The sequence below is a fragment of the Lepidochelys kempii genome, chromosome 1 (genome assembly GCF_965140285.1).
Source record: "Lepidochelys kempii isolate rLepKem1 chromosome 1, rLepKem1.hap1, whole genome shotgun sequence".
Taxonomy (NCBI): Eukaryota; Metazoa; Chordata; order Testudines; family Cheloniidae; genus Lepidochelys; species Lepidochelys kempii.
In genome coordinates, this window is record NC_136380.1 from 29,174,757 (window position 1) to 29,318,935 (window position 144,179).

General features: G+C 42.1%; 1 protein-coding gene across 4 annotated transcripts; it reads right to left on the reverse strand.

Annotated features, from left to right (window-relative positions):
* Positions 1 to 273: 273 nt before the first annotated feature.
* On the reverse strand, positions 274 to 85,296 carry SESN3 (sestrin 3). 4 transcript variants are annotated; one of them, XM_073337658.2, is made up of 11 exons: positions 85,065 to 85,149; positions 55,605 to 55,716; positions 39,905 to 39,970; positions 32,772 to 32,969; positions 31,261 to 31,443; positions 30,635 to 30,871; positions 25,678 to 25,825; positions 17,457 to 17,575; positions 15,108 to 15,298; positions 9,322 to 9,466; positions 274 to 7,850 (listed from the first exon to the last, which is right to left on the reverse strand). In XM_073337658.2, exons 4-11 carry the CDS (start codon positions 32,964 to 32,966, stop codon positions 7,764 to 7,766), a joined length of 1,305 nt encoding a protein of 434 aa, XP_073193759.1. In that variant the 5' UTR covers positions 32,967 to 32,969; positions 39,905 to 39,970; positions 55,605 to 55,716; positions 85,065 to 85,149; the 3' UTR covers positions 274 to 7,763. The 4 variants fall into 4 exon arrangements, with proteins under 4 accessions (XP_073193759.1, XP_073193752.1, XP_073193741.1 ...); XM_073337651.2 differs by lacking the exon at positions 55,605 to 55,716 and having other exon boundaries at positions 30,788 to 30,871; positions 85,065 to 85,296; XM_073337640.2 differs by lacking the exon at positions 55,605 to 55,716 and having other exon boundaries at positions 85,065 to 85,296.
* Positions 85,297 to 144,179: the final 58,883 nt, after the last annotated feature.

Consider the following 144,179-nt stretch of genomic DNA (forward strand, 5'->3'; position numbering starts at 1 on the left):
GGTGGTTGAAGCATGAAGGGACATATGAATTTTTAGCACACCTGGCACGTAAATATCTTGCAATGCTGGTGCCATGCGAACACCTGTTCTCACTTTCTGGTGACAGTGTAAACAAGCAGCAGGTAGCATTATCTCCTGAAAATGTAAACAAACTTGTTTGTCTGAGCAATTGGCTGAACATGAAGTAGGACTGAGTGGACTTGTAGGCTCTAAAGTTTTACACTGTTTTATTTTTGAATGCAGTTTTTGTGTGCATAATTCTACATTTCTAAGTTCAACTTTCATAAGAGAGAGACTGCACTACAGTACTTGTAATGGGGAATTGAAATATTATTTCTTTTGGGTTTTTTTACAGTGCAAATATTTGTAATAAAAAATAAATCTGAAGTACAGTTTGTATTCTGTGTTGTAACTGAAATCAATATATTTGAAAATGTAGAAAACATCCAAAAATATTTAAATAAATGGTCATTGTATTAACAACAGCGCAATTAACTTTTTGTTAACATGGAGGGTTTACAATGTGCTGTAAACCACAGCTCTTCATGCTAATTGGAAAGATTTGTGATGAAATGAATAGTAGTCTCTTTGCCTGAACTTTAAGCATCACACTGGAGATTTTTTCATTCATAGAGAGGGACTTTGACCCACCCACAATCTATAGAGAGTCCTCATGACACTACCATTAATCCACTCCTCTACTATCCAGATTTACAGCGGTATTTTATCTACAGCAGGGTCTGTTTCGCAAGAGCAGTTTAAAGTGGCTATGTTTAGCAAATTTGCTAGTTTACAAATTAAAACCTATAAATACAAAGACTCTCACATACTGAACATTGTAACTTGTGTGAATCCTAAACTGCATCAATTAACTGTTAAAAGCTTATTCTACTTAAAACCTTACATAATACAAGATTGATAAGTGGCAGTCCTGTAGGATCACACTGCCTGCCTCACATTAGCCCACAGTCATGTGCTTCACAAAAATAGAAATGTTACAGTAACAAAGCACAGGCCCGCAAAGGCATATCACAGCTTCTGATTACATAAGTACCAAAGAACACAAAAAATAATAGGTGTTAATACTGATGAATTAAAGAATAACTACAAAGATCAAACATGTTCACAGCATGCTACATATACTGCTCAACTTAAAATAAGGTGAATACAATGTTGAACAAAAACAAAAGTAGTTGGCAGTGTGATTTTTGAATTGTGTTTCAGATACAAAGACATAGCATATACATTCATGATGTGGCTGTCCAGCAAAAATTGGGGTACAGATTTCAAGTTAAAATCCTATCTTGTAAGCTACAGTTTATAACCAGTTCTGTCATAATCAAGGAAGTATTTTGTGGCTTTGTGTATTTTCTCAGAGTCTCAAGACTGGAGCTCAAGTTTACAAGATCTTAATATTTATCCTACTTTTGGAGGTTTGTTGAGTGGCTGTACCTGTCCTATCAGCATTAGTATATTGTTCCCTGTAATCACACAATACCTTTTCATTTATCATGTGTATTGTTGGGCGGCCCTGTTTGAATCATGGTGACAAAATGAATTAAACATGAAGAGGCACAATGTAAAACTGGATGAGGCAAAGTGTAGATTGATTATATTTTATTTGGATGAATTTGGTGCCATTTTATTTACATCCTTAAAGATGGACAGGCATCTGATGCTCCATAATTCTTAAAACTTTGCCTTAAAGAAGGTTATAACAACCAGAAAAGGAGATTCAAACACACAGTTTGTTTGTGCTTTCAAAAATTAAAGGCTGGCTCCCCCTATCCCTTTCTACTGCAGGGGTAATGATAAAATGGACAAGATACCAGAATTACTCCATTGCAACCAAGCAACTCAAAGCCGTACCTTTTGTAAGGAAATCTCATTGGTAATCTTGGGGAAAAATAAAGTGTTGCCAACATCTCCCCTGCATACAGAAGTACAATCTGTGTATTTTTATCCATTTAATGCTATTTTATTTTAGGGAATAAAAACACTGATTTCCCTCCTAATTTTATTACTTCCTTCCTGTTAAACAGCCTCATATTTGCAGATGCTTACGCATGTGAGTAACTTTATTCATACAAGTACATTTACTCAGGTAACAGTATTTGCATGGTTAGGCCAATTATTTTATATATTCATCAGTATCATAAGGACATTATAATGATATCAGAATAAGGAGCAAAGGCTCCCACTGATTTCAATTAAAGCAGAATCAGGCCCCCTTAAATGGGAGTAAAAAACCTTCGCTGTCTCAAGTAATCATGAGATGCATTTATGCTTAGCAGTTGTCCCACAAGAAGTAAAAAAAAAGATAATTTGTTCTAAAGGCCATTATGAAATCTACCCCATTTTAAGGGTTTTTTCCACATAGTCTCAAGTGATTCCCTGTTGAAATTCATTTTAGTCTCTTACTCAGTTGTATAAAAGGTATTTGTGAGAGAACTGAGTGGTCTAGGTTTAAAGCCCTTACATGGGCAAAACTCCCAAAGTCAAAGAAAGTTTTGCCTGAGAAGAGCCTTCATGAGTGCGTCAAGTGTAAGTACTAGTGGACTTCTTTTATTGTAGACACAAGATGGGTGAGATTTTTTTATTGGGCCAACTTCTGTTGGTGAAAGAGACAAGCTTTCAAGCTTGCACAGAGCTCTTCTTTAGGCCTTTTATTGTAAGCTCAGAGCCAGAATCTGATCCCAGTTGCCCATACTGAGTAGCACCCCTCCAAAAGTGGTCCAGTTGGTTCGTATCATAAGGATGGCAGAATGTGACCCTTAGAAATAAAGCTCTGCTAAGCTAGTCTCCCTCCTTGACAGTTAGTGTGATTTCACTATTTAAAATAGGTACTCAGTACTGAATTTTTAGAAGAGATGTAATTTCCTTGGCCAGGAATAAAGGGAACATTTGAAGTCAGTGTTGCTGAAAGTGAGGAACACTGAATATGACCACAGAACTCCAGCTAGCTTCTAGGTGGTTGATGTGGGAAATGAATGCAATTTTAAGATCTTGAGCCTGGGAGCTCATCCCTGAAGGATAACATTTAGGCTTTGACAGGTCGGAGACCAGGACTGGGAACTTATCTCAACATTTGGTGGGAGGGAGGAAGAGAGACCTTTTTGTAGGCAGGGTTAGCCATTGAAAAGAGGGGGTCAGAGACCTTGGTGAAGAGCAGGAGATTTATACAGCTGGATGGGAGATGGGAATGGGGTGCCTGTGGGGACTGACTGCATGGCCAAGTATAGTTGTTGTAAGGATTAAAATAGCATAGAGCAGGCAGATTCTATTCAAGCATCCGCCCACTGCTCTGCCAATGCATCAGTCCTAATCTGGGACACCTCTGCTATTCTTGTCCTACATGTCTCCCATGCCTAAGGGGTGTGTGATTTTGTGATGTGTACAGCTTGCCAAACTCTTTCACTTGGGAAATATTTCTTGATTTAAACCTTCCAGAAGTAAAGAAACTAGTGGCTGCACCACTTAGGATGGGGTCTTTCCCTGTAATTTAAAAGCGGATTCTGAAAAATTTGACTCTTTTGGCCAGGTCTTGTGATTGGCAGCATTTGTATGCCACAAGCAGATCAGCCAGGGCTAAGTTTCATTTACAGATGGTTGATCCATTTCCCTCTCTTATTTATGCACTAAAGTCAACACAAAGTCAGTGGGTTTTGGATCAGGCCCTATGAATATGAAGCCCCAACACAGGCTAAACGCCCACTGAATCCAAAGGGTGCTTCGTGCAAGTGGAGGCTGCAGAATTTACCGCCTAGAAGACAAGAATCTAAACTGGTCAGTCTGAGCACATCTGTTAAATGCATGTACTTATGATGAACAAATGCATAAGCAAGAGGAAGGATGTCAAGATTTTGCTCTACAAGGGTAGCAGCCTACAGATTAAGATCTTTTGAAAAAGTTAATAGAACGTATGTATGTCAATAAACCAATGCAAATCACACTATTACTTTAATATCCAGGGAAACTGATTTCTACCCTATTAACTTTTGGCAACTGAATACCTTTAAAAATCTGGTTCAGAGATGGAGATAGGAACCTATAGGGATTTTACAAAGTGCCTAGGTACCTAACATCCATTGAACACAACCGTAGTAGGCACCTAATCTGCGTCTTTAGTTGCCTAAACTCCTTTAAAAATCTGGCCCTGTCCTTTTCAATTTAAGCTTTTTTTATGATTAAAAACCTTGTTTTTCTGATTTCTAATCTACCTTAAATTTACGGTAACCCTAAATATGTAATTTTTAGATTTGTAGCTGATTGTGTAGCTCCCTTTTGTTAAAGCATTGAACAAATGAGGTTTTTTTTTTTTAATTTGTTTTTTAAAAAAAGCTGACCGGGGAAAAGCTCTCTGGCCCAATTCTCCGTAAATCCTAGCAATATTCATGGAGGCATCCTATATACTAGAACTGCAGCACCATGGATCTTGATGGATATAAGTGAACTATAGAAGCATTTCAAAAATTGGTTCTCATGGGACTCTACAACAGTTTGAATCACCTGCTGTTAGCATAAATTGTTGTTTAAAATGAATTCTGCTATTATATGACTACAATCCCATGATATTCAATTGCCAGTTTTATATTCCACAGAATACTGAGCTAATGCAAATGGCTTTTCTAATTTGTACTTTCCCCACTTATTACAGACAAGCAATTTCTGAGAGTATTGTTCTGCACCTGACCAGAATACAAAATACTTTTAAAATGCTCTTAAGGTTAATAAGCACTCCAATCTCATAAAAAAAGCAATTCCCTATTTACAGCATTTCCTATGATATGTGGTTAGTCATTACCCCAGTGAGCCAATAGTTTTGGCCTTTTCTTCAGCAGGCAGGAGATGATGCATTTGTCTTTTTACCTTGGTGAAGATTGGGATTTTGATGACTAAATGTTAATGCTGGTAAATATAAACCCCAGCAGGGGAAAGCAAAAAGTCAATATCTGTGCATATACTCCCATTAAGGTACATTTCTGACAAAGGAAGTTAACAAGCAATGAAGTTTGAGGATTCACATTCACACGTGCATTTTTTTTAAAACAGTTGCACATTTAAGTTTGGCACAAAGTGAGCCTAAGGTGTAGGTAAAAATATACGGTATAATCGTATACCTTTAATACCTGTCCTGAACAAACATCTATATTTTAAAAATATCACATTTTGAGTATAAAAGCTAGGCTATAAATGATTATACAGTAAATTCAATACTCTGAAAAAGTGGAAAACAGCATTGTTACTTTTAAGTTTGCATTTTATATAGAAAAGTTACAGCAAACTAGTTGTCAAATGACATTTCCCAACATGGAATGCCATGCGGGCCATATTAGATTAGATATGACACCTTCTGAAATCAAGTTTTGTTGTTTTTTTTTTAAACTGATTCACTATGAATAGATCAATTCATTTACAGTTTATGTATTTCAAAATCTAATCACATACTTTGCTGAGAAGGCAATTCAGCTGGAAAAGTAAATTCTATAGCGAAAGATTAAAATAAAGGCACTAAAGTTTCCACAACTAACACTCAAGCTACTTTAAAATCCTTATATTTCAGAAGAGGAATTAAGTGGTTATGATAGTTACCTAAAACTAGTTTCACCTTCCTTCCAAAACTTAAACTGTTCTTGAGAAATACCTGGCTTCTCATACCAAAGGAATTTCACTGTACAGTTCCCGTCACTTAAAGGCAGAGTTACTAACTGAAGAACGTCCTTACCAGATATAATTGTTACAAGCAAAAACTCACTAAGTGCAGCCACTATAGTTAAGTTGAAAAAGATTATAACAAGTTAAAGAAGTCAAATCTAAGGTTATGCATATCAACCTCTCACCACTTTGTCTGAATAATCTTTGTAGTTAGCTATATGAGATAAATAAATCTTATTTATGCAATGTTTTATATAGGAGAGATTCTGATGCAGTTTGATGGGTAGTTTCTTATCTTGGCTTAAAAAAAATTAGTAATTTCTTTCTCACAAGGCTTTTTATGCAAATAGACTGCCGTCCAAAAGTGCAGAAAAAGTGTATTTAAATGTACAATCATTTAGTTTTCCAATCTGGAACAGACAGCTAAAGCAAAACCTCCCAACATGTGGTGTCACAGCAAGTTATTAAGAGAGGGAAGGAGGAAGAAAAAAACTAACTTTAGTAGCATACTGGTCCATGTTTGTTTTCCCTCAATGAAAGATGTAAAAATATGACTACTATGTTAAAAAAGCTATTCTGCAGTCTTCAATGGAAAGGCCTTTTTACATCTTCTACAATTCAGAGGAACTTTAAAAAACCTAACCAGTTAGTTTCTAATACATGTAAAAGCAAAATAAAGTCACCCTTCTTACAGTGAAAACAAAAATCAAAACAAAAAGATTTTTAGCCGTGATAGCTGTGTCCTACTGGGAAAGTTTAAGCATCAATTTAGGCACTTCACTGGTTCATTAACACAATCCAAAGTAAAGCTATAAACACTGAAATGTTGTGCTCTTAAAATCAGTCTAGTCAAGCAACACAAAATAATGCAAAAATGTGACATTTTTGGCAGCTTATTTCTTCCCTTCCCCAATATTACCAGTTGTCCAAGTAAATTTTATTTTATGGCTGCTTTGGCACTTAAATATCAGATTGCTCAAGCCATATAAGCTAAAACAAAAATGCTAAGCCTTAGACAATAAAGAAATTGTTTTAAAATTTCTTTATGGTTGTATAAAAAGGGCACTTCAGTAGCGACATACTAGGGCAAAGCTTGCTTTCTTTTTAAATATTGCACTTTTCTTTTGTTCACAAACATTAATGCATAGAAACACAATTTTAGCTTTGAATATTGAAGTGTTCAGACACTATGAATGAAAAAATTCTAGGAAATAAATTTCTATAACCTATTAGGAAAAGAACAGGTATGATAGCCTTCCTTAATTAAAAAATGCACTGGAGAAAGGAGAGTGCAAACATTTTTTTTTTGGTCAGTCTCTGTATTACGTTTACAGGCGCCAACTAGGTGAACTTGCAAGCAACACTATGATGCGCATGCATGTTGTAAAGAAGATTGAGGGTGACTGTCAGTAAGACAAGATTATTCATGATTGAACCATAATATGTACAACAAATGGATAACTGTGAAACCTCTTCTTTTGGAAAGAGGAAAGGAAAAAAACAACTGAATTTTGCATTTCAGTAGCATTCTGTAGAATTTATCATGATTAATGTCACATTAAAATGTGGACAACGTTGGCATTATATTTCACATCACCTTCAACTGCTGTAGTAAAACAGTGCCTGACAAGTAGTCTCCAGGAGATAAAGAATCCAGTAGCCAGTTCAGTTTAATACATCACATGCTTCTCTCTACTAGCGTTAGGACATTGCATTAAGATCTCTTAGAACATCCCAAAAACCTTTGCTGAATTCCACTAATCTGAAAAATGATTGCTGGAAAAGATAAACACTTTTTTCCTTTGTTTAAGAACAAAGCGCTAGAGCTGAGTATAACAAAACTAGTTTTAGGATTTTGACCAGCATCCTGAAATCCAACCAGAAAAAGTAGTGCTCCTCAGTGTTATTTTTGCTATCATTAGTAATGTTAAGCATCAAGAAAATAAAACACGTCATTGCACATTACAGCCGCCAAAAACACGGCTAAACTTTGACACTAGAGATTTGAGTAACTTGATGCTACAGCACATACAGCTTCTGGTGTGTATCTATTTCAAAAAGGTCTTTACATATCAATTAAACTTCCTTCGCCCCTCCAAATTGATACTTCAGGTCAAGTGACGAGTTATGGCACGAAGGGCATATAGAAGTTCTGCTTGCATACGGGCTTCCATTAGAAGTAGATTTAAGTGGACCTATTTGAAATTAAAAAAAAAAAATTAGCCATTTAGTTCACCATTACATATTAACAAGCAGAGGCGTTTAATCACTTAATTATCTTACAGATTTAGATTTTTGTGCCAAATGAAAATAGCTGCATCACTCCTCTCTACATCACTCCTCTCTACATTCTAGTGCCACGTACTAGACAGAAATGTTGCCATTTCTTCTCCAGATGGCTATCTAATATGCCAATTTTATATGACATTCTGGACTCCCAGGTAACAAGCCTTAATTACTGCTTTAAGCAGTGTTCCATCTGCTTTAACAGAAGTCACAGCAAAACAATGCTCTACAGTAACGGAAATCATGACAGAAGACTTACCATTCACCATCACTATAAGCATTATACTCCGAGGACTAGATTTCTGTTATCAGTGTTATATTATCAATCCACATGCCACACACCCTATGTACTATCTGAAGTCAACTGTCAAATAAATGCAACCTCAGGGACGGCAAATTATTCCAGTGAAGACTGAGGCTGGTTTCAGAATGACATTTACTTAACAACAAGGAACAGAAATGCACATATCACTGCCCACTGCTTTAGCATCTGGCCTTACTGCACAACTGTCTCAGGAACTTCTACCAGCACGTCTCCTGGTATAATGCTGGGGCACTGGCATGTATCCTACCCAAGTATTGACCAGGTCTGTTCTGGTTTAACTGGTGATATGAGACCATAACAGTTATAAATAAAAGGAAGATCAACAATAGCTTTATCCTGTCTTATCTATTACAGGTCTTTAAGATCTAATCATCATGATTGGAGGCATCTACAGTAGTAGTTTAGAGAAAGAACAAATAATGGGCAGTATTGTGTGTCATCTCAGGAGTGCAATTTTTATGTCATTCTTGTTTATTGTATCATGCACAAGACAGTGGCCACAGGCACAATATGATATTTTGTGTAATATAGAGCATAATTTGTATGCCACTCATACTAAAAAGGCATATAAGTATTATCAATGCTTGGTAGTTAACTTAAAAATAGTGTGTACACACACACACACAGATGTATATATAAACAATGTATTTTACCACTGAAAAGCAGTGTAGATACAAGTTAATTTATCTTCTCTATAAGAATCAAGTAGTATCAGAACAGTTGACTACTTCACGATTTCCAAAACTGCTCATTTTTCTATATGCAGATCTATGGATCTAGCTTCATGCAGGAGTCACTAGAGACTGTCCATGGTGTGCTCATTATGAAAATGTTTTGGCAAAAGTGACATTTAATATTTATTGAACTAACTTGTAAGGCTTTACTGTACAGTATTTAAGTTAATTCTGTAAGTTTTTTCTTTATTGTTAAGAAGGTTAACTCTAGTATACACACACACACACACTCACCCCCACCCTTTTGCAAGCCACCTTATTATTTGCATTGTTTACATAGCACAGGGCCTCTTGTGTAATGTTTGGCTATGAAACACTTACCTTCTCTGAGTGCTTGAACTGACGCCAGTAACTATCGTACATGCGCTTGGTAGTTCTCTCTGGGTAGCAGGTCACTGTCTTAATGTAAACCTTCAGGCTGCGTTCAAGTAACTGATTAACTTCCCCATAATCATAATCATCATACCTAAGCAAAATAAGGCAGACTGAATATTTTGTCTGGACCCACATGGCTTTTTAAATTCTGAAACTACACGTATTTATGAACTGAAATACTAGAAGGAGCGGTTACTTATCTTGTATAGTAACTGGAGTTGTTAGAGATGTGTTACCCTATGGGTGCTCCATGTCAGGACGTGCGCACGCCTGTGCACTTTTGATAAGAGATTTTGCAAGCTATGTCTGTCCGCAAATCCATGCTTGCACCCCAGACACCCTCATGCTCTGGTACGAGAGCATATGGGGAGGAGGCAGCAGACCCGCTGCCAGGCCAGTTCCTTCTCAACCATGGAAGTCCAGTGAAAGACTTTGAGGCAGAGAGGAAGAAGGGTGGGAAGCAGAAAACCCACAGGGACACATCTTGAAGAACTCCAGTTAGGCTCCAGGAACTTCTCCTGTTTCGAGTAGCGTCCCTATGGGTATTCCACATCAGAAAATTCATGAGCAGTACCTCATTTATGGAGGAGGGTGCTGAAAAGGCGGATTCAGTAGAACAGCATCACTGAAGCAACTTCAGCTCTGCAAGTCGATACAAGAGCATAGTGCTGGGAAAACATGTGTACTGAAGACCAGGTGGCTGCCCTGCAGATGTCAAGGATAGGTATGTTTTTCAGTATGGCTACAAAGATAGACTGAGCCCTGGTGGAATGAGCAATAACTCAGTGTATGTGTGTGGGGAAATTGTACCTCCTTTCATGGGTTCTGCAGTTGAGATGCAAAAGCCTGGGTGAAGCCCTAAAGGGCCTGGTCTTATATAGGTAAAAAGCAAGGACTCTTCTTATGTTCAGTGTATGGAGGCTCGTTCCTCCTCTCAAACAGTGAGGCTTGAGATAAACACCAGCAGGTGAATCTCTTAATGTGGAATTCTGGAAAACCTTAGTCGGAAGGGAAGGTGTGGTCATAGTGTCATCTCATTCAACAGAACACTGTATAGTGGAGTCACCCACCAAGGTTCCAAGCTACCATCACCTCAGTCAGGAGGCAGGACATGAGGAATGAGGTCTTAAGGGATAGATTAATATTTGCCATAGGTTCGGCTGGGTGTTTTCTCAGCGCATTGAGAGCTAAGTTGAGGTCCCATGATGGAGTTGGTTCCTTGACAGAAGGGAAAAGGTTAAACACGTCCTAGTAGTTGGGAGGCACAGTGGTACGGTAGGCCTCCTGTGGCTCTAGAGCAAGAAAATTCCTGGATGGCACTGATGATGAAGAAGCTGTGTGCCTGGAAGAGATTCAACGTCCAAGATGTAACCCTGCAAGCTGATGACTGCAATGGAAGCTCTGATTAGGAGGTCGTTCAGGAAAGGGTCCCTGCAACCTGAGTCTGGCTATTATCACCACCATCATCTTTGTAACAACCCTGAGGGCAGAGGACAGGCTAAATGGGAGTGTTCGCTACTGAAAATATTTTCTGAAGTTTCCCCCAGGATAGGGGTGACACTATAGAGGACAGGGTCTCCATCCAAAACTTCATTTTCTTCATCCATTTGTTGAGCCTTTAGAGGTCAAAAAATGATTGATATTCCCCCCACACACATGCCTGTACTCTTCTGTAGAATGCAAAAAAATGGATTAGAACCCAGAGAATCTTTCTTCTGAGGAAACACACTCTGTCTGTCCCATGTCCAGAAGAGGAGATGCTCTGTTCCAGATCCGATTGTGTTTTACGAGGTCATTGGAGCTGGATGAGTGGATGAAGAACAGATGGGGTGGTGTCTCTGGCTCATTGTTTCCTTGATGCACTTGTTTGTTGTTGATGAAAACCATTTATCTAGGAAATGGGAAATCCTGTCCCTTCACTTCAGCTCTGGGCAGATGCCTATGCGATATTTAACATAAAGGGGATTTGGGGGCTGAGGTCCCTCTGGACTTGTGCCTCAGACCTTGATTCCACTATTTTCCCTTAGGGAATCTGTTGTCCCTTTGCTAGTACCTCTGAGAATGGGGAGAGAAAGGACAGCCTCTGTTTGAAGGTTGACTTATAATTCTCTCCTTAGAAAACTTAGTGGGAAGGGACAGTGTGTTTGGATTTGCCACACTCTCAGCCACCATCTTCTCCAATTTTTCTCAAAAAAAAAAAAAAAAAATGGAGCCTGTAAGCTTGGCTGAGCATATGACCTGCTTAGATGGAGTATCTGGCTGGAAACCATGGCTCAGGCTGAAAACCTCATTGCATCCACTGAGGCATCTGCTACAAATGCTGTTGCTAGGGAGACTAAGGTGGCATCAAAATCAGGGTGATCTCTGTCCTTAAGGGCTTTGAGATCTTCTAGCCAGGAAAGAGATGCTCTTGCAAAGCAGGTAGCTGCCAGGGATGCTTGGAGGATGGTGGAGGCGGCTTCAAAAATCTTTGAGAGGGGCCTCCGTCTTTCTATTTGTGGGTTTTTGTGGTTTCCTTACAGTACAACTCCCCTGATGAGGGACACTACTGCAGCATCAACCTTCAGTATCTCAGCAATAAAGCCTTTTGGTTTTTAATGATATATAGCCTCAGGTAGATCTTATTAATATGCTTGCCCTTATCATGCTTATTCCATTCATCCCTAATCACTTCCTCAAAGAAGAAGTGAAGGGATACTGCAGCACCAGGGGGAGAAGATTGTGAGGGAAGAAATGTACTCTGAGGCTTACTCACAGGGGCTTGCTCAAGTTTCAGAGCCAGACAGTTCACCTTCCTCAGTGGTGATGGAGGATGACTCATATCCTCCTGATTTTTTTGGGATGTTTCCCCCTTCAATCCCCCCCTTTTTTTTAATTAAACAAAAACCTTTTTTGGATGCTTTAGGAGCATAGACACTCAGCTGTGGCTTTGGTGAGGCCTTTTGTAGCTTGGCTTCCTTAGGGCCTGGTGCTCTCTTGAGATGTCTTCCTTAGAATCCTCCACCACTGCTTCCTATTCCCTCTGGGAGAAGGGTGGGGACTTGCTGTCAGAACCTCCTGGTTAGCTTGAAAGAGAGAAGAGCTGATTAGAAACCCTGTTTTCTTCCCAGGGTGCTCAGGACCCACTTTATCATGGGGATTGGGGGGGCGTGATGGACACTTGTGGTCCACAAGCCTCCCCTCTTTGTTCTGCAGGGGTCCTCCAGGACTTACCTCCCTAGTTGAATGGTCCCGAACCTCTCTGCTCTACTGCAGGGTTTCTGGTCCAAATTTTCCTTTTTGAAGCTGTGGCTGCCTTGGAGGGCAGGGAACTATACCTGCTTGTCTGACTTGCAGCCTTCGGACCTAATGCAGTTAGGGATGGAAGGCTGGGCATATCTCACCATGTTCTAAGCCTGTGAAGGCTGCCTCACAAATAGAGCACTGCTTGGATTTAACCTGGTGCTTTTTTGGTTGCTCTCCCATGCCTGTAAAGGACAAAGGAGCCAGCAGAGAGACACTACAGCAGAGGCTCAGAGAGAGTTAAGCCCCCAAAAAGTTAACTGATCCAGGGAGGAGAAAGAATGCTGAGGAGGGAGAACACTGCTCCCCACTGCCCAAAAACAGGGCAGAAAAAATTAAAATAGAAGGAAAAGAGGTGAGAGCAAAAGAAACCACCATTGTCTACCTTCTCCTGCAGAGTTAGAAAATCTGGCAGCAAGTAGGAGCAGACTGTACAATGCCAAAATGCTTATCTTCAGAGACAGAAATCGGCTTGATGTCCAGAATTGTGGGAGACACCGGGCTGCAGAAGAACCCTTTTCCAATAAATTTTGGTGGAACAGGTTTGATTGACCCCAGGGTTAGGAATTATATTTTCTATCTCAAATGATTCTCATGAGAGGGGTCCCTGAAGAGGGAGGGAGGAAGAAGTTGGGGGTGGGTGGGGAGGAGCACACTGGATGGAGTAACCTGTAGAAACTATCTTCAGAATTCACCTGTCTGAGGTGATGAGCTCCCAGGAAGGTAGGAAATGGAAGACAATCCCAATGGGGGGAGTGGTAAGGGGGGAAATACACGCAGTGTAGGATGAGGAGCAGGACAGAGTTTGTAACCCTGGACCAAAGGTTCGAAAACCAGTTCTTTTAAGAATGTTGCTGACTGGAAGGCTATTGTAAGGACAGCCCTTTTTCTTCATTATCCTGGCTTCTTTCTCGGGGGCTCGGCCATTCTGGGTAAGACCGTTGAGCCATCTGCAATTTACCGTACTTTCTCTCTTTGCCACAAGCGTACACATGCCCAGAGATCATAGTGTCGCCCAAGAATCTTTAAGAGAACAAAGAGACCCTGGCTTCACTCAACGACTTGGGTCCTTCAAAAGAAGGACCTTAACTGTGTTTTCTACCTCCTGAGGCAGACCAGAGGATTGCAGCCAAGAAACTTCTGTAGCCATGGAATGTTGCAGCTATATCAGCGGCATTGAGTCAGGCCGGGAAAGATTTCTTGCTGATTGTCTGGCCTTCTGTTAGGAGGGCTTGAAATTGTTCCCTCTGATCATGTGGCAGGAGTTCAATAAAAGATGAAAACTTGCAATAGTTTGTAAAATTGTCTTCTGCTATCAGGGCTTGGTAATTAGCTACTCTGAACGGCAGTGAAGCAGAGTAGCTCTTGTATCCCAGAAGGTCCAGTCTTTTGAGCTCTTTGTTGGATGGTGTTGGGCAGAACCTGTTATCTGTTCCATTTAATAACTGCCTCTATGAACCAGGGAGTGGGGTTCAGAATGGGATGTGAAAAAAATTATTCTGAACCTTTGGCTGGGAAGTAGCATTTTCTGTCAGCCCATCATCACAAGGTGGTATAGTAATTGGAGTTTGCCACACAGACGTCAGCTGAACAAGGTGGGCAAGGTAATTTTGCCTGCAGCAGATGTATGAAGAATGTCCAACAGGGAATGTTGGTATTCTGGTGTCTCCTATAATGGAATATGCAGGGTTTCTGCCACGGAAAGGTCCTGAATGGCCTTGAAATCATAAGCACAAGATAGTGGGGGAGGCAAAATAAGAGAAGGGGGTTACACTCCCTCCCCCCACAAAAAAGCACAAACAGTGCTAAAAAAACAAAAAGAAAGAATATACGGAGAAAAGAAAGGATTATTGTGAGAGAGGTAGTAAACTGCATAGCTAGCTAACAGACACAGCAATGTTCCACCTCAAGCCATAGGTGGTTGAGAAGGAACTGGAGTGGCAGTGGGTCTGCCTCCGAGCTATATACCCCCATACCAGAGCATGGAAGTGTCTGGGGTGCAGGCATGGATCCATGGACACTGCTGACAAATCACTGATCAACAGCAAATGTGTGTTTGCACCTCCTGTCCTGGAGAACCCATAGAGACACTACTCAAAGAAGAATAAAAGTTACTCAGTTCCTAAGAGCCTTTTAAATAGTGTGGCATTTCCTTTTTTCCCTGAACTGACAATGTTGTCCATGAGTTCAGAGAAGACCTATTTCTGTAAAAATATCAATCCTAATTTGATTCTGTAATACCAACTCATTTTTTTAAATAGAGAAATTAAGTTGTACTACTACCAGTATTTGTACCAATTTCACTGCAGAAAAATTTAAAAGCCACATACACCAATTTTTAAACACTGCTTTAGTGTGATCAAAATCTAATGTGTTCCTGTCCCCAAGTAAATATATTTTGCTTACATGCTTCCAAATACACTTATTAGACAGGTCAATTTGTTACATACCTGATTCCAAACATACAGTGAACATAGTTAAATAAAGCTCTTCTCAACATGGTTGTGTCAACATCTTCGTGTGTAGCCATAGTGTTGTAGGTTAGATTGTAGACCATCCGAAACTTCTCATCCAGGAGATGCCCAATATCAGAATAGAGCCTGTTCACAAGGGAGAAGCCATGATTTTCCCAGGTATAGTCCTGTAAGAGCACAAAGAAATACACCAGCGATGCATAAATATGCAAATAGTGCCTTCCCACCTGATCCTCCCTCTGGTTTCTTCCCCAGTTGAAGATCTTGTTCTCTGTTTTGTCTCTCATTCTGCTTTATTAATTCCCCTGCGCGTCCGTCCGTCCCCACCTCCAAAGGGGGTATTTTAATCAATAAGTTTTCCCCGGTCAGTTCTGCTTTAGTCCTTAGGTCCTGCAGATTTGGTTCAGACTGGAAAATATTCACACTGATATTATTCAGAGACTGCTGCTTTGGAAAGCTATGAGCCAGAGTGGAAGCACGGGGATGTGCTGTTCCTTAGAGACATGACTTCACTCTTGCACCAAGGACGGAGGAAAAGAGTTAGCAGTTTGAGAAACGCTGCCAGCTGTGCCTGCGCAGCAACACCTTCACAGGCTACGACTTCAAACATAACCTCTTTGGGCAGGGATTAGCTTATCCTACGTTCATAAAGTGGCTAGCGCAATGAGGTCTTGCTCCATCACTGGGGGCCTCTGGATGCTTCTGTAATACAATTGTTACAATAGAAGATATGATTTGGGTAAAAGGTCTCACATTCTACCACCACTCAGCTAGGAAACAGTTAAACAAGTTAGCTATTCTGGAGAAGGTGAAACTTTTGAAGTTGGAAGTCAGTAACTGAAAATCCTTGCCTGAACGCAGAGACATTTCAGTTTCAGTGCAACCTTCCATAAAGCTCTTCTGAAGCAGTGCTGTACATGTCTAACATTGTCTCAAGTCAATGACAATTGTCAGCCTTCTCTCAGAGGAGCCTTCTAAAAGTTCATAGAAAGGTCAGCAGTATCTTTGATCTCAGACACAAACTTTGCCTTATCCTTGTCCACAATACACCCCCAAGGTGGTGTTTGCGTCACCTTCCAAAACATGGTTTATTGCAGCATGAATTCATCCTGATCAGCATAGACTGTTGTAAATCTAAGGGCTTGTCAACACAGGGAGTTATTCAAGAATAGCTACTGTGCTTTAAATTCACACCCTACTTTAATCCAAATTAACTTGCAAGTGTAGACTAGCCCTAAGTATGTCTGCTGACAGGAATCGTGACTCCTTTGCTTTACCAAGGAATTTTTTTACACCTATTTTGGTTTGTCTACACCTATTTTGGTTTGTTTGGCTCTGACATGGTTCAAGATTTTCCCATAACTTGCAGTTTATTAATATTAGATTCCCAGGAGATCAAACTGACTTTAGTCAGTGATCTATTCTAAACACCTAGAGCTGTCCCTATTTTTTTTTTTTAAATTTGTATTGCAATAGTGCATAGGAGTCCTATTCGTGGATTAGGGCCCCACAGTGCTAGGCACTGCATGGACATAACAAAAAGATGTCCGTTACATACACTTGTTCTGCTAACACAACAGAAGACCTAATACCCTGGCCTGAGGTTTACAATTAATAGAGGGTGGGCTAGTCACCCAACTGAAGCGATGGAAGACGCTTCATTTGAGATATTTAACAGTTGACTGAACAAAATGCTACAAATATAAAAATATACCATAATGAGCAGTTATCTACCTGGGCTATGTCTACACTTAACACACTTAACAGCTGCAGCACTGCACTTCAGTAGAAACACACACTACAGCGACTGGATGGGTTCTCCCATTGCTGTAGGTAATCCACCCCCCTGCAAGGTGGTAGCTAGGTTGAAAGAATTCTTCCATTGATCTAGCACTGTCTACACCAGGGCTTAGGCTGGTTTAACTATGTGTCTCAAGAGTGTGGCTTTTTCACTCCCCCCGAGGGATTTAGCAATGGCAATCTAACTTTTCAGTGTAGACCAGCTCTTGATCCTCTACTTGGACCTGGACATTTAACATGGATGTCCTTCTTCTACTACATCTTATTTTTCCAGTAAAGAGAGACTTAGGGCATGTCTGCATGAACACTTGCTGCAAAGCAAGCTGGGGCATAAATCTACAGTACACCAAAGGGCACCAGGGAACTTTTAGCGTGCAGCAGCACAGTCCATACAGAGAGCTAGAGCAAGGTATGCTGGTGTGCTATAGATTTGTGCCCCAGCTTTCTGCACAGCAAGTGGTCATGCAGACCTGCCCTTAAAATGTTGGGGTTAATTTATTTTAAAAAATAAGTGCATTTAAGTACCTGAGCTCGGAATGTTGGCAGATGTTCTTCTCCCCGCCTGGCAAAGTCTTTGTACCCAAAACCAGGATCTTCGATATAGCGGGAGACATCCGACGTGGAAACCATTTCATCATCAAATGCTGAGAAGGACAGCAAAATGCTGTGTTTAAGACAGATAAGTATGGAGGCCGTTGTAGCCTTCTGATCCTCTCCCTCAACAAAGACTACAAGGCGCGCTGAACACAATATTTAAAGTTTGCAACTAATTCTGTGTACAAAGAAGAGGATAATATGTTGGTGTAGGAAGAGTATTAGGAGAATTTCAATCAATTTCCGTTCAGTTTATGATATTACGCTTGTGTACATTTGTCAATATAATTCATAGTAATTTGCTTGATTTACTTCGCACCAGTGTTTCAATTTTTTATTCTTAATTTTGCAAGTAAATATTTAAATTTATTTTTACACTTCTCCCTTTTTCAGAGATTTTCTAAAACCCTTCATTGAAACAATGGGCAAGATGTTTTTAAACAGATTGCAGGGTGGTATGAGGGAGTGAGGTTAGTAACAAGAAATCCAGAGAAGAGGAAGAGAGGAAGACTGCAATAGTAAAGGTTTGAGATGACCTGGGAGTGGATCAGTAATTTATTTGTTAGAATAGGGAGGAAAAGTTCAATTTTGGAGACGAAGAAAGAAAGGTTAGGACCTTAATCATAGCTTGGTTGAGGGGATAGATATCGAAGATGACCCTAATGCTGCCTAGAGTGTTAGGAAGAATTAAGGTGTCACTCAATTAACGGGGAATGGAGATAGCACAGGACTTGGGAGAAAAGGCAAGTTCAGTTTTGAATTTACAGCAGGCTATATAAGACTGAAAGGAGTGTCTTACAGTACTGTTTATAACAAAAAACCTTAAGTTACAACACACAACTGTAGTTCATAAAAAGAAAAGGAGTAGTTGTGGCACCTTAGAGACTAACCAATTTATTTGAGCATGAGCTTTCGTGAGCTACAGCTCACTTCATCGGATGCATACTGTGGAAACGGCAGAAGACATTATATACACAGAGACCATGAAACAATACCTCCTCCCACCCCACTCTCCTGCTGGTAATAGCTTATCTAAAGTGATCATCAAGTTGGGCCATTTCCAGCACAAATCCAGGTTTTCTCACCCTCCACCCCCCCACACAAACTTACTCTCCTGCTGGTAATAGCCCGTCCAAAGTGACCACTCTCTTTAAAATGTGTATGATAATCAAGGTGGGCCATTTCCAGCACAAATCCAGGTTCTCTCACCCCCCCACCCCCCTCCAAAAACCACACACACAAACTCACTCTCCTGCTGGTAATCGCTCATCCAAAGCGACCACTCTCCCTACAATGTGCATGATAATCAAGGTGGGTCATTTCCAGCATAAAACCAAGTTTAACCAGAACGTCGGGGGGGGGGGGGGGGGGTAGAAAAAAACAAGGGGAAATAGGCTACCTTGCATAATGACTTAGCCACTCCCAGTCTCTATTTAAGCCTAAATTAATAGTATCCAATTTGCAAATGAATTCCAATTCAGCAGTTTCTCGCTAGAGTCTGGATTTGAAGTTTTTTTGTTGTAAGATAGCGACCTTCATGTCTGTGATTGCGTGACCAGAGAGATTGAAGTGTTCTCCGACTGGTTTATGAATGTTATAATTCTTGACATCTGATTTGTGTCCATTTATTCTTTTACATAGAGATTGTCCAGTTTGACCAATGTACATGGCAGAGGAGCATTGCTGGCACATGATGGCATATATCACATTGGTGGATGTGCAGGTGAACGAGCCTCTGATAGCGTGGCTGATGTTATTAGGCCCTGTGATGGTGTCCCCTGAATAGATATGTGGGCACAGTTGGCAACGGGCTTTGTTGCAAGGATAGGTTCCTGGCTTAGTGGTTCTGTTGTGTGGTATGTGGTTGTTGGTGAGTATTTGTTCATGTTTTTCTTACTATATACAAACTAGCAAAGTGTTAAGAGAGCACATGCCATATAACAAAACACTTGTGAGCTGTGGTAAGCAGTCATACAAACTTAATGAGGGGCAAGGGGCAATTAACTAAACTAACACTAACCAAATATAGTAAAGAAAAAAGAAACACTAAATATGTACATGGACAAGTGTTCTCACAGACAAGTGATGAGCACAGAGGAACAAGGATTCCGACCATGTGGCAGTAAGAGGGAACTGAAAGGGGCATCATCCCGCACAGCCTCATAACTTTGCCTGCACCACGAGGCTACGTACAATTGCCCGTGAGGGCCAATGAACATTGCTGCAAAACCTTCCAGCTCCAGCACATGGCGTACATGCACACCCGTGTTTGGAATACATATAGGGACCATCATTCGAAGAAGAACTAAATCATACAAGACCAGGCTTGTAGATACCAATTCAAAATTATATGAAAGCAGTGAACTCTACAGTTCATCAAGATCCAGGCTGAACTTATGCCAAGAGTTACAGTAACTATGCATCTCTGAAGAGCTCCAACAATGTGTTACTAAATGAGGACAGGTTCTCTAGCAGGAATCAATTTATCTCCACCGAACAAACAGGTGGCTTGATTGTGTAACTACCTTTACAGGAGTTGATTACCACATAGCTGACTGCATTTGACCCTGATATTAAATCTTGGCTCACTTCCACATGAACTGACAGAAAAATTGCCAGATATCCACTGTTCACACTTAAAACAAAAACAAAACAAAAAAAAGTTCATTTAAGAATCACAGGGATGCTTTATCTTCTCTCTGGCTCATTAACTAATCAAGACATAACTGTGTAGGAAGAAACTTGCATGGCACCTGCCATAGGTTATCACCCCTGAAGATTATTTCAAGTTAGATTTAATTCTCATTGGTTTACAGCTTGTATTTTCCCATTTGCTGCTTCCTGCAACTATAAGATTTAAACTCTAGCATTAGAGTGTTTTAGAAAACTATGGGAGTCTCACAGATCAGTACCTATGAAGTACCCTTTGAAAAAAGAAAAAGTTAACCTAAGAAGCATAGCATCTCTAGCCGTCTTCTCTTACTACAGTTCCCAAGAAATACCAATACAGTACACCCTTGCCATAATGAACCTCTAGGGATCCAAGCCATTTGTTCGTTATAGACAGCGGTTTGTTATAGTGGAAGAGCCCTGCTGGGGCTGTGGTGGAGGGATCCAGAGACCAGGTTCGCTTTAGCCCAAGGTTTGTAATTGTGAAGGATGTTATAGTGAGCATCTACCGTACCACACTGTGACGGTCTGTACCGTTATGTTCACCCCTTTTACAGAAACTACGGTGTTAGGATATAGACATTCAGGCCTGTCTGCAAAGGCCTGTACTTTAAGAATTTAGGTGTATTCTTATCACTTGGCTAGTTAGAGGTATAAAAGAAAGAATCAAAATCACTGTCTGCCAGTGTAAGGTCCTTCTCTTACTGTGACAGTCTGAGGCCCTGTTCTTATAAGGCCTTTGGCTAAGCAACAGAGGCAGCCATAAGGTGGGAAGTGACTGGTCACATCTTCACATTCCAAACTAGTCGTATTGAAAGAAGGTGCTACTGGGCTGCTAGGAATAAACTCCTGTCCTGATAATGCCTGTCACCTCCAGAGAAAGGGAAGTGCCTAGAAGACGTAAAAGGAAACTTAGTTTGAAAGCATCCTGTCTGGCAAGAACTCACTTATCAATAGCTGGGATGTAAAATCCTCACTTCTGTATTGTTTTGTCATTATAGTTCCCACTTTGCTATTGTTTGTCTGTATAATCTCTGTCTGGTTCTGTGATTGTTTCTGTCTGCTGTATAATTAATTTTGCTGGGTGTAAACTAATTAAGATGGTGGCATATAATTGGTTACATAATCATGTTACAATATGTTAGGATTGGTTAGTTAAATTTCAGGAAAATGATGGTTAAGGTATAGCTAAGCAGAACTCAAGTTTTACTATATAGTCTGCATTCAATCAGGAAGTGAGTGGGTGGGTGTGGGGAGGGGAAATGAGAACAGGGAATGGGGGTGGGGAAATTGGAATCATGTTTGGCTAAGGGGGGAAATGGGAACAAGGACACAGGTGTAAGGCTCTGTGGTGTCAGAGCTGGGAAGGGGGACACTAAGGAAGGAAACTGGAATCATGCTTGCTGGAAGTTCACCGCAATAAACATCGAATTGTTTGCACCTTTGGACTTCGGGTATTGTTGCTCTCTGTTCATCCGAGAAGGACCAGGGAAAGAAGTGAGTGAAGGAATAAGCCCCCTAACATACGGGGATGTGAGTGATTGCTGGACCCAGACTAGGAAAGAGTCTAGTCTGTAAATGAAGCTTATTGGAACATCTCTGAGGGTAAGATTTACCTGCATTTAGTTTAGACTTGCGTGTTTTTGTTTTATTTTGCTTGGTAAATTTACTTTGTTCTGTTATTACTTCGAACTACTTAAATCCTACTTTTTATACTTAATAAAATCACTTTTTGCTTATTAAATTAACCCAGAGCACGTAATTAATACCCGGGGGAGCAAGCAGCTGTGCATCTCTCTCCATCAGTGTTATAGAGGACAAAAATTTATGAGTTTACTGTGTATAAACTTTATACAGAGTAAAACGGATTTATTTGGGGGTTTGGATCCCATTGGGAGCACTTCTTAAGTGGTTTTCAGTTAAACCTGCAGCTTCTGGGGGACGTGGTTCAGACCTGGGTCTGTGTTTGCAGCAGGCTAGTGTGTCTGGCTCAACAAGACAGGGTACTGAAGTCACAAGCTGGCAGGGAAAACGTGTTCAGAGGTAGTCTCAGAACATCAGGTGGCAGTTCACAGGGGGTTTCCGTGATCCAACCCATCACAGGTATCATTTGAAAACTCAATTTGCTGATAATTGTCCAAGTAAATTATATGGCAACATTGTAATAAAGTTATAAAATTCTACTGTATGACATTACTGAGGCATGTTCCAAAGTTCAGAAAAGCAGGCACAAACCAGTTCCTTAGAGACAAAAGGCAAACTGATGCCTCAGCCAGGTGTGAACAAAATCAAATGGACTATCACCTGGTTAAAGCAGCCATTCTCTGGCAGGAAAAGAGGGTGCGAGCAAGAAATTTACACCTTGGAAAAGGAACAGCTGGTGGTTCCTACCCACAGACTTTCTGTCTCTTGAACCTCAGCTGGAGATCATTCTCAAACAGGAGGAAAATGTATGAGAGTGGGAAACAAACACCAAGTGACTCCTCCCTTTCTCTCTGCCCACGGCATTCAGAACACCTGAAGTACAAGGAAAGACGCATTGGACTGGGGAGAGGGGTCCTAGCTTGTATTGTGCAAGAGAGGGCTGGGCAATACAAGCAGCACATTTCTGGGGACAAGTCTACGACTGGGAATTTGCTGGTGTTGCTCTGCAATATAATTCAGGAGTGGCTGGCTACAGCATTCACAATACAGCTGGGAGTAATCTACATGCTGGAGGTTGTGTTGTTAGCAGTCCAGGACTGGTTGCTCTCACAGTGAAGCAGTGTAAAAGGCACCCCAGGTTGGAGAATTGAGGGGACACAGCTGTTCAACAGTCCAGATTGTATGCTGGATAATGTCACACATGTTATACTCCTGGGGGAATTCTGTACCACTGTGCACACACATATTCCATGTGCCATGAATATTTTTAATTTTTTCGCAGAAATTAGCTTCTGCTGAAAAATTGATGCAATTCCACCTTTTGCCCACTAGAGGGTACTGTGGTGCTAGAACACAGCAGCTGCTCCAGGCAAGCCCCAACCAGCTAGGGAAGAGAAAGAGCCTGCCTTTTTCCACAGTGCCTGTTGGGCCAGGTCAAGAGTCAGAGGATACAGAGAGACAGCCAGCATGCGGCTGCTGGGAGGATTTCAGACAGGGGCTCATAAGGGCTAGTGGGAGAGGACAGACTGGGGCAGGGGCTGAATGGGAATGGAAGTGCAGGGCCACAGAGTGGAGGGAGGTGCAGGGCCACATGGGCATAGTGGAAGAGGTGCAGGGCTACAGGGGGAAAGGGGATGGCTGAGTGGGGGCATGGAGACACATGGGAACAGAGGGTGCACGGACATATGGGGATGGGGTGTTGTCATAAATATAAAGGGAAGGGTAAACACCTTTAAAATCCCTCCTGGCCAGAGGAAAAATCCTTCACCTGTAAAGGGTTAAAAAGCTAGGATAATTTTGCTGGCACCTGACCAAAATGACCAATGAGGAGACAAGATACTTTCAAAGCTGGGGGGGGGGGGGAGAGAAGAGAAACAAAGGGTGTGTGTGTGTGAGAGAGAGAGAGAGAGAGAGATGCATTTGCCGGGAACAGAAAGGAATGGAGTCTTAGAACTTAGTAAGTAATCTAGCTGGATATGCGTTAGATTCTGTTTGTTTAAATGGCTGAGAAAATAAACTGTGCTGAATGGAATGGATATTCCTGTTTTTGTGTCATTTTGTAACTTAAGGTTTTGCCTAGAGGGATTGTCTGTGTTTTGAATCTAATTACCCTGTAAGGTATTTACCATCCTGATTTTACAGAGGTGATTCTTTTACTTTTTCTTCTATTAAAATTCTTCTTCTAAGAACCTGATTGCTTTTTCATTGTTCTTAAGATCCAAGGGTTTGGGTCTGTGTTCACCTATGCAAATTGGTGAGGATTTTTATCAAGTCTTCACCAGGAAAGGGGGTGTAGGGTTTGGGGAGGATTTTGGGGGGGGAAGACGTTTCCAAGCGGGCTCTTCCCAGTTATCTATCTATTTATCTATTAGACGCTTGGTGGCGGCAGCAATAAAGTCCAAGGGAAAAAGGAAAATAGTTTGTACCTTGGGGAAATTTTAACCTAAGCTGGTAAAAATAAGCTTAGGAGGTTTTCATGCAGGTCCCCACATCTGTACCCTAGAGTTCAGAGTGGGGAAGGAACCTTGACAGGTGTCTGAGTGGGGGTGGAGGGACACATGTGAACAAGGGGTGCAAGGACACATGGGGCACAGAGACACAGAAGCAGATGTGCCTGATTGAATGGGAGAGACTAGGGGTCAGCTAGGGTCTGCACAGGTACACTCCCTAACAATCCTTCCCTGCCCCCTGCAAAAAACCTGTTCCATATTTTTCCCACCCATACACAACCCTTCAAGTTCATACCCAGTCTCCTTCCCAGCAATTACTTCCTTCTCCTTCAGCTCCTCCGTTACTCCTGACTCCCCCAAGCCTCTGCATTGCTTCTGAGAGGTCCAAAAAATATGGTTCTGTTCTGTAGTTTAAATGAATTATTACTTAAAGAGCTCTGTATTAAATATGCCTAGTAAGGAATCTATTTGTCAAAAAACGTTTCCTGAATCCTTTTTGTTGTCCATATTGTTACAGCCATACTTACTGACAGGTATTTTGAAATAAAATTACCAAAAAAATTGAAACTGATGTGATTATATTGTGTTATTTTGACAAATAAAATATGTGGAATTTTAAAATTGTGTGCAGAATTTTTTGGTGCAGAATTTTTAGGCGCAGAATTCTCCCATGAGTAATGTGAAACAGACTTCAGCTATTCCTTGTCTATGGATGAAACTATTATTCTCAGGAGTTTAAAAGAGAAACATAGCAAAGCAGACTCCCCAATTCTGAATTTTGAAGGATAATTTAGAAATAAATTAAAAATGTTTTATGAAACCTTCATCACAATACAGGAAAGGGCTATAGGATAACAAAACAACACCTCAAAAATAGATAATTTCAATCCATCCCCTTTCCCCCTCTCTCTGAGATTGTCCCTTCAGGAGAAGGTTGAAGCTCAATGATGGAGTAATGTAGGGAAGTCTGTGCTGCCACACTCTGTCTTATACTTATTTCTTGAACAGAATTTTTTTCCTTCTAAGACTATTAGCAAGGGACTTTCCAGAAACACTATTTGAAAATGTGACAGAAGTCTGCTATTCAAAAATCCTATTAAGGAATGAACTGGGATTTAAAGATAGGCATCACTATGAAAAAGCAGTTTCTCCTGAAGTTGTGTGCAAGTTTCTTACTGACAAAAGAAGACTAATTTCTAGTAACAATGAGGATTAATATATTTGAGAACAAGAAATCTGAATCAGACAGGCAGTGACACATGAGCCAGCCTTACTACCCTGTGAAAATCCAGATCAGTATAACTGCTAAAGTCCACTAATTGGATTGCACTGTAGAATTTTAGTTATAATGGAGCAGAGAAAGAAGGGGAGCAGAGAGGGTGAAGTACCTCCAGTAACTACTAGAAGACTCTCTTTCTTCTCCTTTTCAAAGCGAGTTGCCATTTCTTCCTGTGAGGCCTCCTCTTCCTCCTTTTCTTCTTGCAGCCTCTTCATTCTTTCCATTAAGGCCTCCAGCTCACTCAAAGAATCTGCAATCTGGAAAAAAACAAAAAGAAACCCAAAAACCAACCATGATATTTTGGCAAATTAAAAAGTAAATGGCATCATAGCTGTCTAGGAGTAAAAGCTCAAATTAAATATTCTCAAAAGTGATCTCTATCCTTGAAAACACAGCATATGGTACATATACTTTGAGTACATTATAGGTGATGCATCTTTGAAAGTCTTTCACAAAGGGTATGTCTATGCTGCAATGTAAGCCCAGGGTTAGTGGGACTCGAGTCAGCTGACCCTTGTTAGAGAACCCTGGGCTTGAGCATCTACACTGATTCTAATTGTATGTTAAGAATTTTGTAACCCAGGCTCAAAACTGTGGTTCTGATGTCCACACTGCAGCATGCTGATCCAAGTCAAACCAACTAGATTCCAAATCATTCGCCCAGAATCCCTAGTACCCTCCCAAAACATGGCTGCTCTAGCCCTTTGACTGTGATGCACTGTCAGAAAATTTTATTGCCCATGCTGCACATTAAAAGTAAGTTTGAATAGCCTGCCAACATAGCCAGCCAGAGAGACATTTTGAGATGTAGGCCCCCAGCTACCAGGGGCAGGGTGGATGTGCCTTCTGAAAAACTTCTTGCTTGCGTTTTCACTCCTGTGTCAAGAAACAGGCGGAGCTTGTCTGAGGCACTGGTGGACGTTTTAGCAGCTTTTTCTGATCTACCAAAAGTACCCAACAGGTTTCATGATGGAGCAAGTAGGAGGTGGTGGCAGAGAAGTATCCAGGCACGGCAGACGCTGCTCAGTACAATCAGCAGAGTCACTGATGCCCCCTACATAATCCGGCGCATGCCCACAAGCAGAGATTGGTGGGATCATGTAGTCATGCAGACCTGGGATGTCAAGCAGTGGGTCCAGAAGTTTTTCATGAAGAAAGCAACATTTTGGAGCTTTGTGAGCAGCTTGCTCTGACTCACCAGCGTAAAGAGACACACGAGGGCACCCTTGCCTATCCAGAAGCAGGTTGCCATAACTGTCTGGAAGCTGGCTACCCCAGACCGCTACAGGTTTGTTGTCAACCAGTTTGGTGTTAGAAAGTTAACTGTGGGTAAAGTGAGTTTTCTGAGGCAATCAGGCACGTGGTTTGCCACAAAGTGGCAGGCATTAAAGGTATTCCGGAGGTAATTGTTAGCTTTGAGAGAATGAGGTTTCCAAACTGTGCTGGGGCCATTGATGGACTCATGTGCCCATAGTTTGCCCTCCTCAAGGAGCACGAGCACCTACACTGCAAAGGTAGTACTGCAAAGGGTACTACTACATTGTTATGCAGGCCCTCATGGACCATGGAGGCTGATTTCATGAATGTCATAAGGGGCTGCACTGGAAAAGTTAATGAAGAAAAGTTTTTCATAGCTTGAGAGTCTATATTCATGGACAGGATGGCACACTATTCCCTAAATGACACTGTATTAAACAGTTATTGTCCACACCGTTATTCTGGGGCACTCTGCGTCTCACCCCCCCCCCAACACCCCCCCCCCCCAACACACACACCCCTTTTGCCTTGGTTTATGAAACCATACCCTGATTTCAGAGGCCCTGGCAAAAGGAGGTTTCGTTACACTCAGCAGGTGCAGAATGGTTGTAGAATGTGGGTAGAACCTGCTTTTAGCAGGTTAAATCCCATTGGAGATCTTTACAGATCTGTTTGGATGCCAGTGTCATCAGTGCTGTCCGCATTACTGCGGCTTGCTATGCCGTTCACAATCTTTGTGAAGCCAGAAGTGAGCCGTTTCACCCTGAATGGATCTATGATGGGCTCAGGTGTGGCTTCCGTCTCCTCCAGGTTTGCTGCATGTTTTGCAAAAGGCTTGTTCTGTTGGGCCTCCATTGCAACCACAGAAGGCTCTCTGATGGTGTGTTTGCAGCTCCATGATTAGAAGACAATGGAAGAGTAAATGCAGACTCACTGAGCTGCTGCTGTATGCTGGGGAGGCTGGCTTCCATTTTCAACTGAGTCAACTAAAGATTGTTGGCAGAGAGAGGATTAAGGAAATTAGCCCATGGGATTGTGGAATACTTCTGGCAGACACCCAGAACAAGAGTTAAGTGAGGCCACAAAGCAATAGGGCTCGGACCCTGAGTCCCGATGTGATTTAGGCTTGTTCCCTGAAGCCCTAGGTCTTAGCCCTGGGTTTGTGCGATGTGTGTAGATGAAGGTGTGGGGTTAGACTTGAGCCTGCACTTACACTGCAGTGTAGACATACCTAAAACGTTATAAGGAAAAGCAGTGAAAAGGGACGGACCCGGTAGCCCTATTCAAGGCTATCAGACTACTTTATTGCAGCAGGGGTAATTGAGAAATGCAGACATTGTTCGAAAGAGGAAACTGTATCCATAAATGTATGTTGCAACATTCTGAAGATTCAGAAAAATTCACTTATCCCTGAATAAACATTGACATGTACTCCGGAAGACAGTTTTAAATATTAAAATTAACTTTTCTGGTTTTACTGCTGCTGACAGCTGTCTTACTAACGAGTCATATTGTCTATGATACCAGCAATACAGGAGCCCAACCTAGGAGAGTAAATCAATATTCTATTCTATTTTAATGTTTTATTAACCCAAACTAGTTGCTTATACATATAAAGATAAAAATATTACAAGGAAGAACCGCATATTAGAACTACATCTTGTAGTGACAAAAAAGGATTCAGATATGCATAACCTAAATCTGTTATTCTCTCTCCTTTCAATCTCTTACTTGTGAAAAGTTATTTTATTTTGTTAGCAGTGAACTTAAGAACTACTAATTAAATTGCACGAAGGGTCTCCCCACCCCCAAAAAATAGTCTAGCACATCAACCTGTAGTACAATTTAAGGCTTCCTTTTCAAAGCATTGCAAAATTAGATTTGTAATAAACACCAGGTTTACACAATATAACTAACTAGAGATCAAAATTCTTTCTGCTGGTTGGTTCAGGGAGGAAAAAAAAGGTTATTTGAAAAAAGTTTATTGATCCTGGAAGTAAGTACTTGGTGTTAGGATATAGATATTCAGGCCTGTCTCTAAAGGCCTACACTCTAAGAATTTAGGTGTATTCTTATCACTTAGCTAGTTATAGAGGTATAAAAGAAAGAATCAAAATCACTGTCTGCCGGCATAAGGGCCTTCTCTTACTGTGACAGTCTGAGGCCTTGTTCTTAGGCAGCCATAAGCTGGGAAGTGAACGGTCACATCCTCACATTCCAACCTAGTCACATTGAAATAAGGTGCTACTGGGCTGTTAGGAATACAATCCTGTCCTGATAATGCCTATCACCTCCAGAGAAAGGAAAGTGCCTAGAAGATGTAAAAGGAAACTTAGTTTGATAGCATCCTGTCTGGCAAGAACTCACTTATCAATAAGCTGGGAAACCCTTATGTCTTTATAGATGTAGTTGTGAAATCCTCATTTCTGTGTTGTTCTATCATTGTAGTCCCCATTTCCCTATTGTTTGTCTGTATAATCTGTCTGGTTCTGTGATTGTTTCTGTCTGCTGTATAATTAATTTTGCCGGGTGTAAACTTATTAAGGTGGTGGGATATAATTGGTTAAATAATCATGTTACAATATGAAAAGGAGTACTTGTGGCACCTTAGAGACTAACCAATTTATTTGAGCATAAGCTTTCGTGAGCTACAGCTCACTTCCTCGGATGCATACCGTGGAAAGTGTAGAAGATCTTATTATATACACACAAAGCATGAAAAAATACTTCCTCCCACCCCACTCTCGATATGGATACAGACAGCAAGAGTCTGTATCCATATCGAGAGTGGGGTGGGAGGAAGTATTTTTTCATGCTTTGTGTGTATATAATAAGATCTTCTACACTTTCCACGGTATGCATCCGAGGAAGTGAGCTGTAGCTCACGAAAGCTTATGCTCAAATAAATTGGTTAGTCTCTAAGGTGCCACAAGTACTCCTTTTCTTTTTGCGAATACAGACTAGCACGGCTGTTACTCTGAAACCTGTCATGTTACAATATGTTAGGATTGGTCAGTTAAATTTCAGGAAAATGATTGGTTAAGGTATAGCTAAGCAGAACTCAAGTTTTACTATATAGTCTGCAGTTAATCAGGAAATAAGGGGGGGGAAATGGGAACAGGGAATGAGGGTGGGGAAATTGGAATCATGTTTGCTAAGGGGGGGGAATGGGAACAAGGACACAGGTGTAAGGCTCTGGTGTCAGAGCTGGGAAGGAGGTACACTAAGAAAGGAAACTGGAATTATGCTTGCTGGAAGTTCACCCCAATAAAACATTGAATTGTTTGCACCTTTGGACTTCAGGTATTGTTGCTCTCTGTTCATGCGAGAAGGACCAGGGAAGGAAGTGGGTGAAGGAATAAGCCCCCTAACAAAAAGTGTTTCAAACATTAGCCTGTTTTGAGATCATTGACTTTAAATAGATCACAATTCTGATTACCATGTTGCAATTTTTTCCATTTTGATTGCAGCACCCTCTATTTCATGAGCCTCCGGAGCTCAAACAGTGATTTATACTATTTAAAAGTTAGGGCTTCTGGCTTTCTAAGAAAAAGAAGCCTTAATCTACCCCAGTAATTCAGGAGATCAGCTATTAAAAATCACTTTGCAACTGAAGCTTGTAATCAGAATTATGTGATTTTGAATCTGATATATTGCAAACTGTCAGGGCTAAAATCTTATATGCCACCAGAACCCTAGCATTCCAACAGTATATACAAAACAAACAAAATTTAGGCTTAAATAGGAAAGAGTGGAAAAAACCTAATACAAAACAGAAGCAAGCAAAAGAATACTCTTGCAACACTAACCCCAAAGTTGCTACTTGTGAGGGATGCATTCTCTATGTTGTTGTCGTTGGCAAGATCACAGACACAGAATTTGTTGACTGCTATAAGTCTGAACCCATTAGAGGTATCTGGATCTCTCTCTGGATTAATGCCACTACCAAATACAAAACTTGCCAAGGCATGATAGTGTGCCAATAGGACCACAGCATGTACCAATTCAGGAAGAGACCAATTATTTTCTCCAGTCTTGACAAGTTTCTGAAATGAGAACAAAATAGAGAGTGAGTAAATATATGAGCTCTAGAGACCAAGATAGAAAGTGTATGAGAATGTATATGGATGGGATAGCTCTGACTCCCAGCCTCCAAAAATGATTTTTCTTTCATCCCAAACCACCCCCAACCAAATAACGGCGCATATTCTGTCCTATTTTCTACTTACAATTATTCGTGTTAATTCCCATCTTTGGGGAGGGATACAATTATTTAATATCCCAATATCTTCAGAATGTCTACTAAATATGTAGATTTCTCATTTAATAATGAAATTATAAAACAAAAATATTAAGCCGAAGTAGATTTGCATATTATTTAGCACTTTTCATTAATAACATTACACTGCTAATCTAGATATATTTTGATGGGTACCTGAATATGTTCTTTTGTGATCAGCCAGGGTTGGTGTGCAAGAAGTTTGTTTATTTCATTCAAATTTTTCAGTCTTTGTGGGATATATTCCAAACCATTCAACCATTCTGCAATCCCTCCAGTCTTCAGAAACTCATCAACATGCATATTTACTATGTAGGAACACTGATGTCTGGCAGCAGCCTAAAGTAGTTAAAACAGTCAGGAAGAGGTATTACAAGGGCAGAAGATTTAGATATGTCTATGTAACACCAACAAACCCCAGTCGGCGGTGGGCAGGATCGAACCTCGGCCCTCTGGAGCTAAATGCATGAGCCTCTACTGCAGGGGTGGGCAAACTTTTTGGCCTGAGGGCCACATCTGGGTATGGAAATTGTATGGCGGGCCATGAATGCTCATGAAATTGGGGGTTGAGGTGTGGGAAAGGGTGAGGGCTCTGGCTGGGGGCACTGGGGCCAAAATGAGGAGTTCAGGGTGCGAGAGGGGACTCTGGACTGGGGCAGGGGATTGGGACGTGCAGGGAGGGAAGTCAGGGGTGCAAGGTTTGGGCAGCGCTTACCTCAAGCAGCTCCCGGAAACAGCAGCATGTTCCCTCCTCCAGCTCCTACATGGAGACTCGACCAGGTGGCTCTGTGCACTGCCCCATCCATGGGTACTGCCCCCGCAGGTCCCACTGACCACAGTTCCAATTACGGCAGGAAATTGGGGTGTGGGGGCAGCGTGCTCAGCCCCCTGGTTGCCCCTACGCATAGGAGGGGTGTGTGTGTGTGGGGGGGAACATGATGCTGCTTCTGGGAGCCGCATGGAGTGGGGCAAGCCCCTGACCCTACTCCCTGGCAGGGGCTCAAGAGCCAGACTAAAACAACTAGAGGGCTGGATGTGGCCCCTGGGCCATAGTTTGCCCACCCCTGCTCTACTGCACGAGCTAAAAGCCACTTGACCCTTTGCTAAGGCTGTAGAGCAGACTCATTAATCTAAGTGGTCTTGGTGCCACTAGATGGGACAGAACACCACACCCAGGAGGTGTGTGGGTTACATCTACACTGCAAAAACACCCCAGCAGCAAGTCTCAGAGTCTGGAGGCCTGTCTACAGGTACAGTTCTGCAGCTATGCCACTGTAGCACTTTAGTGAAGACACTACTATGCCAACAGGAGAGCTTCTCTTGTCAGTATAGTTAATCCACCCGTGCAAGAGGCAGTAGTTATGTTGACAGGAGAACTTCTACATAGTGCTGTCTACACTGGGGACTAGGTCGGTATAACTACATTGCTCAGAGGTGTGGATTTTTCAAACCCCTGAGCAACGTAGTTATACGAATGTACGTTTGTAGTGCAGACCTGGCCTAAGTGAACTGACTCAGGCTTGCAGAGCTTGCACCATAGAAAGAAAGGAAGCCAAGTTGTTAAGGCAAGGTTATTTATAAACAAGGTTTGGGGTTTCTTTTTTTGGAGGGGCATTAAGGAGATAGGCAGGAAAATGTGTGTTAATGTAAGGATTCTTGGTACATACCATTATAGCAATGTAGTGCCTATAAGGCAAAGGAAGGGGCCCATCCATACGCAACATATAGAACTGGCTGCGGAGGAAAGACTCCAAGTACTGAGTATGTAAACTCATGACCTGTGTGATGTTGTCCAAGCGACCAGATGTTGAGTATTCTTCCACAAGAAGGTTAGTACGTTCATTCAAACCATTTGCTTGCATCACCTTAAGAGCGAAGTAGGCAATGTAAAACAGATAAACTAAGATAGACTTCCCCTCACTCAAGTAACCCCAGATACCTACATAATTCAATTGTGCATGCAAATCCCAACTTCTGTGGACTTTGGGATGTTTGTGCATATATATGTACAGAAAATGCTTAACAAAATTAAAGAATAAGAAATCTGCAAAGAAGCTGTACACTCAGTTTGTTACTTTGACAGGTTTCCATAAAAATGGAGTGAAGTTTTCTGTAAATCCTTCTACAGGTCATATTCTCAGTTGGTGAAAGTCAGCATAGCTTCACTGAAGTCAATGTAACTATGCTGATATACCAACTGAGAATTCAGCCCCAAAATGTTACTTCAAAGTTAATATGGGGAGGAGCCGAGTTAGGTAACTAAACCAGAGAATAGGTCTGTCTGCCTGCCACTTCCCAATTTTATGTTTGTATAATTAAAGAGATCAAAAGCGAGTTTCTTTTAAAAGCTCGCATTATTTAAATACAGGAATTTAATGCTTTCTTTAAACTGTTCTTTACTAACCATTCCAGCCAACCCTGACCTTGGGCTACAAGATGAAATCATGTGGTAGAACGGTAGCTCTTGAAATGCAAGCCTTAACAAAAAGCATTAGCAGCTATTAGAGCAGTGTTTTATCACCAAAGAACGGCCATTCTAAACATGTTCATCTGTGGAAAAAAAGTTGCAAGAAAGGGACTAGAATACCAAGAGTTATTCTTTAACTCCCTATAACAGAACGTTAGGGTAGCTAGTTTATCATTACAAATACCATGACCTTCTTTTCTACTCCAACTGGTTTACCAGGAATTAAAAGATAAAATCCCTGCAACTATCGAACATAGCTCTGTTGTTGTTGAATTTGATTCCGTGACTACATCACCAACTAAAACAAGAATCTTGACCTGGCAAAGAGAAAAATATTTCTCAACAAATCAAGTTTTATTCTTAAGGAATAAAATATACACACATGAACAAGTTACTGCACCTTCTCTTTCTACCTCAAGGTTTCCTTGTTTTGGCTTGTAGAATCAGAAGGCAGAGGTAGAAGAGAATATTTTCAGTCATCTAGTTAACTAGTCCCATCACCTTTCCATGTATAATTGTTCCCTGCAATGCCTCTTTTTGTGCTTCGTACCAAGCAATGGGCCTTCCATCATTCTTCCTGGGAGGCTGTTCTGACCATCAGAAACTTTCTGTTTTTTCAGACTAACTGTCTGCACAGAAAAGCTACAGTGGCAAACCTGCAATGCTGTAGGGTAGACACTTGTTACAAGCGATAGAAAGCATTCTTCAAAAGCTGTAGTAAATTCCACTTCTCCAAGAGGCAGCATATAGGTGGACAGAAGAATGCTTCTGTCAACTTAGTGCTGTCTACCTTGAGATTCAGATCAGCTTAACGATGCATGTGAATTTTTCACACTCCTGAGCAATATCAGTAGGTGGACCTAAGTTTTAGTCAGAGACTAGGCCTAAATCTGTTCTTAATTTTATCCCAGTAGTCCTTGTTATACCCCTATACCCACTCTAATAATTCCTTTCTCCTTGGTGATTACACCCTTCAATTATTTATAGACGTACGTCCCCGTTAGTAGTCTCTTAGGAAAACTATCCACATGTGTCTCAATCTTTCCTTGCATGTTTCTTCCTCCAGTTCTGAGAATCTTTGTCAGTTTTCTCTACACCTCCTACAGCTTGTCAGCATCTTTCTTGTAAGGACGTACTCGGAACAGAAAACTGATTTCAGGTGCAGTTACATCACATCCCTGTGTGATATTAGTGGAAGCCTTTTCACTCTCACTCCCCTTTGCAACTTTGACTAGCAGTGACTCAGTCTGGTTTTTGCTGCCTTGATCTTTTCTCTGCAAGCCTCACTTTAACCTGAATCCTTGTTTACTTCTTCCCCACCTCTCCATTTCCAGTGCATGTTTTAAGATTTCTTTTTTGAGATTCAAATACTTGAGCAGGATTTCATGAGATTTAGTCTTTATAATGCTACTTATTGCTCATGGGTCTAATATATTATAGCCTTGGAAATTCATATTTTGGCATACACTATTAGACATGATCCCTAAACATAGCTACTAGAAATTACCCCTAAAACAGGGGGCAGATTCCCACTTACTTAATCCAGCAAGCCACATTAATATGCAATGAAAATAATCCTGTGACTTATTATCCATTCCCCATCTCAAGCCAGGTGACTCATGTCATTGGGAACATTCAGCACAAAATTTAAAAACTGCAGTATCGTTCATTTGATTATTGGACTGTCCCACAACAGCAAAACTAACCAAACATATCCCACTGTGGGCCATCAAAGATCCTAACTTGCTGGGCATGCAGCACAGGCTCCTATAAGCCAAAATGCCCACAAAAAAGACGGATGTTGCAGGGTGCCTAGAAATGAACAAATCTGAGTTCTGGCAGACTACAGGATGGGGAGCAAATTCCAGAGCCCAAGACCCCTCATGAGTCAGAAGCACTCTCCCTTTTAAAGTGCCTCTGCTGATCTTAACTGTGTACTGCTTGGGAACAGCATCATCTCAGGAACCATATCATCAACCATTTAGGGTTTTCTAGATTTAAAGTGTACACAATACCATTAAAAAGTCTTCAAAAGACAAAGCATAGTTAATACACACACATATCTTTCCCTAATAAAAATCAAGCCAGGGACTCATTCCAATATTCTTCTCTAATCCCCACAGACAGGATTCTGTGAATAATCAATACTTGTATCATCCTGAGTAATGGGTGGGGATCCTGCAATTTCTTTTCCTTCTGCCTAGAAGTGGAGAGCTATTCCAAGAAACACTACAGCCCAGTGTGACGCTATTGATGGAGACTGTGACCATATAGATCACTGTTGTAACCACTGTTATATATTTGCAGCAAATATTGTACAAAGATTGTCATGTGAGGTGTGCAGGACAAGGTTATAATTTGCTGGTTATGATTATGTTATCTGTATGCATGTATCATTTTTGTATTTATAGTTATAAGTATTGGCTCTATACTGTTTGTATTTCAAACTTGTGCTATGCTTCTGGGTGACACCCCAGACAATTTGGTGTCAGCACCACCTAGCCTGCTTGATAGCCCATTAAGGACCATCAGCTATACAACTGACCTATTGAGAGAAGGCAGACACACCTTGTGACTCAGCAAGGCATGCAGGGACATGCCTATGGACAGAACTCTACGATTTTTCCATGCCATGTGCTAGATTAGTTTGTCTTTGGAACAAAGAAAGCAGAAGCCACATGGCAAGAGACTATAAAAGGCTGCTGCAGCTCCTCCATTTTGTCTTCAGTCCTGCTTCTTACTTCTGGAGGAATCTTGCTACAAACTGAAGCTCTGAACAAAGAACTGAATGACCCATCCCAGCTGTGGACATAGGTGCTGACTTTTGATTTTGCCAGCGGGTGACCCATCCTGGCTCCGCCCCTTTTCCATGGCCCTGCCCCCACTCCACCTCTTCCTTCCCCTAGACCCCCCTGAATGCCTCCTTCTTGCCGACCCCCTCCCCTAAATGCCTCCCACCTGTTTAGTGCTCGCTCCCAGCCACACACTCAAAGCAGCTCTGTCTCCCCCCAGCCCCACCCCCTGCAGCCAGCCCAGAAACTGCCCACCCTGAGACAGAGAGAGAAATTGAATTCAACAGCCCAGCACAGAAATAGCCCATTCATTCATCCTGCTGTGTGGATGCTGTGCCACTCCAGCTCCTCCCAGTCTCCCAGACTGCAGCTCCCTCATATACTCTGCAACTTTTGTGGGAGGGGAACCCCTGGTGGGACCATGGCCAAAGGTGGGTGGGGGTTGCTTCCTCTACCGGACTTCAGCAGCCCAGCACCCTGAAGCAAGATGAGCTCAGGTGTCCCAAGGTGAAGCAAGGGAGTGTCTCCTGACTTGAAGCTGATACAGGGGGGTGAATGCAATGAAAGGAATTCCCTGGGAGCTGCGGGGGGATGGAGGTGAGGGGTGCGAATGGATGATGGATCCAGGGGAAGGAAATCAATCCTTCCTGACGCAGGGAGGGGATAAACTTCCTCTCTGGTAGGAAAAGCCCCTCAGGCAGGATTGACCTGGGTGTGGGGGAGGAGGAGACAGCATTGAGCTGGGCAAGCATTACTTTCCCAGGCATGAGAGCCGGCCCTGGAGAAGAGCCCACGGGGAGGATGCAGCTAGAACAGAGGTGGGCAAACTAAGGCCCGTGGGCCACATCCAGACCGTGGGACTGTCCTGCTGGCCCGTGAACTCCGGGCCGGGGAGGCTAGCCCCCTTCCCCTGCAGCTATGCCACTGCGCGGGCAGCACAGCTTGTGCCCGCCCACCTCCCAGGCTTTTCAATAGCCAGTCCTGCCACTCTGAGCGGCATGGTAAGGGTGTGGGGAGTGGGGTGGGGCTGCATAAGGGGCAGGAGGGGCAGTCAGGGGACAGTTGCATGGGATGGAGGTTGGGGGGGGGGGGGACAGGACACTTAGGGGACAGGGGTGTGGATGGGGTCGAGGCAGTCCAGGGACAGGGAGCAAGAGGAGTTGGATAGGGGAAAAGGAGCAAGGGGGGTTGGACGGGTCGAGGGTTTTGAGGGAGGCAGTCAGGGGATGGAAAGTGGGAGGGGGTGGATGGGGGTGGCGGCCAGGATGTTTGGGAAGGCACAGTCTTCCCTACCCAGCCCTCCATACAGTTTTGCAACTCTAATGTGACCCTTGGGCCAAAAAGTTTGCCCACCCCTGGACTAGAAGTAACGGTGGTGCGTTGCCCACTCCTGTCCCCCCACGCACAGGGGAAGGGATGCGGAGCCCCGGGACCTGGGTCAGAACTGTAGTGGTTGGTAGCTCCCAGAGCCTGCATGGGAGAGGTCCAGGCACAAGCAGGGTCCGGGTTGGGGGAGGCCACTCATTTGCACCTGGGGCTGTGGCTGAAGTGAAGCCCCTCTCACCTTTTGGCCATGGCTGGACGCACCCGGCTGGCTGGCTGGAGCATGGGGAGGGGGCAAGCTGCTGGCCCCAGACCAAGTTCACTCATCAGACACAAGGGCAAACTTTTATTAAAGGAGCCATGTCTTTTGGTTTGTCCCCGTGCCCAGCACTAAGGGGGTCCACAGCTGGTTTCTCCTGGCAGGAAGGAGAGCACAGGTCCTGGGGGAGACACCAGGGTGAGCTGAGAATAGCTGGCTTGGTCCTTGAGAAACCCCCCGGCCCATACTCCCCCAAGTAGCCCCATGGGGCCAGCCGAGAAGCTGCCCACCAGTCTCTTCCCCCAGTCCCCTGCTGAGAGACTGCCCACCCCATCTTCCCCACCCCTCCGCAGCTAGCCCAGGAGCTGCTGTGCCCTGGCTGCTTGTCCCACCTAACCCAGCTCCCTCTGCCCTGAAAATTAAAAGGACTCACACGTGCCTGCGGTGGGAGCCCGCTAGGAACTTCAGCGGCAGCAGGGGAAACAGCTGATTGGCCGCAGCCAGCCAAAGAGCTGATGAGGGCTGCTGCGCATGCTAAATCAGCTGATCTCCCCGGTGGGTGCAGAGCATCCACTAATTTTTTTCAGTGGATTCTCCAGCCCTGGAGGACCCACAGAGTCAGCGCCTGTGGCTGTGGATGTACCCCAAAGGCTTGATTTGAACCCGTAGTTTATTCCATCACTGCTACAAGCCTGAACTAAGAACTTTGCTATTACTGTATACAATTGATACAACGTAACCAGCTTTAGCTCTCATCTGTACGTCTTTCTTTTATAAATAAACCTTTAGATTCTAAAGGATTGGTAACAGCGTGATTTGTGGGTAAGACCTGACTGGTATATTAACTGGGTCTGCGGCTTGGTCCTTTGGGATCAAGACAACCTTTTCTCTTTTACAGGGGTATTGGTTTTCATAACCATTCGTCCCCATAACGAATGGCACTGGTGGTGATACTGGGAAACTGGAGCATCTAAGGAATTGCTTGTATGACTTATGCTTAGCCAGTGGGATGAGACCAAAGTCCTCTCAGTTTGGCTGGTTTGGTGTGCCTTAATGGTAAAGGAAACCCAGCCTTGGGCTGTAACTGCCCTGCTCTAAGCAATTTGTCCTGACTTGATACTCTCAGTTGTGTCCTGCCAGAGGCTGCATTGTTACACCCTGCCTTTCCTTTATTTTGTTTTAACTTTTACATCCTTTTTTATTATTCTAATTGCCTGGCTTTAACAGCTACTAGCTCTTTTAAGAAAACAAGAAGCAGGACTTGCCTTTACAATTTGCTTTCACAAACAATCCCTCAGGAAATAGTGTTCCTGTAAAGATCTGACTCCTAGAGAGAACTATGCATGCAAGTTTTACATATACTGTACCGAGGTTTATGTATACTGCAGCAATCTGCAATCAAGACTTAAACATTTAAATCACAGGAACCAATCTGAGTTTGCACCTTTGCAACTATAAATTTTATTATGGACAGTTGTGTACTACAAAATTAATCACACTTTTACTTTTGTGAAAATTGAAAGTCAGATCCTCCTCATATTACTAAACATTTATACTGCAGTACCGCCTAACGACTACAGCAAGGTATGGCCCCACTGTGATAGGTATTGTGTAAATGATAAATGAGTCCTTCTCCTAAAAAGCTTACAGGTGTTTGCAGGTCCCACAGATTTAATGGGAGTTGCACGTCTGCATCTGAAGACAGAAAAGTTAGTCTACAAGTCAATGGGTGCTACCTGAAGATAAGGAGCAAACTTTGACTTTTACTCACTGAAGGCCAGATTCTGATGCTCACACTAAATGGCCCTTTAGTCCACAAATAACTGCACTGGACTCTCAATGGGACTCCCCATGGACTAAGGTACTGCCCAATGGATGTAGAATGCCTGAATCTGGCCCTGAATATTTTTGTTATGCAGTTACTACTATATGCAGAATAGTTTTAGTTTGTAAACTTACTTCTTTTTCTGGTATAAAGGCACTTGGTCCTCTCGTTAATGGCTGAGAGACTCGGATTCTTTTTTCCTGCAAAGGAACGTCACATGATTTTATTAGAATTAGCAAGGATAACATATTAACTTACTTTATCTTACAAGATTAGATGCTGAAGGCCGTGACTTAGTTATCTTTAAAAGACTGTCTGCCTGTTTTACAACTTGTTAACAGATGAGGCTAACATGCCATATCAGTTGGATTGAGTTAGCAGTCCTTTACATTGCTCTCAGACTGCACAAAAGTTGGCCAGTGACAGGACATAAAAAAATAAAATTAAAAAAATCACTCAGAAATCTAACCTTGACTACTTTACAGAGCTATACAAGAACATGCGGCAATAGTGCTCAAACTTTTGACACAATACTTCAGAGCAAACAAACTATCAGAATAGAGAGAAATACTGAACTCAAAGGAAATTCTAGCATGATACTAGACATAAGATTGACAAGGCTGCACATGAGAGATAGTCCTCAACTCCATTTCCCTCAACATTGAATTTGATTATATAACGTTTGCGAAGGGTTTTGAAGATTAGAAATGCTCTGGAAGTGGCAAGATTCTTACGAAAACAGCTATTACCCACACATACACAACCAGAGTGATTTAAGAACTTGTACTAGAGAAACTATGCCTCCACTCTTTGAGGAAGAGATGACCTAATTGAGCTGTATCCAATTCAGAAGAGACTAGAGGTTACAAGGCCTATAAGGCACAAACTAAAGCTAAGGAAGAGCCAGGCCCCCAAAGAATTAATGTCAAGTTTCTTTGTACAGAATTTATTTACTACGTAACAGGCAGTGTATTTCCCCCGCCCCAAGAAGAGAATTGAACTAAGATTTAAAGAAAACATATGGGTCTCAATCCAGCTTCCACTAATTTACATGGTAGTCTTTCCACTGATTTTAATAGGAGCTGGATCAAGTCCAAGATGGGTACGACCAAATGCTAACACAGTAAGAGATGAGTGAACTACATGGTCATCGTCCACTCCTGTAACTATCTGCACTCCTATTACTATCAGTGTCAATAAAGTGCCTGGGATTTTGTGTCAGCATGTTATAATAGGTTTCAGAGTAGCAGCCATGTTAGTCTGTATTCACAAAAAGAAAAGGAGAACTTGTGGCACCATAGAGACTAACAAATTTATTTGAGCATAAGCTTTCGTGAGCTACAGCTCACTTCATCGGATGCATTCATTGCCACTGAATGCATCCAATGAAGTGAGCTGTAGCTCACGAAAGCTTATGCTCAAACAAACATGTTACAATAGTACATCCCACTGACTGAAATTCACTAGCAGCTTAATTTTCATAAGAATGAATAAGTTTTAATTTACTGGTTCAATAATAGTCAACTAATAGCCCCCGTAAATCACTAACCTTGGGAGAACGGTTTTAGTCTGTTACATCAGTTCATATATGCAAGATGAAGATTTGCATGCAACTGCATACCTATGAACTATTGTATGTCTTGCAAACAACCATGAAGTTTGGAAATAAACAGATGCTCTACATCAAAATGTGTAGAGCAGTTTCATTGCCAGATGCCAACCAAGTCTGAATGCTTGGAGAAAAATAAATAAATCAGTCTTTGGTCTACAGATCTGCATTATTGCTTCTACCTTAAGTAAAATGAGAGAAGAGGCTTTCCAACAGCAGCATAAATACCTTCCCCTAATACTTGTGCACCCCTTAAAACTTAGTTTATCAAATGGCTCATATCCATTCAACTACTTTCTTTCCAAAAGCATTAGTTCTTATTCTCACAGGTACATGATTGATTTCAAAAGGTATGCAATTACCCATCATTACCAGTATTAGATTTGCACTCAAAATATTTTGTTCACCTGACAATCAAGTCTTAGATGCCCTCAACAATGCCATCAGAGAGGAGTTTGAGAAATATACTAATTTTGTAAATGAATATGTGCACCATTCTGAGATTACTTTAAACACTAATCTTTGCAACAGATTGCAGCATAGGGAAGTAAAAACACTAGAGGTTCATATTATTGTTACATTTCTGGAAAAAAATCCCACCTACGTTGATTTTTCAGATGATCAGAAATGATGTCAGTGCAAATTATTCAGGAAAGAGGTTAAAACAAGAGTTTGATGATTTAGCAGTTATGTTCATTACTTTGGCAGAGAAGTGTCTACCGCTGAGGAAATGCTGTCACCCCTTCTGAAATAATCTGAGCTGTTCAAGAGAAAGCCAGTTGTAGGGAGACAGTTCAACAATTTACACCCAGTAAATTGCAGTAAAGTTCCAGGATAATTTACAATATTTATCAATCAAATTTGTTAATCCTGTGGAAAACAGAAGAGGTAAATACTTTATTTGTTTAATGGGATATGAGCACATGCAAGTTGTTTTATTGTATTTTCTTACAAATTTAACTTGGAGAACAGAGCACTGAAATACCACTGAGTAGAAAGATAGAAAGTATTGACATTTTTGATAATGAAAACAAACACGTTTCCCAAAGTAACTACTACGTCCACTGTTAGAATTGTATTTGATTTGTTCTGTTTTGAAGTTATTTTAAAATCCTAATTTTGGGATAATCTTCATTTCAGAAGGGATAATTGGGACAGGGTAGCTCTCCGGGGTTAGAGGATTAGTGATAATTCAAGCTTCTATTGATAACTAGGCTAATGCCTCCTAAAGGGTTGCTATGGGTTAGAAGATGAGCATAGTTCCTACAAAAAGTGCTCCAAATGGTCAGAGTAGTACCACCTAGGTGACAACCACACTCCTGCCACTTGCTTTCTCATGGCAGAGGTGTTCCAAACAGGGAGTGGGGATGTGAAAGCTGTGTGCCTGGTACCTTAAAACCAGGCTGCTCAGTGGCCCTTTTGCCATGACAGAAGAAGGAAAATTCCAATTTAAACTCTCTCAAGATGAGAGATAAGTTTTTAGAGTCTGGGACAGGGTCAATACTTTTATGGAGACCTGGAGAGACAAACAGAAATTGCAATACACTCCTGAGGACCAACTGGCTGGTGTAATACCCCATGAAAGGAAGGACAGAATCTTTACTATAAACTAGCTTTGAGGATCCATCATTTTTCGGATGGCAGGATCTACATGCTCCCCTTAAAAAACTGAGACAAAATGACACACTGGTTAAGTTGTATAAAGCACATTAAAACTAAGTGCTAAATCATGTGACTCCAGACACAGCACAGGTACACATACGTGTGTACACAACAAACCTTGGACTAACTGTACATATAAACATGTTCATGAATGTTGCATCTTCCATTGAAACACACCTAGTGAAAGCAGTTTACCCAATAGAAATAAAGCTATTGGAGCAGAATGATTTAATTTTGAATTCTGGCAAGCTGATCAATTTACCAACCTAAAGTGAGTTACCAAGTCCCAGCAGAGGGACCCAGAAACTACATGGAAGCGAGCAACTCTATAAAGAATGAGTTTCAAATAGAAAAAAGCATCTAAAAAGCTCTCTCCTCCCCTCCAAAAAGCTTTTGCAACACAGGATTAACAGCTGTATTTTAGTTGCTATTAAGTGCTTAGTTACTTAACTAACATTCATCCTGCTTCAATAGATTTTCAACTACAGGCAAAATTGAGAAATACAAACTAGAATTTTAGTAGTTTTAAGTCATCAAAATGGCTTCACATTAAACTGGATATTTCCAGTGTTTCTTTGGAGTCTAACATGGCAAAAGCTACAGAAAAATCTGAATTCTGTTTGCCAACATCAGGAATGTGGCAATATGTATTAGCCTGTGCAAAAGAATTTGCAGACAGATTGCAAGGAGAACGAGTCAAATAATTTTAGCCTGAGCTGTTGTCTGTTTAATATACATACATACAGTTTTCTCAATCTAAACTTGAGGGAATACGTGGATTTTGACAAAAATTTTCTGTGAAAAGAAGTCAAAACATTTTGTTTTGATGGTATTTTGATTCCACTCTACACATTAAATATGTTTATGCATACATTTAATATAACATTAAGCATCAAAGACAAATGAAATATTTGAATAGTCCCAAACCAAAAAAAAAAATCTGGGAATTTGTGTTTTACAGGAAATTTCAGCATTTCATTCTGAATTGGAATGAAAAAAATTTAGAAGTAAAATTCCAGTTCCTGACCATCTCTAATTACAAACAATGAACTCTATTTCAATCTCAAATTGATGGAATAACAGAGGATTTTGGAGCATAAAGAGTTTTCACTATCTTATTAATAGCAGAGACAACTTTCTGCTAACCAGCTCATCTGTAATCCCTTTAATTAGAAACCAAGGTTATCACTTATACCAGTATTATGATGGATGGAAAGATCTTGTAGCCTTCCCAATATAATTTCAGGCAGTCATGCACCATACATCAGTAGCAGAGATTTCAAAATTCTTAATCTCATCAATTTGCATCCTAGAAAATACTTTACAGCCTAGCTCATCTTCATGAAGACAAAAATCTTTGGTGAACATCTTTTCAAGAGACCCACTGAAGAATAATTGTGTCTCATATAAACAAAGGAAAGATAAGCGGTTTGGTTCTTTGTATGCAGTGTAGTTATAGCTGTGTCAGTTCCAGGATATTTGAGAAACAAGGTGGCTCAGGTACTCATTAACATCCTGAACACAAATAACCAGAGAAAACTGTTCAGTCACTGGCAATTGGGTATATAAGCACCATGCTGCATAGTAGGTAAAAACAAAACCAAGTATCATCATATGGTTAGAAATAGATGACTTTTTGGTTTGGATTTTGAACTCCACAACCATGTCAGGGTCTCGTTATATGGAGACCTGCGTTATCTCTCACTCCACCCCAGGGGAGATGTCTCTTGAAAGTGTTTCTTTAGGTTGCTTAGCCCTTTGGGGTTCCTAGCTTACCTATGAACCAGGCACTATTCACACACTTCTTTTACAGGCAAAAGCATCCAGCTTGTTCTCGATTATCAGCAGTAAAAAGAGAGAACGACAGAAAGATAGATGTCATGGAGACAGAGGTGAGGCACAGCTGACATTTATCTTCCCACATTGGACTTTTGAGTAAATGGTACAGCAATCAAAAATCCAGCTCGTCCAAAGTTAGCGCTCATTAAAATATCAATAGCTTAGGACTGGCAAGGTCAGCTTCCTTTTCCTAGGCTTTTATCCTCAAAACAACATAGCTGCTTATAGAAAACTATGATCAACGCCTTCCAATATATGCTGACCTGATACGGTACATAACTTTGGCATAACAGTGAAATTACACACTGGATGATACTAATATTTGCTACTGCATCTTTCTTTGGAACCAGGCTCTATGGAATCAAAGATTAGCTCCGCCTCCTTCAGAGAGGCATGCAATGGTGAGCATTCTGAGTATGTTCAAGAGGCTCACTGCAGCCTTAAAAGGGGAGCCTGTGTAACTTATCTCCCTCTCCCCACATTGTTTTGACCAGGGAGGGAGGATTCATGCTACAGACTGTACTCAAAGAACAGCTTCCATGATGCAAGATTTTAAGTAACAGACTGCTGCATCAGTAACATTAATATATGACTTTTAAAACTACATAGCTGTTGAGTTCTTAAAAGCAGATTGAACTGGTAAAGAGGAATTCCGGGGTTCTAATCCTAGTTCTGACATTAGCTGTGGGGGGGCTTCAGAAAGTACTTGTGTTATTTCCTTTCTATAAAACAGGGGTAATCGCTAGCAGGATTTTTTAGGAAGAGTACTTAAGAGTTTTAGAGCACTTAATCATTATGTATTAAGGTATAAAATAGTTTCATTCTGCAGGTTACACCACATGATCAGAGGTTCCTTCGTGCTTGCTAATAAATCTAGCATGCACACTGCCAAAACAAAATAGATCCAAAGACTGTCTGGCATGTAGTTTCAAAATTTATTTTTAGTAACTACAACAGGGTGTCTGCTGTCAGATGCCAAGTGTTGAGTAGACAGTGGAATATGGCAACTGTTTCCAACAATTGTATCAACCAGACTGACAAAGTAAAGGGGGACGGGGTCGCAGGAGGCACAGCATCATTCTGAGGCTTTGTACTGCTCAAAGGACCTACCCCTTATGTCAAAAGTATTCCATAGTGGCCAGTTCTTCCAGCTCTGGGGCCCCATGGACTGGTGCAAAGAGGCCAAAACAGAAGAGAGAATCTGGCTCACCAACTCATCACCACCACAAACTCCTCTGCCCTTCCTACATACTATCAACCACAAAATGTAATCATCCATATATTAAACAGCACTGGTCTGAACACAGACCCCTCTTCCCCACAAAGCACCCCACAATTAATCTGTCCCCACTTTCCACTATCACTTTTGCTTGTTCATGAATATTTCATAAAGTTCCTCATATGTGTCTACTTACAATTTTAGTAAGTTTTTCAAAGAAAAAAATCAAACAGGTGACCTAGTAAAGTCCTCCCTTCCCCACAAAAGCTGCATTGGTCTGACCGTATCAAGTTATACTCCTCTTTCTAAGATGCTTACATTTACCTATGACTTAAATAATGCTTACCCATCTAATTCTAGGATCTCCCTTGGCACTTTAAGACAATATAATAGAACCTCAATTTTACGAACCACCAGTTATATGAAGTATTTTTCCTCCATTGGCGGGGGGATGGGGGTGAGTGATATCAATTAAGAACATTTTTAAGGTCTTCAGTGCACTGGAAATCACTTTGCAGTAGTTTTAAAGACAACAAAACGATGTGGTGCATCATAATGCAACTTATGCACTGCATCTACTGTCATTTTGAGATGTTAGATTTTATGAATTGTGATTTTATGAACTCCTCAGTTCCCAATTAGTTTGTAAAGCAGGTGCCCTATTGTGCATCAGCAACCTCATTAATAGCTTTCCAAGCTTCAGGAGATATAGCTGCTATTTACGAATATACAAAATTTGCTGATCTCCACTATTTCACACTTTATATCTTTCAGAAAACACCAGATAAATACCATCCTGCCACCACTTTACCGCACTTGAGTTTCTGTTTCTTTGTAACTTCCTCACAAAGTTCAGTTTCTGCCAAGGCCATACTCTGATCTAACATAAGAAGTGCCTCTGAAACAGGAAATTCCCCATAATCCTCTAATCTAATGGACAATTCAGATAATTCTCTACTAGTTCACCACCCTTTAGTTTCCCCCTTGCATTGCTAGCTTATTTCAAGCATATTATTTTGTGTACTCTGATGTTTCTGCCTCTATTCTTTGCATATACTTTTTTCTATTTCCAATTTTCCCCCGAAACTGACACTGCCTGTGTTGTCTTGGTATGTTTGAGGTTTTCCAGTTTAAGGAGGATTTTAACCTTAAATCCATGCATTTCTTTACTTAACCATGCACATTTTATTGGTTTTCCCAACAGCCTCCAAACTATATGTACTTCTAGTGTAGTGTTCTTAAATAGCCTGTAAGAAGCCGATTCTACAGTTCATATGTATTTTTAAACTTTGCCCTTGAGTATGCGATGAGACTTTTAGAGTTTTAAGGATGTGCCTTTTTAAAAATTTGTCAGAGGGACTTCCTCACCATGTCATGTTCAGTTATTGCATCAAGTCCATCTGTACTGCTATCACTGTACCCCCTGGAGCTCCTACATCCATGCTCTACATTAACCCCTTCTTGCTACTTAATGGGACACTCAACTAAGGAAAAAAGTCAACCGTGTCTGAAAATTTCGTTAACTATTATAGTTACAACTGACAAGATTATCATCACTGAAGAGTGGAAGAATAAAGTTTTGCTGTTCATTTACTTTGTGCATTTGATACTCTACAGTCATTTTCACGGTGTTCCCTTATACAGTTTTTTTTCTGGCTGAAGAGACCCTTAAACGCCAACAGGGAGTATTGAAGCACTTATTTTTAAATTAATTTTTGCACACATTATTTAAAAAGGTGCTTTATGAAAAAAAGTTTTATTTTTAATATCAAATTGACCATGCCCCTTTTAATACATCCCTTCTAAGTACTAAGACAAGCAGCTATAAAAACAAATCTTATATGGTATCAATAAAATGCTCCTCCAAGCCCTGCCAAGTGATGAAATTCAGCCAAGCTCATACTGCAGTAGTTAAAACCCCTCATTATCCTATCATCAGATTTAACAGCTTCCCATACTCAGATTGTTGTCTGAGAGATTCGCAGTATGCACCTACAATTAGTATTTATTACTGGAGGTTTGTGACTAGATACACTTCATCCTTCTTTTGATGGGCAGATCTTTTCATGCTGTTTCTATTTATCAACACAACCCCTTTCTTCATTGACATTTTAACCTTTCTTATAGTTTATAGCCAGCTAAAGTCATTTTATAATGTACTCAACACTGTAGCATTTGAAGGCTAAAAAAAAGTTACCACCACCATGATGTTGTCACAATATGGGTTTATTTTAACTCAAGTTTAGCCCAGTTGGACTCTCAACAGGTCAAACACTACAGCTCTGCCATTTTGGGGGAGAAAAATTATACTTTAGTGCTAACAGAATAGCTAGTATTATTGGCCCCAGTTAAAACCCCAATAGCATGAATTAACTTCTACACTTCTATTATCCTTGCTATCAGATGCTAGGGCTATGTCTAGACTACAAGCGCTACAATGTCAAAGCTGCAGCCATGCCACTGTAGTACTAAAGTATAGACTCTTCCTACAACAATGAATGAATTTGTCTTTTGATGTAGGTAATCTTCATCCCTGAGTGGCGGTAGTTAGATTGAAAAGAATTCTTCCATTGACCTAGCCACATCTATGCCAGGGATTGGGTTGGCCTAACTAGGACACTCGGGGTGTAGCTGAATGGTGCAGCTACGTTAATCTAAAAATTTTAAAATGCTGACCACTCCAAATGTTTCCCAATTCTTTGCTCTTGGATCCTGACAGCACCGATACCTGCTTATCCTGACTGTGATATACCTTCTGGTTTTCATTAAGAATAGACTAGACTTGATATCAAAGTGGTCTTAAAATCATAGCAATTTGGTATCCTTCGGTTTTACCAGTTTTTTCCACAATCCATGCTCCTACCTCTCCATGAAAAGGCCAGAACCATGCCTTACTTTGCCCCCAAGGAGGCTAGTATAATTGCTTTTAAACAAGATGGTAAATAGGGAAAGAAAAGTTATATGAGTAGTCATTTAGAACAGTTTGTGATTAACAAACAGACTATATCTATGGGGAAATACCCCCCCCCCCCCAAAAGTGCCCAAAAGCTGAATGTACAGAACATGTGCAAGAGTATATTAAAGCTTGATTTGAGAGCATAATTCTGAATCTGGCAGAGGTTTTCCTGGGTGTATGTGACAGTATTCTATTTGTGGGGAGGGTGTGGAAACACAGTGGAAGGGTCACTTATTCATTTAACTGCAGAACCGGAAAACCCAACTGTAACTCAAACCATAACTTCATGGGTGGATTAAATTTCTGAAGTGATCAGCACTTTCGGACTGTGGCAGCAGTTCTGGAAGCATCCAATTTATTAAGTCATAACTGCTTGACACTTTCAGAAAGTTTAGTAATTACTATGTTATCTGAAGCTATGAAATAGTCCTTGTTCATTAAAAGGAAAACCTTTCTTCCTTTTGCATGACAGTTTGATACTTTTGCTTTTATAGTGAGACTCTTCTTTTGGTTGCAAGAAAAATATTAAAATTTAGTCTCTCATCTAAGCGTTTCATTTTTATAACAAGTAACACTTGTTTAATATCTGGCAGGAAAACTATGAATCAAGACAAGAAAAAGAAGAGAGGAGAGAAGCGCCATGGGAAAAAAGGCAGAAACATCAGAGTACCCAAAATAATATGCTTAAAACAAAAAAAGCAGATAATGTTATGAAGTTCTGAAGTTTCCTAATTTAAAAATGCAGACTCATAGAAATGTAGGGCTGGAAGGGACCTTGAGAGGTCATGTACTCCAGACCCCTGCACTGAGGCAGGACCAAGTATATCTGTATCAGTGACACTCAGGCCTCAAGGCTTCAGGAGCCAAAATAGTGATGGAGAGCCACAGTAGTGTAAATTCAGCGTTTCATTTACTATTTTTATATATACATGCATACATACATACATACATACACACACAGTTATTCTGACCAAGTATTATTAATTTTACCTACAACTGGTTAACAGTTAAGCATCCTAATTAGTTAATAATTAAATAAGTGTTTTACTATCATGTGCTGCAAAAAACTGCAGGCAGGATTGCCACCCTTCTATCTAATTGCTGGTAACCAACCCCACAAGGCCTCCACCCCTCCTCTCCCCCCCACCCCAGACCCTGCCCCCGCCCCACCTCTTCCCCCGTCCCAGGCCCAGCCAAGGTCACGTGCTTCTCTCCCCTTCTCCCCCACATTGCTCACCCAATCATCTCAAGGAGCCTGCCTGCAGGTAGGAGGTGGCCCCCGCTGAACAGGGGCTGGCACAGGTTAAGGACCAGCACCTCTCTCTCCCCACAGTAACTGGACTTTTGGTTCGGATGCCATTTAGGGTTTCCAAGGACCTTGAAAACTGGACACCCAGCAACCCTAAATGGCACCCAGACACAGAAGCCAAAAACCAAACTGTCCAGGTAAAACCCAGACATTAAAAAGCCACTTGCAGCTCCCCAACCTCAATCCGAGTATCTCTGATCTAGACTATTCCTAACAGATGTTTGTCTAACCTGTTCCTCAAAACCTCCAAAAGATGGGGGATTCCACAACCTCCACTGGAAGCCTATTCCAGAGCTGAACTACCTCTATAGTCAGAAAGGGTTTTCCTAACATCTAACGTAAATCTCCCTTACTTCAGATGAATTCTTGTCCTACTTTCAGTGACATGGAGAACAACTGAACACTGTTCCCTTTATAATAGCCCTTAACATATTTGAGAAGTATTATCAGTCCCCCTACCCCGACACACATTTTTTTAAGCCTTTCCTCATACGTCAGGTTTTCTAAACCTTTATAATTGTTGTTGCTCTCCTCTGGACTCTCTCCAATTTGTCCATATTTTTCCTAAAGCGAGGGGCCTAGAACTTGACATTACTCCAGCTGAGGCCTCACCTGTGCCGAGCAGAGCAGGACAGTTACCTCCCGTATCTTACATATGACACTCTTGCTAATACACCCCAGAATATTAGCCTTTTTGGCAAATGCACCGTATTGTTGACTCATTCAATTTGTGATTCACTATAACTTCCAGTACTTTTCAGCAGCACTACTGCCTAGCCAGTTATTCCCCATTTTGTAATTGTGCATTTGATTTTTTCTTCTTAAGCGTAGTACTTTGCACTGGTCTTGACTGAATTTCATCTTGTTGATTTCAGACCATTTCTCTAATCTGTTACGGTCATTTTAGATTCTAATCGTGTCCCACAAAGTGCTTGCAACTCCTCCCTGTGTGGCATCATCTGCAAATTTTATAAACATACTTTTCACTCCATTATTCAGGTCAATAATGAAAATACTGAATACAACAGAGTCCACTTACTAGCAACCTCTGCATTGCCAGCAAAAAGTTTCCGTTACCTAGTAGTTGCCAATAAGCAAAAGGCCAGTGTGTGAGGCTTCAGCCAGGAAAGACATGTCCCAGTTCATTCCCTAGCTGCAGCCCCACAAACCTACTTGTGGCTGGGTAGGTTTACCACTTCTGAAATGCAAAAACCCTCGCAATCTCCTCTTCACAAGGCAAGCCCGTTGCAAACCCAACTCCCAAATCACAAGGCAACTTTGCAAACACCACCCCCGCCAACAGCCATTAATAGTATCTAGAGAGATAACATCACATGCCTCCTCACTCTTGCATGACTCAAATCCTCTCGTGCACACGCACACACACACACACACACACACACACACACACACACACACACACACAGAGTGCTTGCGTGCTGGTGGGCAGACAGCTGCTGTATTTTCAACAGTTTTGATCTGTTATCGCTTAAACTGTGAAGTGGGAACACTGCAGCATCTTTGGCTGGACACAGAAACTTAACATTAGATATCCCAGTGTATTCTGATAATAATGCAAATCCTTAGACCCAGGTAGAAAAATCCAGCAGATTAAATTATTTTTCTGGCAACTCCATAAAAATACTGGCCAGGTGGTAACCCGATGGCCGGGGACTTTCTTAAATACAAGTTCCATAAGCAGCATGCCATTGCCAATATCTGAATCCCCTTAATAATAAAGTTCATGGGATTGGTTCCTGGCAAAATATTGCTCTGAATTAGAAGTTAATATCAGGGTTGTGCTATTAAGCAGCATTCACTGTAGTACCAGACCCAGGGCAGACCCTCACAGGACCCACTAAACATGTCCTCCCAGTTTGACAGCAACCTACTGATAACTACTCCGAGTATAGTCTTTCAACCAATTATGCATCCAATTTATAGTTATGTTCCATACAGACCACATTTCCCTAGTTTGCTTATGATTACTTTTCTACTTGTGCATCATTTTGTATTTCTCCAACATTAAGAACATTTATATATTAAAAAACTCCAGGACTTTAGTTGCTCAAGAATTTCTCTTCCTACACACACGCACACCCCCCCCCCAATTATAATCCATTTGCAATAAATTCACACAGCAACATATTGTGACATTCCACTCATAGAAGTAAAAAGTGCAGAACGAACACCAAAAGCACAAACTCTTTAAGAAGTTCTATTTTCACAGAAAGTGTCCTTAATAGAAGAAAAAGAAATTAGTAAATATGATGTGAAGCAGAATGCTTTCTGAATGCAGAAGAATTTTTTCAAACCTTTCAATTTTGCATGAGTACCTTTTTAAAGCTGTCTAATTCCTATAGTAAATTCTTATAATTAGTACCCTATCAAATTCACAGCCATTAAAACCCATCACGGACTGTGAAATCTAGTCTACCCTTGTGAAATATAGTCTTGTGTGCTTTTAACCTATACTATACAGATTTCACGGGGGAGACCAGCATTTCTCAAATTGGGGGTCCTGACCCAAAAGGGAGTTGCAGGGGGGTTGCAAGGCCACTTTAGGGTATTGCAGTATTGCCATCCTTACTTCTGCGCTGCATTCAGAGCTGCATGGCTAGAGAATGGTGGGTGTTGGCCAGGTGCCCAGCACCCCGCTACCAGCAGCAACACAGAAGTAAGGGTGGCAATACCATACCATGCCACCCTTACTTCTGAGCTACTGCTGGCGGCGGCTCTGCCTTCAGAGCTAGGCTCCTGGCCAGCAGCTGCCGCTCTCCAGCTGCCCAGCTCTGAAGACAGCACTGCCGACAGCAGCAGCGCAGAAGTAAGAATAGCAGTACAAAGAAAAGGAGTACTTGTGGCACCTTAGAGACGAACCAATTTATTAGAGCATAAGCTTTCGTGAGCTACAGCTCACTTCATCAGATGCATATCGTGGAAACTGCAGCAGACTTTATATATACACAGAGAATATGAACCAATACCTCCTCCCACCCCACTGTCCTGCTGGTAATAGCTTATCTAAAGTGATCATCAGGTGGGTCATTTCCAGCACAAATCCAGGTTTTCTCACCCTCCACCCCCGCACACAAATTCACTCTCCTGCTGGTGATAGCCCATCCAAAGTGACAACTCTTTACACAATGTGCATGACAATCAAGTTGGGCTATTTCCTGCACAAATCCAGGTTTTCTCACATCCCCCCCCACACCCCCATACACACACAAATTCACTCTCCTGCTGGTAATAGCTCATCCAAACTGACCACTCTTCAAGTTTAAATCCAAGTTAAACCAGAACATCTGGGGGGGGGGGAGGGTAGGAAAAAACAAGAGGAAACAGGCTACCTTGCATAATGACTTAGCCACTCCAAGTCTCTATTTAAGCCTAAATTAATAGTATCCAATTTGCAAATGAATTCCAATTCAGCAGTTTCTCGCTGGAGTCTGGATTTGAAGTGAATAATAAAAAATAAAAAACTTCAAATCCAGACTCCAGCGAGAAACTGCTGAATTGGAATTCATTTGCAAATTGGATACTATTAATTTAGGCTTAAATAGAGACTTGGAGTGGCTAAGTCATTATGCAAGGTAGCCTGTTTCCTCTTGTTTTTTCCTACCCCCCCCCCCCCAGATGTTCTGGTTTAACTTGGATTTAAACTTGAAGAGTGGTCAGTTTGGATGAGCTATTACCAGCAGGAGAGTGAGTGTGTGTGTGTATGGGGGTGGGGGGGGGGGGATGTGACAAAACCTGGATTTGTGCAGGAAATAGCCCAACTTGATTGTCATGCACATTGTGTAAAGAGTTGTCACTTTGGATGGGCTATCACCAGCAGGAGAGTGAATTTGTGTGGGGGGGTGGAGGGTGAGAAAACCTGGATTTGTGCTGGAAATGACCCACCTGATGATCACTTTAGATAAGCTATTACCAGCAGGACAGTGGGGTGGGAGGAGGTATTGGTTCATATTCTCTGTGTATATATAAAGTCTGCTGCAGTTTCCACGATATGCATCTGATGAAGTGAGCTGTAGCTCACGAAAGCTTATGCTCTAATAAATTGGTTCGTCTCTAAGGTGCCACAAGTACTCCTTTTCTTTTTGCGAATACAGACTAACACGGCTGTTACTCTAATAGCAGTACAACAACCCTCTCTACAACAACCTTGTAACCCCTGCCCCCCAGCTCCTTTATGGGTCAGGACCCCTACAATTACAACACCATGGAATTTCAGATTTAAATAACTAAAATCATGAAATGTACAATTTTTAAAATCCTAGGACCGTGAAATTGACCAAAATGGACCCTGAATTTGGTAGGGCCCTACATATAGTTATTAGATTTTAGCAACAGAAGCAACAAAGTCAGCAAGTATGAGTGTTCAGAGCAGACTACTAAAGCAAATGATGTCCAGATTCTTTAGTTTATATATTGTAACCCTGAAGATTTTATCATTTACCGATGGAACTTTAGGCACTTTGGCAATGAAATTTGTTGGCCCTTTCACCCTTTTAGTCTTCCTCTGCAGCATGGGGCACTGCTCACTTGCAGGTTTCAACTAGTGTAAATGGTGAATTCTATGTAACTTGAAGTCTTTACCCATGATTTGAGGACTTCAGTAACTCAGCCAGAGGTAAGGGGTTTATTACAGGAGTGGGCGAGTGTGGCCTTCAATATGCATGAGGTCAGACTTGATGATCATGATGGTCCTTTCCGACCTTAAAAATCTATGTCCCATATTCTCCTCAATAATCCTCCTTCAGTCCATGCTACACCGAGTACTCCATGGGAGACAACCATGCCAAAATGCATACCACAGAAGCATCATCTAGGTCTCAGTGATAAAGAAAGAGGCACCTGCATGTGTGCATTCATGAATGACTGATGTTTTATTATTCACCAACCTTGGATTCGATATGTATCGGAGACCATGACCCTTGTTTGATACTCTGACTCCCCAAGAAAAATAGACAAAAATCAATGGAATAATGACTAAATGTCTTGGTTTGGGTCTCCATCTTACACAAGCTCTTTGCCTATATGTGTGGTTTTTGGGGGAGAGAAATTAATGGTGTAATTATGCTAAATATAGGTTCATGAAAGCAATTATCTGTGGAAATTGCAAAGAATTTTCAATTGACTCCCCTTTCTATTTTATTCTTGGTTCTCTTATGTGTAGCTTCCATCAAAATACACTCCTTTCAGCTACAATGGAATAAGGAATAAGTTATCATCTTAACGTGATGCTGTTGCTCTTGGTCAGAGTTGTCCAGAGTCTACATTTGCAGGGCCTTGAAACAGATACTTTCTTGACAGTATTTCCGTATGACTTCCTGAGCCACCATAGCAAAACTGTTAAAAAAAAAATAAGTGTGTATCAAAAAAAAAAAAAAAAAAGCACTTTACATTAAAAAGCCTCAAGTAGTAACGTACTTATCTCTCCTTGCCCCTGCAAATCCCTTTTATCCATCACTATTTCAACATGGAATATTCGATTTCACAAATTGAGGCCATTGTGACACACTGTACCTCAAAATTGCACCCTGGAATGCCCATATTCACCACTGTGATACGATTAGAATGTTTTGTACAGAGCATGTCTTGTGAGGTATCATTTGGGAAGTCACGATCTGTTGGACATTACTATCCTGTTTAATCATGTGTGTTACCACTGTATGTGAAGTTATGCTACGTGTGCATATGTGTTACCAAAATCTGTTGTGTGTCTGGGAGACATCCACAGCTGGCTTTTTCGGAGCAACAATGGAGCAACTAACACCCCAAAGACAGATTTACATTAGGACTAACTGGCCACGTGCTGATGGTCCATTAAGGAGAATCTACTCTCTCAGTGCGCCCCTCCCGAAGTACATAGACAATGGAGACTGCTTAACTCACTGACTCAGCTGGGGATATAGAATATGTTTGTGACTGTATCTTTCCATGCCCATGGATTGGGGGATACAAACTGGAGTGTTTGACATCAGCCCAGAGCCTCCCTCCCTCCCCCACACCCCCAACCTACTCTAATGGCAACAAAAACGTTTGGAAGAAAATATTTTGAACTGGGGAGACTGGTCCCAGGCTGAGCAAAAAATTCAGCCTGGGTATTAAGAACTGTGAACTGCTTACAATGCTAGTAGGGTGAGCAAAACTGCTTGATTCAAATCTTGCTTAGTCTGAAAGTTCAGAATTTAGAGTGCAATTTTATTTCTTAAGTAACCAACTTTGACCTCTCTGTCTAACACTTATAATCGCTTAATTTTTCTGTAGTTAATAAACTTATTTTAATGTTTTATCCTTACTAGTGAGTTTGTCTAAAGTGCTTGAAGAATCTGCTCAGATTACAAAGGCTGGTGCATGTCCACTATCCTTTGACCAAGGGGTGAACTAATTCATGCACTTGCTTTGTTCAATAGAAGGTTTTGAGCAGTGTAAGATGGTATATTTCTTGGGTGCAGGGCATGAGGGTTCAGGGGGCTTGCCAGTGTCTATGTACAGTTCATAAGTGTCTTAGAGCAGTGGTTCACAACCAGCGGTATGCACACCCCTGGGTGTATGCAGAGGTCTTCCAGGAAGTACATCAACCCATCTAGCTATTTGCCTAGTTTTACAACAGGCTACATAAAAAGTACTAGCGAAGTCAGTACAAACTAAAATTTCACATAGACAATGACTTGTTTATACTGCTCTATATACTATACACTGAAATGTAAGTACAATATTCATATTCCGGTTGATTGATTTTATAATTATATGGTAAAAATGAGAAAAGCAGCAATTTTTCAGTAATACAGTGCTGTGACACTTCTGTACTTTTAAGTCTGATTTTGTAAGCAAGTAGTTTAAGTGAGGTGAAACTTGAGGGTACGCAAGACAAATCAGACTCCTGAAAGGGGTACAGTAGTCTGGAAAGGTTGAGAACCACTGTCTTATAGAGCATTCATGCAGCTTAGCTGGGTGTGTCCCTGCATATTGTTGGCCGAGAGTGCACAGCACCCAGAGGAGTTTGCTGCTTGCCACCAACACAGCACTGTGACAGACAGGCCAGGCTTGAGAGTTCAGGGGGTACAACAGTCCCACAGTTCCAGGTTGTATCCTGGGGGTCCATCACTGCCATCGCCTGTTCTGCCTACAAATTCTACTTCAACTTTAAGTGTAGTCAACTAAATTCATCTTATGATTTTCTACAGTTCCCAGAACCACAGTATCTAAGCACGGAACTTAATGAGCTGGATTCATCTGACATAACTTCATCAAATCCATGTTGCAAATTGTTGGAAACAGGGAGAACAAACATTTGATATAATCTAGGTTCCACTTTATTTGCGCTTTAACAAGCCTGAATTAACATCTGAACAAAAGTCTGACAGCAGTCCCAGTACAATAAAGTGAGTCCATTTTTAAATATGGATATAAATTAAAAAAGCTAAAGAACTATCAGGCAAACTGCTAGCCTCAGATGTATAGCTGTTAGATACAAAAACTTGGGGGGGGGGGGAAATCATCTAATCCATCTCTCAATTTAGCAAGATTGCTCACAATAATACAAGCAATGTTATGAGTACCCTATGAGCGCTGGAAAGCGAAGTGGCATTCACCCATCCTGCAAACAAAATGGCATCTTCCTACAATAAGACGACTTCCTAATGACAAGCTTTTTAAAATATTTCAAATATTCTAATCAAAATTTCAAATATCTAACAATAATCATTAAAAAGCATTGAATGGCAAGACATCATAAACCTCACAGATTTTAAGAAAGCACTTGACAGCCTTCACCGGAATTCACTCTGGATCATCTTTAGGTGTTACGGTATGCCAACAAAAAAGTAACATCAGGGCTTTACTTCAAGGTGTAATTTGCAGTAAAAGTAAATGCAGAATTGAGTGAATGGTTAAACAGACAATGGTATCAAATAAGGGTTTATCTTTGCACCTCTCCTGTCTGGCATCACCATTGACTTCCTTATGGGGAAAAAAAAGTGTACATGGATACAACAGACAGTACATGGCTTAACAATACATTTGAAGCTGAACTAACATGCAAGTGGAGAACAAAAGACTGTCCAGAATTGCAAAACAGATGGGGTTAATTAGTTATGAAAAAACAAATCTATTGAGAACACCGCCATCTCCCCACCCAAATAATTTGCAAACACCTAGATAATAAGACTATAGGGAATAGCCAGCATGGATTTGTCAAGAACATATGTCAAACCAACCCTATTTCCTTCTTTGATAAGGCCTAGCAGGTGGGAGGAAGCAGTAGACGTGATATATCTTGAATACAGTAAGGCTTTTGACATAGTCCCACATGACCGTTTCAAAAGCAAACTAGGGTCTGGATGAAATTACTATAAGGTGGGTGCACAACCGGTTGAAAGACCATACTCAAAGAGCAGTTATCAATGGTTTGCTGTCATACTGGGAGGGAGTATTTAGTGAGTCCTGGTTGGGGGGGGGCAGTCCTGGGTCTGGTACTATTCAATATTTTCATTAACGACTTGGATAATGGAGTGAAGAGTATGCTTATAAAATGTGTAGATGACACTAAGATGGGAAGGGTTACAAGTACTTTGGAGGACAGGATTAGAATTCAAAACTATTTAAAAAAATTGGAGAATTGGTCTGAAAATCAACAAGATGAAATTCAATAAAGAGAAGAGCAAAATATTTCACTTAGGAAGGAAAAAAAATCAAATCAAATGCCCAACTGCAAAATGGGGAATAACTGGCTAAGTGGTACTACTGCAGAAAAGGATCTGGGGGTTATAGTAATCACAAATTGCATACAAGTTAACATGATATAGCTGTGAAAAATACCAATATCATTCTGGGGTATATTAATACGAGTGTTGTACATAAGACACAGAATGTAACTGCCCCACTCTACTCTGTACTGGCGAGACCTCAGCTGGAGTACTGTGTCCAATTCTGGATGTCACATTTTAGGAAAGATGTGGAGAAAGTTCAAGAAAGCAACAAAAGTGATAAAAAGTTTAGAAAACCTGATCTATGAGCAAAGGTTAAAAAAGCTGGGCATGTTTAGTCTTGAGAAAAGACTACTGAGGGGGGAACCTGATAGTCTTCAAATATGTTAAGGGCTGTTATAAAGAGGATGGTGATCAATTGTTCTCCATGTCTTCTGAAGGGAGGACAAGTAGTAATGTCCTTAATCTGCAGCAAGGGAGATTTAGGTTAGATATTAGGAAAAACTTTTTAACTATAAAGGTAATTCAGCTCTGGAATAGGCTTCCAAGGGAGGTGTGGAAAACCCATCATTGGAGATTTTTAAGAACACGTTGAATTAATACCTGTCAGGAATGGTCTAGGTTTACTTGGTCCTGCCACAGCAGAGGGATGGACTTGAGGACTTCAAGGTCCCTTCCAACCCTACATTTCTATGATTTTATGACTGCTCAGTGACTTTCCCTAGTTCTGAGCCAAGAGATCCACAACCAGAGGTAGAGAGATGGGCAGCCAAATTGAGCGTTGATGTAGATCTGGGTACCTGTATTGCCTTGTCTCTTTTTAGTTTCCTGATTACACTTGGAATTCAAGGAATTGAAAGGAACACATACAGCGAATGACAACCAGGGAAAAAACAGACAGACATCTATCATAGAACCCGGGCTGTAACCTGCCCTAGAGAAGAATTTCCTGAATTTGTTGTTCAGGTTCATTGCCAAGAGGTCTATAATCGGGTATCCCCAATAACAGAAAAACCCTTGCAGGATTGGCTCCTTTACAGACCACTCCTGATGGCCTGCTGAGGGAGCTCACAACAGCGTTTCTCACACCCAGGAAGTGAAATCTCTCTTTAGGCAGAAGCCCCACAATTGGATCACCTCTTGGTACAGCTGAGTCAACCTTGTACCAGCCTTCTTGTTTAGATGATACACAGCAGTGGTGCTGTCAATCAGAACCTGAATCACCCCATTTCTGATCATGGTAATCAAAGTCTTGCTGACCCAACAAATGGATTGTTGCTCTAATCATTTATATGGAGGAAAGCCTTCTGTGGTGTCCAAAGTGCCTAAGTATTAAGTGGCCCCAGGTGGGCACCCCAACCCATGGAGAAAATACCTGTTATAATAATTACTGTTGGCTCTGGTGGAAAGAAAGTAACCATTCTGCAGATATTCTAGGAATCTATCCACTAATTCAGGGACTGAAGAGCTCGTACAGACAGATATTATCTGGACTTGCTGATTTGTGTGTTTGGACAACATACTGAGTAAAGCCAGGCTTACAGACATCGGATGTGAACTCTGGCATGCCGAGTCACATACATTTACAAGGCCATATATCCCAAAAGCTGGATGCAAGAATGCACTGTTGTCCTTGGGTCAGATATGAGGCTTTTCTACAGGTGGCTATGAACTGAATGTGTCCATAGGGAGGTAAGCCATTGTGAACCACTGAGATCCACTCTTATAAAATGTATCCATTGTTATTAGCCCCAGTGGAGAGAACAGATCTCTGATGACAATGTTGTTGTTCTGGATGTGAAGCTTCAATGTTCCTCAAACTAACCAACCATCTAGATATTTCCCTATCTGAACTCTGGAACGAAGCAGATGTATCACTATTACTGTCATACACTTGAATGCCTTTGGGGCTGAGGACAAGCTGGAGGATAGTACAGTGTACTGGCAGTGCACATTGCCAACCACACATTCAAGATACTACAGCCGGGACATATTGCCATATGTAAATAAGCATCCTGCAACTCAAGGGCAGCATGTCTATCTCCCAAAAGAGATAAACAGATGCAAGGGCGATGATTCTGAACTTGATTTTCTTGATTAATCTGTTCAGTTTTCTTAAATCCAGAACGGGTCACAGACCATCTCTTTTGAGAAATCAGGAAGAAGTGAGAATAGAAGCTTTTCCCTTTGTGTTGAGAAGGCATTTCTTCTATTGCTCCCAATTCCAAAAGAGCACTTCCTGAAGACGGACAGCTGTGTGAGACAGATCCCTGAAAAGGGACAGGAAATGTGGGTTGGGAAAGGAATGGGATGACACATCCCTCCTTTACTGTGCTGCACACCCATTTGTCTGATGCAGTCTGTCTATGCCCTGAAAAATTGCTTCTTTCACAAAGGGAGGTTCTAAATCCAGAAAAAGAGAGACATGGTCGGTGTGCTGTGCTCAATCACAATGTCAAAATGACTGCTTCTAAGTTGCCAAAGTCTGGTGAGAAGGACATGCTATAGAGAAGATGCTGCTGGGCAATGTCTCCTTCTACAGGCATCCTGAGGTCTCAGCTAGTAATATAATTGCCTATACTGCAATTGAGGCTCAAACTGTTTTCTCTATTACTGGAGAGTAAGATACCCAACGAAAGCAGAGGCACACAGGAATCCTAATATGCTCATGGCATCTTCAGTCTTTTAATAAAAAGCTTGGAGCCTTCAAAGAGAAGGTATTCTGTTGTGGTTTGTGACTCTTTAGGCATGCCTGAGGCCTGCAATCACAAAGAGTGTCTCACCAAGAAGGCTGTAGTCACAGAGCATAAAGTAGTGTCTAAGACACACATCTGGGCAGCGGTGTCCTTCAGAGACCGAAGCCAAGAACTTCCTCAGGAAGGCTGTCTACAAACTTTGTAATCTCTGTCCAATGACACCCTCATTTGCACGTGGGGGTAGTATAGGCCCTTTTACCATATAAAAGAAGTCTCATGTACTCCTGTCCTTCGAGGTAGTCTTACCCCAAGGCTAGCTTAAGAGCTTATTCACCACCAGAGTCTGGGACACCATGGGTGAAGAAAATCAAATTTCTGCAGGGTAACTTGATACTGTCTCTTCACATGTTTAGCATGTGGAATAGAGGCCAGGATTGGCTAAAAGGTCTCAGCAAGGTCTAACAGGGCCTTATTAATGGGAAGGGAAACCCGTCCTGCAGTTGGACTTTTCAGAATATCCACAAATGTGTGTGGATTGCCCTACATGCCTTCTGCTTTCATTCCTAGCAACGTGGTCACCCTCTTCACGAGATCTTGAAAGACTGTAAAGTCTTCAGAAGAACGTGACATATGACTCTAGAGTTATGGCCTCATTTGAGGAAAGATATTTGTAGATTCTTCCCAAGATGCCTCTTTCTCTGTGGGTTCCAAAACTGGAGGATGCTGTCAAACTGGAGGCAGATCTTCTCTAACAGACACAGGTGTTGGAAAAGGTGACTTTCTCCTGGATCGTGTGGCCAATGGAGATGTGGATGCTCTGGTAGCAGTCCAAGAGGCCCAATCTGGACAATGTGGGTAGTCCAGTCTTTGTACTGTCCATGATGATGCATAGCACACAAGCATCTTTCCAAATAATGTTCTTGCTCTGTAGAACAGGTGTGAGTGTCTCTAGAGTGTGACCTGTAAGGAGACCTGAAAGACCTTGAGGGAGAGAGGTCTATCATGCTCAGAGTCTGAAGAAAAAAATATAGCTTTCTTCAAAGAATGGAGGCACAGTTCCTATAGGTGTTGGTGGAAGTCTTGGGCACAGGTGGTACCAATGACAAAGATGTATCCATTGGACTCAGTGGAAGCAACTGAGGCAGATGGAAGGCAGACGGCTGAGTCAATGTCACCAATGCTGCTGGCAGCACCAACAATGCAGGCAGAACTGATGGTGTCATGGAAATAAGTAGTGTTGACATGGTTGAAGCTGCTGTAACTGGTAACTCCAGTAAATGAAGAAAGCGAGTCAAGGAGAGTGAGACAAAAGGTCTTTTGCCACAAAGAAAGTCCATTGTGTCAACAGTATAAATATCAGAGGCACGTGTTCTTCCGATAATGTCAGTGGTACCATACATAATGGCATCAGGGTTGAAGATCTCTGTGGTAGAGGAAGTAAAAGCACTAATTTTAACAGCCCTGCCAGAGAGTCAGTGCTGGCAAGCATCTGTGTTTGTGACTTTGGCCCTGGAGGACTTTTTAGAGGATCTGTCCTTCTCAGACAAAAAATGAGACTGATGTCTGAGATTCTCAGACAACGAAGGCAGCAGCAAAGGAAACTGTGGAGAGCAAGATGAACACTCTTCTCCCCCAGTTTCTGTTTTGGGGCTGGAGCAGCCAGAGAGGCACTCCTCATGGAAGAGGTCTCCATGCTTTCATGAACAAGGTCACTTTCTGAAGAGTTTTTAAATTAATGTACGTTAAGAATGAAAAAGCAAAGGGAATTGTCAGAAGAGAGGTACAAATGGGACACTTATTCTCCATATATCCCTTGCCCAAACAAATCAGTTACCTTTTGTTCCCATCACTCACAGGGATCAATAAGAAGGAACTGAGAGGGAGGCGGTGGACGTACTCGCATGCGCCACCTGCTGGTACAGCTGGCAAAAGTCTCCGACTCATATGCCTACATACACCTACAGTGAAATGTACATGTACACTTATCACTCAATAGGAGAACACAGTGATGTAAAAGATGAAAATCTAGAGAAAATTTAGACACATGTCTAAATGCCTTCAAAAGAAAATGCCTTGGGAAGATATTCTATTAAATATAGAACACATGCTTGGATTGGTCAGAGTTCATGTTTCTCTTATCTCTAAAATTATCCAGAAAAGAAGATGGAAATATCTGGGACATGTATTAAGAATGAAGCCAGAGCACCTGCCATTGGCAGCTAGAGGAACATGTAAAAGAGGACAACTGAAAGAATCCCTCTGAACAGTACCAGAGGATGAAAACTCACGGATTTAGCAGAGAGGACATCTAAAGCATGGTCCAAGATAGACTGGGATGACAGAGCCTTGGTCATGCCTTAAGTGACATTTGACAGAGCAGGAAGGATCAGAATCAAAAAGTTCAGGTTTTTTAATGTCTGTACTTGCATCTAATCATTTGTTTCAAGGTACTTTAACAAAGCAGAAATGAATTTCACACATCAAGTAGCAAACAGCACCAAAGGCACATACTAAACACCACTCTAAATTATGCCTCTGACTAAGTCTATGATATTGTGTTCAATGCACATCTACAAAGCTCAGTTAAAGTGTAGTTTGTTTGCTCAAGAAGCAAGCAAGCAAATATTTATGATTCTGTCCAGATTATTTTTCTGCTTTTATGTACATTCACATGTGTTCAACTTTTTTGGCAGTAACATTTCAATGACAAACTGCAGTTCTAATCTGAAAAATGATTAAAGTTAGAAAAGTGCCAATTTTCTGAAGAGATCTGTTCACAAGGATTCAAAAATCATATCCCTTTATTTACTGACAGTTTTACTATATTTTACTCTACTTAGCACCTCGAAGCCCAAAACAGCCAAGAGGAGGGATCTGAATTCTAGTCCCTTTTCCTGAATAGTCAGAATTGTTTACCAAGTTTCCGTGGCGTTGGAACAATTTTTATAGTGGGAATGCTAAAAGCCACTGAACAAAAATATAAACCCTATACATGATAGATACCACTTCAAGCCAGGGAACGCTACCACACCCCCAGCACCCACAGTTCCAGCACTCCTGCCAAGTTCCAATTATGACCATGCAACCCACTGAAGGTTGTACAGATGTCCTAGAGGGCCTCATCTGACCCACAAGGTGTTTTACTAATTAATGATCTGAAGGAAAGAACATAGCTTGACTGCCAAGGGCTTAAGTTTGAAGGGCTGGACGTTAGACCCCTTATTCGTAAAATGCGCATATTTTATTTGGAAGTCACAAGAGGACGTAAGTACACATCTTTCAGATACTGGGGAGGGGAGAGAGAGGGGATCCTGCTGATTGAAAGGCAGCTGTAAAAGAATGGAAGGTTAGACTGTATATTCCAAGACCACACAGTGAAGTAATTGGTTAATTGTACCTATGATATTTTCAGCTATGAAGTTAGATAGTGTAGACACAGCACTGTTATGGCTCTTGTTTCCTACCATAGTTCTCACAGCACCAAGCATCTCTTGGCATTTAAAACTAAATTGAAGAAATCTGTCTACTCTTGCTTTATTTTGCTTTTAAACCTGATCACTGTACTAGTGTTTTACTGTAAACCCCCAGCAGTTCTATGAAGACTGCTATATAACTGCAGTTTTTATTGATGCTTGCGTGGTCATCTAGCATTGCTTGCTTGTCTTTACCCAATGTTCAGCCAACTACTGTAAACCATTCAAACTGCTGTTTGAGTAGCATATTTGAGAGATGCTTTTTTGGCTACTTCTCCACAGATGTTCGGGTGGAAGACTGAGAAAGCATGGCACTATTTGAATAAATGAAACTGATAACGTGTGTCCTGGCCAACATAGTGTCTCAATAAGTCATAAGTCCATAGCTGTGCAAACACTATTGCTGAGTGAATACATACCGTCACATTATAAATCACAACCCCATCATCTAACTCAGAGGTGGGCAAACTACGGCCTGCGGGCCACATCTGGCCCGCAGGACCCTCCTGCCCGGCCTCTGAGCTCCTGCCCCAGGAGACTAGCCACCGGCCCCTCCCCTGCTGTCCCCCCTCCCCCGCAGCCTCACCTTGCCACCGGCACAATGCTCTGGGCAACGGGGCTGTGAGCTCCTGGGGCAGTGCAGCTGCAGAGCCCAGCCTGACCCGGTGCTGTGCTGTGTGGTGGCGGCGGCAGCAGCGTGGCCCAGCTCCAGCTGGGCAGCACAGCTATAGCGCCGCCAGCCACCGGTGCCTCAGGCAGTGCGATAAGAGGGCCCGGAGCAGGGGGTTGGATAGAGGGCAGGGGAGTTCGGGACGGTTGTCAGAGGGCGGGGGTGTGGACAGGGGTTGGGGCCGGAACAGGAGTTGAATGGGGGCAGTCAGGAAGGAGAGGGGGGTTGGATAGGGCAGCAGGAGGCAGTCAGGGGACAGGGAGAAGGGGCGGTTGGATGTGGTGGCGGGGGGGGGGGGCAGTTAGGGGCAGGGGTCCGGGCGCGGAAAGGAGGTGGGGGCCAGGCCACAACCCCCTCCCCTAACCGGCCCTCCATACAATTTCCAAAACCCGATGAAGTTTGCCAGTCCCTGATATAACTTGTTGCTGTCACTGGAAAATGCTTCAAAAGTACCTTTCATTTGCTGGGTGCTGTATAAAACCAAATTCTATTTGGAGACAGGAAAACATGACAAGAGCGGGTGGGTTTTCTAACAGTCTTTTAGAAAGCTTTTTATATGACAATTATGTCGATTTAAGACTGTGTGGGAATCCTCTTAAAAATAAATGAAGATGAACTCATCAAAATACGAGGGAAGACAGGAACCTCTAATCTCGGTCATTAAAAATGGGATGAGTGAGTTATATATGAGTTCAATTTTACAGTACCTCCCACAGCCAGCTTTCTGCTTATAAACACCCTTCACCTTTTGGAAAACATCTCTGAATTACCGAGCTTGGTGTTCCAAGCATGTCAGATATTTTATTAATTGCCAACTGACCGGATGTTACTCCATGTGCAGTGTACTTTTATCTTCTTTTGTACTAGCCACAGAAGTGATCATGATTTGGTTCAAAATTAATCTTGAACATTGGCAGATAATGGGTTAATTTGTATTAAGTGCCAACTATACAAGTATGTCAAATGCTTTCTTCCCTAGTCTTGCTGGATAACTCCTTGGAGGCCTCATATGTGGACTGGGGGGGGGGGGGGGGGGGTCCCTCGGCCTTTGACTGAAGAATTAAGGTGTTGAATTTTTAAGAAAGGCCTATTTTCTCCCAATTGCCTCTCAGGTATTAAAGTTAAATAGGTGTTAAAGATGGAAAACCAGTTTTAAACAGGTTTAATGCAAGTTATTCCTCATCTCTTCTATTTTTTCAGTCCTTCCCACCAATTAACTTTATTTTAAAGTTTATTTTATTAGCAAATGTTGATTACAAAGTGAGTAGTAGAATTACATAAGAATCCAAGAGGGCAGACAAAACAGCATGTTTAAAAAAGTTTTGAGGAAAAAATAAAGCTGGAGACAAAGCTATAACCTAGTTTAAGATATTTTGACAGATTCTGTCTTCACTATTATGGAGTGAGACTATTAATTTAAATCTAACTTATTTTAAAGGAGAAGTACACCCAACATGCTGTTTCAATGCATCTCTTTCCACAAAGACTTAAAATTTCCACTCAGGAGTCACATCACTTAAAAGACCCAATAAAAAAGGCATATGGTTGCAGATTCATCTACATTAAATTGACTTAAAACTAGTAGCTGGATATCTGTCCAGCCACCACAAGGTGTCTTATTTCTTGTACTACTACTAGAAAGTGAGTTAAGGAGGAAAAAAAATAGAATGGGAGAGTAAATTAAGTTCAATAACTTGGCTCCCCTCACCGATTAATGTAGTCAGTACTGCAGATAAATGTTACTAGTAGAAGTTAGAACCACAGCTAAGTCTGAAAAGCAAATCTGTTACCTTGTCTACAGCCAGAATTGGAAGTTGTGAGGATTTGGAGGTTCCCTGTGATAATTTATTGACAATATGTTGGCCTGATATATTGAGAGATTTTCTGGATGACTATATTGGTTTAACTCACTGGGAGGTTGCTCCGGAATACAGTCAGAAACAAAGAGTTGGCTCCAGATAGCCACCCATCAACAGAGAGACTTGAGAGTCTTTGAGAGACAACGCCAGAACTGTTAGCTTTGATAATTCTCACTCTGTCTCCACCCAACCTACAAAAATGGTTCTCACTAGGAATGACCAATGATCTTCCAAAAACAGGAGAACAAAAACACTCTGGCAGGATTTAAAGGACATCTGAGAGCCATCTGTTCTGGTGAATCAGACAGGGACCCATTGAGAGGGAGAGAGGGAAGGAAGGGGCATTCAAAGAAGTTAGTCTACATGCGCCATGAATCCTGTTTTAAAATTCCCCCCCCCCCCCCCCCCAAAAAAAAAAAGCTTTGCTCCCACTGCTAAAACAAACAATACTTTGGTTTTCAGACCTTTTTGGTCACTATGCACCACTGGTCACAGATTCCTGACAAGACGACTCTTAGGTGCCCCAATGCAGGTCAGACCTGCAAGTTAAGAATGGTGGATACACAGATAGCCCAGGTCCCAGTCAAAGAGTTGGAAAACTGGTAAATTTCATCCCAGGATACGTAAAGGCACAAGGCCTAACACTGGAGGCGGTGCACTCAGAGATCAGAAAGGGGACAGAGGTGCAGTAGTCCTGTAACCATGACCAGAGTACTCTGTATTTAAAAATTAAAATTGTATCTAAGCAAAGAAAAGTGGCCTGTGAAAATCTTTCCAATCAGGTTTAATTTTACATATCTGTTGTGTATGTAACAATTTTAAAAAGTTAACTTGACTTAGAGTTAAACACTATTGGTTTATATTAAAAACAGGTTTGCCCCAGTTTTCAGCCTCTAAATTAGGTATCAGAATAGTCTAGCAAAAGTTCAGTAGAGTAAGAAAGCCCAGATGCAATCTTTCAGAGATCAGGATTTACTCTGGCCAGCTAGCAGGTATTTGCATGTTTGATGCACAGTTGGATTACAAGACATGAATGTATTGTAGTACAGCATCATGTCAAGCATTCTTTCAACCTGGATGAGAGCCAACTATTTTGACTGTGTAGGATCCTGGTTTCATTAGAGATCTACATAACATTTCTAAATTCAAGACCAAATTACTATTTCCACTATTTGATCAACAAAGGAGGGGATTTACAAACTGAAAAATATTTCAAACAAATCTGAGGGAATGATTTTATTAAAGGCTTTTTCATTTAAAAGCATAACTATATTAAAACAGATTTAGAACCATATGTTTAAGAAACTCTTCAAATATATTAATGAGTAGCAAAGGGAATATAGTTAAAGTATGAAACGTTAAACATATTTACAAGTATACACTGTTAAATTGGGTCTGGTTCAGTATTCTGTATGGGTGCTTTCATATTTAATCATTTCCAAATGCCAAATTGATACGAACAAGAAAGAATACATATGACTTTCAGTTCTATTTGTTGATATTCAGTTAAAGTGACTCCAATGTAGTCACAGCACAGACACTATACATAAATTGATTCTGAGTACAAAGTTGGCAGTCCTTTAAAAAAAAAGTTTTAGATCAAGACAACTCATATTTTCTTTCCCAATCACTAACGCTATTTTTTGGCTGGTGGGCAACTCTACAGATTAAATAATTTAGGAATTAAAAACCTATAACGTGACTAAGTATCTGTGTGTGAAAACATTAGATAGTTGAAACAACGAGTCCTTGTGACACCTTGGAGACTAAAATTTGTTTGGGCATAAGCTTTCGTGGGTTAGGACCCACTTCATCAGATGCTTGGAGTGAAAATACAGGAGCAGGTATAAATACAGGATGGGGGTTGCTTTACCAAGTGTGAGGTCAGTCTAAGGAGATAAATCAATTAACAGCAGGATACCAAGGGAGGAATAATAGCTTTTGAAGTGGTAAGAGAGTGTCCCATTACAGACAGTTGACAAGAAGGTGTGAGTAACAGGAGGGAGAAATTAGTATTGGGGAAATTAAGTTTAGTTGAGCAATCTTCATGTCCACTCCTCCCTGGTCAGTGTTAAACTTCAGAGTTTATACTAATTGGACTTCTATGGTGTGAAATATAAAGATGAACCAAGTTCTTTTTAAACATTCTAAGAAAGTCAGTTATATTTCATCATTTTGATTTGAAGTGCACTAATCAAAATATATATTGTGTTTATGAATATTTAACTCAATCAGTTATAGAATCATAGAATATCAGGGTTGGAAGGGACCTCAGGAGGTCATCTAGTCCAACCCCCTGCTCAAAGCAGGGCCAATCCCCAATTAAATCATCCCAGCCAGGGCTTTGTCAAGCCGGACCTTAAAAACTCCTAAGGAAGGAGATTCTACCACCTCCCTAGGTGCATTCCAGTGTTTCACCACCCTCCTAGTGAAGAAGTTTTTCCTAATATCCAACCTAAACCTTCCCTACTGCAACTTGAGACCATTACTCCTTGTCCTGTCCTCTTCTACCACTGAGAATAGTCTAGAACCATCCTCTCTGGAACCACCTCTCAGGCAGTTGAAAGCAGCTATCAAATCCCCTCTTATTCTTCTCTTCTGCAGACTAAACAATCCCAGTTCCCTCAGCCTCTCCTCATAAGTCATGTGTTCCAGACCCCTAATCACTTTTGTTGCCCTTCGCTGGACTCTCCAATTTATCCACATCCTTCTTGTAGTGTGGGGCCCAAAACTGGACACAGTACTCCAGATGAGGCCTCACCAATGTCGAATAGAAGGGAACGATCACATCCCTTGATCTGCTTGCTATGCCCCTACTTATACATCCCAAAATGCCATTGGCCTTCTTGGCAACAAGGGCACACTGCTGACTCATATCCAGCTTCTTGTCCACTGTCACCCCTAGGTCCTTTTCCGCAGAACTGCTGCCTAGCCATTCGGTCCCTAGTCTGTAGCTGTGCATTGGATTCTTCCGTCCTAAGTGCAGGACCCTGCACTTATCCTTATTGAACCTCATCAGATTTCTTTTGGCCCAATCCTCCAATTTGTCTAGGTCCCTCTGTATCCTATCCCTGCCCTCCAGCGTACCAACCACTCCTCCCAGTTTAGTATTTAGTTATGAAAATCCTGAATTTTAAAAAGAATTATAAGTCAGTTCCCTATGGAAATTTTCTGCATCTCAAAAGATAATCTAAAGAACTATTCTATCCCTCATAACTTTTAGCCACAAGTCTGGATTTCTCCTTGCCTTTGTACTTAAAGACAGCATAGGTTTTTTTTTCTTTTTACATTTACAAGAATTGTTGGTCTAAACCTAACAGTGATCCATGGACAAATGGTAGCCTGCAGAGCCCTGTGTTATGGTATACAAGGAGCTTGAAGGACAATAACGCACAGGGCAGGTCTACACTACAAATTTACAATGGTATAACTGTGCCGCTGTTGCGCTTCTGGTGAAGATGCTCCAAGCTGATGTGAGAGAGCACTCCATCAGCTTAATAATTCTATATCCACAAGAGGCAGCAGCTACACTGGAGGAAGAAGCTCACCCACTGACATAGTGCTGTCTACACTGGCACTTAGGTCAGTATAACTACATTGCTCAGGGGTGTGAATTATTGACACTCTTGTGCAACAGTTATATTGAACTAATTTTGTAGCGTAGACCAGGCCGCAGGTTTTCCTGCTAGTTTCCAGCTAAAACACAGTAAGAGAAGTTAGAAATATATTAAGCACTTCCCAAATGTTACCTTTCCATGTAATCATTTGCTGTAGCAGTCTTAGACACTCTGCTAAGGGCACCCAGAACCTAAGCTACTGTGATACCTCTCTGCCTCAGCAAGGGAGAGGTTCGCTAGAGTTTAGACTGTATGTCAGGTCCCTGCCACACCTGTCTGTCTACCTTATCAACAAACTCTTTGAGACTGTACCAGGCTAAATCTTGCCTTGTCAGTAACATTCAGTGAACTCCAGTTCTAGAGTTGCTCAGAAATGTCTCTGCAGCAGCTAGTTCCTCTCATAGGACACTCTCAGAAGTTAGGTTCACTACCTCCAAAGATACAGCACACACACCAGCCTGTTGGCCCACCGTAGACACTATCCTAAACACAGCACAGAGATGGTTTATAGTAAAATTAAGAATAAGTTTTTTTAATAAAGAACAGAGATTTAAGTGATACTAAGCAGAGGTAATAAACAGTAAAAGGTTACAAAAACAAAACAAAAACACACTTCCTAGTGTCTAATACTTAACTTTAGCAAGCTACAATCTGTATCTAAATAGCTTTCCTCACATCAAGGTAGAAGCATCTCCAGCCCTTCCAGTAGGAGGATCCAATGTCACAGAATCAGAGGGTGCTGTCCCCTCTGTCCTTTAAGTGATGACTAACTAGAACGTCTCTTTACTCCCCTTATATTTCCCAAAGTCCATTATCTTTGTCTCAAGATCCCGGAAGATCCAGTGGGGATTCAGACTCCAGTGTCTATCTCGCTGTGCTCACCAAGCTGTTGCCTCTGCCACTTGACTAGACTGCTTTGTTTATCTTATATGTAAGTGTACCTTCATGATCGATGGCTTACAAAGCTTGACTCAGATAGGCAAATTTACATTCCTTTGTGTAAGACAAACTTGTTCATTAAGACTGCCCCCCAAAACATACTTTAGGAACATATTTCCAGCACACATAATAACTCCTTACAGGCCACCCATACATACATCACACAGTTATATTTATGACCAGTGTGTCACCAGTTTTTATATGATATCTTATACAATACATTTTATAGTACAATAATATTGTACACAATCAGTTGGTTCCACTGATTGTATTCTTTAGCAATTCTCTTGAGTGTCTGGGCCCTGATTGTCATAAGCCCACAGGGACATTATGTGATTAAAAACAGGAGTAGTAGTACAAATGGAAGATGTTTCAGAAGACACTCTTAGGATGAGGTCCACATTATGAAAAAGTCTGAAACCCTGTTTTAGACGGTGTTTTAAAGATACTTTGTAATTTTATTATTTTTTCATTTTGAAGGTATGTTTAAATTATTCTTTGATTACAGTATTCAGATCCAGTTCTCTTTACACCTCCCCAGATTTTTTTAAAAAAAATGCTTTTCCTTGAGACAGATCTCATGGAGTGGCCCTGTGAAAATGTTTCTTTTTTGCGAGTACAGTGCGAACAAAATACACAAGCTACATTTTATACTTCCAACTGTTCAGACAGTAATAACTTGTGTCCTCATGCAAAAGTTGTACCACTGTAACTACACAGGTACAGTAAAATGATACAATTATACTGGTATAGAAGTATTTAAACCAGTATAGCTTATTCCTGTGTGAGAAGGGGAATAAGCTAACTGCATCCAGACTAGAGGTTGTACAAATACAACTATCAGTTAAAAAAAAAAAAAAAAAAAGTAAAAAGAAGTTACACTCTTAACTGAGTTATACCAGTACAAAATTTGCATGCAGACCAGGCCTGTTTTATATATTGAGAAACTAAGTATCTGAAGAACTCAAACAATTATGGAGCTGGAATATTTCACAAAATAAACTAAGTGGCAAAAAAAATTATAAGTAAGATTTTAAAGACATGGAGTCCTCTTTCAGGCCAGAGAGTGGCAAATTCTTATTTGACAAAAGTGTATTATTTGCTTTGCATGTGCATCAAGTAAAGAAGCATGTGATATCTTTATCCTACTAGAAAATGAGTTAACTGGTAAGAGGCATCAGTGTGTCAATCACACAAATCTCCCCAAAATGGGTCCTCCAATCTCAGTAAACTATGAATTAGAGAAAATATGAATGAGTTTGAAGCAGTTTGAGCTAAGATAAAGGAAACTGTTAACCCGAGAGTTCTGCAGTAGCTTAACTATGCAGCATTACAGGCTAAAGACCTAGCTTACATTCATAATCTGCCCCAAATCCAGCAACTGAATAGCCAGTCACCAACACAGCTACACTCGTTCACAAGATAGAATCAGCATGGAAGTTCCATTGATGCTAGTCAGACTACTAGCAGAATTTCTGCACAGATCACAGCTTCCTCATCTGCATCAGGGCAGTTACATTGGTGGCTTGACACAGACTGCTAGAAGTAGGGCAAATTATGGATATAAACAAGGCCTACAGCATAGGCTTTCTTCTTAAAAATCCTTCAGTCTGCACTGATCAGTGAAACTTGATTGGTGGGACAAAAAGTTCTGCATAAACACTACTATGTACAGTATCACTTGAAATTAATTTAATTGAGCATATTGAAATATTGCAACTCCGTATCAATAGTTGCTTCTACTAAACCTTGAATATTTGGACAGCATGATCCTGGAGAGGTGAAATATTGCATGGGATCTAACCCAAGTTTACAACTCTTCATTTGCATTAAGAAGCCAATCTCAAAACGACTAAGCAGATTGGTGGGTTAAAACAGACATTTAAAGTAAATATTCCTTTAACAGTTTCTTTAAATTAAAGTATTCCTCCAGTTACCAAATCTCTTGAGGATATGTCAGTACTGATACAAGCATGGGACTTTCGTACAACAGTTTACTTTCTGAATGAAAGACTTTCTTTAGCCATCTATCAAGCAGCTGAACAATAAGCAGACAGAATCCCACTACTGATTTTTGGACATAACCTTGGTCGCTATCTACCTAGAGAAAGATGCTCCATAATGGAAATGGGTTTCACTCTTATGTAATTTCTGTTAAACGCTCTACTTAAGATGGGGTGCAGCAGCAAGTAAGCCAAGACGCAACCCCTATCTTATTCCGGTCTATTTAGAAGTTCACATGTAATGACCTTGAAGCACTGGGGGGCTGGGGCGGGGGAGGAAATCCTGCATTCATATGGAATATGGTCTTCAAATCAAAACACATGCCCACTCTGTACAGATTTAGTTTAAAAGTGAATCTTTAAAAACATTTTTAAACATGGCAGCCCATGTTACCACCAATACTAGTGCAAATGTACAGGGTAAAGTGCCAAAAAGTCCTTTATCTTGTGATGAATTTTAATAGGGAAAGCTAATTTTGGTTAGGAAAGAACATCATGAGTTTTTTCTCTAGCATGTTTAAAATATTGGCTCAAAGTTAACTATCTGACAAAAAAAATCCATTTGTGGATAATGCCTCTGTTCTTGTAACATAGTTCCACGCAATATTGCAGTTATCTGCCTAGCTTTTCTGCAAACTCTACCTAAGGTGGCATATGCCACCAGGCTCTATGAGGAGGAAACCCTAGTAAAGAGATTTTGAGATGGATGGGATTACAGATGCAGACTAGGAGAATCAAATATAAATTACCATTTAGGTCCCTACAGTGATGGTTAAGAAGAAGTCATAAAACTAAACTTCCTTCCTCCTATAATTTGAGCTTCTTTTCTGATGGGCAGGACTATAGCAAGGACAGACTTACCCACCCACAGAAAACCAGATACTCAGCCCCACAGAGTGAAACATGGCGTGTTACGATCTCTAATAGCCCTATTATCCATAGTGGAAATGGGATGCAGACAATAAATGCACAACCCAAACCACCTCAGTTAGCAAGATCAGGGTAGAATGGAGAATTCAACGACTATTCTCTTCCTCCAACTTCCCAAGCCACTCGAAATGAATATCCAAATAAAGAGCAGTTTTTGACCTCTCTCTAAAATAGAAAGGAGAAAGTTAATACTTAATTTCCAATGGACTTTTCTTCTGCAGATCTCAAAGTACATTCTCACAGTAAACGAGCATTAGCCCTGTTCTACGGATTAAGAAATCCCTGAATTTCTCTCTCAAATTCCCTGAAGTCATAGTAAAACTAACACTGCAGAGAACAAAACCCAGGTCTCCTAACTCAGTCTGGTGAGTTAATAGGTTATTGGTATGTTCTCCTATCATATCATATCACCTCCTAAGGAACATATCACTTATTCCTGTTAGCAGTAATAGTTAAAACAGTAGGTAAAATAATTTAAACAGTTAATATAGCCCAGTGAACAACAGTGGGGACCTTCTGTGAAAAAAAATTAAACCCCTCATTGCCACCAATATTTCCTTGCTTCCCTATAATTCAGGCAATGAATGACTGATGCACACAGGGCAATTACAAGTGATCCACGCAGTGTTGTCTAGTCCCAGCTTCTGGCAGTTGGAGGTGTAGGGACATATGGAGCCCTGTTTTGCATTCATGACCGTCTTGGCTAATAGCCTAAGCTTAGCTAATGCTTTTTGGAACTCATTTATACTTCTGGCCTTCACAACATCCCTGGCCACAAGTTCCACAGGTTAACTGTGTTGTGTGAAGAAGTACTTCCTTCTGTTTATTTTGAACTTGAGGCCTACTAATTTAATCGGGTGAGTCCTGGCTATTTTGTTATGTGAATGGGTAAACACCACTTCCCTTCTCTACACCATTCATGATTTTAGATACCTCTATCATATCCCCCCTTAGCTGCCTTTTTTCTAAAATGAGCAGACCCGTTTTTTTTAATCTATCCTCATATGGAAGCTCTTCAATACGCCTAATCATTTTCATTGCCCTTCTCTATACTTTTTCCAATTCTAAGATCTTTTTTGAGATGGGGTAACCAGAACTGTGTTTTCAGAGAACTATCCACAATGATTCTGAAATCTCTTTCTTGAGTGGTAATAGCCAATTTAGACCCCATCATTTTGTATGTAATTTCAGGATTAGGTTTTCCAAAGTGCATTACTTTGCATTTATCTACACTGAATTCCATGTACCATTCTGTTGCCCAGTCACCCAGTTTTGTAAGATCCCATCGTAAATCTTCACAGTCAGCTTAGGGCTTATCTTGACTAATTTTGTACTGCCTGCAAATTTTGCCACCTCACCGTTCCAGATCATTTATGAATACACTGATCATCATAGGTCCCCGTGCAGATCCTTGGAGGACAACATTCATAGAATCATAGAATATCAGGGTTGGAAGGGACCTCAGGAGGTCATCTAGTCCAACCCCCTGCTCAAAAGCAGGACCAATCCCCAATTAAATCATCCCAGCCAGGGCTTTGTCAAGCCTGACCTTAAAAACTCCTAAGGAAGGAGATTCCACCACCTCCCTAGGCAACGCATTCCAGTGTTTCACCACCCTCCTAGTGAAAAAGTTTTTCCTAATATCCAACCTAAACCTTCCCCACTGCAACTTGAGACCATTACTCCTTGTCCTGTCCTCTTCTACCACTGAGAATAGTCTAGAACCATCCTCTCTGGAACCACCTCTCAGGTAGCTGAAAGCAGCTATCAAATCCCCCCTCTTTCTTCTCTTCTGCAGACTAAACAATCCCAGTTCCCTCAGCCTCTCCTCATAAGTCATGTGTTCCAGACCCCTAATCGGGGTTCACATTATTTACCTCTCTCCATTATGAGAGCCTACCATTTGTTCCTACCCTTTGTTTTCTAGCTTTCCCTGATACTGACCAGTTACTGATCCATAAGAGGACCTTTCCTCTTCTCCCGTGACTCCTTATGTTGCTTAACAGCCTTCGTGAGGGACCTTGTGAAAGGCATTCTGAAAGTCCAAGTACACTGTATCCACTGGATCACTCTTATCAAGATGTTTATTGACACTCTCAAACAATTCTAATATAGACTGGTGAGGCATGATTTCCCTTTATAAAAGCCATGTTGACTTTTCCCAACACATCATGTTCACCTATGTGTCTTAGAATTCTGTTCTTTACCAGGCAAATTGTTTGAAATAGTAGAGACATTAGGCTTATTGGCCTATAATTGCCAGAATCATCTCTGGAGCCTTTTAAAAACTGATATTATAATAACTACCTTTCAATCACCTGGTATAGAAGCTAAATTAATTTAGGTTCTCTACAACAGCCTTGTCTTCCTTGAGTGATCGTTTAGCACCTCAATCATCGAGTGGCCCCACTGACTGTTGGGCATGCTTCTAATGTACTCACATTTTTTGCTGTTAGTTTGTGTGCTAGTTGTTCTTCAAGTTCTCTCTTGGCTTGCCTTATTTTACTTTTCATGTGACTTGCCAGAGTTTATGCTCTATTGTTTCTATTTCCCCTCACTAGGATTTGACTTCCAAGTTCTAAAGGTGCCTCTAACCACCTCTTTTATTCTGCTTTTTAGACATGATAGCATTGTTTTGGTCCTCTTACTGTTGTTTTTAGGATATACATTTAATTTGAACCTCTATCATGGTGTTTTTAAAATAGCCTTTATGAAGTTCGCAGGTATTTCACCCTTGTGACTGAAACTTTTAATTTCCGTTTAACTAGCTTCCTCATTTCTGGGTAGCTCCCGTTTTTGAAGTTAAATGCTACTTAGGTGGGTTTCTTTGACATTTCCCCCCCACACACATTATGGTCATTATTACCAAGAAGTTCAGCTATATTCACCTCTTGGACCAGATCCTATGGTCCATTTAAGACTAAGTCAAGAATTGCCTCTCCCCTTGTGGGTTCCAGGACTAGCTACTCCAAGCAGTAGTCATTTGTGGTGTCTATAAATTTTATCTCTGCATCCCTTCCTGAGGTGACATATACCCACTCAAGATGCACATAGTTGAAATCCTCCATTATTATTGGGTTTTCTGTTTTTGTAGCCTCTCTAATATCCCTAAGCATTTCACAATCACTGCCAACCACCTGATCAGGATTGTGGCAGCATATTCCTACTGCTATACTCTTATTATTCAAGCACGTAATTTCTACCCAGAGAGTCTATAGTATAGTTTGAGTCATTTCAGGTTTTTACTTTGACTATGCTCTTTCACAAATGGTTCATGCTGGTGGGGATGTGGCATTATTACCATGTCCCACTGATTATTCGCATTCCACCAAGTTTCAGTGATGCCTATCATATCAATATCCTCATTTAATGCCAGGTACTCTAATTCACCCATCTTACTTATTTAGACTTCAGCAGTTGTCTATTAGCACTTATACACTTTGTCTTCGTGTGTTAGATTTGAATGGGATTCTTATGTTTGACTATTCCTCACTAGCTCCTATCTATACTTTGCCAACTTCTTTCCTATCAGTTTAATAAATCCATCCCTAAGGGATGTCTCCACATCAGCTGTGTGCCCCTCCACACCTGACAGCTATCCCCCTGCCCTTAGTTTAAAAAATTCTCTTATAACCTTTTAATTTTACATGCTGGCAGTCTAGTTCCATTTTGGTTTTCGGTGGAACCCATCCTTCCTGTTTAGGCTCCTCCCTTCCCAAAATCTTCCCCAGTTCCTAATAAACCAAAAACCCTCTTCTCTACACCATTGTCTCATCTGTGTATTAAAACCCTTTAGTTCGTCCTGTCTTTTTGGCCCGGTGCATGGAACTGAAAGCATTTCAGAGACTGCTTGCATGGAGGTCCTGGACTTTACTCTCTACTCTTACCTAGCAGCCTAAATTTGGCCTTCCGGTCCTTTCCCCTACCTTTCCTTGTATTATTGGTATCTACATGTACCATAGCCACCGGCTGCTCCCCAGCACTGCATATAAGTCTATCTAGACATCTCATGAGATCTGTAACCTTCACACCCAGCAGGCAATTAACTATGTGGTTCCATCGGCCATCACAAACCCAATTACTGATATTTCTAATAATCAAATCCCTTGAGTTACTTGCTCCTGGTAGTAACTGCGGCTCCCTCCCTCCCTAGGAGGGGTATCCGTAGACTGAGGATACCATGACATCACCTGGAAGGAGGTTCACAACTATGGAACTGTTGATTTTCTCTATCCCTGAGACTTTCACCCTCTCAACAGCACAAACTGTCTGACTGGGGTGTACTACTGCAACCCTGAAAGTCTCCTTGATGTAGATTTTTGTCCCCCTTACCTCCACCAACTCAGCCACTCTAGCCTGTACTGAATCGGAGGGCTATGAGCTGCTTGTATCAAATGCACACATACAATAACTGCCCGCAAGGCAAGTCATTGTTCATGCTGCATTCAGTGCAATAAACTGGATACCCTCACTTTGCTGCTGGACTTCTGCCTGCATTATTTTTACTCTCGCAAGTTTTTTTTTTTTTTTGGGGGGGGGGGTGTTGAGTTGGTTTGTTTGTTTTTGTGGGGAGAGGGTGTTATTGACCTAAATTTAGAGTATGTTTGTTACGTTTCTTCCTGTAGTTAGATTATACTACTTGGCCTCCCCCAGGCCACTGAACTCTCCCTGCAGCCAAACTCTCCTTACATTAGTAGCTCTCTCACTCCCTCTGTATTGTCTGTTGTAGCTGAATTTTGCCCCAGAGGACAACATGTTCTTTTTATTGCAAGACTATGACATTTCAGTAGAGGATAATTTCTTCTCAGACCACCAATGAGAATTTAACTGTCCATTTTCTGACTTCCAACAATTGAGATTAGAAAAACATAAAAAATATGTTTACTCATGGGTACCATAGGCTGGGAGAGGCTGAACCTCCCCAAACAGTCTGGCATGGCCCCACCCACGCACCGCCTGGTGCTCTGGGGATGGCTGCGCTCAGGCAGCCACGGTGGGGATGCTTTGGGCTCCGGTGGGAAGGGATGGAAGGAGAGGTGGGTTTTCGGGCAGAAGGGGAGGGACCAGGGGCTAGCCTCCCTCAATGGCCAGTTCACCCACCACCCATGTTTTTATTCCACTTTTTTGGAATAAGTGGAGAACACAGGAATGCTCAATATCAGTGTACATGAGCTGAGAACAATAGCACTCTGATACCGCAAAGCCAACAATTAAACAAGGAAAAAGAGTACAATTATCCAAATGGATTGCAGTATGGAAAGATGCAGAGCAGTGCAAACAGTCAGAACAGTATAAAAGACCATTCTTGTCTTTTCACTGCAGTTATTAGAGGAAAGGAGTTGCCGCTTGCTGTGTACAATTTTGTAAATGTTTCCTAAAAAACACTAATAATTTGAAGTAATAAAATGCTTTTTGCCTAAAACTAGAAATACTGTGCCAGCAAACCAGGTGTATAGTACAGGATAAGAAAGTATGGCAGGTGGAAATATTGCCAACTCCAGGTGTTCAAACATTATGCCTCGGACCCTCAAAAATCGTGAGATTTTTTTAAAGAAGTTATAAGTTTGGCATTCTATTAAATTTGCCTTCTAGTTTTTGAGCCTTTAGGGTTCACATTTCCAATCCTTTGTTTGCAACCATATGTGCTTGAATTTTTTTTTAAATGAAAGCTAAAATTCTCACATACTAAAAAAGACTTCAGGGGCTGGGTTCTAAGACAAACACTAAATATCACAAAACTTATATTTTCATGTAAAGTGTGCTAATTCATTCTGAGAGCTCCTTAAAAAAAATAGCAGAGATTTCAGCAGGTGACTAATTTTAAGAGAACATAAAATTAAAGAGCTGTGATATAGCTCTAAACAGAGAAGTGACACATCATGACCACTAGGAAGAGTGGTGCACATATAGGAAGTATACAAGTTCATCTGAAGTCTTTAAAAATTAAGTGTAACATTGTAAAATGAAGAGATCGATTCACGTCACTAGTACTTTGACTATTAGGTTCCTTTAAAAAAAAAAAAATCACACTGCACAATCCCTTGACAGCACACAAGGCAGTGTGTGGTCTGGCAGGTGCTTCCCACTTCCCAGCCTGGTTCAGCCTTCTCTGAAAGACAGTCAAATCCAACTGGCTGTACTACTGTGGCATTTCCTTAACTTCCGCTGGATGACATTCCTGAAAATCCTCTTGAATTCTACAAAGCAAATATCAGCATTTCCACCCACCTCTGCTACTGAAGTGGTATTACCTCGCCTTTAGCCAGCAGCGACAGAACTAGCTTGCCAGATCCCTGCATCCGATGAAGTGAGCTGTAGCTCACGAAAGCTTATGCTCTAATAAATTTGTTAGTCTAAGGTGCCACAAGTACTCCTTTTCTTATAGCAAGACTGCATTTTTATTTATTTATTCATGCTAACCTTTGTACAATGGGCTCTCCCATATTGAAAAAAGCATTGTTTTTTCCAGAGATTGAAAACATCTTTAAAAAGCCATAACTTTGATTAATCCAAAATAGACTATGCACTCTAAATCTAGTTTTTCTCCACTTACATCTTTCAGTATAAGATACCCCAATTCACCCAAACGAGTTTTCATTTAGTTTGTCTGTTCTGAATTTCATTGTAAGCTGAAAGGCTTGTTTTCCCTCGCTGCCATATCACCCCATCCACCAATAATTGTTGCTAAGACTATACTTTAGCAGTTTAAAATACAGACTCAAATAGATGAGAGTAGGAACTGATTAAGAATGTTTTATGAGCAGTTATTTTTCCAACGCATTGTCATGTTAGCTTTAAAAGAATATTGTCATAAAACAAGGTGAAGCAACAACGATCTTGAGGGCATTTTAGCATATACGTTGACATCCAGATCAAAGTTTGCATCTCATTTACACCTGAGAAGAATTATATATTTTCTATTTGTAAATTAGCTAATGTCATGCAAAAGGTTAAAGTTTACACTGACTTTAATACAACAAACATATTAAATGCTTACAGAGCAAATGAGACAAGGTTTATATTGCTATCAAGTATCAAAGGGGTAGCTGTGTTAGTCTGTATCCACAAAAACAAGGAGCCCGGTGGCACCTTAAAGACTAACAGATCTATTTGGGCATAAGCTTTCGTGGGTAAAAAACTGTCACCAAACTCCTTGTTGTTTTTGTATTGCTATGTTTGTTGGTTAGCCTGAAGGCTGGAGGCCATAACGTCACAATCAATTCAATCACAAAATATCTCTCTCAAGTCACTTGCTCTTAATCTAATTTCAATAACTGCCACTGGAATTATGAATCCTCCAGCAAGAGTAGCACAGTCCACCAGCAGGGAATTCATAAGGTAGGCCAGCAAAGAGAGCTACTCACATCCACTTAACCAACTAGGTTCCTTTGCAGTGCCCAGCACCCCGATACCTAAGCATGCCACCATTATTCTCCATAATTTACTTGAATAGCAACATTTCATCAGAGGATATGTTGGTAAATAAATATCATTCACAATCATTACTAGGAAAGTAATGCATATTACAGGCTAGCAGAAGGTATATTACATCCACAGTTTCTAGTATTAAAAAGGTATAAAACAAGAGACCTACTCACTAGTTTGAGACTATGGCTTTAAGAAATTTCAGATCAATTTAATTTTAGAAATACTAGGATTGCCAAACACCAGTTTATTAGTCAACAAAAACTGTGTTTATTTGACAAGAACAACGCAAGTTCCCCTCCCCACTCTTTACATGGACGAGTGATTCTCAAACTTTTGTACTGGTGACCCCTTTCAAATAGCAAGCCTCTGAGTGCGACCCCCCCTTATAAATTAAAAACACTCTTTTATATATTGAGCACCATTATAAATGCTGTATGCAAAGTGAGGTTTGGGGGTAGAGGCTGATAGCTCGTGGCCCCCCGGTGTAATAACCTTGTGACCCCCTTGAGGGGTCCTGACCCCCAGTTTGAGAACCCCTGACATAGACCAATTTGACACCGATTAACCTGTTAAGCCAATCCTTTAAACATGTCAAATCTCAGAGAGAGCTTCAGGCTTTTAACGTCTCAGAAGTTTTTCTATAAGTGTCTGTTTTCCACAAAAAAATTAATTAGCAAGTTAAAGTTTGGCCCTGCAGTGAAATAGTTAACATCAGACTGCAATGATATGCACTTCTCTGACCCATTAAATTTCTCACAAGCTGCGCTACAATGAGCTGAGTACCAAATATCAACTGTAATATGATCTAAGAGTTTATGGAAAAAATAACTGCACATACCAATTGCACACATTTAATAAGAGTTCGTTTCCCTTAAAATATTCCATAAACATGATTAAGACACACCCCTCTCTCTCATGCATTTTAAATATGCTCCCCCCTCCCTCTACACACCTCTTTTCCAAAAACCAACCCCTTTACAAAAAAAAAAAAACACACACACACACACACACAGCAGCCCACTGCAGCAAAAAGAGGCTTGAAAAACAACTTTGATTGGCACTTGGCCTGACCCACAGAGGAAGAAAAACAGTTTTTGGACAAAGAGCGCAAATATTTGAGCTCGCCAACTTACATGCTTTCTTAATATTTACAAGAACAACCCTGGTGCAAAATGTATTTAGAGAGACAGATGAGGGAAAAAATATTGCATTTTTCTCAGTCTTCCAGTCCTGATGCATTTGCACAGCTCAGCAATTTTAATTCATTTGCACTGGACAAACAAAAAGCACCTCATCTAATGTTCCCAATTAATCAGATGTTGAGAGGAGTTAGTAAAGGATTAGAATATTCGCAAAGGACATTCTGGTCAGGGGACCCATTAATAACCAGCTGATTTTTTTCCCCAAAAGCTTTACATTTCAGAGAGGCAGTCTGAAAATAAGGTTTTATAAAAATCGTAGTGATGTATTTATTTTTACTAAGTGATATGTGAATAAACTTTCTAAGCCGCTCTCTATGAGAATCAACCAGAGCCAGTGTTTCTGATGATCCATCCAAGTAAACACTTTTGCTGAAAAACATACATACACACACCCAATACAAATCCCCACATATATTTTATGTCTCAGGCGGAATCGCTAACAAGGGAAAGGCACTACAGGGGGTGGGAGAGTAAGAACCCCGCTGATAGGAGCTGTGGCTGAAGGTTGCGTTCACGGGCTAACAGGGACATCAGTGGGCCGGGGAACATCCCTCACACCGGGCAGAAGCAGATGCAGAGATCAGTGAAAGCGGAAAAGAGGGACCTTCGCCAAAGGGCCAGTGTCGGGTGGGAAGGACGATCTGCCCATCCCCTCTTCTCTACCATGCTGGGGCTGGTACCCCCCTCCCATCCCGGGACAATGCCCCGTTCTCCTCATACTCACCCACCTGCCACCCCCAGATCCTCCCGTGGCCCCTCGCCTTGCTAAAGTGCCTGGCTACCCCGCTCCTTCCCGTCAGATCTACGGTTTCCCTCTCTCCGCCTCCCGTGCGCAGAGGGGCCCGCAGCTCCTGTGCTACCCGCCCGGCCGCCCCCGAACACACCAGCCTCCGCTCGCGCCGCCGCCTGGGTCCCGTCCCCCTCGCACCCCCCCGAGTCCCAGTATCCCGCCTCGCACCCCCAGCTCTTCGGATCCCGCCCCCTCCCCTCAGACAGCCGGCCTCGAACCCCCAGCGCTCCCCCCCGGGGCGCACCCCAGCGGCCCGGCCCGGCCGCCCCCCCACCACATCCCGGCGTCCCCAACGGTGGCTCACATCCCCACGGCTCCGCCACATCCCGGCTCCACTGCCGCCCCCCTCACGCCAGCAGCGCCCCGGCCCCCCGGGTACCTGTCTCAGCACTTTCCGGCAGTTGCTGCAGACCCGGTACTCGCTGGCGGAGGCGGCGCTGCCGATGGAGCCGGCGCTGCCCCGGTTCATGCTGCCGCGCCGCGCCGCCTGGGACGGGGAGCGGGTGCGCCCGGGTCGGAGGAGCTGGCGGGGCTGGCTGCGCTCAGCTCACTGACCCGCTCCTCCGGCCGTCCCCATCCTCCCGCAGCTTCCCCGTCCACCGCTCGCGGGCAGCCCCTCCCCCCGCGCACAGCCCTCCGCCAATCACCGCGCTCCGGATACGCCCACTCTCGCTACTAGCCGCCAATCGACGAGCTCGCACGACGCTGACCAATTGCCAGAACGCTCGCCGGCTCCCGTCTCCGGGCAGCCTCCAGCCAGGGGCGGGCGAAAGGGCGGGGCCGCAGCACAAGAGGGCGGGGAAAGCTCCTGTCTCCGGGCGGCCTTTCGGCCAGGGCCCCAGCACGAGGGCGTGGCTTCTTCCAGCCAATAGAGGGCGGCGGGCGAGGATATGCAGATGAGGCACAGGAGCCCATGCTTACCAGGTGTCAGTCACACACACCCCTTTAAACTTTGGCTGCTGCTGCTGCAGGGATGTGGGCTGACTCAAGGAAGAGCTTGGAATACGAAAGAGAGGGAAGAAGGATCGGAGAGAGGGGGAGCTGAATGGAGGAGGGGAAAGGGAGAGGAGAGGAGAGGAGGAGAAAGGCCAAGAGGAAAAAAAAGGAAAATATAGTGCTCATAAACACCCCAGATACCAAACCACCATTTCCTCATGCAGAAAAGGGGAGGGGGAAATCTGAGCCTTGCACCATGCCTGAAAAGCTAGCAAATTCTGAGGCTGTCAGACCCATGGAGGAAGTCAATCCTAGAGTCAGGCACGGCTGTTTACTCCAATCAGGGGTCTTTTAGGTCAAGCAGGTCAACTGATCTCAACTGCTGTCATTGGGAAGGGAGAGAGGAGTTGCTCCTCTTAGCCGCGACCCAAATCTTATACAGTACAGGTCAACAGATGAGACTCATCACTTTGAACTGTACCCCAAACGTAATAGGAAGCAAACACAATTTGTGCAGCAGAAGCAGTGTGATATGCTCTGCCACCAAGCAGACACAAAGTAGTTCTGTCCCTGGCTGGAGCTTCAGAGTGGCTGTCCGGTACAGAGCACGTTGCAGTAAACCAATCTAGAATTTTAAAAAGTCATGGACTACCATGGCAAGCTTCAAATCCCAGAAGTCTGGTCATGACTGCAACCAGACAAATTGCTTTTGGCCTCCAAATTTCCTGGTTTGCAGGAGCAAACAATGGTACAAAAGCCCCCACACGCACACTGTAAATCTCTTGGGCAGAGTAGACACAAACCCCTTCTTTGAGGAGACTACAAACATCAGATTCTTCCCCAGTTCATTAGCATCAACTTCATTTTATTTGGATTATTGTCCATTTCTCCCCAATGTGCATTGATCAATTATTTATCAAGAGAGAGATACAGCATTATTACCGCCTTCATCCTAAAAGTGTACAGATCAGAGTATCGGGAGAAAAAATTGCTTTCTGGAAAAACATCCTGCTTTAAGGCAGTTGCTTGCACACGTAGAAACAAGACTGCTGTGCTGCCAGGCAGGATGAGATTAGATATTTGCTTTAGGGGAAATTGGGACTTGGGAATGTTTGGAGAGTATGTGTGTTGTCTCAGGTTGGGAGGATTATTAAAAAATGATGAGTCAGGTTTTCTAGCCTCCATGCTAATGCACAGAGAGACGGGGATATAATTGGGACAAAGACAAATCTCGTTTACAGGGCAGGTGGGTGGGATGTAGTCCCCATTTTTCTGATAATAGTGGTGCACATGTTTTATACCATGTATCACTATAATTTCCCCCATTTATGGGCTATCATAACTTTAGATTTTAGGTTCTAAGCACTTATGCAAGTGCATTAAGCATGTGAGTAATCCTATTGACTTCAATAAAATTCTGAAAATTAATGATAGGATAGTATATGATCTCTATTCTGAAAAATATTACTATAAAGTCATTTGATCTATCTGTTACAGAAACTTAGCACTCTAGTATTATAGCCCTCTGAAATCCCTAAGATAGGTTTTACTGTTTTGTTATGTACATTGTTTTAAAGTTTTATCTTGTCAAACTAATTGTAAATTGGCTGTAAACTAATTACAATCTGGTTCCTATATTTTTATCTTTGATAGTGTTATTTGTTTTTGCAAAGTTAAGCAACATAACATTTAGCTAAGTGATTTGCATAAAGGGACACTTTAAAGGGACATTTAAGGGACACTTGCATAAGGGACTATCTTTAAAAAATACTGAAAATCTTCACGATTTGAAAAAAACATTTCTACCATAACCAGAACATCATTCACAGCATCAACCACTCCCATTATTGCCCTTGTCCTTCCTCCTGAAAAAGCACAGAATACTTTATGCTAAACATACTGATGTAAATAAGGCCCCAATCCTATAACCATTTCACATGGGCAGACCCTGACAGACAGTCAGAGCCCCTTTGGCTTCAATGGGATTCAGTGCAAGTGCATGGGTTCACCTCCATGGATCAATTTGCATAATCAGGGCCTAAATCTGTTATTCATGCTTATTATGCAATTATTGACATAATAGATACAACTTGAGACATATAAAAGCATACCTAGGGTCTTCCACATCACTGGAAGAATTCTTTTTTGCACTAACACAAAATCTAACAATAAATGAAAATGTTATAGTAAAGTATTATTTTATGATTAATTATCTTTATTGGACTCCAAATAGCCAAAAATGCCAACCAAACAAACCTTGACCCAAAAACCTATGCCAGAGATAAACAATTGTGGGCTATGTAATGCAGAAAACACTATCTTATTACATATGCTGTGGAATTGTGTAAAACTACAGAAGCATCACAGTGATTTCTGAAATGATACAACAAACAGTGAATGGATTGTTAGATTATAATGAAAATTTTCTACTGAATCATGAGAAACGTTCTCTTGGGTATCTCTTCTGAAGCTGACTGCTTCTGCTCACAAACAGAAATTCCTACATATTCTTTTTCTTGGACAATTTTATGAACCATGGTAATGGAAATCAGCAGGGGCATGCACAAGGGGGGACAAGCTGTGGCATGCCCCCCCCCAATAATCATCAGGGGCACAGAACTCCTCGAGCCCCGGGGCTGAGGTGGTAGGGAGAGCGAGCTTCTCTGGGCCCTGGGCCTTCAGGGAGGAGAGTGAGCTCCTGCTGGAGGCGAGGTGGGGGCGGAAGGGAGGGAAAAGCAAGTTCTTGCATGGGGGTGGGGGCACAGAATGTGCCCACCCAAAAGGGGTCAAAGTTAAATTTTTGCACATGCCCCTCAGGAAAGCCCTTGATGGGACATGAATGGATTTCTCATCCTGTGCCACCAGTGGGGCTACTGGTTTATAGAGTAAGAACAGAAAAACTTTTTAAAAAACTGAAATATTTGATCAAATACCATGGAATGAAATGGATTATATCTTTCATTGTAGCCCCAATCCCGCAAAAATGTATGCATGTGCTTAGCTTGAAACCATGTAACTTCAAAGTCTTGCACACATGCTTAATTTTAAGTGTGTGATCAGTTCCACTGATCTCAAGTGAAGCATTTGCAGAATTGGGGCCTTTCTGCTAAATGTTTCAAAAATCTCTAGGATACTTCTTTTATGTACACGAATATACATGGATATAATTGAAATGGTTTTTTTCAGTGCAGCCTCCACCTTTGACTGGCAGCTTTCACAGTCCAACTGCCCCCTCCTTTTCACCCACTGCTGTGATCTTCATTTGACTTTTGTCTAATCATCAAACTAGTGAAAGTTACTAAAGTCCTTTACTTATCCTGTATTTTAGCTTATGGCATTGTGCATTGGCAGAGGGAGTTTAAATTTACCCACATAACTTTAATCTTGATGTAGGGGTGAGAGTGTAGTTCAGTTTGCAAATTCCTTCAGTTCTTCGTCCTTCTGCTGAGACTGCCTACAAAGGAAGCCAGTTAGTACCATATGCACTGGGGTGTTTTTCTGACGTAGATACTTGTCAAACAGAAATTGGAATGAGACCCTCAAATTGATTTCACAGATTATTGAACAGCAATAAAAGGGCTGCATTTTTGGTCTCTCCTAATCTGGTTTACATAGATTTTATAATCAGTGGTCACAATTTTTGCACAAAATTTTAACAGTGGAAGTGATTAACCACTAGAACAAACTACCAACAGAAGTGGTAGATTCTCCATCTCTTGAAGTCTTTGGATCAATACTGGATGCCTTGCTGGAAGATACACTTTCATCAAATATAAATTATTGGGCTCGCTACAGGAGTAGCTGGATGAAATTATATTGCCTGCTATAGGAGGTCAGACTAGATGATCTAATGTTCCCTTCTGGCGTCAAAAGTCTATGAATCATACATTAACACTGCATTAAATGTGGTTAAGTTTGGAACAGATAGCAAAAGCAAGCAAATACAGTTAAGAGGAGAAATATACATGGTTTCTCCAGAGCATACCAAGAAATCCAGCATGGCACCTTGTGACCATAGGTGCTGTGTGACAGTGTCTACCTGGCCTTTACGGCTCCCTGCAGGAGGTCCCACAGTCCTACTACATCCCACGCCAGGAAAGGACCAGCAAAGTTGACTCCTCCAAGCCTGCCTAGAGGGGCCTCACAGAAGAGCCAATCAGAGCCCAGCAGGTTCCTATTAAAGGAGCTGTTGGGGCTAGCAGCTTAGCTGAAGGCTAGGAGTGGGGGAGTAAGGAAGGGTGCTTTTTTTCTGGCCAAAGGAGCTTGATAATTAGTTAGGTGTTATTGCTGACTGAATTTACCTAGTGGGAATTATAGAGAGAGAAGAACCTGAGGTAGGGAGGGAGATAAAAGGGCCTCATTGGAAGAGGTTTAGGGAAAATGCAACAAAGAATTGAGTTAAGTGGTATGTGGCTGTTGTGTTTAATGTCTCTGGGTTGGAACCTGGAGTAGTGGATGAGCCTCTTTCCCATACTGGCTACAAGTAAAGCACTGTAAAACCCATGGAAGGGACAGGACTGAATTGGGAACCCAAACAGAGAACTGTATTTAAAGGGGCCTGAGCCAGGACTGATGGCCACAGAAGGCTGGCCTGCAGAGGGTGCTTGCATGAGAAAAGGACTGCACTCACTACCACACCTAGCTGCTAGAGGTACTTGTGGTAAGTTCCCCTGTTACATGCTGAAGGACCTATAGTGCTGCCTTTTTGATTTGTACATTTGTTAGTGTATTGCTTTAATGTTTATGCAGGCTTTATTTTAAATTCATCATGGGAGAAAAGATGGCAGTTAATATTTGTGCTCTGAATAATATTACATAAATGTTTTAAATTACAAAATGAAACTTTCTGACTTTATAATTACATATCCTAATTTGCAAAATGACGGTAGAGATAATTACATGAGACTGTGAGAGCTAATAGATTGTGGAATAGTCCCTCCAGGGAAATGGTGCAAGCTTCTTTATCTGAGGCATTTAAATCAGGACTAGATAAAGCACTAAAAAGTATGTATGTCATAGGAAACAATTATGCACTGGCCCATGAGATGGACTAGATGACCTAATAAGTCTCTTCCATCTCTAATTTCTCACTGCTGTGTAATTCTATAAAACATTCAAGCACTTCCTAGCTGTGAAATTTTCCTCTACCCCTCTCTATATTTTCTGTGTTTTGCATTATAACTTGCTAAGTATTCTAACGTTATTTACCTTGCTCTACAGCTTTAATACCATATCAACCAACCCTGTAAAACAATAAATAGGGACGTTTGGAGAGCAAATAGGGTCATGCTAAGTTATCTTTGGAAATCTTTTAGTCTAAGAAGTTTAAGGAGTGACAGTGTGGGGAGGAAAAGGCCAATATATTGGTTTAAAAGGTAAGAACTGCTGGCATTTGGCTGCCCCTTACTCCTACACGAATGGCAAATAATTATTTGTAATGTATTTGCCTCACTGTTGAGGCCACTCTCTCTCCTGGTTAGAGACAGGGTCTATGCAATCAGCTGGGAGTGAAGTCAGGGAGTAGGAGTGGCAGTTTGGGCTGGAGACTAGGGGCCAAAATTCTGTTTACATGGGTAAATATGGAGACTCTAGATTTGCATTGTGAAATGAGAGCAGAATTTGGCCCAATGCTCTGAAAGAGGGGGTTACAAGAAGAGTGAGACAGGGCTGGAGACAGAATGTTCAGGGGCTGGAGTAACAGCAGCTACTGAAGGAGGACATAGAGGGAAACTGGACCAGTGAAAGACCAGTGAAAGACAAGATCGTCCTCTTGAAAGACCAGGATGAAAGTAACAGTTGGGAGATGGAGAGGGGGAAGTACCACACAACAGTAGCCATAAGCTTCTAGGTAGGTTCTCATATCTTATCACAGATGGCTTTAAGATGCCCAATTCACAAAGATTTTGAACAGCCCCAGCACCCCTCTTTCCCCAGTGGTGCATGTACTCTAAATCATTTGCCTTCATAGCACTCCCAATGGGAGTTAGGTGCCTAAATACCTTTGAAGAGCTGGGCCTATGAGCTGACATATTCATTCAAAACCATTCACACTGAGGGCTGAATTCTGTGCTGAAGTGCAAGGTGCTTAGCTCCTTGCAGGATGTGGCCCAATGTAAGGATATTCGCAAACCTATAATTTGATTTTGTTTTATGGTCATGTAAAAAGCCAAAACCACCCAGTCAATGGGTGGAGAGGGAGATTGCACAAATACAACACAGATTCACACCACCAACATTCCCAAATTAATGCATGTGTCATGGGTACAGCTGGAGTAAGCTGCATCTTCCTTTCCCCAGAGCTAACCTCCCCAGATATCGGGCTTCTGCCTACTCCTGTCCCGGAGTCCCATGATTCTCCTATTCAGACAGGTCCCTGGGCTGTAGCACCCATCTTTACCAACTGTGATTACTCAGCAGGTCTGACTGGGTTTGACACTTGCAAGAGATGTCTCTTCAGGAGCTGTGACTAGTAGGTAAATGCAGTGACTCGGAACAGCTTCTTCAAAACAAACAGGAACATGCACATGAATTGCCTTTGTGTAAACACAGATTACACAGAGCAAAGTGACTCCAAGCTTGTTTACCATGAACTCTCCATGAAATTCATCATGCTCTATTACTATAGCTAATCAGGCAAAAGGGAACCTGTCTGTTCCCTTCTTGCAAATGAAACACATTCTGTAGCATACCACCACATTCAGGATGGATCTGATCAGTGTAGTAAGCCTGCTGCGTTCACTGCAGAACTTATGACGTCTATTATTTTCACAACCAATAGAACACTCAGCAACTTTCCAGATTTGGCCCATAATTAAGGTCTGGTTCCCATTGAAGGCAATGACATTTTATTCCAATATATTAACAAAACTACACTGGAAGATCATGCTGAATTATGGGGCAGTTTTAGTCTTTGTTTCTAGTGAAGAAAAATTGGAATGCAGAAAGGTTTGCATCTGTCGTGCCCTTGCCTGTATTTTGGCTTACAGATGTTTCTGTTTCATTATTTCCTTGATCTTTATATCATGGAAACACAGAAGTGTCAATTTTTCTCAAAAGGTGCCACCATTTAAAGAGAGAAGATCAGGAGAGTAATTGAGGGGACTGAATGCAGATGTACCAGAGCTGGGTAGGCTTGGGTTTGAGGGCTAGAACTTATTTGCAGGGAGTCTTTGTCTTTGCATTGAACACTATTGGGGTACCAGGAACGTTCTTGAATGTGAGAGGGCCCAAAATCTAAAACTCAAAAGACTAAAAAAACAGCTTCCAAGGCAGCAGAAAAAAATGACTGATCTAACGAGAAATGGAATGTGTCTAGCTGACTAGTCTTACATTTCTGTTCCCTCCCGCCCCCTTGTGAAGTCAGCCAGTACCTATTATGATACACAAAAGTACAGATTGGGGCAGAGCCATTGGCACGATTATATAGGAGAAAAGGAGCAGCAACATTTCCTTCCCACAGCTAACGTCAGCAAAATCCATTTCCCCCCTCCCCATGTCCTTTTATTTTGTGTATTCATTTAGCTATAGGACCTTCACAAATCCCCTCTGAAAGCTCTTTGAACAATTTCACTTCATAGAGTAATGCAGCTTCTACAGAGGGATAGGACTCTTTATAGGCAAGGGGGGAGGAATTCAGACTGCAAAGAGAATGGTGGGTACAAATTCTCCTCAGTTCCACCAGAGCAGCCCCAAAAAGAGGTAGGATGGTATGGTCCAGTTGTCTGGGACTTGAGACGTAGGTTAAATTTCCTACTGTATCAAAGCCTACCTCGACAAGTCATTTAGTCTCTTTGTGCCTTAGTTCCCCATCTTTAAAATGGAGTAATAGTATAGCCCTGAAACTCTATCTCATAGGGGTGTTGTGAAGATAAATACACTAAAGACTGAAAGATGCTCAGATACTATAATAATAGGGGCCACAGAAGTACCTAAGACAGAAGTCAGTAGAATTGCACTGATATAACTGAAAGAAGAATTTGGCCCACGGTATTTTGCAGTGAGTTCTAGGATAGTTCTGGAAGCAATTAATGTATTATATTGGCTAAGAGCCTGATTTTGACACCCTTAGTCCTGTTCAGTTGTATGTTCTATCAGTTGCCTCATTGAAATCTAGAGGTAGGATCCAAAATGGACACAGTTAAATTGTTACTCATTCACATTTGAATTGATAGTTGTGAGGATATTGGGTAGCAGAGGCACTAATGTGGATGTCTTAAAACCATACCAGCTCCCTGGTATAAGTATGCAATGAACTGAGATGTTACATAAAAGCACTGTATTTCAACAGTAAGGTCATGTCTCAAGAATTTTATTTATCCTTGTTTCTAGTATAGTGTCCTGCTACAGGGAGAAATAATATGGCATTTTTAGCCATGCTGAATAACTCCTGAACTTTAACTTTCTTTAAGTGTGGTTTATGAATCACTGGAAATAGTGGATTTTCTTATAAACAGACTAAAGATCAACTTACATCTTTGTATTATTTGGCTCCATCACTTAAACACAATGGGCCAAATTCTTTCCTGGCAATAGTCCACTCCCAATATTCTTTTACAAACACTGGGCCAGAATTCTGATCTCAATCCTCTCAGTGTAAATCCAGGGTAACTCCACTAATCAGTGGAGACACTGGTATAAATGCTGTGTGAAACAGTGAGCAGAACCTCGCCCTCTATTTAAATGCCATTTTGAGCAAATTAGGAAAAAACAGTACTGAATGTAGATAAAACTATTACTTGTGGTGATGAAAGATTAGTTAGTTCACATGGCTTAATTTTTTTTTATTTCAATGTTTTGTCAGGAAAAAAATCTGGCTGAAATAAGGAAGAGAAATTAAACTTATTTCTTCTAAAAGGTGCTGCAACTCACTGTCTGTATATAAATGTTGAATTTCATGGAGAGTTCATGGTAAACAAGCTTGGAGTCACTTTGCTCTATGTAATCTGTTAACACAAAGGCAATTCATGTGCATGTTCTTGTTGGGCAAATAACTTGTTTTTCTTAATCGGTTTATGAAAACTGAATTGCTCCAGTGTGGGATATTATTACCTTCAAATAAAAGCAGGCAGTTATGATACCATACAAGCAATATATCAGCCAAAAACACTGGAGACAGAGGGCTACTAAGTCTGCCACGGGACAATGGCATCATTTTGTAAGAGCAGTGGAGGTTCTGTTGCTTTGAGCTAGTGACACTGCTCGGTTAGCTAATGGGCAAAGCATTTTCTCTAGAAACTGAGGATCCTTCTAACCTCTTCAGTGACTTCCCCTCATGATAAAATATGGTATGTATTCACTTACTTAATCAGAGAAATGGGACATAGGCATTGAGTCCAAACCTTGTTGAAATATAAACCCTATATTTACAAGCTGTGCCTGCAACATAATTAAACTAGTTCTGTTTCAAAGCCACGGGAGGGAGAAAAACGTAATTGGTACTATATATTGCTACTGTTTGTCATTCTCACTAACGACGTGCGAAAGTGCCACCTAATTTTGTCTGTTTTGAGTTTGCATGTGCGCTCATGTAGCATAATCACTTACAATACGTTAAACACTCAGAGTTACAGGGAGCACAAGTGAACAAGCCACATGTTAGGAGAAGCCACAACTTTAATCTTCACTGATTTGGTATAGCATGCACTTGGACTGAAAACGACTCGATCAAATAACAGGCTTCTAATAAACAAGAAATGCTGATTCTAAACCATGTTTATGCTTTGCCCACTAAGACAATGAAGGTAGAAATGAAACACCTGGATTGCTGGAGGGGATGCTGGTGCAGTTACCGAGGAATCCATTATTGATGAATATAATGCCAGCAACTAATCTCATCCGTTCTAAACATTTAATCTTTTTCCAAAGTCCACTGAAGCCAGTTAGTCTTTCCATTGACTCTAGTAGGCTTTGGATCAGACCTAGAGCAGGGGACTGAGTGGGACATCTGAGTTCTGGGTTCTGCCACAAACTTCTTGGGTGACCTTGTGAAAGTTGCTTAACATCTACAGGACTGATTTCTCTTCTGCTCGCATCTTGTTTAGTCATTAAAACCATGCAAAGAAAGTGTAAGATACTAACAAATCAGAATTCTCCATTCACATGAATGGTAACATTTTGCTCTTTGCTCTTTTTGCACTTTGCATACATGTAAAGGATTACACAAGGCACATGGCACTGGAGAATCAGACTCTATCTCCCTCCCATTATCCTCCTGCAGGATTTGAGACTTTTTTGCAAAGTGCTTTTGAAATTGTCTGTTGAAAGGTGTTAACAGTGTAAAAATAAGCCACAAAAGAGCAGCTTACTTCTCGAGGCATGTCATGGGCAACATTCTAGATCTGAAAAGTTATGGGGAAAGTAAATAAGATCTTCATATTGAACATGAAGCAGACATGACTACTGAGCTCTCAACCATAGCATTGGTAAGAGAAGTTATTTGTATCATGCTTTTTTGAGTCGTTTAAAATATTCTATGCAAGTGCTACCTAGATGACTGGTGGAAGTGAGTATTTATTCCTCTTCCAAGGAAAAGTGTCTGAGGGAGTGTGACAAATAGATAATGATCTCACTTCTTGCACTAGAAGAGTTCCCCTGCAGGCCATCCTAGAATGATTAAGGATGATAGTAGCTGTCCTGCTGTCAGAACAGAAGAATATATGCTGCGTTGGGTAACAGTGTCAGATCTCTAATCTAAGACCGTGATAAAAGGAGATGCAAGCAAGAACATCCAGCAATGTAGATGATTTTTAAACCAATTACCCAAGGTTCTGGACCACTCTTCTAGAGACTGATTTATCCTGCATGTGTGGTCCAACTGCTGCAAAATTCCTATGGTAACCAGAACATAATAGCTCAGGCCAATTTCTAATGTGAAGTTTCTCAAGTTTAAAGGGACTTGAATTGTCTGCCTATATTTCGGTCTCTTTACTGAGCCGCAGAGTTCAGATCTGGATCCAAACCTTAGCATCAGAGGTAGACTGATTTAGGGTTTCAGTCCTGGCTTATAGCCATCATAACTGAAAACTAACCCTTAATATCAAAGATGTATCCGATTGGTCTGATAAAATACAAGGAAGATGGTAGAGATGAACAATCTGTTCTGCCTTCATATGGAAATGATCATACTTCACTCCTTATATTTATATTTATATTTAAAGGGGATGATAGAAGGTGCTACAATCTGCTTTACACAAATGGAGGCACCAGCAAAGGTGAGGAATACGCTGAGGAGCTATTAAAAGCTGCTGGCTACAGTTAGTAACATTTGTAATGAAAAACAAAGGGGTTACATGTCAAGTGGAATACCCCAACCAGCATCACTATAACAACGCCTACTGCACAGACGCACAAATGTGTCCCTGTGCAAACACTCCACCAAATGACTTATGAACTGTTTTAACCCTTTCCAGTTCCCTTTGTGTAATGATTCTCTGTACCCAAAGAACAGCCATATACTCAGTCTAAATGACTTTTTTTTAATTTTAGAGTAAGAGAATCCAATGGATGGAGAGCACGGTGTTTTCTGCTGTAGTTCACAGCATCTGAATGGGATCACAAAATGCAGCCTCCAGAAACTTTAAGATGCACTACACAAATTGAAATCATAGCAGCTACTTGCAGCACAATTGCAAAAATGAAAAACAAGTTTAGTTCTGCTACCTGGGCCCCATATGGCATATGAAGAAGGCCCCTGTAGTGTTAGACCATACTCCACATTCTAAAGATTATTTGAAGTGAGCTGAGCCAATGATCATGAAGGACAGTCTGGTGCAATAGTTTTGAGTTTTTTCTTTAATAAAGCATCAAGACAGGCAATGAGGAACAGTGATATTGAAACTGCCTCTGAGAATGTCACAGGTTGAGAAGATAAAATAAGCAGTTATGGCAGCAATGTGGAATGGAGCAATTAGTTGGAGAAGCCAGGATACTTCAGGCATCCATGAACCAGGGGCCATTTCAAAAAGAGGATGCCATGGAAAGATGCCAGGGCAGAAATTGCAGTGAAGGCAAGGAATAAGGTGGCTGGCTATCAATGGCCAGGAACTGCAATATGCATCTCTGTACCTCCATTAGTAAGGCAAACCCTAAAGTAAATAGGTGTCAAGTATCAGGGGGTAGCCATGTTGATCTGTATCCACAAAAACAACAAGGAGTCCAGTGGCACCTTAAAGACTAACAGATTTATTTGGGCATAAGCTTTCGTGGGTAAAAAAACGCTTCTTCAGGAGCTTATGCCCAATTAAATCTGTTAGTCTTTAAGGTGCCACCGGACTCCTCATTGTTTTAAAGTAAATAGGCAAACTCATAAACTATTGGGCCAAATTCTGCTCTGATCTGAGTTGGTGTAACACTCTTGAAGTGAATGGAGTTGCACCTGTTTACACCAAGATTGAATGTAGCCAATTATTTCTAATGTAACAATACTTCGCCTTTGTAGGCATGAAAAGCATTATAGCAGAGGAAGTCAATAGGTGGATTGAAGACCAAATCCAGACTGCCAGATGCTTTTGAATGGACCCCAAAATCTTTATGTACTTATCATTGTTTTCTCTGGAGTCTGGACCTTGACTATACCTTGACCAAGAAATCTGGACCTTGACAAAAAATAGACTACCCTGCACTATATAGTGCACCTTGGGGAATTTTACCAGGGTGGTCTTGTGGTTATGGCATGAGTCTGATATTCGGGAAGTCTGGGCTCAGTTCCTGACTTTGCCTCAGGCTTCCAGTGTGACTGTAGACAAGTCACTTTGTCTCTCCATCCTCAGTTCCCAACCTGTAGAACGTTTTTGTGTCTTTAGACTATGACCTCTTCAGGGCAGGGACTGTTTCGTACTATGTTTATACAGCACCTAGCACAATGGGACCCTGATTTAGGTTAAGACCCCCAGTTACTACTGTAATATAACTAATAATTGTTATGCATTAGTCTCATTTTACAGACAGGGTAGGTTATGCATAAAGTGACTTGTCAAAGATCACAAAGCAATTCAATGGCAGAATCAACAATAGATTCCAGGTCTCCTGATTCCCAGTCCTTTTCTCAGCTCACTGCTGAGAAACACAGTGCGAGCACAGCTGCTTCTTATGTAACGTCTCAAAGAGAAATGGCTGATTTACAAAGGTATCATCTGAATGTATTTAATTGTATTTTTGTGGAAGGGGAGCGACCAGTCTAAAAGCAACAATTGAATCATTAAAGTTTTAGAAGTCACAATTTGCCAACAAATTTCTAAAGTTGTATGTGTGAAGTAATCTGGTTTCACTGGAAAACATAGGCTATAGAGCAAGTCATCTTCCCAACTTGCTGAAAGCAGTATCAACTGCTGTGCTTCGGAGTTTTCCACCCAGCAACAAGATGATGTCAGTGGTAAAAGAAAGTGACCAATCAGAGGTAAGAATGAATCTGTCTGAGCAAAATCATAGCACTGTTTCCTAGCAAAGCGAGCTCTCCTGTGGAGTGCAAGGGCTCTTTGCACTTCCCTTGCACTTGCAGCGTAGACAGGATGTCTCCAGACACTGAAAATGTACAAAAGAATGACCATACATTTGACATCATTTGCATCAAGACAAATAGGCATGGGGGTGATAAGTGCTGATTCAGGCTTCTTAGCAAGCTGAGGTTTGCAGAGCACCCGGGCAATGTGATAAACAGGGCTAAAAATATTTCCTTTGAATAGTGGTGTCTGTAAACAAAATATGCTGTGATATTATGCAACTCCTGGCAAGTTAACTGTATTTCCATGCTCTTAAAACGTGATGATTAGATGTTTGCTCTCTTAGTGCCTCTGCAACATGAGCACTCTTACTGTCCACTGGTATTTATTTGTATATCAGTTGTATTTATTCTGTCTGAGCACTGCCAACCCTAGGATTTAGAAATGAGCCTGCTCTTCTTGGGGGAAAAAAATACATTTGGGGTTCTTATTTGATGTCTGGCTTCTGAGTCTCTTGTGCTCACATTTTCAAGTTTTCTCCAAGACTGTGAGGGCGAAAAATTATTATTTTAAAATGAAAGTTGAGATTCTTATAACCACAGGATTCCAGGAAGTGGGGCTTTAAGAAAAGCAACAAATATCATAAGACTCACGAGAGCTGGCAACACAACCAAAACAGCAGCTCTGTTGTAGACAGCCAATGATATCAACTGCTTAAATAGACAAGGCAAAAGGCAGGAGAGGAAATAGATACAGAAAGATGAAGTGACTTTCATAGAATTGGCCAAGGTCACAGAGCAGTTCAGGGGTGTTTATGAGTCTGGTGTAGGTGGAGCAATACTGGTCAGAGCAGACCCACAGAGCAGAACTGGAGGCATGGCTAAGAGGTAAGTCAAAGTTTGGAATCAGGAGTTCAGAGGCACGAAGGGTCTAGGGCTGCAGCAGAACCGGCAAGGGTGGAGCAAGGGCTGGGCAGGAAGCAGGTCTGGCACAGCTGTAGGTGATCTCTTGGTCCTTCTGTCCAAGAAATAGGGCCCTACCAAATTCACAGCTGTGAAAAAATACATCACGGACCATGAAATCAGACCTTCCCTGTGAAATCTAGCTATTGAAAGGGGGAGAGAGGGTCAGGGGTGGGGGCTCTTACTATTCACCAGGCTCCAGCTGCTAGTACACCACGCTGGGGAGGGACAGGACTTGCCCTGCATGGCTGCTCTCCGGGGGAAAGCAGACCAATCTCAGGGTACCTCCCCTGGCCACAGGAAGGTCTGCAGTTGCTCTACCTTCAGAGACTAGCTCTGAAGACAGCACAGAAGTGAGGGTGGCAATCCCGCAACCCCCCTACAACAACTCTGTGATCCTCCCCAGGATCTCTTTTTGGTTGGAGACCCCCATGGTTATAACACCATGAAATTTCAGTTGTAAACATCTGAAAATGTGAAATTGATGAATTTTAAAACCCTCAGGCTCTGAAATTGACCAAAATGGACTGAATTTGGTAGGGCCCTACCTACCAATCAGGGAGCGCAGTCACTTGGTGTGGGTTTATTGGGCCCACAGAGCTTATTGGGTTGTCAGGCCACCTAGCCCAATAGCTGAGTTCCTGACAAGTGGCACAACTGGGAAAAGAACCAAGATGTTCTGATTCCAGTCCAGTGCCCTCTGCTAACTCTTAGACTTAACTGATTATTTTAATGAATGGTGGCTCCATGCTCTTGCTTTGGTTATATTGTGAGATCTACCATACGTGACTGCCTGAGGGGGCCAGTGGAAAAATCAGTTGCCTACCAGAGATGGATGTTAGCAATATTGTACTAGAAATCCTGGTGATACTGTAAAGTAGTTGTTTAAAGCTTACATCAGGTATCTGGGGCCAAAATGTAGGTTTTCTGTAAGAACTTTGCAAAACCCAATACTGTAAAGTGTTTTCATTATGTGGTTTTGTTTCAGTGAAGAAAGTCAGGATTTAAACACTTCAGTTGTATCTCTTGCAACATGCATACTTTGAAGAAAACACAAGCACAGTTGGGGCCAAAAATACATATTTACTGAACATGTAGGGCCCAGCTACATCTATATGCTACTGCTCTGGCAAGGTTTCTGGTAGCTTCTGGAAAATAGAGTGAGGACCACAAAAGGGTTCAAAGGTATTTGAAAGTATACGACTCAATTCCTGAACTCTACACTTCCTCTGTAGCACGTGCAATGCAGACACTGCTTTCCTAGGTGTGAGAACCAGAAAATTAAACTCGGGTTACTTCTAAGCTGAATAAAATGCTAAAATAAAGATTAAACTGTCTAATGAAGGCAAATTCATTTTTTACATGTGACCTCATTTTACTATAAACTTCACAATGCACTGCATCAAGATTTGCAGTTTAGGACAGAACGGTAACCTGCTTTAGTCCACTCAGTGAAAATTTTAGCCATATTCTTTTGCCTATATGTAAACTGGCATATGCCAGAAGTGATCAGAGAACAAATATTTTTCCTCAGACTGGGCATATTTGCCTTTCCCTGTGCACATGCAGTCCCCATGAACAAAAATTTCACTCCTGAGTTACCCTAGGTCTGGGCGTTTGGGTATGGGAATCCAGGTCTGAGCATCTACTGTAAGTGACATTCAAGTCCTAGCCATGTAGCTGCATCGACACTGGCACTGCACTAAACCAGGTTAAGCACTAGGTTTTCTGGAGGAATATCCCAAGCCTATTAGCAAGCTGTGCCACGCTATGAATTGTTTTGCAATGTATTGTGGATAAAACTTGTTGGTCCTTCCTGGGCCCGTGTGGAAGTGTTCTTAGTCCGCCAACCCAGTAACTTAAAGCAACCCTGTAGCCTCCATTCCAGCTGGTAGCAAAGCATGGCTCCAGGTCAGGATGACTTTTTCCCCAGTAAAAGGCCTGTGATGTTAATATGAACTGTTACTGTATAGATCATTGTTGCAACCAAGGTCATATAGTGGCACCAAATCTTGTACAAAGGAGGTCAAGTAAGGTGTCTATTAAAAGGTTGTAATTTGCTGGTTATAATTATGCTGTCTGTATGTGTGTATCATTTTTGTATTTGAAGTTATTGAGAAGGGACTCTTCAGATTAAGTGCCCAATCAAGAAACACTTAACTGACAATGGACCTTGTGAGACTCCAGTCCACATCTAAGAGCCTTCCTGGGAAAGTTCAAGGTAGCATGTGAGCAATGGCTGCTCTACCTGTAAAGAACTGAGTCATGCATGGACATGTGACTTGCCCATGTGACTCCAAACTCCACCTTGCTGCTGTGATTTTCTACAGTAAGAACAAAGGGGTGTCCTTCCACATGGCAGAGAATATAAAAGGCCCTGGAAACTCCTTCATTCTGTCTTCAATCCTGCTTTTAACCTCTGGAGGAATTTTGCTACACTGAAGCTCTGAATAAAGGACTGAATGACCCATCCAAGCTGTGGATGTACTTCAGAGACTTGATTTGAACCTGCAGTTTATTCCATCACTGCTACAAACCTGAACCAAGAACTTTGCCATTACTGTATGTAATTGATTCCATTTAACCAATTTTAGCTCTCATCTATATTTCTTTTTATGAATAAACCTTTAGATTTTTAGATTCTAAAGGATTAGCAACAGCATGATTTGTGGGTAAGATCTGACTTGTCTATTTACCTGGGTCAGGGGCTTGGTCCTTTGGGATCAGGAGAACCTTTTTTTCTTTTACTGCGGTATTGGTTTTCATAACCATTCATCCCCCATAAGGAGTGGCGCTGGTGGTGATGCAAGGGAACTGGAGTATCTGAGGGAATTGCTTGTATGACTTTTGGTTAGCCAGTGGGGTAAAACTGAAGTCCTCTCTGTTTGGCTGGTTTGGTGTGCCTTAATAATAAAGGACACCCAGCCTTGGGCTGCGACTGCCCTGCTCTAAGCAATTTGTCCTGCATTGATACTCTCAGTTGTGTCCCGCCAGAGGCCTCATCATTACAAGGGCATTAATGCAACTCTCATTTTAAGTAAATCCAATAAGACAGGACATGAGATGTGATGGAGGGCATTTCAGCAGAGGCTTGTTGCCCTAAGAAGGGGGTGGCTTTTCTCGGTGGGGAGATCATGCAGACAGGCCAGAGCCATCTGAGGTGGATTATAATAGCTGTGGGATTTCCCTATGCTGACCTGTAGTTATAGTGTAGGACTGGGGTTGTCAACTTGGTGGTAATTAAAAACTAGACACTCCAGCAAGAGTGCTGGAACCTCCCCCACCCTGCCCCTTCCCTGACCAAGGCTGTGCTCCACCCTGCCTCTTCTCCCCTCCCTTTTGCCCCATCGCTCGCTGCTCCCCCCCCCCCCCCGCCCCAGGTCAGGAGGGACTCGCCTACAGAGCCAGGGCTGGGAGCCGCAGCCACCCGACACAGGTAGGAGGCAGCATCAGCTGAGTAGAGGATGGCATGGATGATGACCCAATGCCTCCCCACCCACAGTAACCAGACTTTGGGTGTCCGGTCAGTAGATCTGACCGGATTTTCCAGTCAAAAATTGGGCACCTGGCCACCCTGTGTAGGAGGTAAGCATAGAGTGGTGTGATTACATCATGCAGACCTTGAATGTCCAGCAATGGCACCGGAACCTCTAGTATATTTAGAGGAGATAATTCCCCAGAGTCCTCACGCAGCATATGGTAAGAAATAAAAGGTGAACATGGCTAGACTTCCCTTTAGGCCCAGTTTTATGTGGTTCTACGTGTCCTTGACTGCCAAGGAAGCCAGTAGACACTAGGGACACTCGGAGCTTTGCCAGTATTAAGCAAAGCCATTAGCAGGATCAAGTCCTTAGAAAATAAGACCCTTACGTGATGACGTCTGTGACAGCAAGTGGGCTTAACACAGGCACTAGGTCAAAGTCTGCTCTTATTTACAGCTTTGTAAATGTGGGAAATAAATCCAGATTCTCACTGGTAAGTGAGAAGAAAATGTGACCATTACTTTTATTGTTTTATGCTCAAAACAATCTGAGCGATCTCACTGGGGCTCAGTCCCAGCAGAGCTGGTCCTTGAGGGGGAGCCAGGCATTCACAGGCTCTGCTGAAGAGAATGAGCTAGCCCAGATCCATCTGGGGATGAGTGATTTGCCTAAGTAGCTGGGTAGTACTTAACTAAGTTACAGCTGGGCCTTAACTAATTATACAGGGTTATGTGGGCTCAGACTGGATAGGGCACAGGGAAGAAGCACCTGGGGAAAATTCCTTTGGGGAAGCTGGCTATAAAGCTACTAGTGGAATCTCTATCAAGAACAGAGCTCTCAGGGAGAGGGAAGTTTCTAGAGGAAGGCTTCTTGGGGGTAGCTGTTGAGGGAGTGCCCTAGGAAAGGAAACTAAGGAAGAAGAGTGCTCCTAGGGGGAGAGGGAAGAGCTATCAATGCCAAGTCTCAGCAAAACTGGTCCCAATGGAAAGACTTCACCAGGTAGCAGCAGGAGTGCCAGGTCGGAGAAATTAATGTTGTCCTGAGGAAGGGTTGTCTGGGTTTGACCTCTGGAGACCTCAGCCCAAGAGGAGAGACCCTTCCACAAGTGATGACAAAAGCCTGTGTCTCTAGAAGAGTGCTCGGTATTAAGAGGACCTCACTTGTGAAGGAGATGGATGTAAGTAGAGTTGATGGACGAAGGTTAACTTGGCCCTTCCCCCCCCTCCAGCTAGACATGCTGAGGTAGAGGCCTGTTTGTCTGATCTGCCTTTGGGCTAAACAGACTAGACCCCTGAAGGAGCACTGTTCAATATACATAAATCTTATTGAAAGCACCCTGGGGAAACGGAGGCAGAGATGTAATTATGGCACTGCACTGTCTGCCAGGGGGTGCTTCTGGGATGAGGGCCCCCATTACATGCACTCTCAGTGAAACTGTTCGGGGTCTCAATGTGCTACTTCCCTAATATATACGTACACAAAAGCACCCTTAATGAACCACCACAGGCACCTGGGCTGATATAAGTGAGGAAGGATAAAAGACAATCCCATCCCCACTCAGATTTTAAAATAGTTAATTAAGCACTTGAAGGGTCTAAGTTGTACTTTAATTTCTGAATATTTTGTCCTCCAAAACAGGCTACAGTTGTATGCTGTTGGGATGGATAATGACTGAAAGCAGGCCCGTCTGCTGATGCAGTCTAATGGCTGTTTTGATCACCCAGCCATGACTGGGCATAAAAATATTGTCTGCCTATGCCAAAAATAAAAAAAAGCCTGTTACCCTGCAACCCAGAGATGGGCAATCTGAATTTAAAAATTCTCCAGTGGACCCAGCTCCCAATAGTGCCAGGCTGGGCCCAAATCACTGGATAAGATCTCCCTATGCCCATTTAGTCATATGTAGAGCACTACATTTACATTGTGTCTTAATCTCTGTCTGTAAAATCCCATGGCCTGTTCTGAGGAGTTTGACCTAAATTAGAGGAATGATGGTCCGGTGCTTTAGGGTGGGAGTCTGGAGATCTAGGTTAGCCTGCTCTGCCCTGTGTGAGCTTGGGCAAGTGTATCCTAATAAATATCCCTTGTTCCAGAAATTGTTACTAAACCTTATGCTTCAGGATTTAAGCCAATCGGTCACTATTAGAGACCAAGATGAGATCTGATACGTGGGGGCAGAATATCCTGCATCCTATTGTGCAGTTCTTATACCTTTCTCTGGAGAATTCAGTGCTGTCCACTGTTGGAGACCCTGGGTCCAGGTCCAAGCCAATGTGGCAATTCTCACTCAGGCCTGGTCTCAAACAGGTCTTGTATTGTCAGGGGTATGATTTTTTTATCAAAAGTTATTTCTGTACAGCCCCTAGTTGGGATGCAATTATACTAGTACAGTTGAAGTAGAACAATTTTTGTGAGTAGACAAGAACTTAGTCCCTCTCTGCTTCAGTCCCCCATATTTAAAATGGGAATAACAGCACTGCCCTATCTTACAGGGCTGTTGTGAGGATAAATACCTGGCAAATCGTAAGTTTCTCAGATATGATGGGGGTAGGGGTAGAATAAGTACTTTAGATTGATCCCTGTCTATTAACCCAGACTCTGGGTGCAGCGGTGTTGTAGCTGTGTTGGTCCCAGGATATGAGCAACACAAGGTGGGTGAGGTAATATTTTTTTATTGGAACAACTTCTGTTGGTGAAAGACAAGTTTTCAAGCTACACAAAGCTCTTCTTCAGGTGTTCATGGGATGAGGAGGAAAATGGGGATATTAGTGGATTATACAACCCCCCCACACACACACCCAGCTTCCTCTTCCCCCAGTGACTGGAGAGGTGTTAATGGGCCACTTCACCTTGACCCGTCCCTTGAAATGTGTTAATTATGCTAAACAATCTGTTCCGCCTTGTGTTTAGCTGTGACACTCTGAAGAAGGGCTTGAAGCTTGTCTTTCACCAACAGAAGTTGGTCTAATAAAAGATATTACCTCACCCACCTTGTCTAACGTAGGCCTGGCCTTCGCTAGAAAATTAGGTCAGCGTAACTTGTCACTCTGGGGTGTAAAACATTCACACCCGGGAGCAGCATAGTTAAACTGACTGAAGTCTTCCCTCGACCTAGCTATTGCCTCTTGGGGAAGTAGATTACTTACACCAATGGAAGACTCTCTCCTGGCAGTGCAGGGTGGTGTCTACCCTGAAGTGCTACAGCAGTGTATAACACACGAACTAGGGGTCACCCACTGAAATTGATAGGAAACAGGCTTAAAACAAAAGGAAGTATTTCTTTACACAACACACAGTCAACCTGTGGAACTCCTTGCCAGAGGATGTTGTGAAGGCCAAGATTATAATAGGGTTCAAAAAAGAATTAGATAAATTCATGGAGGATAAGTCCATCAATGGCTATTAGGCCGGGATGGTGTCCCTAGCCTCTGTTTGCCGGAAGCTGGGAATGGGCAACAGGGGATGGATCACTTGATGATTACGTGTTCTGTTCATTCCCTCTGTCGCACATGGTATTGGCCACTGCTGGAAGATGGGATACTGGGCTAGATGGACCTTTGGTCTGACCCAGTATGGCTGCTCTTATGTTATGCTGCTGTAGAGTTTTTAAGTGTAGATCAGCCCTTAGAGGGCCAATGCGCTGGTAATATAAGGGCAGAGGTGTAAATTACTCATAAAGTGGGTGTGAATCTGTCAGTCTGAGAATCTAGTGGACATCCTAGGCCTCAATCCCACCAGTAGTTGTGTGTAGGCAAGCCCATGCACTTGGATTTCCAGAGCCCAAGCCAATATATGTCTGGATGATGGTAGATCCTCCGGCAGTTATGTGGACTTTCTGAGCTAAACCATTCCCTCAGTTACAACCTCATTATGATCCAGGAGGTGTCACCAGTATTGACCTGATTCTGAACCTCTTAGGCCCTGATCCAGCAAGTGGTTTCCACTGACAGATCTCTGAACCCTTATAGAGCCCCACTGAAGCTAATAGGGGATCTGTGTGCATGCAGGTGTCTGCATACTTAGAACAAGTGGCAGGATTGGGGGCCTAGATGCTTCTTAGTTTGACTGAATATTAAATGCATGCAAGGGCTGGGAGCAGGAATAATTCATGCAGGGAAAGATAAAGGATTGATCTATCCCAAGGGTGGGCAAACTTTTTGGCCCAAGGGCCACATCGGGGTACGAACTGTATGGAGGGCTGGGTAGGGAAGGCTGTGCCTCCCCAAACAGCCTGGCCCCTGCCCCCTTTCTGCCCCCTCCCACTTTCTGCCCCCTGACCACCCCCTCATCTAACCCCCTGTCATTACCCCTCTCTCCCCCCCCCCCGAATCTCTGCCCCATCCAACAGCTCCCTGTCCCCTGACTGCCCCCTGGAACCCCCTGCCCCTTACCCAACCCTCCATCCCCTTACCATGCTGCTCAAAGCAGCATGTCTCGCAGCCGCACTGCCTTGCCCCTCTGCGCTGCAGGAGTGCGCAGCCCCGCCGCCCAGAGTGCTGCCCGTGCGGTGGCATGGTGGTGGGGGAGGGGGAACAGCAGGGGAGGAGCTGGGGGCTCGCATCCCCAGCCAGGCGCTCAGGGGCCAGGCAGGATGGTCCCGGGGGCCGTAGTTTGCCTACCTCTGATCTATCTATTGCTTCAAATTGATCTTTTTCTTCCATCTTTCATATTTAACAGGCTTCAGCCAAAAAGCAACAGCTTGTTCCTCACACCACTTCTAGTATGCTTCTTATCCCCACTCTAAAATCCTTTCAAGTCTTACTTAAAAAATGAATTGAATTAAATTGACTGCCAGTAAAACACAGTGTAAGCTAAAGCCTCCTTGTGGCTGCTCTAGCTTTGCTGAGCATGGCAGCTAGTCCTAGAGGGAGGGCAGCAGTTTCCCTCTGAAATACCACTGCTGTGTTACCAACCCCAAATGGTCAAAATAATGAGATTTAAAAAAGTGGAAGTTAATTTTTATATTCATTCTTTCAGGTTCTGAGCCATTGAGTGCTAGCAACTTCCTCTTTTCTTACAGAGAAGCCAGTTCTCCTGATTCCAGCATTTGGGACTTCAGAAAAATCACGTGAGACTCATAATAAAATCAGGACAGTTAGCAGTACTATCAGTGGTTGGTTTCAGAGTCGCAGCCATGTTAGTCTGTAGCTGCACAAAGAACAGGAGGACTTGTGGCACCTTCGACCAACAAATTTATTAGAGCCAAAACTGGCCCAGCAACAGCATCTAATCAGGTTTTGATAATATATACAAAGTAGAGGGTCTCCTCTTTTATTAACTCACAGAGTGTTTTTGTTTTTGCGCCAACTGTGAACCAAAAGTTAGGATCCTTGCCTCCTGACAGCTCAACTTCCTAAGGGGATGAGACCACAAGTGCAGAAATTAGACATCTAAGGAGATGGTATAAGCCAGGAATAAGAAGTTTACTTCATTGTCTCTCCATGCCACCTACCACAGTAACCGAGGACTCCAGGCTCATGCAACCATAGCCCCATGGGCCTCCATTTTGCAAGCATATGGCATCATTGTCCCACCCTCTTGACCACTTGAAAGTGGCCAGTAAAGGGACACAGCTGGGTGCCCAAATAGTGATTTCCCCACCTCCACCCCAGGGCTGGCTGCAAAAGACTTCTTGAATCAAAACACACACACACCCTCCCCTGTTTCCTAACCCACCACCCACTCATTGTCTCACAGGAAAGGACCTCTGGGAGCCTACAGTGCCATCCCTCTCAAAAAGGGGGAAAACACACACACCCCCTCATTTTTACAGACATAATTTCTTTTTCTTGCCCTTAACCACACTGGCCCCTTGGCCCAATGGAAAGGAACACCATCATAATCACTCACGCTCTTGGTCTCTGCCACCCTCAGCCGCCAGACCCACTGCCATGGAATTACCAGAGGGAAGAATTCAGGACTCCCTTGCCTCCTAACTGGAGGGGCCTCTTCTAGCTATAGACACTCATCCACCCTCTTACTTTTACTTCATCCAGCACTTACTTTTTTTTTTTACAAAACTTCTTGGCCTCTCATGCTGCAGGCTGCCCCCATTTCTAATCCCACCATCACCTGTGGCCAGTCTCCCTGCCACGGAGGCTGTGCCCATAGGTACTGCTTCAAGGGATTCTCATTTTAATAAAAAGAAAAGGAGTACTTGTGGCTCCTTAGAGACTAACCAATTTATTTGAGCATAAGCTTTCGTGAGCTACAGCTCACTTCATCGGATGCATACTGTGGAAAGTGTAGATCTTTTTATACACATAAAGCATGGGAGAAAATAATTCCACAGTCAACCCACCAAGCAGAAGGTGTGAGGTATGTGCCCAGCCAGGCTGTTGAGTCCCTGCTGGCTGTGAAGAGGCCTCGTTACAGGACAAGCACCATAATTGCAGTCTCTGCCGGTGATGAGGGGGCAGGGCCAGGCTGTGAGGTTAAATTAAGTTAAAACTCCAAGTTGGTATTACTGCAAATCAAAAGGAGAGGGTTTTTCTCCCACCACCATCACCTCCTTGCTAATTCTTGTAAATCTCTTACTGTGTATCACAATTGAGTCACTAACATGGTGTGCTGCCAAACTAGCACCCTGTGTGTATGGGGGGAGAGGGTCATATTTCACAATTTTTCATCTTCCAAAATAATCTGTTTTCTAAATGCATTGCTAAATCCTTGTTCTAACAGTCTCCCATCTGCTCATTCTTTCAACACACCCATTATGTAGTCTGCTGTTTTGTTATAATGCCAGAACTTTGCATGCTGCAACCAAAGCAGTCAGTACTTTCAAATGTAAGATGTTTTTCTAAGGTCACTGAAAAAGTTCTGCAATTAGCACCAAATTGAAGTAACTCCTTTGCCACTGGGCTTGATCTCATCCTAGAGACTGTGATGTAATCTCAGCACCAGACATCTGAATTATAGGGCTATGATTCCATCCAGAGGTTCTGGTGATACCCTAAAATACCAGTTTGGAGGGCAAGTGTTTTGTGTAGTTACCAGAATGCCTCAATGGAATTATAAATCCATAAATCACAATTTTCATCATATTTAATATGTAGATCCCAGTCCCAGATCCAGGGTCCTTTTATTTTTCTATGTTCAGCCTCATCATAATTAGCTACTACACATTCAATGTGAAACAATGAAAACTAATTTAGTTAAAAAAATAGCATCACTGGAGCACTAAAGGTCTGATCTACAAAGCATTTAAGCACATGAGTGGTAGCAAAGGGAGTATTCACATGCTTAAAGCTAAGCATGTAGTCAAGTACTATGCGGGATCAGGACCTAATTTTGAGCTTTTAAGCTCTCAAAATTCAGGGCATTCTAAAAGCTAAGGTCATTTTTGCTCTCTTGTGCATATACCATAGTATGTAACAGTAGCCTTTCATATTTAAAGCGTTGTGAAAATATTGGGCTACGTCTTGCTTGCCTCATTCTCAAGAGCAGTCCTGTTTTCTTTGGTGGGACTATTCAGGTGAGGAGGACAAGGACTATTATCTAATTAAGTTTCATAACAGGCCTGGGAGATATTGTAGGTAGGTAGGTACCATTGCTTGCCTTTTCCATAAGAGAATCTGAGGCACAGTGGTCAAATGACTTGCCCAAGGTATGCAGAGAGTCAGTGTCAGGACTGACAGGAGACTAGAATTTGGGATCGATGGATAGCTCAGCAAAATAAATATTGACTTTGGCCCAAAGTAATCTTGGCAATTGTAATGGCATTAACAGTTACCTTTTGATCTGAAAGGACACTAGCTGGTATGATGGCCAGGGCTGCAGAACTATACAGACACCAAATAAGCTGGCAAGGGCTTTTTGAAACTGGTCCAAACCAAAGCTGGCCTGACCCTACAACCAAGATGAAGAAATCAGGAGGATCAGTGCTTCTAGAGGAGCATTAACACAGCTATGATAGCACTTCCTTGACAGAAATGAGCATAACTAGAGAATAATTCCAGAGAGTTGGTTTGTTTACAGATAGGGAACCAGAAAGGTCCTGTCTCCTTAGGCTTTCTGACTCCAACCATCAAAGCAGGGGTTTTCTCTGTCCTGCTCCAAATAGGCTCCCTTCAGGCATAGCCCAAACTCAGGATGTGTGAAAGCTTCTCAGTCAGATGACACACTTCAAGTATGAAAGACATGGGCTTTCTTCTGCTATAGTCCTTTCCTCCTAACCTGGTCTGTTACTCACGTGGGTTCTGAAGACCGGACTGAAGCACAGTTCAGCAGCTGGAAAGCCTGTCCCCAGGTTTCAACCCTGACTCTGATGAACTAACAGACCTACTGGTCAACCAGTCTTTCCCCAAGTGCTTGACCCTTTGTACACCCCTTTACACAAACTAAAGTACAGATTATAATCCAGTTATCAAGTAAATTGAGAATGGCAAGGGGGACTGTGTATAACGTTTTATTCTCATTTTAGCTAAACAGTTATATGCTATATAAGCAACAAGAGATTGGTACACTGCTTAAAGGACAGTAAGATGGATCTTAGCAAGAAAGGCCAATATTACTGAGGAACTGAACCACATCTTTGATCACAATCCACCATACGAAGAGTGAATGGCTTGCTTGAAATGGGTTCCCTAAAGGATGGAGAGAGGTGTGACTGGATTTTCTTTTAAAAAGAGCAGGATAATGTTGCCATTAATTCAGCAAGCCACTTAAGCATGTGCTTAACTTTTGGCATGTTCTTAAATCCCGCTGACTTCAAAGGCTGCAGAATTGTGGTTTTTATGACCCATGGTTATATTTGAGCTACCACCAAGAAAGTAAATTAAACCAGAGGCTTCAATGTATAAGCTGATTCCAGGGCTCAGGAAAGATTCCCCTTCCACTTTTCCCAGCACACCTCCCACAAAGGGGCCATAGTGTGGGACCAAATCTGGCTCTGTCTTTTAAATGATGCTTTGTAGACTTGCTATTAATTAATGAACTGGATTAAGAGCTGCAATGCTCTATCATAGAAACCCCATCTCACCATACCACTATTCACCAACCTTTCCTGGTAACCATTACAGATGTGATGAAACTGATAAAAATAACTCCTTTAATGCTGAATGCTGTTATTTGGGTCATCTGCTGTAATTGGAGAAAATGTTGTTTATGTCCAATTCCCTTTTCCCCCCCACAAATGCTTTTCAGTTCAATCCTAAGTGAGTCACAGATCAAAGCATTTCTTCTTCATTCAGCTTTATAGGCCAAATTGCAATTTATAATGTCTGTGGTTTTCGCTAATCTGTCTCTGTGTCATCTCACTTTAAATCAACAGACTCTAACAGAAAATAACTCATTTAAGCATGCCCTGCTGAACTAAGAATTTTAACTTGGGCATCCTGTTACTGATCCTTCCCAAAGGTAGAAGTTTTGTGGGGCTTTGTTATTATTATAAAAAATAACCTTTTAAACAACTTGTTTTAACAGAGCTGAAACAACTGAGGTTCTTGTTAGAGCTCAGCTAAAACTCCATTTTGCTTCTTTCTGCAAGTTAACTGTCAAATGGCAGCTTAACACTATAAAAAGCCTTTTATTTTTCATGAAGTGAAGGAGAGAAAACATACTTTTGCCTAATTTCAAACCCAGTTGAATAGCCTGGGTTCAAAAGTTCAATTCAAACTTTTATCTTATTGGTTCTGTGTTGGAGAGATGGTGGGGTAAAATAGGGAGCAGACAGGGAGAGGGGAAGATACTAATGGAAAAACAAATGCTGTGGCCCTGAATCACCATTGTGCATCTCCAGTTTTGCACTTGTATAACACCACTGAAATCACTGCATTTACACTGGGGTTAAATTGGAATACCACTGTGATGAATCAGACCCTGTGTAAGTAAAATACATACATAGCGACGAGGTTCTCTGCTGGAGTAAATCAGAATAGCTCCATTCATTTTGAATATACACATGTTCTGGGCCTGATTCTCTTCTCATACCAGTTTTTCATCCATGTAACTCCTGATTTAGCTCAGTATAAGTGAGAGGAGAGTCAAACCCACTATCTATTTTCCCATGAAATTTTTCTCCTGTCCCCGTTCTTCGCTCCTTTCTCTGTATCTGTATTGTTGAGCCTGCCCACTGCTCTATTTGTCACCTCGTGAACCCGTGCTATTATACACACACCCTATGTAGGTAGGTACTTGGATACACCATCTGTTGAATACTCACTGGAGCAGCTTCAGTGAATAGGACTTGCTGTGGTACTCCCAGAAAATCCATCTATTGGGATGGAGAATTTATCTCCCTATGCTGCAGCTCTGAGTTAGCTTTGTTTAAGCAGCTCTTCTCAACTGTCTTAGGGCTTGTCTTTACCTACAGTGCTGCAGCTATGCTGCTGTCATGCTTAGTGAAGACACTACCTGTGCTGATGGGAAAGCATTTCCCGTCAGAGTAGATACTCCACCTATGTCTACAGGAGAAGCCCTCCCATCAACATAGTGCTGTCTACACCAGGGGTTAGGTCAGTATCACCATTGCGCATCTCCAGATCAAAGCATTTCTTCTTCATTCAGTTTTATAGGCCAAATTGCAATTTATAATGTCTGTGGTTTTAGCTAATCTTCTAGCTATGGAGGTGTGGATTTTCCAAGCCTTTGAAATAAACCGTACATAAGACTCCCACTTGTGCCAGCGTGGCTTTTGGGGAGGGTTCTCCTAACTCTAATAAATAACACAATGTTCACTTTAGCTGAAAAAAAAAAATCTTTTTTTAAAAAATGCTGACTCACCCTTTAAAAGAACATGAGTTACTCAGCAACTCCTATTGTTCTCAAAATACAGCCCAGCATCTGTTCACTTGTGAACTGAGTGACTTTCAAACCAAACTGGCTGAGTCAAATATTACCATTTTGTATTTTCATTAAAGTAGTGCCTAGAAGCCCTAATCTTGATTGGCACCTTTTTACGTCACCTGGCATAAGAACACATGGGGTCCATGCCTCAATCTAGAAGACAAGTAGCATATGAAGGATCAGGGAAGAAGGATTCAGTCAATTATATGCAAATTATATATACATTTAAACACTGTCAATTAAAAATAATAACAACTAGATAGAGGAGCCAGCTTACTTCCAAGGCAGTACTGTTCCCCCCCCACTCGCTATCTATGTTAGACACACACCGGACACTACTCCTGGTTTGGCTGGTCCCTATGTCCTAGGGCTGTAGGCAGGTATGGGTGCCTCTCCTGCCTGAGCTGTAAATTGTTTTCCTGGCAGGAAATGAGCTGCTGCTACAGATTGGCTCTTTTCTGATCTCCAACAGACCCCTACCTGGGCAGGAAACAGGGGCTCCCACATGGACTGGGACTAGTGGACCCCCCAAATCTAGTGAATCCAACCTACTCCCCGAACACTACCATGTCCTCCAACCCTATAAAGACACCCTGCCCCCACTTGCTTTTTCAACCCCAAAAAAACTTTTTACATTCCCACCCAGTGGTCCACCAACCTTTCCTGCTGACTCACTAACTCCCTTAATGCAAAAGAACCCTCCTGCTCCTCAACCCAGAGACCCCTCTATGACGGGTTCGGTCACAGAGACCCCCTTGGAACTGTCACCTGATGTGCTGAAGTTACCTCTGAGCCCGTTTTCCATACCAGCTTGGGACTTCCAGAACCCTGCCTGGTTGAGCCAGACACACTAGCCTGATGCAACACAGACCCAGGGTCCGGGCCCTGCCCCCAAAGTTGCAAGCTTTAAGTGAAAACAGGTCTGCAGGTTACCTCTCCAGCACCCAGACACCCAGCTCCCAATGAGATCCACACCCCAAATAAATCTGTTATACTCTGTATAAAGCTTATATAGAGTAAACTCATAAATTGTCGACCCTCTATAACACTGATAGAGTGATATGCACAGTCCTTCTTAGTTCCAGCAGACATCTTAGGTGGAAAACAGGGGCTTTCTCATGACTGGCCACCGCCCTCTGTTCTCTTCCACCCCCTTTTATAGCTTTGGCACAAGGCGGGAATCATTTATCTCTCTGGGTCCCCACCCCTCCTTCTAAATGGAAAAGTACCAGATTTAAGATGGATTCCAGTATCCTGTGACATGGTCACATGTCCTGTGAGACCCCAGCCTCCATTCTTCCTGGACTGGCCCACACATACACAGGAAGGTTTGCAAGTAAAGAGAGCCATTTACAGTTAATTGATTCTGAAGCACCCTTAATGGCTTCCACTTAAATGTTTACATCAGTAATACACGTTTATATCTTATTCTCCTAACTTCAGACATAGAAATAATACATGCAAACAAATAGGATGAATACACTCAGTAGATTATAAGCTTTGTAATGATACCTTTTGCATAAAGAGACCTTTTTTTTTTTTTGCATAAAGAGACAAGAGACCTTTTGCATAAAGCAGATTTCAGTTACATCATATTCACATTCATAAGCATATTTTCATGAAGTATATGGAGTGTAACATCACACCCGCCTCGTGTCACCTTTTGCCTCAGTAGATCCCAGAGCCCTGGCTTCTTCACGGAATTCTCCTGGGAATTTTTCCCATAATGCTGGCAACTGTCTCCATGAAGATATAAGAGGGAACAAATTGTCCTCTAAGTATGCTGGTGCTAGCCCATTGTACAGGAGTGGTGCAGAAGAGATATGTTGGTCTGTTATTTCAGGCAGTCTGCAATGGGTACTGCTACTACCTTTCTCATAGTAGAAATCTCTGCCTAGTGCCTTCAGGTACTGTCTGTTTCACATATTATCCCCTTCACATTAGGGCGTAATTTAAACAAGAAGCTTGTAATAGTCCCACTCACAGGAGTCAATGGGAGCAGAATCAAGCCCTGAATTATCTGATGTCAACAATTCTGTTCTTTAAAAATTGGGGTGTATCTTGAGAAGGTATCCAGTTCGTCTGGTTTGGCAGGGGCTAGGGGAGTGCGAGGGAGGAGGGCAAACCTTCATTGAAGTAGGGCCAGCATACAAAGGAGTGTATTTGACTAAAACGGAGCAAGAAACATTCTCCCTGTCAATAGGGGAAAAATAATCCATGTAAGATTGAAGGATCCCTAGCATCTCTCTAATTCTTGTCACTTTCCCTTATCGGAGATGCTGTTAACAGAGTAGCTTGAAGCTCAGCTGATTTGGTTTGCACAGACTCATATCTCTTTGATTTCTGTGGTTCTTAAGTCTTGCTTTTAGGTTCGATTGAAAGCAAAATCCAAAGAAAATGTAGTTAAAACTGATAAACTTCCAGTCAGTTTTGCCTAAAAGGGTGAAATCCTGGCCCCATTGAAGCCAATAGCAAAACTCCCCTTGATTTCAATAGTGCCAGGATTTCACCGCAAATGTTTTGTTTTGGTTGGTTGGTTTTGGATTTTGTTTTATGCATGGTTTTTATACCAAAATTGCTTTTTTCTATTGTAGTACTATATTGGGTACTATAGAATGGATAGGTCCCAAGATCCTCAAAAGTATGTAAGCACCTAACTCCCACTGAAGTCAATTACTTTTTGAGGATCTGTGTTTGCTTTACACAGAAACATAGACATTGCTAAAATAAAGTCAGACCAACTAGTCTGGTATCCTGCCCCTGGGAATGACCAACACCAGTTCCCTTAAAGGATGCTGTAAAATCTGCATAATGTATAATTCTGTTATAGTATGTTCCTGGTGGAAGATCCTTCTTAACCAGAGACTAGGAACAGCTGGTTTATGTCCTGAATCTGAGAATTTGTATAGCCTCTATAAATGTTTTTGCTAGCTAGTGTAACTGCAGATGATATTCTTATTAATATACTTAGATAATCACTTTTTGAATTCTGCTAAGCTTGTTGCCGCAATATTATCTTGTAGCAATAAGTTTCACATGTTGATCATGCAAAAAAGTATCTCCTTTTTATCAGTTTTAAATTTGTCACTTTTTAATTTAATTGAATTTCCCTTTGTTCTTGTACTGGGAGAATGGCTTTCTCCAATTCCATTCATTATCTATCATGTCACTGATATTCACCTTCTTTCTGTGGTTTCAGAGTAGCAGCTGTGTTAGTCTGTATCCGCAAAAAGAAAAGGAGGACTTGTGGCACCTTAGAGACTAACCAATTTATTTGAGCATAAACTTTCGTGAGCTACAGCTCACTTCATCGGATGCATTCAGTGGAAAATACAATGGGGAGATTTATATACACAGAGAACATGAAACAATGGGTGTTAGCATACACACTGTAGCCTTACTCTTCCTCTCCACTTATGAAAGTCTTTCTATACCTCCAATCCCTTTTGTTGCCTTCCTTTTTGCTATATCCTTGACATGACAACAAAAGCTGAATCCAGTATTCAAGGTAAAGCCACTAAGTAATATAATAGGCACAACAGCAGCTAGATTATTTCCTGGGTGGTTACAGTTAATTACATTAGTCCAAATTGCTCTTTCCAACAAGGATTACCTTGTACTGATGTAGGCCCAGTGATGGGCTATATAAATCCCATACAGGCCAACAAAGAGTTAATAAGAGCCTGAAAGACCAGCTAACCCACCTGGTTGCTCAATTCAGGCTCAATTCAGTATTAGACCCAACTGGGGAAGAGCTGGGTAGTTTCCAGTGCTTAATTTGTGCCAGGGCATGCCAGGGCTGAGCCCCGGCACCTGTAGGCTTGGCAGTTCATAGCCCCGGCACCTAAGGGCTTGCTGCTTCAGTTATGAAAGTAAAAAAATTGCTTGAGCCCTGGCACCTCTTTCATTACAAATTAAGCACTGGTAGTTTCCATAAAGGAAGGAGTTCAGCGCAATACTGAGAGGAGACCCAGGGATGAGAAGGTGGTTTTCAGTCCTCTTCTAAGGAGAAGGCCCAGGGGAGAGGCAGTGGGGAAACCTCTCCTGGGTGGAAAGGCTAAAGGAGACGCAGTCATAGGGTGGGGGGAAGTGTCTGCACTGGGCTCATAACAGGGGGAGCAGGACCCAATAGAAATGGCTCTGCTGTTTAGTGTCCTGACAATAGGACAGAAGTGTCACATTTTGTTTGTTTCTCAGTGAAGAGACTGAAAATCAAGTAAGACTGCAGGTGGGGCAGAAGATGTTTTAGTTTGCTACCTGTGGTTTAAAACCGGTGAAGGACATTATTTAGGACACTAAGAACATTATTCCCTGGAAGGGGTGGAACTTCAGCGGGATCTGGCTGGAGAGCCAGGTTCTGAACGCAGGAGTCAGTTGGAAAATGCCACCACAGGCACTCCGGGACAGTGATGTCCATTACAGCCCCAAGTCTTGCTGATACCATAGGCACCAGGCTCAAGGATTATACTTGTCTACATCTAATTTCATCTGCCATCCCCTTAGCCTGTTGCCTAACTTTGGTAGATTCTTCAGAAGTTGTTGTTTATCATTTATATTGCAACAGTGGAAAGAGCTTTCAGCTACCTCAGGGCCTCATTATCCTAGGCACTGCACAAATACAAAATTACAGCCTGTCTTCAAAAGACAGTCTGAAAACAATACTATCTCGTTTTGACTAACCTAAATAATTTTGAATCATCTTCAGACTTTGCCAACTCACTCCTGAGCCCTTGCTCCGGATACTCCTCTATACAGCCACCCAAAACCTACATATCAAGGTAATATAAATTGTGTACATCAGCTATATGGTACATGTTCCACTGCCAATCCATCTGTGGAACATGCAGCTTGCCAGCTGACTTTACCACCCTCGTAAGAGAGGAGCTGAAGAGGATAATTCACTAGACAGAAAATATTTATCTGTTCTAGGAAACCATTTTAACTTCTCACTGCTCTTCTCTGGTTTATTTTTTTCTCTTCTTGTTCCCGTATGGCTGAATACCAATGAGATAGTATTTGGTCATATATCAACCCTTCATTTTTATGTAATTAACTAGGCACAGATAGCAGCAATTAATAGTCCCGGTTTTCTCAGAAGGAAGGTGACTGATTAAAAGGCCTCTCACTCTAATACATGTTCCTTTTTTATATATATTTTAGCCCAGCATACTTGCTGATTTTAGTGTTCTCCCCATCAGTGTCTTGACCCCAATCATTGGCAAAACTACCAGTGGTTCTAATGGGAGCAGGATTGGGCTCTAGCTAAACTAAATTTTGAAACGAGGAATAATAGGAGGGGTCAAGAGAGGGTTGACCTTTGTGGTACTTTAACCAGCAATATCTAGCCGTTAGTGCTGGAAAGCTGTATTCAGTGGGAGCCACAGTGGCTCAGCACCCTTGAAAATCAGGCCCAAGGCAGCTCAAATTGGGCATCCAAAACTGGAGGAACCCCAAATTAGAGAGGGTGCTTTTTAAAATGTTGTCTTAATGTGTTGGAGAACTGTATGTACATCACCCAGGACATGAGAGCTAATTGGGAGGGTGGGAGGCAGGAGGCCGTTCCAGGGGCTGGAAGACCTCTGAAGGAGTTTGTTCTTAGTGGTAGGGGGGTGTGTGTGTGGGAGGTCATGTGGTTGTATCTCTTTTCCAAGTTGTGTAGGAACCTAGTGATTTTGACAGGCATAGCATCAAAGGTGGGTCAAGTCTCTTCTCTAGGACAAGAATACACCCACCTTAAGAGCAGGTCCAGGGGTGAGATCCTGGGTGCTGCTGTTGGAGAAAGCAGACACAAACAGTTTGCAGTTGAAATGTGTGGGAATCAGAAGGATGAGATTTAAGGTCTGGTACTTCTCACTCACGATAGGTAGCCAGAACAAGCTGCTATAGTCATAAAGCTAGAAAAACAGTTTTGGTTGCATCCTTAATACATTTGGACATTCCCCAGTGCATAGATAGCCTGATTCAGAGTCTACTGAAGTCACTAAAAAGACTCCCATTGATTTCAGTGGGCTTTGGATCAGACCCAAAATGAACATTTCATAGCTCATAGGCTGTCTCTTTATAACAATAATATTCTTTTGAAATTATATTGACCAACCAAATTCTGGAGGATCTGAAGTAGCTCCCAATCCAGCTTTCTAAAGTCCCCCTCTTAAATTCATTTTAAATTTTCCCATCCTCCTTATTGCTTTGCTTCTATCTGTGACTCTTAATTCCCACTGCCCATTTTTAATCTCATATAAACAAAGTCTTTCATACACACCCCAAACAGAGATACACATGATCTGCCCATACCATTACAAAATTATCGCGAGCAGTGAGATGAGGAAGTAAAATAGAAAAACAATATGAAGGTATTGGGTTTTTTCCCCCAGCTTACAGATCCTTTTTCAGTTCCTTCTTGCGTGAGTTGCTGCTCTTAAACTGGGTGACAGCTGATTATTCCTTGTGTATTTTAAATAATGCTGAATGTACAAGAAGTAGATAATCAGCATTCTGATGACTGCAAATGGATATACAGTAACTTTTTCTACATGATGAAAGAAGTCTAACCAAATACTGCAGTGTCTAGTCTAGTTTTTGTTCATCCTATTTCGATACAGGCCTGTGTAAGGTCAATGACTCTTTTAAAAGTAAGGAAAACATGGATACATGCCCAGCTTATATCCTGCTGACAGTGCAGTTCTCTGTAGCATGTACAGTACATTGCTGAAACATTGATAGTGGTTTTTCACAGAGGTCTGCAATCTATTACTCTGCATTTACTGGTACATTTAAATGTATAAATTGATCCAAGGATAAGCAGATCATAAAAATTATGAACTATTTGGCTATATGGCAATGATCCTTTTAATCAACAATGTACAGTACACAGATACATAAATATACACACACGTGCAATATATGGTGATGATCCCGATAAACTGATCAGGCACCTTTGACTACTACTGACGCACTCAGTGCGTTAATCCATCTCCTCAATCTACTTCTAACGTTGCAAAACCTCTTGCCCGTTGCCAGGAGCCGCCATTTCTTGAAGAGAAATCAACCTGCCACAAAACTACTTCCTTTCTTCCCCCAAAGGAAAATTCCTTCCCCACCCACACTGCCGGTAGTTAAACAGAGCTGAAGTGCAGCATGGGCAATATTCATCCTGGACCAGGATGAATCCAATTATCTTGGGATCTTGCAAGGCTAGAAAGGGGATTTTTTTCCGATTGGGAAAGAGATTCCCAGCTTCTTAAATTGGACCATCAGCACCAACTTTTAGTTCTGCAAAGTCCTGAGATATCAGGCTTTAAAGTCATGACATATTTACAGAAAAATTTATGTTGTGTGATTTTTAGATGTGTTTAAAGTGTATTAATTGTTTTTTTCCTACCTCTCAGCCCTCTAGTTACATTCGTGGTAACTAAGGATCCTGGCTTTCCATGAGGAAGGATGCAAGAAATAATTGATACATTATTTTTTAAACTCTAAATTATTAGGAAAATAATTGTGGTTGTAGCATGCACAAAGGTGGCGTGATGTGGTATAAAAGTTTTATTGGCATTAACCGAGGATGACTTGCATAACTCACCCCAGGCCTGATCCAAAACCCATTGAAGTCAATGGGAGTCTTTCCACTGACTTCAGATCCACTGGGGATGCACACAGCCATGAAAAACTTATGCTCATAAAACCTTTGTACCACACCATTCATTTCCTGTATATGATATATTCCAAATGGAGTCTGGGCATGTGGTTACTCATGAAAAGAACTTTATAATAACTAGAAGAGCTAAAGTAGTGCAATAGCTTAATTTTAATATTTGCAATTCAAAAACCAGTTTGTCCAAATAGTGAGGGGCAGCCTGAACAAAGAGCCAGGTTGCCCTTTCTAACTTGTTTTTGCTCATCACGGATCTGATAGAACTGAACTGGTGTCAAACTTGTACTGCTGTTAATTCTTATAGCTATTCCCATTGCTGCTGGACCTCGAATGGGATTGCAAAATTGATATTAACATTATGTCTGCTTCATTTGTTCACCTATTGGCAGTTGCCTGGCTGAGATTATTGTGGTTTTTTTCCTCTGTATTTTTAGCTCTGCGTGCTGCCTTCAGCAGGCTGGTTATCAGAGCCCTGATCACTACATTTTGTAGTTTAACAAGTCCTTGTTTTGCTAATCATGAAAAACTAGTTTCAACCAACTATGCAAGAAGGAAACTTCATCTCTACACTGCAAGCACAGATGTATAATATGTATTGATTTGACAGTTTGAATTCTGACAGGCACGTAATGGTTTGGAAAATATTTAGGACATATTTTACTGCTTTTAAAACCAGAGTGGTTAACATGCACATTTGATCTTTTTGGGATATGAAGGCTCCCACCAGTATTGATTTTGTGGATCTTAGTACAATCCAATCTGCAGTCTTGGTGTGGGCCTATGGCTAGTTTCAAAACTTTGGGCCTGATTTCTCCATAGCCTGGCAGCCACAGTAGATGCCATGTTGTCAAATCTCAGTTTCATTGCAAGGCTCTCAGAATTTGCTGTCTGTCTTAAAACCCCAGCTCCTGGAATCAAGTGCTTTTGTGCAAATCTGTTTTCATTTTTTTTTTAAAGAAGGAAATTTCTAGCCCTTGTGGTTGTGGAGAAAAACTGGAAAGCATGAAGCGGGGGACCCTAAATGCTCAGGAGACCAGAAGACAGACCAGAAGATAGACAAAAAGACCACCAAATTTCTTATTTAAAAAAAAAACCCTCCTGATTTATTTTATCTTGACTCCTGAGTTTTGAACAAATGTGTCATGTAAACCTGTATTCTGCTGGGGTCAGTCTGTGATCCTCGAGAAGAGCCTCCACTGCTCAAGACCTGTGTCAAGTGGGTGCCAAACACTGTCATAACAGAGCTCTGTGAGAATCACAACTGTATGTCGAGTGACACACACTGCCCTAGATCTGTAGCACAACTTCCCTTGATGACAGCAGGCATCAGGTTCATGGACTTGGAGGAGAGGAAGGTGATCAGGAACAGTCAACATGGATTCACCAAGGGCGAGTCATGCCTGACCAACCTGATTGCCTTCTATGATGAGATAACTGGCTCTGTGGATATGGGGAAAGTGGTGGACGTGATATCATATACCTTGACTTTAGCAAAGCTTTTGATACGGTCTCCCACAGTATTCTTTCCAGCAAGTTAAAAAAGCATGGATTGGATGAATGGACTATAAGGTGGATAGAAAGCTGGTTAGATTATCGGGCTCAATGGGTATAATCAACAGCTCAATATCTAGTTGGCAGCTGGTATGAAGCAGAGTTCCCCAGGGCTCTGTCCTAGGGCCGGTTTTGTTCAACATCTTAATTAATGATCTGGATGATGGGATGGATTGCACCCTCAGCAAGTTCATGGATGACACTAAGCTGGGGAGTGAGGTAGATACACTGGAGGGTAGGGTTAGGGTTCAGAGTGACCTAGATAAATTGGAGGATTGGGCTAAAAGAAATCTGATGAAGTTCAACAAGGACAAGTGCAGAGCCCTGCACTTAGGACAGAAGAATCCCATGCATGCTACAGGCTGGGGACTGACTGGCTAACCGGCAGTTCTGTAGAAAAGGACCTGGGGATTACGGTAGATAAGAAGCTGGGTATGAGTCAGCAGCGTGCCCTTTTTGCCAAGAAGGCTAACGGCATATTGGGCTGCATTAGTAGGAGCATTGCCAGCAGATCAAGGGAAGTGATTATTCCCCTCTATTCGGCACTGGTGAGGCCATATCTGGAGTATTTCTTCCAGTTTCGGTCCGCCCTCTACAAAAAGGTTGCAGACTAATTGGACAGAATCCAGCGGAGGGCAACGGAAATGATTCAGGGGCTGGGGCACATGACTTATGAGGAGAGGCTGAGGGAACTAGGCTTATTTAGTCTGCAGAAGAGAAGAGCGGGGGGGGATTTGATAGCAGCTTCAACTACCTGAATGGGGGAATCCAAAGAGGATGGAGCTAGGCTGTTCTCAGTGATGGCAGGTGACAGAACAAGGAGCAATGATCTCAAGTTGCAGCGAGGGAGGTCTAGGTTGGATATTAGGAAAAAATATTTCACTAGGAGGGTGGTGAAGCACTGGAATGGGTTACCTAGGGAGGTGGTGGAATCTCTATCCTTAGAGATTTTTAAGGCCCGACTTGACAAAGCCCTGGCTGGGATGATTTAGTTGGGGTTGGTCCTACTTTGAGCAGGGGGTTGGACTAAATGACTTCCTGAGGTCTCTTCCAATCCTAATCCTCTAGGATTCTATGACTGAAGGTAGTATAACAGCATATGCTGTCATGTCTCCTAAGCACAGAGGCTGCTGTCAGACCTTCACAGTGTATGTACAGGAGGAGATTTTATCTAATAGATTTTTCCCCCCCATTCATTTTGATAAAGGATTATTTCATCCATTTATTCTTGTTTCAGCACCAGCTGTGATTTAACCACAGAAATGGATTCTTTCGGAAATACTTGACCTCTCCTTAACAGTTCCCCTTTTTCATACCAATCTTACAGCATGTCCACAGCCATTTGCCAGCAGTCAGCTATTTACTCCCAACCTGTTGTGGGTGGGGAAATAAAAAAAATGACAAATGTCAGCTCCTCTCCTCTTTAATTATACTGGCAGCTGGTTGGACTACAGGAAATTTATTCTCTATGCATGATTCAGGTTTCTCCAACAAGGAAAATTTGATTACAAAGCTAACAAAATACTGCCTCTCAGATGATTATGCAGGCTGTTCAAGGGCAGATGAAGCCAATAAGACATTTGAGACAGTGTGATTCTAGTGGACACATGGTGGAACCAGTGTGCTCTGATTGCAAGAAGCTGGAGCTGGCCTCCGTTTGTACATCTCAGGCTTGTCTACACTTACAGCACTGCACTGGTGCAGCTGCACCACTGTAGTTCTTAGTGAAGATGCTACCTAGACTGATGGGATAACTCCCACGGATGAAGGTACTCCATCTCCCCAAGAAGCAGTAGCTATGTTGATGGAAGAAGCCCCTCCCCACCCTCAACATAGCGCTGTCTACACTCATGTTAGGCCGGTATAATTGCATCACTCAGGGAGTGTGGATTTTCCACACCCCCTGAGCGACATAGTTATGTTGACATAAATTGGTAGTAGAGACCAGCGCTGAGATTGGCACGTGGAGTATGGAGAGGTGTTGTGCCACAGAGGAGTCATGATTTAATGGTTAAGAGAATGGAATGGAGAATCAAGAACCCTGGGTTCTGCTCCAAGCTTTACCTGTGACTGGTTGCAAGATGAGGGGCAAGTTGCTTACTCACTCTTTGCCTTAGTTTTCAAGGGCTCAGTCCTCCCCTGACTCTCATGTGGGAGCCACCAAGGAGCCAGTTCCCTGTTGCTGATCCAGGCTGGCCTGCATCTCAGAGCAAACCAGGAGCTGCTCTATCGTACGCTGCCAGCATGAGGTCCCTTAAACCATAAGGTTCTTTAGAGTAGAGGATCCACATCCCTGCCCTACCTCTGTCCCACCTGTGTCATGTCTCCTTTCTTTCCCAGCCTGCCCCCTTTTGCCAGGGTAGAGGGTGGAGCAGCTGGCACTGGTGCCACCTCTGGGTGTATGCCAATGAGGAGTTTACCTCTGTAAGTGGAATTTTCCGGTGGCCAGTTATGGCCAGAATCCATCCTCTTTGTGCCACCGTAATGGTGCAAAGTGGCAGGATTGTGTTGGAGAATCTGGACCCCATCTGGTAAACTAATAATACCAGCCTTGCAGGGGGGTTGGGAGACTTAGGGCCAGATCTCCAGCTGGTGTAAATCAGCATAGTTTCATTGGGTTTGCTGAGGAGCTACCCCTGTATGTTTGCAAGCTGTTTTGAGATCCTTGGATGGAGATTGCTACAGATAGGCTAAGCGTTATTATTGTGACTCAGCTGCACCCCAGGGCACACCCAAGCATCACAGAATGTGTTACTGCCTATTATAAAATAGCCTTCTGCTGGGCTATAGGGGTGGTTGCTGTTACTCATTTGTGTGCGTCTCTCCAGTAATTTAAGTTTATGACTTGAAGTGGTGAGTACTAGTCAGTGAGGAGGTGAAGAAGGTCTAGCTCACATGGGTTTGCTAGATGTAGGGCCTCATTCTAGAAGCACGCTGTGTACAGAATTCCCACCAGAATCAATGGGAGTTCCAGGCACGGAGCAGCTGTAGAATCTGGCCCATAATCTGGAATACTTACTGACCAATCAGGTCTCTCAGTTTTTCTTTGCTGTGTTACAAAGTCAAATACATCTCTCACTTGGGCAATGGGAGACATGAGCGTATAGTCTGCACACAGGAACCTCTAGCACTGATTCTTTGTGCTGCCAGGATCAAGTCACTTAACTTCTCACCCGCACTTTCCCCTTCGGTCAAATGGTTTTAAACATACTGACCTACCCACTTTATAGGAATGTTGTGAAAATTAATTATTGTTTGAGCAGAGCTCTGACTATGTGGAGCATAGTATGAACCCTGAGTATTATTATTAGATCATTGGTAAACCAGCCCTCTTCTGAAGTATTTGTGAACTTAGGAGTCACAAACCAGGGTGGATTTTATTTGGGTTCCCAGTCTTGAGGGACAGCCAAGCTTATATAATACACTTGTACAATGTGTCTTGTACTGTATCTGGAACATTGGGAAAGGGAAGAGGAAGAATACTAATATCTGCATTATATTATTGCGTCCTTATATCATTTCAGCTCCTAGTCAAGGGAAAGATCTCTTTTTTCACTGACTTCAGTGGGAGCCGGATCAAGCCCAGAATGACCAAGGGCACTGGTAAAGAAAAGAGCATTACCGTGTGTACAATAAATTGCAGATAAAAGAGCAGAATAAAATAAATCAGGTGCGTGGCTAAGAGGTGCAATCAGGTGTAAACAGAAAACTAAGAAGGGCAAGAGTGAGTAGAGAGCCTCTGATTAGTCTTGAGATTCTGAAACTGTACGTGTGGGGAATTTTGCTTGATTGAAATACTGGTATTTTAGAGCCCAATGAGTCTTTGTTCTTTATCAGGCTGTTTAAACTGGAGAATATAGGATGGTGAAGCATTGCAGTAACAATCACCTGCTTTTGTTCACACTTTACATGGTTGGATCATCAAGTTGCATGCTGTATTATGAATGTATGGGTGGAACAACGAGCATTGAACCTTGTCATTCACATCTGTTTACTGCAGTTTTTGAATGTGGCAGATTCTACAGTCCCATGGTAACTCCTTTTGAAAGCTGTTATGGTCTGGTCTTGGTTCAAAAATGGCAGGCAGATCTCCATCTGATGTAAGTTAGCACAGTGCAACACTGATTTACAGCATCTGAGGATGTGGTCCAAGAAATGGGAATACAAGTTTTGTGCTGCTGCTGTTTGAATAGACAGACAGACAAATGACACCCGTGTCCTCTAGTATTGTTTATCCAGCACCTTTAATGAGCCTGAATCAAAGTGGATAATTTAATTCTAAGTTTCACTCATAGCTTGAGAGAATAGTGGCAAGGAAAGAAAACACTGTTTGTGAACCAGTTATTTGTCAAAATAGATTCAAGTCCCAAAATTTAGATCCAGATTTTGGACCAGAGTTTGGAGGAAGTAGGACCTAGTGCTTTTGTTCATCGCATTAGAAAGACAGGAAGCATTTTCAAAATTTGTGTTGAAATCCCAGACTTGTTGGGATTTTATACATTTCCAACATTGGGGGTGTTTCAGTCTGTGTTTTGGCTTTCGCCCTTCTGTATTCATTTGAGGAATAATTACTAAAAACCTTCAAACAAATCCAGACCCCGGTCTCCCTTCTCCTTCTTGGTTTCTTCAAACGCTCCAGTGTACACATTTTCTAATGCAACAGATCCTGAATTGTGGTCATGCAAGAAGGGTGCTTAGATCATTGGTTTTCCAAACATCCCTAGGGTGAACGACATCTTAATGAGGGCTGCTGAGTTAATGGGTCACCAGCAGCCACAGGCTCTTTATGGATACAGCTCCATTGAAAGCTAGTTGAATTGGATCATGTGATATAGGATAAAGAATGTGGCCAAACTACTGACTCAAATGTTGGGGAACTAACTCTAGACGGATGAGCCTCTGTCATAAATTCACCTGAATGGAGAGGCTGGAAATAAGAAGTGCCTCTGAGATTTTTATGAACTACAGATGGAACAAAGGATGGCTACAACTGACTGATACGCGATAGAGAAATTGTGGGAAAACAGGCGTGCATCTTATGTGTCTCTTGGATTGTGACACATGGTTAGAAAGGGTTAAACATCCTGCAAAATAAATAACCCTCAAAAGACATGTGGGGAGATAATGTTTGTGTTTTTGTGTATTTACCTATGTATGAGTAGGGTCAACAATGTAATCAACGGCCCTGTCTATGACGTATTCTGATAATTCAGAGGTCAAAAGAACATCCTCTCATTTAAATGAGTTGTAAACCCTGGATATCTCTGTATTCATCTCTCTTTGAAATGTATAGCAAATAATCTGTGAATGGTGGAGGAACAAGCAAATGGCCTTATGTTAATTCTACAGCTAAGTACCGGTGATGGACCTCCTTCAAAGTCATGCTAATTACCTTTTGAACTCCAGCTTGTCAAAAGACATGAAATTGCATAAAAGATCCTTGGGTCGTGATTCAGTCATCTCAGATCTGCTTAGGCTTCATCAGGGGAAGCTTGAGTCCCAAGTCTGAGGTCCCAGTTATGCTGGTACGCCCTGAATATGATACATGGACATTGGACCATAACCTATGAACTATTTCTAAAAGAACTCTTTGCAACTACAAAACTCACCATCTCTGCTAGGAATCTGAACCTCAGTGGATTGAACTCATGTATGTATATTGATCTTTTAACCATACTCTTTCTCTTTTGTTTTTTTAATAAAGTTGAGTTTAGTTAATAAGAATTGGCTGTAGTGTGTATTTGGGTAAGATCTGGAATACCCAGTAACCTGGGAGGTAATATGTTCGATCCTTTGGGATTGGAAGAAGCTTTTCTTTTATATGATGAAATAAGATTTACAGAAAATTTCATCATATTTGACGTGGGTACCTGGATGGAGGCCAGAGGCTGGATCACTTCAAGGGAACTGTGTTGTTTGGACTTCTGAGTAACCAGTAAGGTAATAAAGAAGCTGTTTTATGCTGGCTTGGTAAATCTAAATATTGGAATATCACCAGCTTTTTGGGGATTGTCTGCCCCATTCTTTGCAGTTCACCCTAATTGAGTGACCACAGCTGGCCCCCACTAGGACCCCGGTCACATGGATGCTTTCCAAATCCTCTCATTTGGGGCAACAGAACATCACTATTCCAACCATTCTAGAATTCTAGGCTAGGACTGAATCTCATTCACACCAGCGTAGCTGCAGTGAGGTCAAGAGAGTTACTTTGGTTTTACGGTGCTGTAACTGAGTCAGAATTTGCACCTGAGCCAATCTATGATAGGCCAGTTCCTATTGTGCTGCACAGGAGATGGTCACAATTGCAGTCTCTGCACAAAGGCAAGCAAGGTTAGTGCTATTAGTCAACACCAAAGGTTCTAGCTGGGCTCTGCGCATACTGAGTGTGGAGATCAGGATCTGGTCCACAGTGTTTGAAGCGCATACAACCCACAGAGGTGTTGTGTTTGAAGCAATAGCAATAAGTGATTTGTTGGAATTGTTGCAGTCAGTAGAGGCTTGCATGCAATTTAGGACTAGGCCCTAAGTGACTTAAAGTAGAAAAATTGCCATGAAGGCCTGATTCACCCCTCCATTATTGCAGTTTTTCAGTGGTGTTACTCCACTGACTCTGCCCGCCCAAACCTGGAGTAACACGGTGTATCCAGCCTTAGAAATGTAGTTTGCAGACAAAGTTCAGAACTAATCAGGACAGCCCATGCTGAAACAGGGTTTGGAGCACTGCACCATCAGAACAAACTCTCTTTAGCTGAGCATCATAACCTGAGACTTGATGCTGTTTTCAGAAGCCGATAAAAGCTGCCGTTTCTGAATGAACCTTTTACTAGTGTCACATGCACCGCATATAACACAGAGCCTTTTTTTATTACTGAAAAAACCCTAAGAGGCCTTCCTTAAAATTAACGTTTTTATATATCATCACAGACACATTCGCAAGTGCACACATCTGGCCTAAATTAGACCACCTATTGAGGTGGCCTTCAAAACCTAGACGTTACCAGAGGAAACATTGGAAAGAGCCGTTTACTACCAATGGGGGGGACATTTTAAAGCCAGCCCACCAGCAAAGAGCCTTGGCAGCCCATAAAAAATCTTCACTGGAGAGTGGGAAGTGCCACAGCTGCTACTCTGGAACCTTCTGATTTCAGTTACGCCAAGAATAATTTCATTGACTTCAGTGGCCCCGCTCCAGCATTACACCCGTGCAACAGAAGAGAACCTGACTGGAAGGTGACACAAGTCCTGAAACAGCCCAAGACATAAGCATGTCACAGAAATCCCCCTCCCCCATATCTCAGCTTGAAAGAAAACATCAGGAAATAAAATTATTTTGAGACTGTTGGAGAATGCGGAATACCCATTTTAGAAATCAAGTGGGTGAGGTCAGATCTTTTATTGGACTGACTTCTGTGGTGAAAGAGACAAGCTTACACAGGGCGCGATGCACACATTTCAAGGATATGTATATTTCAAGTATTTTTTCCCCTATCTTTAGAGATGAGACCTCTGGACACTTACCTAAAAGATCAGACTAGGAGGACCACAAGCTGTATTGTATAAATACCGCCTGTCCAAGACTGATTTTAAAGAGTGTAAGTTGGCTCAAGACATTCAGAATGGCTGTACTTCTGTGCTTTCTCACTCCACTCTATCAACAACATGTTGGGTTAATAGGAAGATCAACTCCTATAAACATGATAACGCTCCACCCCACTGAAAAAGGAGTGCATTATGCTGAATCAACCCAAATACTTGAATTTAAGATATCACACACACACACAAAATGTAATTGATTTTGACAGAACAAGTCCCATTCCCAGTGTACCTTCAGTGACATCGCTGAAGTCATACCAGCAATGGATTTGGCCCTTAGTGTTTAAATTGTTCTAAATTTTACTTGTGCTTTAAATGATATTCTTTCTTCCCACTTAATTTGCAGCCTATTGGAATATCATTTGAGGTTGGTGCATTCTGCCATCTTGTGGGAGCGATTCACAGTGGCACAGAAGTGTCTGGGTTAAAGGTGGTGCATAGAGCCAGGGGATCTATAGGGAAACCCAGCCTTGACTCTGGGATATCCTTGATTGCTTATCTGTGAGCCCCTCCCCTTTAAAAGCACTGCTGACTTAGTGGTGATGCTGCAGTTAGCTTCCCCCATCACATCTGTGCCCTACCTACCACTCCAAGGACAACAGAAGCCATGCATTGGTAGTCAGGGCTTCAAGTGCAGCATTAATTGTCACAGCAATTTGCGTCGGTGACAAAGAGCTTCTGCTCCATAGCATCCTCCCATTTCTGGCCAGTCACTCTCCCTACAGCGTGAATATTTGGATACTCACCTTGTTTCTGTGGCTGCCTAGCAGGCAAGGATGAGGCGGTGAAGGAGAACGACACCGCATAGTGGCATAAAATATGCCACACTGGTTCACACCACCTAGCCCAACGTCCTGTCTCTAGCAGTGACCAGCACCCCCTGCTTCAAGAGAAGGTGCAAGAAATCCTGCTGCAGGCAAGTGTATAATACTGTGCCCCCAGGGAAAGTTTCTTCCTAACCCCCCCTATTAGTTAGGGGTTGGTTAATGGCCAAAGCATGATGGTTTATCTTTATTATTATTTACTATCTGTTTTGATGTAGTGCTTGTGTAACCCAGGTGCCTAATCGAGAGATATCTCTTTAAGAGACTCATTCGCAGGAGGAGGGAGTTGTGTCTGGGTCATTGTTCCTCCCCACCCCCAGCGTAACTCTTTATTGGTAAATGTTACCTCCCTTGAACAAACAGAGAACAAAAATTCACTACATGTTACAGAATAATCTGGCAAGGATTCTAACTAAAAGCATGGACCTCACTTGCTAGGCAGATTAAGCACTCCACATCTTCGGGAATTGGGTGTGGTAGTTTTGGGTCTGCTCCAATAGGCTCCCTGTTGCTGTGGTCAGACCCCATGAGGGCAAGCAGGCAGGGCAGCTGCTTTGTAGAAGGCCATGTGCCCTGTGTGAGCTGGCAGAAGCTGAGCCCAGGAGCAGAAAGCGGGCTGTTGTGCCTAGCTCTGAAGCATTTTGCATCAGGCTAGTGACACTGTTAACCCTCAAACAGGGAAGCATGGGCAATGCTAATTATAGCAAGGGGAAATTGGAAGGGAAAAATAACTTCTATTTTAATTGTACGCTTTGAATGTTGTTTTGATTTTGGCCAAACTGTTCTAGTTAAATTGTCTCATCTAGTCTGAGTCACCAACTTTTCTTTAAATGTAGCGATGGGGAAAGAGTCGTTTATATTTCGCTATTCTCAGTTTTGTATTTTCTTGTAACCAGGTTTTCTTTAACTCTGTACACTTAGCTGAGTGATTGGTTAATCAGTTAGCTGACCAGCTAGCAGTGGTTTCAGCAGAGGAAGAGTCTGCATGGATTCCAGCTGAAGATTCCTACAAGCAAATGGAGGGAAGATGTTGTTTTAGACTCACCAGACAGTATAGATTTGATGATCAAAGATTCTAACCGTGACTTAGGTGAACTAAGCTTTTGGGAACTTTCAGTTTCTTCCCACTGTATTTCTGTGGGGACTGTACTGTTCAGATTTTAATTTGTTTTCTTTATTTATGTTTATGTATAACTGTGAAGGTAATGTCTGTGGATTATAAAATAGCCATGTCATCCTGTAAAAATTAGATTATTTGTTTCTTTATCATAAAATTTTATAAAGTTATTTAATTAAATTCATTTCTTTAGTTCCTTTTCGAACTTGAACGTGGGGAGCTGGACCCTGTGCAATCCTTGCTGAAAATCCTTAGAGACTGAACTCTGGGTCTCCAGCTACTTTCTACAGGAGTTGTTTTTGTGGTTTTTTTTTAAGGCACTGGAGAAGGGAAATGAGGTGAACTCTAGCACACCCAAAGGTTACATTAGGATCCCCAGTAATGGACCAGGACCCCATTGTCCTAGGTCAGTGGTGGCAACCTGAGGCCCGCAGGCCTCATGGGGCCCATCAGAGTAATCCCTGATGGCGGGGAACAGTGAACCGCAGCCACTGGGAGCTGCGGGGGCCCATGCTTGTGGATGGTCAACGTCAGCAAAATGTCTCACGGCCCACAATCAGATTACCCTGATGGGCCGCATGCGGGCCGCAGGTTGCCCACCACTGTCCTAGGTGCTGTACAAACACAGAACAAAAAGACAGTTCCCCCAAAGAGCTTACACTGTGAGTAACCTCCATTACTCCTCTTTCATGCTCCTAGGCCCCATTCCAAAAAGGATGGCACATGTCTACTCCCTGTGCATGGTGCATAATGCAGAGGCGTCTGACTCAAAGAGAATGGCATGAAAGGAGATAATTGCTTCTCTCTTCTGCTTCATAAGAGACTGATACTCATTGAAGGGTGCTGAGTGGGGAAGGTCAGCACAAGTAATTGTGTGTTTCAAGCATTGCTGGGGCCCAAAGTTACTTGCCTCAGTCTTTCACTTGTGGGATTGTGTGTATATGAAGAGTGATTTTATGAAACAGCACACTCCAGCCAGAATTGCTTTTCTTTAAACGGTTACAGTGATTTTCCCCACAGAGTTTCAGAAGGATTTTCAGTTTGATTGACTGACACAGTGAAATGGAAGATACATTTCAAGGATGAAAAGGCCCAGTACTTTGTTTAGTTTTCAGTGAAACGTCAATAAACCACACTAGCTGGTATTTTGAGCTGTCAGAGGCATGGGCACTTTGTTTTGTTCATCTATCTGAATTATAGCCCTAACTGGGAAAAAGCAGAACTGAACAACCCCAAACTTGGGGAAAGTTGAGATCCAGATCCCAACTTCACAGGCAGCTGCTTGTCTCTCTGATGGCCCAAACCAAAACCCCAGATAAGAGACTTGACAGGTTGAGGGAGAAGTTAAAACCCAGATCCAATTCTAGAACCAAAGTTTGCATCTCACAAACTGGATTGCTTGTGTAGAGATGGCCCTGAGTGCTGGGCAACTGACACTGGATGACGTTGAAGGCATTTTTGTTTTGCTTTCTATAAACAGCATTGCTGCAATGATCTTGAAGTAAAAAAGACTTGGGGCCTGATTCTGCTTTCATTTATGTTAAATCTGGCACAGTATTGCCACCAAAATAAAACTGGAGTGCGAACTGAAACTTGTAAGATGAAGTTCAACCAGATGTGGAGGGCTAGTAAAATCTCCTCCAAACGACTTGCATTCAACAAGTAAGGCTGTGAGAGGAAAGAGAGGGCCACAGGCAGAAGAACTGTTCAAGAGGCCTAATGTACTACCCTATTTGGAGCCTGGGTACAAACAATGTAGATCCCATGGCTAGGAACTCCTGTGAAGCATGAATGGAGGGGCTGCTGCTTCCATTCCAACCCAGAGGCTGGAGAAGCAGTGGCCATAGAGGGAATGCATTACAATACCGAGGGACTCATTTGCAAGCTCTCTCACTCTCTCTCTCTCTCTGTCTGGTTTAGTGTGTATGGAATATGAGGCCTACCAATTTGGACACTGTTCCTTTAACTGATATCCTTATGATCTTCAGTACCAAAATGGAAACCTCATGTAACTACAGTTTTAGCAAAGCCGAGGCTACCTTGCTTGATTGGGTGGAGACACAGAATCAGCCTCAATTTAGCTGCTTCAAACATTTTACTGGCCTGTACTGGATTTTTCATCAGAGTGGACTACATAGCAGACACTGGAAATACTTCTAATTTGATGGCTTGGATATCTCTTAGGTTTATTGTATAAAGCTATACACAAGAGTTCACAGCAAAATCTTTGCTTAATTGGCACAAAATCTCTCCATTCTATTGTTGGGTGGTGTTTTGCTCTTGGGTCAGAAGCAGGGTGCCACTAGAAATAATTGTATACAGTGTGTGTGGGAGGGAGGAGAGGAGGAGGAGGAGGAAAAGGCATGGAATGTCCCTTTTTACATGCCTGCAGCAAACTGCTCGGGTCACACTGATGAGCTGACCTGCAAGTTCATACTGATTTCAGCCCATAATTGCTTCAAATATATTCATTAATGTAAGAGGGTTGGAACTCACCCAGTGAAATAACACAGGGCTTAAAGAGGAACTGAAAGACATGACATCTGCCAAGCCTTGAAGTCACGATTCTGTTTCCCCTGGCTACGCTGTGTGTGATAAAGCCTTCTGTGCTGCTCTAGGAGTTAATGATGCCATCCTCTGTAGCAAGTGAAACTCAGAATCCTGAACACAGGTTGGGGCAGGTAACTAGAAGGGGAACTGACTTTCAACCTCTTTGATCGATTCACCATCTATTCAATAATTATTTTAAATCTGCACATATTTGGGACCCTAAGAGGTTTGTTCCTTCTTTTCAAAGCATTTCTGTTCCCCTTTAAAGAATCTGAAGGACTGAAAGAGGTAAGATGTACTGGGGAGAGAAACAAGTTCAAAACAGCTTCAAAGAACCGGATATAATCTTTTTCTTCCATTCCTCTCTGAGAATCTGATCCAAATCCCATTTGTTTTTCCATTGACTTTAGTGGGAGCTGGATCAGGCCCCTAAAGATGTTGTGTTGGCATGGGCCGTTAACCATCAAAGGCAGATGAAGTGAGTTCTGTGTTTGTGAAGGGTCTAAATCACTTTGGAGTCCTGCAGGAAAGTCACTACTGTGTGTAAAGTCTGGCTTTCAGTATGAAAAACACATGTTGAATAGAATTACTTATGACAGTAGTGTCTACCTGCCCCAAGAGGAACTGGGGCTCCATTGTGCAGGATGTTGTACCAACACAGGCAAATGAAGTATTATTATTATTATTCCCCCTCTACATATGGGGAATCGAGGCACAGAGTGAGCATCATCTTTGGCTTGAACCTTTCTCTAGGTCCTCACATCCAGGCAACTTCTAAGATCTTGCTGATTCTTTCTGCAGAACATGTCTGAGATATGGCCTGTCCCGTTGAGCCACACAGCTAAAACTCCTGTCCTGGCTGTTGTCATCTCGTACCTGCAACATTCTTCTCTCTGGCCTTCACAAATGCCATCTCGCCCTGCACATATTCATTCAGAATGCTGCTGCCAAGATCATTTTCCTAGCCGATTGCTCTGACCATGTCACCCCTCTCTCTTTGCATCCTTCCACTGCCCCTCTCTTCTCTATCACATTAAACATAAGCTACTTGTCTTCACTTTCAAAGCCACTTTACAGTCTGTCCCCATTGTACAGTATGGAAAGTTTGACTCCTGCCTAATAGGGAGTCAGTCTCCATTGCCCACATGTTAAATTTTCAAACATGCACCTTCATGCTTTCTCCCATGCTGCACCTCATACTTGGGAGGAGCTCCCCTTGAACGTCTGCAAACCTGCTTCATTGTCCTCCTTCAAATCGCTCCTTGAAACTCTCCTTTGCTGTGATGCCCACACGAAACTTGACAACAGCTGGTAAGCTGTTACCATTGCCTATAATACTGACCATTATTGTCTTTGTTTCCATCTCCTGTGCTGTTTGCCTGTATCTGGCTGTTGCCTCTTGTCTTATATTTACATTGAAAGTTTTTGGGGCAGGGACTGTTTTTGTTTGCTGTTTGTACAGCGCCTAGCAAAAAGGGCTATGACTGGAATTCCTAAGCACAATGGTAATACAAATACTCATAGACTTTAAGAACAGAAGGAACCATTGTGATTATCTAGTCTGACCTCCTGCACATTGCAGGCCACAGAACCTCACTCACCCACTCCTGAAATAGACTCCAACCTCTGGCTGACTTCCTGAAGTCCTCCAATCATGGTTTAAAGACTTCAAGTTACTGAGAATTCACCATTTACTCTAGTTTAAACCTGTAAGTGACCCGTGCCCCATGCTGCAGAGGAAGGCAAAACCCCCCCATGGTCTCTGCCAATCTGACCTGGGGGAAAATTTCCTTCCTGGCCCAAATATGGCCATCAGCTAGACCCTGAGCATGTGAGCAAGATCCACCAGCCAGACACCTGGGAAAGAATTCTCTGTAGTAACTCAGAGCCCTCCCCATCTAGTGTCCCATCTCCAGTCATTGGGATTTTTGGTAGTGGCAGTTGCCGATGGACCACATGCCATCGTAGGCAGTCCCATCATACCCTCCCCTCCATAAACTTGTCAAGTTCGGTCTTCAAGCCAGTTAGGTTTTTTGCCCCCACTGCTTCCCTTGGAAGGCTGTTCCAGAACTTCACTCCTCTCATGGTTAGAAACCTTTGCCTAATTTCAAGCCTAAACTTGTCGATGGCCGGTTTATATCCATTTGTTCTTGGGTCCACATTGGCGCTTAACTTAAATAACTCCTTTCCCTCCCTGGTATTTATCCCTCTGATGTATTTATAGAGAGCAATCATATCTCCCCTCAGCCTTCTTTTTGTTAGGCTAAACAAGCCAAGCTCTTTGAGTCTCCTCTCATAAGGTAGGTTTTCTATTCCTCTGATCATCCTAGTAATCCTTCTCTGCACCTGTTCCATTCTGAATTCATTTTTTCTTAAACATATGGGAGACCAGAATTGCACACAGTATTCCAGATGAGGTCTCTCCAGTGCCTTGTAGAATGGTACTAACACTTCCCTGTCTCTACTGGAAATACTTCTCCTGATGTATCCTAGGACTTCACTAGCCTTTTTCATGGCCACGTCAAATTGACAGCTCATAGTCATTCTGGGATCAATGAATACACCCAAGTCTTTCTCTTCCTCTGTCGCTTCCAAGTGATAAGTCCCCAGCTTGTAGAAAAATTCTTATTGTTAATCTCTAAATGCATGATCTTGCACTTTGTGCTATTAAATTTAATCCCATTTCTATTGCTCCAGTTTACAAGGCCATCCAGCTCTTGTATAATATTCCCGATCTTCCTCCATATTGGCAATACCTCCCAACATTGTGTCATCTGCAAATTTTATTAGCACACTCTCACTTTGTGTGCCAATGTAAGTAATAAAAATGTTAAATAAGATTGGTCCCAGAATCAGTCCCTGAGGAACTTCACTAGTAACCTCCCTCCAGCCTGACAGCTCACCTTTCAGCATGACCATTTGTAGTCTAATTGCTGAGGGTCACAGAGGAAGTCTGTTAGAGAGCCAAGAAATGAACTCAGGGTCCTCCTGAGTGTTAGTCCAGTGCCTTAATCACAGACCATCTTTCCTCCTTAACAGAAATACTATTATTAGTCAAAAATGAACCAAGTAGTTGTAAATGTAAGAAAATATGTATCAGCATCTTTTATTGTAACCTTCTTTCTTCCCAATACCTCTCACTTTGTCTCTCACCCTGCATGATACTTTGTCTAACCTGAGTCAAAATCCATACCCCTAAATAATCCAAGTGAGGCATGTGAGTAGGTCCATTGAAGTCAATGAGGCTACTCAGATGTGTAAGGGCTAATGAGCTGAATAAATGCTGTCAGCTCAGCTCCTTCTCAGGCATATGGTGAAATAAGAAACATTGGTAATAAAGATATCATTATAATGATTAATAATGCCTTCCCCCCAAAATTGCATGTGAGAATCTGTAAAGAGGGAAGTCATCAAGTGATCTCCAAATCAGCTGCATTTAAGTGCCTTTATTTTCATTTTAAGGATCTTCGAAAGAATCTGAAAGAAGGCCCGCAAAGCATAGAGAGAATCAAACACCCATGAGAGAGAGAATCTGCAGCAGATGGTTCCAAAAAAGCTGCTAAACTTTACCTCTCTGTATTCTCCAGTGACACAGTGAAGGGTCAACAATCTGACAGTGCTCAGAGACCAGGGAGAGCAGCAGCTCAAGCTCATGCACCGAGTTTACGGGGTCTCAATATTGTATTTAGAATTGGCAAGGTCCACTAGAGCCTGGTACATGAGAGTAAGTCTGTATTTTCACAATGGAATAAAATCCTTTCTACATGGAACAGGTGTGGATTCACCAAACTGGTTGCCCATCTCCAATACCAGTTAACAGAGGCACCTCCTTCCTCATCTCAATCTGCAATGTGGCAATCCCACCACACCACATCGAACTAGCCGGCAAGTCCAACGCTGCATGTCTGTGCCAGATGTGCTGTAGCACGGGAGCAATGGGAGTGTAATGTGGGTCATGACTGATCCATCTGGTGATCATGCCACTGTCTAGTTGCTTCATTTCTAGTGTTGCCATCATCAGTGGATATGTAGCCACTTTCTCTGTGAAGGAAGGAACAATTCTGTAGCAAGCTATAGAAGCCATCAGAATATTCGAACCGTTGATAAACTCATTCTATATGACGTCAGTGCCTGAGCAGGAATTGGCAGTGCCTCCTGGTTCATAGAATCATAGAATATCAGGGTTGGAAGGGACCCCAGAAGGTCATCTAGTCCAACCCCCTGCTCGAAGCAGGACCAATTCCCAGTTAAATCATCCCAGCCAGGGCTTTGTCAAGCCTGACCTTAAAAACCTCTAAGGAAGGAGATTCTACCACCTCCCTAGGTAACGCATTCCAGTGTTTCACCACCCTCTTAGTGAAAAAGTTTTTCCTAATATCCAATCTAAACCTCCCCCACTGCAACTTGAGACCATTACTCCTCGTTCTGTCATCTGCTACCATTGAGAACAGTCTAGAGCCATCCTCTTTGGAACCACCTCTCAGGTAGTTGAAAGCAGCTGTCAAATCCCCCCTCATTCTTCTCTTCTGCAGGCTAAACAATCCCAGCTCCCTCAGCCTCTCCTCATAAGTCATGTGTTCCAGACCCCTAATCATTTTTGTTGCCCTTCACTGGACTCTCTCCAATTTATCCACATCCTTCTTGTAGTGTGGGGCCCAAAACTGGACACAGTACTCCAGATGAGGCCTCACCAATGTCGAATAGAGGGGAACGATCACGTCCCTCGATCTGCTCGCTATGCCCCTACTTATACATCCCAAAATGCCATTGGCCTTCTTGGCAACAAGGGCACACTGCTGACTCATATCCAGCTTCTCGTCCACTGTCACCCCTAGGTCCTTTTCCGCAGAACTGCTGCCTAGCCATTCGGTCCCTAGTCTGTAGCTGTGCATTGGGTTCTTCCGTCCTAAGTGCAGGACCCTGCACTTATCCTTATTGAACCATGGTTCAACACCATGGTACACAGAAAGCAAACCGCAGTGGCAGTTTGCTATTCAAACGCTGTCTTCAGTGTAAATTTGCCAATAACACACATCACTTTACTGCCCCAAATTTCCCCAAAACATTAAGGTGCCAGCACTGGTATCTCAAGGGTTATTCCTAGATGTGTATATATTTGTAGGCATCAAGCAGAGAAGAATTCTAAGGAAGGATGTGAAAGGGGCAGGCTGAGTTAAGCTACAATTATTTTTTAAGCTAAAAGAGCAGGTTCTGGGACTCCTATCACTAGAAAAGAGATCCATGTATCTCTCCTTCTGTCTTGAGTATTACTACTTGTTACTGTGTGTCTGAGTGGGCAAGAGAGAGTGGGAGGCCAGTTTTCAACAGCCGAGTGCATTTTTATCAAATTCTCTGCAGGCTTCAAGGTAAACGGAAGATTGTTAAATATCACGAAATGGACCATGGAAGGCTGAATCCTGGTCTTCTTACAAACATAAACAAGAGCTAGTGTGGTCATTGCACGTCATGCTCTGAATCAGGATGGATGGGATTGTACCCTGGAACTAATCATGTTTTTAGATTATTATTTATTATTATTTGTAACATTGTAGTGCCTAGCAAACCCAGGTATGGACCAGGACTCCATTGTGCTAGGCGCTGTACAGAACAAAAATAGATCCATGACATTATTTGATTTATGTCAAATGACAAAAATTCAACCCCCCCCTGTTTTGAAGTGTATACACCAGATGGATATAATCTTGATCCTGTCATACTTTTTATGAGCCTATCCAAAGCCCTATGGAGCTGATGGAAAGAATCCCAGTAATGCAAGAAGCTTTAGATCAGGCCCCACTATGAAACAACTGGAGAGACCTGTAACCTTATTGTAAATGGAGAAAAGAATTGGTTTGCCTTCCCCACAAAATGATTTGATTATATGCCCCACCCTGCCCTCCCTCCTCCAAACTGATGGCAGGCTCCAACTTTAATCAACTATATCTTCCTTCTTTTAATCAGTGATGGATAGGAAACTTGCTTCACTTAAGTCAATGGTATTCCACTTGAGATGAATTTAGTTCATTGGTGACATTCTCTAGGTACCATACCAAGGTGTAGAAATCCCCGTGAGCTACTTCATATATTAGAGCATGAGACTTTTCTTCTTTTTCTTCTAGTGACATAAGTCTTTATTTTCTAGACATTTATACCCCAATGGCATTCGGACACCAAGGCTAAAGTAAATTAAAAGCATCATTTATAACCGTGTTGTAACATGCAGGATCCCTAAGCATGGCCCAAATGGGGAAGAAAAGAAAACAAAACATGTTGAAATAAAATCTAAAATAGCTGGTACGAAGAGAGAGGTTGTGTGCTCTAGTGGAGAAGGACTGTCCTGGGACTCAAGGAAATTCATGTTCTGTTCCTGGCTCTGACACTGACCTGCTCTGTAACTTTAGGCAAGTCTCTGTGCCTCTCCTACATGTGGTCTGTTTTGTCTACTTAAAGTGAAGGCTGTTTGGGACGGGGCTATCTCTTACTACGTGTGTACGGTACCAAATGCAATGGGACACCAGTCTTGGGGGGGGCCTCTATGCATGACCATATTACACATAATATTAATAATAACAATCAAGCTTCTCAATGATTGCTAATCTTGTTTATTATTTATTATTTGTATTGTGATAGCACTTAGGTACTCTAAATGCTAATCAATGTCTAATCTATCTGTTCAGGTTCTTATACCTTCCGCATGACAGGGTTACCCAAGCACCTTTTACTAAGAGTAGATCTACAGTGACTTCTCCTCTGGTCAGAGTCTCTACTTTCTTGGTCACAGAGCTGTCTTCTACATATGAACATTTAATTGCTTTGGTGCGTGGTTGGCTGTATTTGTTATCAGATAGCTGATGATTCAGGATAGGGCTGTAAAATGTAAGTGGCATCTGTGTCTTGGGGAAAGAACACCTGCCACCTTACTCCAGAGTGTTCTTTTTGCTTCAATTAGTCAAAGTATTATAGTGCATCAGTGGTGTTTTGCCTTAGCAAGCATAACAGGATCAGGCCATATGCCACTAAGACAAAAGAAAAGCACTTTCTTTGATCTAGAATACTACTCTTTTGGTGATACAGGCTGAGGTGCAGAGCTGTATGCCTGATTAGAGACACTGGAGGGGCTTTACGCTTTTCTGTGATGAAACAAGCATTGTCCATGTACTTGTCAGATGAAGTGGGCCATCAGTCCATTCTGCTATGGCAAATTGTGCAGAGCACACTGCACAACAGCGGACTGAGGACATTTTTGGCCTAGACTACCACGGCAAATCTCGGCTCTTATGAGAACTGCCATGGGCTATTTAATGACCACATACCACCTTTCTTTTTTTTTTTTTTTTTAAACATGTCACTTAATAGATTACAGGCCTGATTTTCAAAAATGGGTGCCTAAATCCCCATTATGGCACCCAAGTGATCGGATTTTCCAGAAATGCTTGAGCACCCAGTAACTTCCATTGACTTCGGTGGCAGCTGCTGGATGCTCAGCACTTTTGAAAAATCTCATCACGTATTTAGGGACCTCTCTATGGATTTTGAAGTCTGTGCTGTAGGCATCCATTTTTAAAAATCTAGGCCTGTGTGTACACAGCCACTTGCGTGACGCTCAGCTATCTGCCTTGCAAAGATGAAGGGCTGAGTTGGCCTGGCGGGGACTTGATGCTGTGGTTCAATGGAGACGGGGGTCCAAACCCTCAAGTAGTGTAACCTGGAAATCAGTGGAGTTACACCAATTACACCAGCTAAGGATCTGGCCTCAGGTGCTCATCCACACCAGATGCTTAGTCCATTATTATTATTTTTAAATAAACCTTCCCACTCCTAACACTTCAGGACTTTCAACCCTGGACATCAAACCCTGATTCTCGCAGTTATAAATGGTCCAGAACATATTTTGGGGGCTTCTGCTGCTGACATTGGTTACGTCCTGTGTGTTCATATATCAGAGTCCTTCCTACATGCGTTCGGATAAAATATTCATCCCAAGATGAATGTGTACATTTGTAGGGCAAAGGTAGTGAGGAGTGTTCACCATCATCATAATGGTATTCAGTGTCCAAGGAACCCAGATACACCACTGGATACTTAAACCATATTCTTCTCATCCTAGGCTTGATTCTCCTCATGCTTTCTGGCAGATTTATGCCATTAAAACTTCATTGAATTCAGCAGGGTTACTCTAGAGTAACACTAGAGTACACTAGAGTGTACTAGATTTACACTAGAGTAAATGGAACCAAGGTCTGGCCGTTTGTGTCTTGTTGGTGTGTTAATGGCTGTGAAATTTGGTTTGAGCATTCTTGTGAACTTTAATCTCTAAAGATATACTCATCCCTCCTTCATGCTGCATTTTGTTTAGAAACTAATCCAATGTGCTGATATTGTTTTTACATGCTGAAAAATGACCTTGCTTATTTTGATGTGCACAGAACAATGGCATTCACTGTCTGCACTTGTTCTCAACCCAAGGGCCGTGAGTCATCAGGATTATGAAAGACACAGCATTTAGTCACTGGCCGTCAATCACATCTGTTGTGAAAGATGGAGCCTTTCAGGAATGTCTGTCCTGGTAATCGTTGTTGTTTGTTGGGGGCATCTCATTAGAACCCA

Excerpts from the sequence above, each read along its gene's own strand:
- SESN3 (XM_073337640.2), bottom strand. The coding sequence starts at position 85,154 with ATGAACCGGGGCAGCGCCGGCTCCATCGGCAGCGCCGCCTCCGCCAGC. Across the intron at positions 17,576-25,677 it reads TCTTCTAGTAGTTACTGGAG|CATTTGATGATGAAATGGTT; the intron begins GTACTTCACCCT and ends TGTCCTTCTCAG. Across the intron at positions 9,467-15,107 it reads CACTGTATGTTTGGAATCAG|GTATGATGATTATGATTATG; the intron begins GTATGTAACAAA and ends TATTTTGCTTAG.